Raw genomic sequence first — 124,563 nt, forward strand, 5'->3', positions numbered from 1 at the left:
TCAATTGTAGCATTAGTTGTATGTTCTGCTCTACAACAGTTCACTTACATGTATGCATATTAACAAGGTCACATTAACCGTTATCTCTTGCCAAATGCCTCAATTGTAGCATTAGTTGTATGTTCTGCTCTACAACAGTTCACTTACATGTATGCATATTAACAAGGTCACATTAACCGTTATCTCTTGTCAAATGTCTCAATTGTAGCATTAGTTGTATGTTCTGCTCTACAACAGTTCACTTACATGTATGCATATTAACAAGGTCACATTAACAGTTATCTCTTGCCAAATGCCTCAATTGTAGCATTAGTTGCATGTTCTGCTCTACAACAGTTCACTTACATGTATGCATATTAACAAGGTCACATTAACCGTTATCTCTTGCCAAATGCCTCAATTGTAGCATTAGTTGCATGTTCTGCTCTACAACAGTTCACTTACATGTATGCATATTAACAAGGTCACATTAACCGTTATCTCTTGTCAAATGCCTCAATTGTAGCATTAGTTGTATGTTCTGCTCTACAACAGTTCACTTACATGTATGCATATTAACAAGGTCACATTAACCGTTATCTCTTGTCAAATGCCTCAATTGTAGCATTAGTTGTATGTTCTGCTCTACAACAGTTCACTTACATGTATGCATATTAACAAGGTCACATTAACCGTTATCTCTTGTCAAATGCCTCAATTGTAGCATTAGTTGTATGTTCTGCTCTACAACAGTTCACTTACATGTATGCATATTAACAAGGTCACATTAACCGTTATCTCTTGTCAAATGCCTCAATTGTAGCATTAGTTGTATGTTCTGCTCTACAAGAGTTCACTTACATGTATGCATATTAACAAGGTCACATTAACCGTTATCTCTTGCCAAATGCCTCAATTGTAGCATTAGTTGTATGTTCTGCTCTACAACAGTTCACTTACATGTATGCATATTAACAAGGTCACATTAACCGTTATCTCTTGTCAAATGCCTCAATTGTAGCATTAGTTGTATGTTCTGCTCTACAACAGTTCACTTACATGTATGCATATTAACAAGGTCACATTAACCGTTATCTCTTGCTAAATGCCTCAATTGTAGCATTAGTTGTATGTTCTGCTCTACAACAGTTCACTTACATGTATGCATATTAACAAGGTCACATTAACCGTTATCTCTTGCCAAATGCCTCAATTGTAGCATTAGTTGTATGTTCTGCTCTACAACAGTTCACTTACATGTATGCATATTAACAAGGTCACATTAACCGTTATCTCTTGCCAAATGCCTCAATTGTAGCATTAGTTGTATGTTCTGCTCTACAACAGTTCACTTACATGTATGCATATTAACAAGGTCACATTAACCGTTATCTCTTGCCAAATGCCTCAATTGTAGCATTAGTTGTATGTTCTGCTCTACAACAGTTCACTTACATGTATGCATATTAACAAGGTCACATTAACCGTTATCTCTTGTCAAATGTCTCAATTGTAGCATTAGTTGTATGTTCTGCTCTACAACAGTTCACTTACATGTATGCATATTAACAAGGTCACATTAACAGTTATCTCTTGCCAAATGCCTCAATTGTAGCATTAGTTGCATGTTCTGCTCTACAACAGTTCACTTACATGTATGCATATTAACAAGGTCACATTAACCGTTATCTCTTGCCAAATGCCTCAATTGTAGCATTAGTTGCATGTTCTGCTCTACAACAGTTCACTTACATGTATGCATATTAACAAGGTCACATTAACCGTTATCTCTTGTCAAATGCCTCAATTGTAGCATTAGTTGTATGTTCTGCTCTACAACAGTTCACTTACATGTATGCATATTAACAAGGTCACATTAACCGTTATCTCTTGTCAAATGCCCCAATTGTAGCATTAGTTGTATGTTCTGCTCTACAACAGTTCACTTACATGTATGCATATTAACAAGGTCACATTAACCGTTATCTCTTGTCAAATGCCTCAATTGTAGCATTAGTTGTATGTTCTGCTCTACAACAGTTCACTTACATGTATGCAAATTAACAAGGTCACATTAACCGTTATCTCTTGTCAAATGCCTCAATTGTAGCATTAGTTGTATGTTCTGCTCTACAAGAGTTCACTTACATGTATGCATATTAACAAGGTCACATTAACCGTTATCTCTTGCCAAATGCCTCAATTGTAGCATTAGTTGTATGTTCTGCTCTACAACAGTTCACTTACATGTATGCATATTAACAAGGTCACATTAACCGTTATCTCTTGTCAAATGCCTCAATTGTAGCATTAGTTGTATGTTCTGCTCTACAACAGTTCACTTACATGTATGCATATTAACAAGGTCACATTAACCGTTATCTCTTGCTAAATGCCTCAATTGTAGCATTAGTTGTATGTTCTGCTCTACAACAGTTCACTTACATGTATGCATATTAACAAGGTCACATTAACCGTTATCTCTTGTCAAATGCCTCAATTGTAGCATTAGTTGTATGTTCTGCTCTACAACAGTTCACTTACATGTATGCATATTAACAAGGTCACATTAACAGTTATCTCTTGCCAAATGCCTCAATTGTAGCATTAGTTGCATGTTCTGCTCTACAACAGTTCACTTACATGTATGCATATTAACAAGGTCACATTAACATTTACATAAGGTAGTTAATTAATATGCATGAATTTCAAAGCTGATGTAATCAAATCTGTGGATTACCCAAAATCATCTATGTACCAAATTTCATTGACATTCAATGAGCAATATTCAAGAAACCTGTGGAACACATATAAATTGGTTAATTCATGAATGCAAATTAGGAAATCAGTGAGCACACAATTTAACTGTATATTAAACATGTATATGGCTCATCCTGAGCACCTATGTATCAAGTTTCATTGAAAAATGCTATTGGCTAATTAATATGTAAATTGCTTTTAATATAGTTGAATTAACTTTTAATATAGTTTTGTTATGTTTGGATTAAAACGTGTCTCTACATAGGGTTGTGACATACATAGTCCAAAATATAATTCAATATATTACAAGTCACACAAAACTTTACATACATATCATGTTTTCCATAAACCTCTATCACACAAATTCCCTTGATGCACTGTCGTCACATGATCACTTAGGAACAAAAATTGTGGTTGTTGCTTCTGCTGTAGAATTCCTTTCCCACGTGATGTTTTTCATAATGTGCACTTTTTATATTGCATTTTCAAGCAACAGGTAAAAATGCAATAGCACATGCATTTGCTATCAACAACCAGTGCACTATCCTCATCTACTTTATATTCTTTTACAACATGTGGTCAGCAGTTTTGTACTGAATGTTTCTTGTAAGGGTTAATTAGGCCATTCAAAATCCTGGGGGCATGAACATCACCTCATCATTGCTTTGCATTTTTTTTTCTTTCCTCAAGCTGGAAGACAGTAACACACTAGCAATTTTTTTTTAGTAATTTAAAGTTCCTGTTGTCAGGTACACAAAATCCAGCGATACTTTTTATGTGCAAGCCAAGGAAAATCTACTTACACTAAACAAACTTATTTATTGTTTTACTTTTTTGAAATGATCAAATATGGCCTACTGGCAGCCATTTTGATTGTTAATCAAGGCTTTTGTCTGTCCATTGATATTTCTCAGAGATGCCTTGACTGATTTCAATACTCGGTACAAAGACACAGTGAGGAGGTATACATATTCACATGGCTTTATTTCCTGATTTGATCAAATATGGCTGCCTGGCAGCCATTTTGAATGTCAAAATTCTGTAAAATCCATTTTTTTTGGTGTGTTCATCATCATTTCTCGGAGATGCCTGGACTGATTTTGCTGAGACTTGGTAAAAAGTCAGAGTGTCCACTGCTACAGATGCACATTGATTTATTTTTCAAGGAATCAATTAATTAACTCATTTGCATATTTAATTATTAATTTGAATTCTTGTTAATATCTTGTGAACTAATAATCCAAATCTGACCAAACTTGATTTGTCAATATAAGACGTATGCAATGCAATATTGAGTTTCAATTTAATTAACAAGCTCATCTGCATATTTAATAAATTTTGAATTTTTGTTAATATCTTGTGAACTACGGTAATAGTTCATGTATTTGCTATTTAATATTAACTCAATTGAATTTCCATATTCAATTGATTGTGAATTTTTGGTAAAATTGATGCAAATTTTACCAATTTTAATAGATGTCCTAGCTGTTAACTTTAAGTAACATACTTTTGATTTTCAACTTAATCTCCCCACCTGATTTTATACATATACATTTAAACTGTATAATTCATAGCCAACTATAATCACATCTGACAAGTGGGGGTTGTGTCATCTTCAGATGACTTGTTTTTCAAGCTGTTAAACAAATTATGATTATTATGACTACAAATTTAAGACTACTATGGTATATCATTTCTTTCAAAACATGGTTCTCCTAATCTAGTGAGCCCACTTTGAACTAAAGCACATGCGAGTTCAAAATAATCTTGTTCAATGGGAATCAAACTGTGGTCCTATCTCATTATGACAGGTTGGTGAAATTTCAACACAGCCTTTAAGCAAAGTGTGTACGTATCTTGGATAGTCTTCCAGCAATTCGGCAAAGACTGCCACAAGTAATAATCATCATGAGGTTCCTACTATGTGAATGATGTTCAGCTAAGTGTTAACTACTGTAAAATACTTTATTTTCACTTGGAATTAATTTTCACTATTTTCGCTGAAGGAATGATTCAGTGAAAATAAAATCCAGCGAATATAGCTTTTTTCCTTTATTTTACATTCAACTCGCCAAAGATCAGTGAAAATAAATTCCATACAAAACACCCTAAAAGGCTTTCCAGCTAAAATAAAGTATTTTACAGTATTGGAATGTCCCTTATGATGTTGTAGGCACACATGTGCAGTAGTTACAGTGGAAGCCGCCATTACATTAAATATCTTATAAACAGAGCTCAGTGAATTAATCCTATCTATGTGTATTACAAGGTACCCAACTATATTCAGAACTTACACAGTGAACACCAAATCAACAGAAGTATGCAGAGAGGAGCAAACTTCCAGTAACTGATATTATGGATTGGAAATGGAATACATCACCTGGAGTGCGTTTGCGTTGCCACCTTCGAGTACCTCAAGTGACATGGCAGTCGTAACCCGTGGCAACGAAAGGGTTCCTGAGGAAATAGATTGCCTGAACGTAATCCGGGGAAGTAGTATCACATGATCGTATTTGTCTGATGCCAAGCAAGCGAAACTCGTGTAAAATGTATCAAATTTACTTTAAAATCACGTCCACTTGCATTTCATGTTTGAGAAAATTACCTTTTTTCACCGTACGCTATCTTTTCCCCAAACTTCAAGTCAAGTCAGAGGGTGCCAAGTTAAACAGGAAGCAGTGGCCTATAACAAGACACTACCGGTAAGTGGAGAAAAACCATCTTGTAATTTTTAACTGAGTATTCAGATACATTAATAGATATGCATATGAACAGTAGCATCAGATTAGCCCAAGTTTATCCCCAAATCCTCGGAATTGTTCAGTCAAAGCATCATTGTGGAATTAAACATACCCGGTAATACCATAATCATAATTCACATAAATCTGAATGAGAGACAGTGTAGTATAGTGATATGAATTTAATTTACATAATCACTTGAAATCAACAATGTACAGGCATGTAAATTTCACAAAATGTAAACAAATGTTTACAGTTTTTTATTGTTCCAGCATGATAGTATTTCTGTCTCTGAAACACGTCTGTTTTTTTATAAAAGAATATCAAATATATCAGCACAAATGACAAAGACATTAAAATACTTGCATATTTACCAACTGTAAGTACAAATTCGGCAAAGATGTGATCCTCTGGTATATGTTATTTTTCCAAGTTCAATATCACTGAGTATGTATAAACTATTTTTATATGATGAAAAATACACTGATTGTAAATAAATCCATATGTTTTGAAAAATAAATCACTATGCATAATTAAGTCATATCCAAATATTGTAACTTGTAGTCAGCTTAAAGAGTTGTTCTACACTTCAGCACCAAGATCCACAACGGCATTTTCTGATATAGGAACGTATTTATCTTCGATATGCACCAATAATATCGTTTTATCAATGTGTGACCTCTTTGCTGAATCAAAATGGCAGGGTATCCAACGATGTACAACAGTTCCTTCCATACCTTCCGTCACTGTCCAATCTTTCCAGTGGTTTTTGCCACCATGTTTTTTCATATGTTCATTTGGCCATTGCACATATTTCTGAGAATTCAAAGTATCATAAACTTGACTTGGGTCAATAATCTGAAAAGACACAGGTACATAGTGATGAAATCTAATAATCAACATACATTTTATCAACTATACCAAAGCATGGCTGGAAATTGGGTGTCTTCAGGATAATGAAGTTTAAGCCTTGTAAACTGAATTGTTGAAATGCGAGCACATGTATTTATAGGAATAGTCCTGATTTATGATGGCAGATGAAATGTTGAGAGTACAGGTATATGAGGTTATTACGAGGATACCAAAAAGTATCCACGTAGACAGTACAGCAGGAGTATTGACTGACGCGCAACGGAGGTCAATAAAACAGCATACAGCATTGTTTGAGTGCATACTTTGCATACATGGAAATGCAAAAATCCAAAAGCATTCAGCAAACTTTCTTGTGTAGAGTCAGGTCAAACCCTGGGGGCTGCCAAGTTTGTTTTTAATATTAGAGGGCGCTTACACACATAATCGTTCCATATTTGGAATTCAAATTTTCTAGTATGGCAAGATGAAAATACCCAGTGCAATACCGCAAAATTATGGCACGCTGTAACTTATGGTGTTACGGTGACAGATGTATAATTATTACTATTAATACTAGATATTTGTACACTAGAACAAATGCATACTGATTACCATTGCAGTCAATACTAGCATAGAAATAGACATTACACATTGTAATACACACATTCTTGCTTTGAATGCGATATCTGTTCCATTTTATGTTACTTTAAAGATTATATGATCCAATTTGTAGCATTTCAAACCTGAATCAAGGTATTTGCTTTATTAGTTGTTTATGTGCTTATATATATGACAGGGGTATGCCTATGATAAAAACAAGTAATTGCATTAGAAAGTTCCTATGAGTTATCAGGTTATAGAAATATATCATTTGAACATGAGAATTCATTAGATGAAATGGCCACTAATCGGCTATTTTAAATCTGTTTGAAAAACAAAATGAAATGCATCAATTGTTTAGGATATTTAATGTATGAACTAAGTTTGAACAAGTACTTGTCCATATTGAGAGATATTGCTCTGGAACAGCATTCAAAATCAACCATTTTGAATACATGTATATATATAACATGATTTATAACGAATATATAAAATTTGAACATAATCAGTCAAAGCATTTAAGAGACATGGCTCTAGAAGCCCAATCATTAAAACAAAATGGCCGCCAGTCAGCCATTTTGAATCCAATCTGACAAATAAAATGACGTGCATCAAGAACCAGTAATGTCTAATGTATGTACCAAGTTTGACTGAAATCCATCCATAAATGCCAGAAATGCTTGATATTTGATGATTTTTTAGCACAAAAATGACCACCATTCGGCCATTTTGAATATGATCGTCGAACCAATATATCTGTTTATCTATGACATGATGTATAATGAATATTTAAAATTTGAACATAATCAGTCAAAACAAGTCAGAGATATGGCACGAGAACCACATTCATTAAAACAAAATGGCCTCCAGCCGGCCATTTTGAATCTTATCTGAAAAACAAAATTATTTGCATGAAGGGCCCATAATGTCTAATGTATATACAAAGTTTGAACAAAATCCATCTGTAAACAGCCGAGAAATGCTGGATTTTTAGGATTTTTCAGCACGAAAATGGACGCCATTCGACCATCTTAAATCAGATCGTAAAACAACATGTTGTGCATCAAGGTCCTATAATGTCCAACGTATATACAAGGTTTGAACAAAATCCATCTATAAACAGCTGGGAAATGCTTGATTTTGATGATTTTTAGCACAAAAATGGCCGCCATCTTAAATCAGATCGTGAAACAAATTGACGTGCATATGTATAATATCATGTGTGATGTATGTGTGAAGTTTGATTGTGATTGGTCCAGGCATTTCTAATATACAGGTCCGGACGCACGCACAGACGCACAGACGCACAGACGCACGCACAGACACACGGAGGTCAAAACATAAGTCCCCGTTTTCGGACTGCGTCTGAACGGGGACTAACAAAACCCATCCATACATGACTGAGATCCAGTTATGGAATGAAGAAAAAAGTATGATTTTTTCAACATCAAAATAGCTGCCATTTGGCCATCTTAAACCAGATTATAAAATGAATGTTTGTGCATATGTATGATAGGATGTACAAACAAGAACTAATAACCGGTATATTATATAGTATATTGGAGAGAGTAAATATGGTTATTAATTAACATGCAGACAAATACCTTGACTCTTTGGAGAATGGGTTCACTGGTTTGACTTGGATAAAGTCCAGCTATATACAACAATGCTGCACTGTTACGTTTATTGCCAGTCAATAACATGGAACCTGTTGCTGAGCTCATGCTACCAGTTAACTGACCAAGTTGTTGCATTTGAATTTCTTGAGTTGGAATACGAATTGTATCGTCTGATGTTTTAATGCTAGAAGAATGTGATGGGAATCCATGATGGAGGTCTGCGAAATGATGATATTGACACATCAATTTAAGAATTATTGCAAACCTTAAAATTGTTTGTTAATCAAAATTTGTTCACTGAAATGAGAAAATAATATAACTACAAAAAGGTACATTTTTGGTGAACATTTTTCTTTCTTTTGGATTAAATAAATATACTCTCCCATTACCTTGAGTCTTGATCAACAAAAATGAATAAACTATGATAAATTTTGTGAAAAGTAAACAAAAGTAGGTAATAAACACCAGCATAGAAAATTGCATAAAAAGCACATTGCAGACAAACAGTGGATGAAGACACTTCATACTGACCTGTAATAGCGACAGTGGAAGAAACGTTCTGTGGTATAGTATCCCCACCAGTGTCTTGTGAAATACCACCACTACTGCAACCGGCACCACAACGTTCTAGTAACCTAATGTGTAAACACAACTCTTATTACCAACACACATAATATATTAAACTATTCTTCATTTCCAGCTAAATTGTCTTATCAACAGAAAGCAGAAAATTCCTAAATGAGAAAGCGATTCATACCTTGACCAGTGTCGGATAATACAGTCTTGTATTCCTTTGAAGCTGATAGAGCCACCGGAAACACCACATAACTGTTGATTGGTTTCTGAGTAGGATGTTGTTAGCGGTGATACATATATTGGATAACCAATTGGCTGATCGCATGATGAATTGATCATGTTCCGCAGTGCCTGTTTTGCATTTTGTATGCTACCACGTTCTGGATTACGATTCCTGAGGAAAACCAGTTCCTGTTGTTGTCCTGCCCACAAACCTCGCACACATTCTCTGTTTACCTGTTAGAACATTCACATAGTTGAGAAAATTAGGAAAAAAAGCTTATTATAGATATATATTGCCAGTGAAAACTAAATTAATATAGACTCAAATCATCATCAAATGGTGTAACTACAAGTGGGTTGTGATATGTATCAAGAATTACCGGTAACACCTTTTTCACTCAATAGAGTCAGTGAGCTAATGAAATGACTAAATTTAGTCTTACCTTGATTAATCTAAAACTCAAGTATCTTTTATTCAGCATGATAATCTTGTACTCATCAGTGCCATCATCCAATACATGTCTACAAATAAAAATATGTAACCACCAAAGTTAAGAAAATGTAATGAAGGAAGCTGTCTAAATTCCAAATAACTGATGATAAAATTATTTTTACAAACAGACTGTGATCAGGGATTGAAGCCAATGATAAATACTAGTTGGAAATCTGCTATGGCAAATGTATGGTTAACCCTTTCAATGTCAAAATCAACTTTTGTACATTTTCACAAAATAAGCCTCAATGCCTGCAGTTGATGAGAAATTATGTTCAGATGGTTCAAAATAATATATAACAATTTTCAAAATGTGGCAACAAAAATAGTGGCATTCAAAAAGTTAAATTCAATCAATTATAATATGACATTTATTAATGTCAATAGCAGTGTGGGTTTAGCATCAAATTTACAATAAAATGCTTCAATTCAGAACATATGCAAAATACAAAACAAGAAAATTATTTGTCAGTACCACTCTTGATAATGTAATGTGGCAGAAGGAGAATAATAGATGCATGGTTACCTGAGAGCCAGTAATGATGGTGTATTTGATAAGACAGCATTCCTCCATGCTGGATCACCTTCATGTGAGATGACCATGTTTTCTTCATGTGATGTTATGGAATCATACAGAATTTTATGATCATCATACTCATCTGGTGATGTGAAATGATCCTAATACAGAGAATGTAAAGTGTGTAACAGAGATTACATAGGTCATAATCAGTTGCAATAAAACATAATAATTTCAATAATTGATCACTGATGGCGCTGTTCACAAACATGAATTTGTAAACTATTACTATGGTAAACGAATATGATAAAACGGTTACTATGGTAAACAGATATGACAAAACGGTTACTATGGTAAACGAATACGACAAAACGGTTACTATGGTAAACGGATATGACAAAACGGTCACTATGGTAAACGGATATGACAAAACGGTCACTATGGTAAATGGATATGACAAAACGATCACTATGGTAAACGGATATGACAAAACGATCACTATGGTAAACGGATATGACAAAACTGTTACTATGGTAAACAGATATGACAAAACGGTTACTATGGTAAACAGATATGACAAAACGGTTACTATGGTAAACGGATATGACAAAACGGTTACTATGGTAAACGGATATGACAAAACGGTTACTATGGTAAACGGATATGACAAAACGGTTACTATGGTAAACGGATATGACGGATATGACAAAACGGTTACTATGGTAAACAGATATGACAAGACAGTTATTATGTTCATATCATAGCATATGTCACATTGATTACCTGGTGGAGTTTCAACGCCATTCTTATTCCTGGTGCTACACATCTTCTCAGTAATTCCATATCATTAAACACCCATTCATCACGTACAGATGTGATACGAAAATCTCCCTTAAATAATGCATGTAATCCATATAAAAACGATTCCAAACTGGAAAAAAAATTGCATTTTTCTCAGAAATTCTGCACATAGATTCTAAATTTTGTTTCTCTTCTCCATAAAACAAATAATGAATACAAGACTAGTCAACACAATTTACAGAAATCAACTTCTGAATAGACAACACTAGCAGAGACTATAATACAACCTCTGAATGGGCAACACTAGCATAAACTATAATACAACCTCTGAATGGGTAACACTAGCAGAGACTATAATACAACCTCTGAATGGGCAACACTAGCAGAGACTATAATACAACCTCTGAATGGGTAACACTAGCAGAGACTATAATACAACATCTGAATGGGTAACACTAGCAGAGACTATAATACAACCTCTGAATGGGCAACACTAGCATAGACTATAATACAACCTCAGAATGGGTAACACTAGCAGAGACTATAATACAACCTCTGAATGGGTAACACTAGCAGAGACTATAATACAACCTCTGAATGGGTAACACTAGCAGAGACTATAATACAACCTCTGAATGGGTAACACTAGCAGAGACTATAATACAACCTCTGAATGGGTAACACTAGCAGAGACTATAATACAACCTCTGAATGGGTAACACTAGCATAAACTATAATACAACCTCTGAATGGGTAACACTAGTAGAGACTATAATACAACCTCTGAATGGGTAACACTAACATAGACTATAATACAACCTCTGAATGGGTAACACTAGCAGAGACTATAATACAACCTCTGAATGGGCAACTCTAGCAGAGACTATAATACAACCTCTGAATGGGTAACACTAGCAGAGACTATAATACAACCTCTGAATGGGTAACACTAGCAGAGACTATAATACAACCTCTGAATGGGTAACACTAGCATAGACTATAATACAACCTCAGAATGGGTAACACTAGCAGAGACTATAATACAACCTCTGAATGGGTAACACTAGCAGAGACTATAATACAACCTCTGAATGGGTAACACTAGCATAGACTATAATACAACCTCTGAATGGGTAACACTAGCAGAGACTATAATACAACCTCTGAATGGGTAACACTAGCAGAGACTATAATACAACCTCTGAATGGGTAACACTAGCAGAGACTATAATACAACCTCTGAATGGGTAACACTAGCATAAACTATAATACAACCTCTGAATGGGTAACACTAGTAGAGACTATAATACAACCTCTGAATGGGTAACACTAACATAGACTATAATACAACCTCTGAATGGGTAACACTAGCAGAGACTATAATACAACCTCTGAATGGGCAACACTAGCAGAGACTATAATACAACCTCTGAATGGGTAACACTAGCAGAGACTATAATACAACCTCTGAATGGGTAACACTAGCAGAGACTATAATACAACCTCTGAATGGGTAACACTAGCATAGACTATAATACAACCTCAGAATGGGTAACACTAGCAGAGACTATAATACAACCTCTGAATGGGTAACACTAGCAGAGACTATAATACAACCTCTGAATGGGTAACACTAGCATAGACTATAATACAACCTCTGAATGGGCAACACTAGCAGAGACTATAATACAACCTCTGAATGGGTAACACTAGCATAGACTATAATACAACCTCTGAATGGGCAACACTAGCAGAGACTATAATACAACCTCTGAATGGGTAACACTAGCATAGACTATAATACAACCTCTGAATGCGTAACACTAGCAGAGACTATAATACAACCTCTGAATGGGTAACACTAACATAGACTATAATACAACCTCTGAATGGGTAACACTAGCAGAGACTATAATACATCCTCTGAATGGGCAACACTAGCATAGACTATAATACAACCTCTGAATGGGTAACACTAACATAGACTATAATACAACCTCTGAATGGGTAACACTAGCAGAGACTATAATACAACCTCTGAATGGGCAACACTAGCAGAGACTATAATACAACCTCTGAATGCGTAACACTAGCAGAGACTATAATACAACCTCTGAATGCGTAACACTAGCAGAGACTATAATACAACCTCTGAATGGGTAACACTAGCAGAGACTATAATACAACCTCTGAATGGGTAACACTAGCAGAGACTATAATACAACCTCTGAATGGGCAACACTAGCATAGACTATAATACAACCTCTGAATGGGTAACATTAACATAGACTATAATACAACCTCTGAATGGGTAACACTAGCAGAGACTATAATACAACCTCTGAATGGGTAACACTAGCATAGACTATAATACAACCTCTGAATGGGCAACACTAGCAGAGACTATAATACAACCTCTGAATGGGTAACACTAGCAGAGACTATAATACAACCTCTGAGTGGGCAACACTAGCAGAGACTATAATACAACCTCTGAATTGGCAACACTAGCAGAGACTATAATACAACCTCTGAATGGGCAACACTAGCAGAGACTATAATACAACCTCTGAATGGGTAACACTAGCATAGACTATAATACAACCTCTGAATGGGTAACACTAGCATAGACTATAATGCAACCTCTGAATGGGCAACACTAGCAGAGACTATAATACAACCTCTGAGTGGGCAACACTAGCAGAGACTATAATACAACCTCTGAATTGGCAACACTAGCATAGACTATAATACAACCTCAGAATGGGCAACACTAGCAGAGACTATAATACAACCTCTGAGTGGGCAACACTAGCAGAGACTATAATACAACCTCTGAATGGGTAACACTAGCATAGACTATAATACAACCTCTGAATGGGTAGCACTAGCAGAGACTATAATACAACCTCTGAATGGGTAACACTAGCATAGACTATAATGCAACCTCTGAATGGGCAACACTAGCAGAGACTATAATACAACCTCTGAGTGGGCAACACTAGCAGAGACTATAATACAACCTCTGAATTGGCAACACTAGCATAGACTATAATACAACCTCAGAATGGGCAACACTAGCAGAGACTATAATACAACCTCTGAGTGGGCAACACTAGCAGAGACTATAATACAACCTCTGAATGGGTAACACTAGCAGAGACTATAATACAACCTCTGAGTGGGCAACACTAGCAGAGACTATAATACAACCTCTGAATTGGCAACACTAGCATAGACTATAATACAACCTCAGAATGGGCAACACTAGCAGAGACTATAATACAACCTCTGAGTGGGCAACACTAGCAGAGACTATAATACAACCTCTGAATGGGTAGCACTAGCAGAGACTATAATACAACCTCTGAATGGGTAACACTAGCATAGACTATAATACAACCTCTGAATGGGTAACACTAGCATAGACTATAATACAACCTCTGAATGGGTAACACTAGCAGAGACTATAATACAACCTCTGAATGGGTAACACTAGCATAGACTATAATACAACCTCTGAATGGGTAGCACTAGCAGAGACTATAATACAACCTCTGAATGGGTAACACTAGCATAGACTATAATACAACCTCTGAATGGGTAACACTAGCATAGACTATAATACAACCTCTGAATGGGTAACACTAGCAGAGACTATAATACAACCTCTGAATGGGTAACACTAGCATAGACTATAATACAACCTCTGAATGGGTAGCACTAGCAGAGACTATAATACAACCTCTGAGTGGGCAACACTAGCAGAGACTATAATACAACCTCTGAATGGGTAACACTAGCAGAGACTATAATACAACCTCTGAATGGGTAACACTAGCATAGACTATAATACAACCTCTGAATGGGTAGCACTAGCAGAGACTATAATACAACCTCTGAATGGGTAACACTAGCATAGACTATAATGCAACCTCTGAATGGGCAACACTAGCAGAGACTATAATACAACCTCTGAGTGGGCAACACTAGCAGAGACTATAATACAACCTCTGAATTGGCAACACTAGCATAGACTATAATACAACCTCAGAATGGGCAACACTAGCAGAGACTATAATACAACCTCTGAGTGGGCAACACTAGCAGAGACTATAATACAACCTCTGAATGGGTAACACTAGCAGAGACTATAATACAACCTCTGAGTGGGCAACACTAGCAGAGACTATAATACAACCTCTGAATTGGCAACACTAGCATAGACTATAATACAACCTCAGAATGGGCAACACTAGCAGAGACTATAATACAACCTCTGAGTGGGCAACACTAGCAGAGACTATAATACAACCTCTGAATGGGTAACACTAGCAGAGACTATAATACAACCTCTGAATGGGCAACACTAGCATAGACTATAATACAACCTCTGAATGGGTAACACTAGCATAAACTATAATACAACCTCTGAATGGGCAACACTAGCAGAGAAAATGACTATGCTGTATAATATTATAACTACGAATAGGGTACAGCATACCTGGCTGATAAATGATGTGAGGCAGTTCCTAAAGCTCTTCTACCAAGAATGCACAATGCAAAACACAGGGTCACTAATGCAGAGTCTCTCTCGGCTTCAATGTCCTGCAATAAACAAAGACGTATACTTTGTTAATATACTACTGTAACACTATATACTAAATACACTACAGTGTATTATATTTCACCACTACAATAAGATATACCACAACACTGTAACCACAGATTATGACAAACATTATACCGTACCATAATAAACTATACGACAACACTACAATACCTGTTGTCTTCTATTTGCACAATACTGAATCCACTCTCCATATGTATTACAGAATGCATTACGTGATATTCCTGAACTACGATGATCAAAGTCTTCATCTATATTTGGTGTAAATGTTGGATCACAATCCGCATAGTTTTTATCCACACACGCTTTTAAAGATTCTTGTATATTGCCGTCTGTTGACAGCCAATCATTCAGTTTTGGTGAACGAACCACATAGTAAATAATACTCTGCAAAAAATTCACTAGTTTAGTTTTTATTGGTGTAACTGTTATGAAGTGAGCGATATGTCTCTGGTCGGTAGATAAGTCTGCAAATGCCACAGAAAAGCATATTCAATGTTTGGAACAGGTGTAACTGTGGTGTTTTATGACATGCGGATATTATGACATCAAAGAACGTCAATACAATCACCTAGTTTCTTCACATGGTCCATAATTAATTGCATAACTGTTTCATTTTTAGTATTTCCAGATTGAGCTGTACTAAGCTGGGCAGTGGCCAGGATTATTTAACCAGTGTTTGCATTTTTAACAGTAGAACGACCACCAGTTAGCTATTTTAAATTGGATTGTGAAAATATGTATTTAGTATTTCAGTTGTTTGAATGTGTTCGGCCCAGCTATGTTAGGGATTTGGCCCTGGAATGACGTTTTTTGAAACAAACTGTCCACATGTCAGCCATTTTTAACTAGATCTGTCCAACAAGATGGCCATGAGTAAGTCATTTTTAAATTGTTCTGTCCAACAAAATGGCCATGAATTAATCGACTCCTCTTACCTTGACATAATAAGTAACCAATATTTTCCTGAGATCAAATACTTGTAACATTGAAGCAGCACTGTTATCACTGATACTGTAACCTTCTAATACATACTTAGATGACGTCACTTGCCATGCCAACCAACGTTGATTAAATGCAGCATTGAATGACAACATGTGAGGCAAATGACCTGGTTCACAACAACAACAACCTAAGAAAATAAGTATATTTAAATTGAATATTAGTATACGTATTTGTCACTGTATCTGTCACTGTAAGTTACATCATGAGTTAATTTTGCGGTATTTCTACTCAATTAGGTAATACAAATTCCAAATTATGAAAGACTATGCAATATTTACAAAAAGTCAGACAACAAAGTTGATACTAAGTTGTACTGGTTACATAGTGTACCAAGAAATAACCTCATAATATCACGTTAAGATTTACTCTCATGTATCATGATGAACTCTAGTTGATGCAATATCAGACAGCAATAATGAGATTTATTATCTCTCTCACTGTAGCTTTGTGCTACCAAATCAGTGTGAGACTCTCACTGGCTGTCTAATCCTATCACTGGATTCTGTATAGAATGACAATCAATCACATTGCAGCATGCAGAAATCAGATTTGTAGAACACCTTGGTTACTCACCATCATCTTCTTCTATACCTTCAGTTATGGCTTCTACTTCTCTTTGCTGGCAATATGTTCCTGTAAATATGAAATGAAAGAAGATTTTGTACAATGCAAAGGTAATCATGTTACTTGATACATGTTCAACTATGAAATAAAATCAATTAACATGCAGAATCTAACATTTATTTTTACTTTAATTATTATTCAATTTCAATGAAGAGCAACAACATCAGGTGGGTAATTATAATAGAAAGCTAAGAAAAAAATGAAGTACAAATATTATATTAAAAACAAATCTGCAAAACACAAAGAAAAATCAAAGAAAGCTTAGAAAGAACTCCCGTGTGCTGAGAGTTTTGGAGACACATTAAAAATTAATTCAAAATTACTTATACTTGAGATATTGATGGAATAGCTGAAAACTAATTATGCAAATAAGGTAACTAATATGAACAGATTTAAGTGTAAAACTAATAATGTCTGCACAATGTACCAAGTTTCATTGAAATGTGATAAGAACCAAAAAAATATTAATTATTATGCTAATTAGAGAATTAATATGAACAGATTTTAACCCAAAAATTAATCAGACTGTCTATTGTCCTAGAGCATTTATGTACCAAGTTTTATTCAAATGTGATGATCAATACTTGAGATATCAGTATTAATTATGTTAATTAGATGATTAAGAAGCATAAATATTTACCAAAAACTAATATGGTGCATAGTCTTACGTTCATTGAAATGTGATGGGTACTCTTTAAAAGTTTCATTGAAATCCAATGAATGGTTTTTAGACATCATAGAACAGCAAAAAATTAACTAATTATGCAAATTAGGTAATCAATAGGCACAATTATTTATCCCAAAATTAATCAGGTCTCTGCATAGTCCTAGAATATCTATGTCGCAAGTCTCATTGAAATGTGATGATTAGTACTTGAGATATCAGGTGAAAAGCTGAAAATTAACTAATTATGCTAATAAGGTGATTAATATGCACAAATATTTACCCAAAAACTAATTAGATCTCTGCACAGTCCTCAAGTAACTATGTACCAAGTTTCATTGAAACGTGATCATTACTACTCGAAATATCAAAAGCTGAAAATTAATTAATTATGCAAATTAGGTAATTAATATGTACTGATATTACCCTAAAAACTATCAGGTATGTGCAGTGTCATATGACACCTATGTACCAAGTTTTATTGAAATGTTATGATTAGTACTTGAGATATCAGTGGAAAAGCCGAAAATTGATTAATCATTATGTAAATTAGGTAATTAATAATATTAACAGATTTTTACCCAAAACTAATCAAATCTGCGCATTAGTTCAGAGCATCCATGTGCCAAGTTTCATTGAAATCCAATGAGTGGTTCTTCAAAAATCAGTGGAACAGTCATAGAACAGCTTAAAATCAGTTAATTATCATGCAAATTAGGTAATTAATATTCATAGATAGTTACCCAAAACTAATCAAATCTGCGCACTAGTTCAGAGCATTCATGTGCCAAATTTCATCAAAATCCAATGAGTGGTTCTTCAGATATCAGTGGAACAGTCTTGGAACAGCTAAAAATCAGCTAATTATCATGCAAATTAGGTAATTAATATTCATAGATTTTTACCAAAACCTAATCAACTCTGCGCATTATCCCAGAGTATCTATGTACCAAGTTTCACCAAAATTTGATTAGTGGTTCCTGAGATAACGGTGGAACAAAAAAAGTGACATACATACATACATACAGACATACAGACATACAGACAGGGTAACTGCAAAGACTCCCTTTTGTGCTTCGCACACGGGAGTAAAAAAATGGGTTTATTGAATTGAAAATCATTAAAATATGTCTTATTTTGACCATAGACTTTGTCATTTCTGTTCACAGTAAGCACATATGCTTATAATAAAGGAAATACAGTATTGAAAAATATAACTGCAGGCAATGATGAGGGTGGTTCCAAGTAGCTATGGTTTAACAATTATAAATATTTAATGAAATAATGACCATATATGATGCCTTGATATTTTGGTCATATACACGTATCTTGTCAGACAACACAATTATAGCATGTCCATATCTGCAACAGTACTTAGTACATTACAAACAGATATGAAACTAATCACAAGTAATTAATATGCATGGATTTCAACCTTAAGTACGGTAATCAGATCTGTGGATTATTTAAAATCTTCTATGTACCTAGTTTCATTAAAATTTGATCAGTGGTACTCATGATATCTGTGGAGCACCTATAAATTGGTTAATTTATGCAAATTAGGTAATTAGTAAGCACAATATTTAACTCTAAACTGAACATGTATATGGCTTATCCTTAGGCATCTACATATGTATGTACCAAGTTTTATTGAAATCTGTTTAATGGTTCTTGAGTCAAAGTGAAAATGCTTAGAATTGGCAAATTAATATGCAAAATTAGGTACCGGTAATTAGCATGCACAGGATCAAAACTAATCAGTACTGCACATCATCTCAGAGCATCTACACATCAAACAAGTTAAAATACTTGAATTAAATTTGACACACAAACAATGGATGTGTATCATTATACTAAATTAGAAGCAATTACTAATAATTAGGAACAATATTGACATGAAATACACTCCATAGCAATCAGCTTTGCTTTGTGTTTAGAGATATAGGCACATGTCAATATAACAACTATATCCACTTAATTCTGTATTTTCATGACAACAGTAAAATATAAACTAAATATGTTGTTCAAACCAATGCTAATTTGTATTTATACTGTCCCACATTATTTGTATATGAACAGAAAGTTTTTTTGGTGACACAGTTGCATTGTATAAAAATCTGTCCAAGCTGTTGCATCATATTTGTACTATAGTGTTTTAGTTTCTTTTACATGTGGGTGTTCATAGAAGACAGTATTTTATAAATTTTTATTAATATACATCCTCAATACTTTTTCCATCTTGTGTATGTCAACACAAAATGAACACACTGATTCAGCACATTTACAAAACATAGATAGCATCTGTTTGGCCACTTGTGTTTTAAAACGTATTGTCAGTATAGCTAGCATCACTGGTGCAAACCACTGATGAATGGCTATAGGAAAAAACTCTATATGAAATGGAATTCATGATGCACATCATAAACTTACCTCTAAATTCTAATCCTCTTAACTGAAAGGTGACAAGACCGTTGGCAAGTTCTATGATATGTACGAGAGCATTGAGGTAATCAGATGCCAGTATATAACAATCACCCTGTGATACGGTACCCCATCTACCTAACTGTAAATCACCATATAAACTATGTTGTAAAGATCTTGTTAAATGTTCATAAAATATAGAATTCAAGTTATTGTCATCTGAGCCTAGAAATGAAAAAAAGAAAATATAGTTCAGAAAGTTTATCGTATCAAATTCAAACATAGTTTTCATTTTATTATGTCTGAGATTATAACTGTGAAGACAAAACATATCAAAGAAACAAAGACACCTTTAATGATTGACTTATTAGTAATTCCTCCATTTTGATCTACATCAAATGCACTACTTTCTACATATCAATACACTCAGGTGACATATAACACCACAACCGCATGTATACTGACACAAATCATAACAAAGTAATTCCCAAAATGTTACAATGACATTTCATTAAATAAATTGCCAAATGCTGAAAATTAGGAATAAAATTTAATACTCATTTAAAGTGCTGAATGGTATAAAAATGTGAAAGAATTGTCAAAAGAACAAGTCATTGTCAATGACACGTCCCCGTTCCGTTCATATTTGAGTGACATATACATTCAAAGCAGATCATGACCGAAATGCACCTGCATATGTACAACACATTGTGCTAAATCTGAACAAAATCCATCCATGCATGACTGAGATCCGGTTCTGGAATTGTGAAAATACGTGATTTTGATGCATTTTCGGCCTTAAAATGGCCATCATTCCGCTATTGTTAAGCAGATCATGAAACAAATGCACATATCTATTTGTGACATGATGTACCATGTGTGTGTGAAGTTTGAACTTGATCAATCCAGACATGTCTTGGATACGGGTCCAGAACTGAATTCTTTAACAAAATGGCCGCCAGTCGGCCATTTCGAACTTGATCCGAAAAAAAAAAAGACGTGCATCAAGGTCCTATTATGTTTAATGTATGTACCAAATTTGAACAAAATCCATCTATGCATAACTGAGATACGGGTCCGGAATGGTGAAAATGTGCGATTTCAATGCATTTTCGGCCTTAAAGCGGCCCCCATTTGGCTATCGTTAATGAGATCATGAAACAAATGCACAGACATATTTGTGACATGATGTACCTTGTGTGTGTGAAGTTTGAACTTGATCAATCCAGACATGTCTCGGATACGGATCCAGAACTGAATTCTTTAAAACAAAATGGCCGCCAGTCGGCTATTTCGAACTTGATCCGAAAGAAAAAATGACGTGCATCAAGGTCCTATTATGTTTAATGTATGTACCAAATTTGAATGAAATCCGTCCATGCATAACTGAGATCCGGGTCCGGAATGGTGAAAATGTGCGATTTCAATGCATTTTCGGCCTTAAAGCGGCCGCCATTTGGCTATCGTTAATAAGATCATGAAACAAATGCACATACATATTTGTGACATGATGTACCTTGTGTGTGTGAAGTTTGAACTCGATCAATCCAAGCATGTCTCAGATACGGATCCAGAACTGAATTCTTTAAAACAAAATGGCCGCAAGTCGGCCATTTCGAACCCGATCCAAAAAAAAAAATGACGTGCATCAAGGTCCTATTATGTTTAATGTATGTACCAAATTTGAACAAAATCCGTCCATGCATAACTGAGATCCGGGTCCGGAATGGTGAAAATGTGCGATTTTGATGCATTTTCGGCCTTAAAATGGCCGCTATTCGGCTATCGTTAATCGGATCATGAAAAAAATGCATGTGCATATGTCCCATATAATGTGTGATGTATGAGTGAAGTTTGAACTTAATCGGTCCATGCATGTTCGAGATACAGGTGATCACGGACGGACGGACGCACGGACGGACGGACGCACACAGGGCAAGACATAAGTGCCCGTTTTCGGACTGCGTCCGAACGGGGACTAACAAGCCATGCATGGCACAGTCCCCGTTAGTTATCAAATTTAAGACATAAAGTTTTGTTTATACATGTAGTAATATAGCTGGAATATAAACATGTCAGGAATATGATTATTGTTTTACATTTAAATGATTGACATTTGTATCTGATCATCAAATGAGTATTGAGAGATATTGCTCTGGAACAGCATTAATTAAAACAAAATCAGCCATTATGAATATATGTATAATGAATATATGAAATTTGAACATAGTCAGTCAAAGCATGTCAGAGATATGGCTCTAAAAGCCCATTCATTAAAACAAAATGGCCACTAGTCAGCCATTCAGAATCAAATCTAAAAAATAAAACAAGTTTTTTAGCACAAAAATAGCCACCAGTAGGCCACTTTGAAAAGGATCGTCAAACCAATATATCCGTATATCTGTGACATGATGTATAATGAATATTAAAAATCAGGGGTACCAATGAAAGTGTAGCTTTTTAATGAAAATCACAGCTTTGACACGGTGCAGCATAGCTTGGTCAGGAAAAGCTTAGCTGCAGGAATGAAATCCGCTAGTTTTGACACCGAGAACTCAAGCTTTGAAGATATTTTGATGTTGAGGGCGTACACAACATGGCTGCCTCCAAAAGCAGTGTTAGCGACGGTAAGTATTTTACTCGTTTTCTAAACAAAATCACCAAGTTATGCTGTGTAATATGCCGCAATCAGTGAAGTTCAGGTTCAATTTTATTTCTAGAAAGTTTCAGCCACCATTTTACAAAACTTGCAGAGAAATCTCAATTCCAATTTTCGAAGCGAACATTCTATTCTTATACATGTAATTGGATTTTATGACAGTGTAAATACATGGTGGCTAGTGTTGACAATGTCTGTTTTCGAGAGTTTGTAAAAGCTCACGAAGATTTAAAAGTTAGCATCATATGAGATGAATATTTAGCTTCACTTCCTTTCATTTATGCGCTAGCCACCACGTCTTTACACTGTCATAAAATCCAAGTACATGTATAAGAATAGGACGTCCTGCTAGCCTGTTCGTTTCGAAAATTAGAGTTGAGATTTCTCTGCAAGTTTCGTAAAATGGTGGCTGAAACTTTCTAGAAATGAAATTGAACCTGAACCTCACTGATCGCGGCATATTACACAGCATAACTTGGTGATTTTGTTGAGAAAACGAGTAAAATACTTACCGTCGCTCACGCTGCTTTTGGAGGCAGCCATGTTGTGTACACCCTCAACATCAAAATATGTTCAAAGCTTGAGTTCTCGATGTCAAAGCTAGCGGATTTCATTCCCTGCAGCTAAGCTTTTCCTGACCATGCTATGCTGCACGGTGTCAAAGCTGTGATTTTCATTAAAAAGCTACACTTTCATTGGTACCCCTGAAAATTTGAACATAATCAGTCAAAACAAGTCAGACATATGGGTCTGGGAACCCATTCATTAAAATAAAAAAGCCATTTTTAGTCTGATCTGAAAAATAAAATGATGTGCATCAGGAACCCGTAATGTCTAATGTATGTACCAAGTTTGAACGAAATCCATCCATAAATGCCAGAAATGCTTGATATTTGATGATTTTTTAGCACAAAAATGACAACCATTCGGCCATTTTGAATAGGATCGTCAAACCAATATATCTGTCTATCTATGACATGATGTATAATGAATATTTAAAACTTGAACATAATCAGTCAAAACAAGTTGGAAATATGGGTCTAGAAGCCCATTCATTAAAACAAAATGGCCGCCAGTCGGCCATTTTGAATGTTATCTGAAAAACAAAATTATTTGCATCAAGGTCGCATAATGTCTAATGTATATATCAAGTTCTAACAAAATCCATCTGTAAACAACCGAGAAACGCTTGATTTTTATGATTTTTTAGCACAAAAATGGCCGCCATTCAGGCATCTTGAATCAGATCGTAAAACAAAATGATGTTCATGAAGGTCCTATAAAGTCCAACGTATATACAAGGTTTGAACAAAATCCATCTGTAAACAGCCGGGAAATGCTTGATTTTGATGATTTTTAGTACAAAAATGGCCGACATTCGGACATCTTGAATCAGATCAAGAAACAAATGGACGTGCATATGTATGATATCATGTATGATGTATGTGTGAAGTTTGATTGTGATTGGTCCAGGCATTTCTAAGATACAGGTCCGGACGCACACACAGACGCAAGCATGCACACAGGCACGCACGGACACACGGAGGTCAAAACATAAGTCCCCGTTTTCGGACTTCGTCCGAACGGGGACTAAAAATGAAGTGAATAAGAAATCTTACCAGGCATCCGATCAAGTTGAGATGCTAATCTAGTATTGGAATGGTCCACTCTTTTTGTACTGAAATCAAGGCAACCAGAAAACAATTATTATATTGTAGTCATGAAAAGTTGAACTCAATTTTGATAGAAAATCTGAGATATCATCATTACATTATACAGACTTGAAGAAATTGAAGAAAAGTGAAATTTGACAAGTGAAATTTGACAGATTTCCGACAGACATGTTCATACTTACTTATAATCTCTTTCCCAAAATTTGATTGGTCTTACATAAGACGTGAAAAATATTGCACTGCCAAGAAATGGATTTAGTGGAGTGGAAAATAACGCTGATATTGCGGCCTGAATGAATAACATTGCAGAATCTAGTATACAGTTAAAGAAATATGCATGTACAACAACAAAATAAGTGTGGTAGCCATGAAATATTCACACAATGGCATAATGCAGAATCACTGACAGAGGTAAAGCAATATACCATTGTACCATGAATCATTAGATGGTTTCACATTACACAATAAGACAGGCCTAAGGCTGGCCCAAATTTTAGACTAAATTTTGTGTGTGAACAGGAACATAAATATTTAAGCCAGCCAGAATAACTCAATAACCATAGTATCAACTAGAGTCGTAACGTAATTGCCACTATCTTTGATTAAATATGTAAATTGTGTTTTTGACTTTCATTTTACTCACAGCAACACCTATGAGAGGAGTTAATTGGACTGTTAAGGAAACAAAATTAAAGTTTTGCAACTTGTTTCCCATGCCTGTAAAAAAAATTCTCGCTCTAATGTACAGATAGGTTCCACGAATTGTCGTTGAGTTTTCGTTCAACTGTTCAAAACAAACTTTAACCAAAGTCAGATTTAAACAGATTGTTTGTGCCCACTCTTTGCACCATCCATGTTTCAAATTAAATATCTCTTCATAAAAAATTGCATCGTAAATAAAGAAAAATGACGAGGAGAAACAACAACTTATTTAACAACAACTTTGTTTATTCAAGAAACCAAAAATGTGGGCAGGCCTTAGACACACTAAATGTGAAACAGGCTATAAATGCCATATCAGTGTCACAGTTCGTCAGATAAAAGGATACGTGGTACACTAAATGGTTGGGCAAATGCATGGAATGCTGATCCCCATGTGATCTGCCATGGTGCTATGTAAGTAATGACAAACTGCATTTTCAGAACGTACTCATAAAACTGCAACGAAAAAAAAATTATTATACACAGTTTTTTTTTCTGTTAAGGCATCACCTCCTGAAAGCATTTAAAAATGACGTCAGAAGGCAGTGTTATAACTGTACAGTAATGTAATCCTGCACATTGGAATCCTGTTTTATGTTGCATTGTGGGATATATATCATAAATCCCCCGATATGTAACTCATGTATTCAATAAAATATTATTTTACCTACATGCAGCAACATGGCTCTAATAAATGGTAGTGTTTGCCATGGTGATGTACTATGTATGTTATTTTTCTGATGCATATTCAAGACATGTAATTTTGTTAAAATATTTAGTGAAAAAACAACGATTACTTAGATGCATTAACTTACCTTTATAAGAAGTACAGACATAAAGAAATAGTCAATAAGGAAACTCTCAGAGCTCATTCTAAAGTCAAACGTGAAGAATAAAACTGTGAAAATAAGAATCCAATAAACTCTGGCAGGATCTGAAAAGGACATGCGCAGAGCCTTCATTCCGCATATAGTAACGATAATAGCACCAGCACTGTAAGATATAAACAAATAGAACTAATGTCATTATACTCTTCTGCAGTAGCTAGATTTAGAAAGTGAGAGGTCAAAATTTGACACTTTTCTTGGGAGTCTTACAAATACAAGTAGATGGCAGCCATCTCTTAAGGAAACCAGAAAAATTAACCAAGGAAAAAAGTATTTGCTTTATTAGAAGCACATATCCAAAAGAAGCAGACATTATTGCATACTGGACGGATAAAATACGACTTAATTTTACCATAGACTCACCCTATTGTTTGCATATAAGCGTTTGCGCTATTAATAGAGCAAGTATGGTAATAATTTTTGGTTAAAATTAAATTTACTATAATAACAATTCATCTAATTTGTACTATAGATTTTTTCAATTGCTGAATTTCCGAGCAATAAAATTTAATTAAATACCATGACAAAAAATATACTAATTCTGCAGCACCTGTTACTTACAATGATCCAAATTTAATTGAAATTTCTGGAGAACTTGTGGTTAAGGCACTCATGAAGACAAGTGGATGAATTATATTACGTTCAATAAAACAAATCCATACATGGACTTTTTCAAACCACATTACTTTGGCAGCATCTGGAAATAAAAGAAAAATGATTTATCCATTCCTGAATCTATCTTTCATTTATTTATTCATTCATCTTTCATCCACCCACCCGACCATCTCTGTTCATTTATTCATTCACCAATCCCTTGAATTGAATGACTCAATGATTCATCCACCCACCCAACTGTTTGTTCATTCATTGATTCATTCCTCCACCTACCCATCTTTATTCATTAATTTCTTTGTCATCGGCTACTCACCTGAAACTTCAAACGGAGTGTATTCATCATTTTTCATGACTGGATGTGCCACACAGAGCCACGGAAGTTGTTTACGCATTTGTGGTATAAAATAATGAAAGACGACTCCTACAACACCAGCAAGTATGTATAATATATAACTCAATGTTGGCTGCAAATAGAGTAAAAAACATAATTAAATAAAGTTTTTAATTTTTTTTATTATTTCAAAATAGTTTTATGATAATAATGATTACAAGAGAACAAATCACAGCTAGGACCATAGTTACCTGTAAGACAGTAAATACTGTACTGACATGAACAGCAAATGCTAAGATAGCAATCAAGGCACATACAATTATATCAGACTGCAATCTTTCTGACTGAAATGAAACAAAATATAGATCATATTAATAATGTCTGTATGTATACAAATGTACACTTACAATACACTTTTTATGTCACTATAAATCCTCACTGCAGGCGAGACAATACAAATATACACTTACAACACACTTTTTATGTCACTATAAATCCTCACTGCAGGCAAGACAATACAAATGTGCACTTACAACACACTTTTTATGTCACTATAAATCCTCACTGCAGGCAAGACAATACAAATATACACTTACAACACACTTTTTATGTCACTATAAATCCTCACTGCAGGCAAGACAATACAAATGTGTACTTACAACACACTTTTATGTCACTATAAATCCTCACTGCAGGCAAGACAATACAAATATACACTTACAACACACTTTTCTAATTTTTCTGGTAATGGATCAACTATATCGGTTCCATCTGTGGCTGGCTGTGTTTCTTTTGATGGCCACACATGCTGTTTTACAATGGACCTGGAACAAAAACAACACATTGGTAACAACCAGCTGGTAACATCCCTCACACTTCACAAATCTTAGAAAGTTATCTCAATGAATTAGAAGCACACATGCTGAAAAATCAATTACCGGGGTACATGACAAAAAGGCTGTTGGTAAGCTCTCAAGAAAGTCTGAATATGCACAACATTTAAAAGATGTGTTTCTAATAGTACAAATATGGTACACTCCCACAAACTTGTGATAAACTAGTAGCCCATTACAAGTATCAGAAACCATATTGCTATAAACAAGTTCATATTAAATTATGACACTTAATAAATGTGATAACACATGTTCACTCACTGAAGACCCACTGATGAATAGACACCAGTGACATTTACATATCACATGGTCACTCACTGAAGACCCACTGATGAATAGACACCAGTGACATTTACATATCACATGGTCACTCACTGAAGACCCACTGATGAATAGACACCAGTGACATTTACATATCACATGGTCACTCACTGAAGACCCACTGATGAATAGACACCAGTGACATTTACATATCACATGGTCACTCACTGAAGACCCACTGATGAATAGACACCAGTGACATTTACATATCACATGGTCACTCACTGAAGACCCACTGATGAATAGACACCAGTGACATTTACATATCACATGGTCACTCACTGAAGACCCACTGATGAATAGACACCAGTGACATTTACATATCATTGCTGGTCACTCACTGAAGACCCACTGATGAATAGACACCAATGACATTTACATATCACATGGTCACTCACTGAAGACCCACTGATGAATAGACACCAGTGACATTTACATATCACATGGTCACTCACTGAAGACCCACTGATGAATAGACACCAGTGACATTTACATATCACATGGTCACTCACTGAAGACCCACTGATGAATAGACACCAGTGACATTTACATATCACATGGTCACTCACTGAAGACCCACTGATGAATAGACACCAGTGACATTTACATATCATTGCTGGTCACTCACTGAAGACCCACTGATGAATAGACACCAGTGACATTTACATATCACATGGTCACTCACTGAAGACCCACTGATGAATAGACACCAGTGACATTTACATATCACATGGTCACTCACTGAAGACCCACTGATGAATAGACACCAGTGACATTTACATATCATTGCTGGTCACTCACTGAAGACCCACTGATGAATAGACACCAATGACATTTACATATCACATGGTCACTCACTGAAGACCCACTGATGAATAGACACCAGTGACATTTACATATCACATGGTCACTCACTGAAGACCCACTGATGAATAGACACCAGTGACATTTACATATCATTGCTGGTCACTCACTGAAGACCCACTGATGAATAGACACCAATGACATTTACATATCATTGCTGGTCACTCACTGAAGACCCACTGATGAATAGACACCAGTGACATTTACATATCACATGGTCACTCACTGAAGACCCACTGATGAATAGACACCAGTGACATTTACATATCATTGCTGGTCACTCACTGAAGACCCACTGATGAATAGACACCAGTGACATTTACATATCATTGCTGGTCACTCACTGAAGACCCACTGATGAATAGACACCAGTGACATTTACATATCACATGGTCACTCACTGAAGACCCACTGATGAATAGACACCAGTGACATTTACATATCACATGGTCACTCACTGAAGACCCACTGATGAATAGACACCAGTGACATTTACATATCACATGGTCACTCACTGAAGACCCACTGATGAATAGACACCAGTGACATTTACATATCATTGCTGGTCACTCACTGAAGACCCACTGATGAATAGACACCAGTGACATTTACATATCACATGGTCACTCACTGAAGACCCACTGATGAATAGACACCAATGACATTTACATATCACATGGTCACTCACTGAAAACCCACTGATGAATAGACACCAGTGACATTTACATATCACATGGTCACTCACTGAAGACCCACTGATGAATAGACACCAATGACATTTACATATCACATGGTCACTCACTGAAGACCCACTGATGAATAGACACCAGTGACATTTACATATCACATGGTCACTCACTGAAGACCCACTGATGAATAGACACCAGTGACATTTACATATCACATGGTCACTCACTGAAGACCCACTGATGAATAGACACCAGTGACATTTACATATCACATGGTCACTCACTGAAGACCCACTGATGAATAGACACCAGTGACATTTACATATCACATGGTCACTCACTGAAGACCCACTGATGAATAGACACCAGTGACATTTACATATCACATGGTCACTCACTGAAGACCCACTGATGAATAGACACCAGTGACATTTACATATCACATGGTCACTCACTGAAGACCCACTGATGAATAGACACCAGTGACATTTACATATCACATGGTCACTCACTGAAGACCCACTGATGAATAGACACCAGTGACATTTACATATCACATGGTCACTCACTGAAGACCCACTGATGAATAGACACCAGTGACATTTACATATCACATGGTCACTCACTGAAGACCCACTGATGAATAGACACCAGTGACATTTACATATCACATGGTCACTCACTGAAGACCCACTGATGAATAGACACCAGTGACATTTACATATCACATGGTCACTCACTGAAGACCCACTGATGAATAGACACCAGTGACATTTACATATCACATGGTCACTCACTGAAGACCCACTGATGAATAGACACCAGTGACATTTACATATCACATGGTCACTCACTGAAGACCCACTGATGAATAGACACCAGTGACATTTACATATCACATGGTCACTCACTGAAGACCCACTGATGAATAGACACCAGTGACATTTACATATCACATGGTCACTCACTGAAGACCCACTGATGAATAGACACCAGTGACATTTACATATCACATGGTCACTCACTGAAGACCCACTGATGAATAGACACCAGTGACATTTACATATCACATGGTCACTCACTGAAGACCCACTGATGAATAGACACCAGTGACATTTACATATCATTTACATATCATTTACATATCATTTACATATCATTTACATATCATTGCCACAAATATTTCTTACCATAACACTGTAAAATCTGATGTACTTCTACTGAGATGGTAACTGAGGGAAACCAATAAACCACAAAACACTGAAAACAATACATGCTGCGAAGACAACTCAGAATCCTAGATAAACAGAAAAACACATGTATTTATTTAATTTCACATACTGTAGAACTGGAAATTATTTGCAAAATTTTATTTTCAATTAATTCATAGAAAAAAAAAGAAATTGCAATAATAGTCCCTGTGAATTTTCAAGTTTAAGTAATATATAAAATTTTAACAAACAGTCAGAGAATGTCAGAGATATGGCTCCAAAACTGCATTCACTAAAACAAAATGGCCTCAAGTTGGTCATTTTGTGTCCAATCTGACAAACAAAGTGGCGATCATTAAGGTATTATAAAGTTCAATGTACAAATAAAGTTTTAACAAAATCTGTCTATGCATGATTGAGATCCAGATCCGGAATTTTGATGAATTTTTAACATTAAAACAATCGCAATTCAACCATCTTGAATGAGAAAACCAAATGAATAAATATGCATGTGTGACATGATGTATATGTAAAGCTTCAATACCAGTCGGCCATTTTGAAACCTATCCAAAGACATATCAAAGATTTATTTCTAGTAAATAGTGTTTAGTGTCAATCAGGATTTTAAGTTTGGTTAGGCCACACCGACTTAATTGTATGGATGACATCCACGCGCGCATTAGTTTTCGTCTTTTCCCAAAAAAAAAAAAAAAAATCTCCGACGACGAGTCTCTACAGATCGGTTTTCTGTCCGGAACTTGCCCACTCATATTGTCGCAAAGCGCCGGCTTGTCATAAAACTCTTTTTGGACTATCTAAAAACATGCCAATTTTGTCGTAAATGATCTTCTGCACGAATACGTGAGCATAACAGTTCAGAGGAAAAATTGAAGGATTGTTGTAGACTGGTACGCAATTGACGTCGGCCAGGGAGATATGACGTTTACACAGCTATACGAGAGATTGGTTAAAGCTAACCCCTACTGTGTAGAGAGGAGCAAGCAAGGACATTTCTGTATCATTGCAATGTTTTGTTAGTTATTGTCATAAAGTAGTGATATGTACATTCCGCCTTGACTTGTACTGAAAATGATGTCCATGTTGTACCTTGCATGCAGTGTTTTTGACTGAAGGTACTTCATCATGACTACATGTACTAGAGCTTGTCTGAAACGGTTATACCTGTGACAGTAATACAGTACGAGATGTGTATATCAACATGTGCCTCCTACAAATAAAGACTTCTCGTTGTTTTTTGATACATTGTGTTCAGTGGTCCAATTCGTAATAGCAGCTCCGTAGTCCTGTGGTTTTAGCAGGATTTTTTTTTTCGCCCTCTCGCATTAGTTTTGGGGTCTCCAGAGGATGTCATCCATAAAATTAAATCAGTGTGGCCTTAGTAAAATTCTACAGTAGTACACCTTGCTGATGGCAACTTGAGATACATTGATGCTGTAATGACAATAGTAACATCTATTTTGTAGGAGATTATGTAGGAGTGAAATACAACCAGAAGATGCTTTGGGATCCAACCTGCCAATCCATGTAGCCATTTTGTTGTAAACCAAGAATAGTGTATAGTTTGATTTAGAGTAAAATTCTGCAGTTTGTCTGCTAATACCATATTTTTGTAATATTAATTGTGAATCATTGTGGTTGTTTGGGTGAATGATAATTCTAAAGAACACAGCAAGTTGAACTTTCATCACCATGTCATCACACAATAGTCTTGATGCAGGAAGCATGTGTTTTATAAAAACATTCTTGATGACTTGAATATTTCTATTGTACCATTATTTTATACTATCTTTATTCTAACCATATAAATGTTCTCATAGTTTACAAAAGCATTCATTTCTTATACTAGTATATAAACATGCAAATAACTTTGAAAGGTTGTCCCACAAATATTAAACTGTGCATAATTGTTAATTTTCTTCTTCCACAAAAATAACAGAGACAATTCCATTTTGATTTCAGTGAACGTATCAAACACTCTAAACATTATAAAAATTTGACTTACTTGCAGAGCTACATAGGCCAAACCAAACAGCATGGATACAACCAAAATACTGCGACAAAAACTGTACAAAGCACCAGATAAGGATGAAGTAGCTGCAACATTGAAATGAAATAATTGGTGACTGATGGGTTAATAACTTAAAAGTAAACTAAAAAAAAAAACAGCCAGTATAATTATGGAGCTGAGAATGGGACCATTCATTTGCAGCTAGGATGGAATAATATTGTGAAAAATACCACTTTCATTAAACGACTTTCTTGGCATCAAAAAAACCTTGTAAATAAGTTGCAAATTATATATACACTGTGACTTAATACTTCTACATATTCAGCCTGTATTGTTTTTTTCATTTAATGTAAATTATATAAACATTGTACCATTCTACTTACCATTGCCACCAAATAAATGAATATCAAATTGTTCAAGAAAATATGTTGTAAAAGTATTGCACTGTGGTAGTAACCCAATCAAAAATATAATTGGGAAACACAATATTAAAACTGAAAGAGAAAAAAACAATACACGTTAGTTTTAGAAATAATTTATATTACATAAATAGATAACATCACATGATCTTTTAATATAGGTGTGTTTGTTAATCAAGTTGTATTTTCTAATTAGACATCACAATGTTTACGATATTATTTCACATTTGCTGTATTGTTTATATGAAGTTATGATGCTTTGATGTGTAGTTTGATTATTTGCTTTCTCTTAATATTTCTATAGTTATAAAAGTTTTTAGGATTTTCCACAGCTAATTATCTAATTCTTATAGTTAATCTATTAATACGATCATTGATAGACTTTAGATTGACATATCTAGGTCTCAGGTCACAAGAAACAATGTAATGCATGAGCCGCCACGTTTTGCTTGTTATATCGTTGTATTTTTGCATGTTCTGTGTTCCACCATTAAATAAATGTTAGTTGAATGATTATTAGTAATAAACTAAAACTTTCTGACTATGTTATTGCTCTTACAGTATACAATGGCTATACAATTTCATACAACCACAATATCATGACATGGCTGACATATCACATGATGACATGGCTGACATATCACATGATGACATGGCTGACATATCACATGACGACATGGATGACATATCACATGATGACATGGATGACATATCACATGATGACATGGATGACATATCACATGACATGGCTGACATATCACATGATGACATGGCTGACATATCACATGATGTCATGGATGACATATAACATGTTAACATACCTGACATATCACATGATGACATGGATGACATATCACATGATGACATGGATGACATATCACATGATGACATAGATGACATATCACATGATGACATAGATGACATATCACATGATGACATGGATGACATATCACATGATGACATGGATGACATATCACATGATGACACGGATGACATATCACATGATGACATGGATGACATATCACATGATGACATGGATGACATATCACATGATGACATGGATGACATATCACATGATGACATGGATGACATACCACATGACATAGATGACATATCACATGATGACATGGATGACATATCACATGATGACATGGATGACATATCACATGACATGGATGACATATCACATGATGACATGGATGGCATATCACATGTTGACATGGATGACATATCACATGATGACATGGATGACATATCACATGATGACATGGATGACATATCACATGATGACATATCACAAATTAACATAGCTGACAAATCACATGTTGATAGAGCTGACACACCACATGTTAACATAGCTGACACATCACATGTTAACATAGCTGACACATCACATGTTAACACAGCTGACATATCACATATTAACAGAGCTGACATATCAATGATGACAGAGCTGACATATCACATGTTAACATAGCTGACATATCAATGTTGACATAGCTGACATATCAATGTTGACATAGCTGACACATCACATGTTAACATAGCTGACACATCACATGTTAACATAGCTGACATATATGTTGACAGAGCTGACACATCACATGTTAACATAGCTGACATATCAATGTTGACATAGCTGACACAGCACATGTTAACATAGCTGACACGTCACATGTTAACATAGCTGACACGTCACATGTTAACATAGCTGACACGTCACATGCTCACATAACTGACACAGTACATGTTAACATAGCTGACACATCACATATTAACACAGCTGACACAGCATATGTTAACATAGCTGACACAGCACATGTTAACACAGCTGACATATCACAAATTAACATAGCTGACATATCATATGTTGACAGAGCTGACACATCACATGTTGACAGAGCTGACATATATGTTGACAGAGCTGACACATCACATGTTAACATGGCTGACATATCACATGTTAACATAGCTGACACGTCACATGTTAACATAGCTGACACGTCACATGTTAACATAACTGACACAGCACATGTTAACATAGCTGACACATCACATGTTAACACAGCTGACACAGCACATGTTAACACAGCTGACACATCACATGTTAATGCAGTTGACACATCATAAATTAACATAGCTGACATATCATATGTTGACAGAGCTGACACATCACATGTTAACATAGCTGACATGTCATATGTTGACATAGCTGACACATCACATGTTAACATAGCTGACACATCACATGTTAACATAGCTGACACATCACATGTTAACATAGCTGACACATCACATGTTAACATAGCTGACACATCACATGTTAACACAGCTGACACAGCACATGTTAACACAGCTGACACAGCACATGTTAACACAGCTGACATATCACAAATTAACATAGCTGACATATCAATGATGACAGAGCTGACATATCACATGTTAACATAGCTGACATATCAATGTTGACATAGCTGACATATCAATGTTGACATAGCTGACACATCACATGTTAACATAGCTGACACATCACATGTTAACATAGCTGACATATATGTTGACAGAGCTGACACATCACATGTTAACATAGCTGACATATCAATGTTGACATAGCTGACACAGCACATGTTAACATAGCTGACACGTCACATGTTGACAGAGCTGACACATCACATGTTAACATAGCTGACACGTCACATGTTAACATAGCTGACACGTCACATGTTAACATAACTGACACAGCACATGTTAACATAGCTGACACATCACATGTTAACACAGCTGACACAGCACATGTTAACACAGCTGACACATCACATGTTAATGCAGTTGACACATCATAAATTAACATAGCTGACATATCATATGTTGACAGAGCTGACACATCACATGTTAACATAGCTGACATGTCATATGTTGACATAGCTGACACATCACATGTTAACATAGCTGACACATCACATGTTAACATAGCTGACACATCACATGTTAACATAGCTGACACATCACATGTTAACATAGCTGACACATCACATGTTAACATAGCTGACACATCACATGTTAACACAGCTGACACAGCACATGTTAACACAGCTGACATATCACAAATTAACATTGCTGACATATCATATGTTGACAGAGCTGACACATCATATGTTGACAGAGCTGACACATCACATGTTAACATAGCTGACACGTCACATGTTAACATAGCTGACACGTCACATGTTAACATAACTGACACAGCACATGTTAACATAGCTGACACATCACATGTTAACACAGCTGACACAGCACATGTTAACACAGCTGACACATCACATGTTAATGCAGTTGACACATCATAAATTAACATAGCTGACATATCATATGTTGACAGAGCTGACACATCACATGTTGACATAGCTGACACATCACATGTTAACATAGCTGACACATCACATGTTAACATAGCTGACACATCACATGTTAACATAGCTGACACATCACATGTTAACATAGCTGACACATCACATGTTAACATAGCTGACACATCACATGTTAACACAGCTGACACAGCACATGTTAACACAGCTGACATATCACAAATTAACATTGCTGACATATCATATGTTGACAGAGCTGACACATCATATGTTGACAGAGCTGACACATCACATGTTAACATAGCTGACACGTCACATGTTAACATAGCTGACACGTCACATGTTAACATAACTGACACAGCACATGTTAACATAGCTGACACATCACATGTTAACACAGCTGACATAGCACATGTTAACACAGCTGACACATCACATGTTAATGCAGTTGACACATCATAAATTAACATAGCTGACATATCATATGTTGACAGAGCTGACACATCACATGTTAACATAGCTGACATGTCATATGTTGACATAGCTGACACATCACATGTTAACATAGCTGACACATCACATGTTAACATAGCTGACACATCACATGTTAACATAGCTGACACATCACATGTTAACATAGCTGACACATCACATGTTAACATAGCTGACACATCACATGTTAACACAGCTGACACAGCACATGTTAACACAGCTGACATATCACAAATTAACATAGCTGACATATCATATGTTGACAGAGCTGACACATCACATGTTAACATAGCTGACACAGCACATGTTAACATAGCTGACATATTACATGTTAACATAGCTGACATATTACATGTTAACATAGCTGACACATCACATGTTAACATAGCTGACATATTACATGTTAACATAGCGGACATATTACATGTTAACATAGCTGACACATCACATGTTAACATAGCTGACATATAAATGTTGACATAGCTGACACAGCACATGTTAACATAGCTGACATATTACATGTTAACATAGCTGACACATTACATGTTAACATAGCTGACACATCACATGTTAACATAGCTGACACATCACATGTTAACATAGCTGACACATCACATGTTAACATAGCTGACACATCACATGTTAACATAGCTGGCATATTACATGTTAACATAGCTGACATATTACATGTTAACATAGCTGACATATCAATGTTGACATAGCTGACACAGCACATGTTAACATAGCTGACATATTACATGTTAACATAGCTGACATATTACATGTTAACATAGCTGACATATCACATGTTAACATAGCTGACACATCACATGTTAACATAGCTGACATATTACATGTTAACATAGCTGACATATTACATATTAACATAGCTGACATATTACATGTTAACATAGCTGACACATCATATGTTAACATAGCTGACATATTACATGTTAACATAGCTGACATATTACATGTTAACATAGCTGACACATCACATGTTAACATAGCTGACATATTACATGTTAACATAGCTGACACAGCACATGTTAACATAGCTGACATATTACATGTTAACATAGCTGACACAGCACGTGTTAACATAGCTGACATATTACATGTTAACATAGCTGACATATTATATGTTAACATAGCTGACATATTACATGTTAACATAGCTGACACATCACATGTTAACATAGCTGACATATTACATGTTAACATAGCTGACACAGCACACATATCACATGTTAACACAGCTGCCATATCACATGTTAACATAGCTGACATATTACATGTTAACATAGCTGACACATCACATGTTAACATAGCTGACATATTACATGTTAACATAGCTGACATATTACATGTTAACATAGCTGACACAGCACATGTTAACATAGCTGACACAGCACATGTTAACATAGCTGACGTATTACATGTTAACATAGCTGACATATTACATGTTAACATAGCTGACATATCACATGTTAACATAGATCATGTATTAAGACACGTATTAAGAAAACAATGCAATCAATGATTTACTCACCAAGTATAACATTTCTAAATAAGAGAAGAATTTCTTGGCTTGTAAATGGTACACCATAGAGAGTAAATCTGGTCTGATATAAATGTGGTTCACTAGCACAGTAATCCAATAATAACACTAAACTACAACATATACAGAAGTACAGTGGTCTACTGAATGCTGTGATACGGTTGTGACCCTGTAAGCAAACAACAACATATCATCATAGGGATAGACAGTGTACTACAGAACACAACATCATCAGGCCGTGTAGCGTATTGTAAATGGATATGTACATCAATGACGTCCTTTCTTCTACACTAGGGGACACGATTAATGTTAACGAAGTGAAGGGAAAACCAGCCAATTTTTTACTACAATTTCATGTTTCATTTGTCTCTAGAAATTGTGCTTATGCATTTGAATTTCAAGGTCACCAACCCAGCATAGTTTTTTTTCACAATTTGATCAAGTCGTGCAGCCAATGGTAAATTAGATCCATGAGGTCCAAAATTAATATTACTGTGAGAAAATACATCATACATAATGATACAACAAAATTCTGGCAAGAAAAAACATGGCGCCCAAAGTTTAATGTTAGATGAATACAGAAAACAAACAGATCAGCTTCACAAAATTCCCACACATTTGTTGTGACAGTATAAAAACTCACATGCATAGGAGAAGCAGCATCAGGTTGAACACTCTGAAATCAAAAATACATAAAATTAACTTGTGAACACAATAGTTATTAATAAAGCATTTATCGGATCATTTAGCTATCACAGTAAGACAAATAGTACAATTCAGACTGTTCAAATTTCAAAAGCAACCTCATTCACCCATCATACAGAATGCATCCCATAATGCAACACAACACCACTTACCTTAAACAATGAATATTGACAACTCCCGATGACAAAACAGAAGAGAAAAATCCAAAAATCTTTAAAGTACTCTTTTATAAGTAGATAATAACCCAATGTTGCCACCATAGTAGCCAGCAGTATAGCGACAACATTCTCAGCATAAGAACGGTTTCTACAGGAGACGGAAATTAGCATTATAATTTTTCATTCATTTCAGTAAGTAAACTTAGCAACACAATATAATTGATTTTCTTACATCAGTTAATCTACAACACCCACAATTACTAAAAACTCACATTGTGACAGTGCAGTCTGCAGATAATATATTTATGAGTCAAGATCAAATAGAGTAAATCTATAGTGTGAGTTGACTGTCACAAACAATAATATATCTTGATATATCAGCCACATTCTGAATTTTTAAATTGACATGTGAGCAGATATAATGGAATAAAACAAATATTTAGATGGTAAAAATAAACAAAAAATCTGTCTGCTAATATAGCTCTGCTGTTTTAAAGAAGATGTTGAAAATATCACTTTTTACCACAAAATTACAAAAATTGTAATTATATACTTAATATCAAACCAATCAGACTTGATATTGATATTGTCACGAAATAAACAAATCTGAGAGAGGTCCAGCTGAGGTACCTATACGTATGATATCAAAGCAATGGGATTAGTGGTTTTCAAGAAGAAGTTTGACACCGACAACAATAGACAATCAGTAATACGATAAGCTCTACTTCCTTGACAGCTAAAAAGTTGGCAATGTCAAATGACGACAAAAAAAGATGACGACCTTTCCCATTTATTAAACTATGTTCAAGATAAAAAAAAAAGAAAAATAATCACCTGTCAAGCAGGGCCATGAGTGCCAATCTATCAAATCCAATCATAATGTATTTACATGGTAAAACCCAGAATTTATAATTATAGACAACTTTTGGTAGGACTGTTTTATCCTTGGATTGTTGTCTGTCTGATTTATTGGAAGTATTTTCCTGCTCTTCAATATGGTATTGTAACAAATCACCATATATTTCACGAAGTGCTCGTCTTTCTTGTTCCAAATCTGTATCACGGGATGAATGATTAGCTTGACTTTCGATAATGACGGTGGAGTTTGAGTCTTCACTGCTAGAATGCCTACAATGACACAATGGTGCATTACTATTACTTTGTTGCATTTCCTGGGTGACAAATGTTTGTATGGTCTATGTGTTCTGGCTGACAAGTGTTTATCTTGGTCTATGTGTTCTGGCTGACAAGTGTTTATCTTGGTCTATGTGTTCTGGCTGACAAGCGTTTTTCTTGGTCAATGTGTTCTGGCTGACAAGTGTTTTTCTTGGTCTATGTGCCCTGGCTGACAAGTGTTTTTCTTGGTCTATGTGTTCTGGCTGACAAGTGTTTTTCTTGGTCTATGCATCCTGGCTGACAAGTGTTTTTCTTGGTTTACATGTCCTGAATGACAAGTGTTTTTCTTGGTCTACATGTCCTGGCTGACAAGTGTTTTTCTTGGTCTATGTGCCCTGGCTGACAAGTGTTTGTATGGTCTACATGTCCTGGCTGACAAGTGTTTTTTTTTTGTCTATGTGTCCTGGCTGACAAGTGTTTTTCTTGGTCTACATGTCCTGGCTGACAGGTGTTTTTCTTGGTTTATGTGTCCTGGCTGACAGGTGTTTTTCTTGGTCTATGTGTTCTGGCTGACAAGTGTTTTTCTTGGTCTACATGTCCTGGCTGACAAGTGTTTTTCTTGGTCTATGTGTCCTGGTTGACAAGTGTTTTTCTTGGTCTATGTGCCCTGGCTGACAGGTGTTTTTCTTGGTCTATGTGTTCTGGCTGACAAGTGTCTTTCTTGGTCTATGTGCCCTGGCTGAGATGTGTTTTTCTTGGTCTATGTGCCCTGGCTGACAAGTGTCATTCATGGTCTATGTGCCCTGGCTGACAAGTGTTTTTCTTGGTCTATGTTTTCTGGCTGACAAGTATTTTTCTTGGTCTATGCGTCCTGGCTGACAAGTGTTTTTCTTGGTTTACATGTCCTGGATGACAAGTGTTTTTCTTGGTCTACATGTCCTGGCTGACAAGTGTTTTTCTTGGTCTATGTGCCCTGGCTGACAAGTGTTTGTATGGTCTACATGTCCTGGCTGACAAGTGTTTTTTTTTGTCTATGTGTCCTGGCTGACAAGTGTTTTTCTTGGTCTACATGTCCTGGCTGACAGGTGTTTTTCTTGGTTTATGTGTCCTGGCTGACAGGTGTTTTTCTTGGTCTATGTGTTCTGGCTGACAAGTGTTTTTCTTGGTCTATGTGTTCTGGCTGACAAGTGTTTTTTTTTGGTCTATGTGTTCTGACTGACAAGTGTTTTTCTTGGTCTATGTGTTCTGGCTGACAAGTGTTTTTCTTGGTCTAAGTGTTCTAGCTGACAAGTGTTTTTCTTGGTCTATGCATCCTGGCTGACAAGTGTTTTTCTTGGTTTACATGTCCTGGATGACAAGTGTTTTTCTTGGTCTACATGTCCTGGCTGACAAGTGTTTTTCTTGGTCTATGTGCCCTGGCTGACAAGTGTTTGTATGGTCTACATGTCCTGGCTGACAAGTGTTTTTTTTTTGTCTATGTGTCCTGGCTGACAAGTGTTTTTCTTGGTCTACATGTCCTGGCTGACAGGTGTTTTTCTTGGTTTATGTGTCCTGGCTGACAGGTGTTTTTCTTGGTCTATGTGTTCTGGCTGACAAGTGTTTTTCTTGGTCTACATGTCCTGGCTGACAAGTGTTTTTCTTGGTCTATGTGTCCTGGTTGACAAGTGTTTTTCTTGGTCTATGTGCCCTGGCTGACAGGTGTTTTTCTTGGTCTATGTGTTCTGGCTGACAAGTGTCTTTCTTGGTCTATGTGCCCTGGCTGAGATGTGTTTTTCTTGGTCTATGTGCCCTGGCTGACAAGTGTCATTCATGGTCTATGTGCCCTGGCTGACAAGTGTTTTTCTTGGTCTATGTTTTCTGGCTGACAAGTGTTTTTCTTGGTCTATGCGTCCTGGCTGACAAGTGTTTTTCTTGGTTTACATGTCCTGGATGACAAGTGCTTTTCTTGGTCTACATGTCCTGGCTGACAAGTGTTTTTCTTGGTCTATGTGCCCTGGCTGACAAGTGTTTGTATGGTCTACATGTCCTGGCTGACAAGTGTTTTTTTTTGTCTATGTGTCCTGGCTGACAAGTGTTTTTCTTGGTCTACATGTCCTGGCTGACAGGTGTTTTTCTTGGTTTATGTGTCCTGGCTGACAGGTGTTTTTCTTGGTCTATGTGTTCTGGCTGACAAGTGTTTTTCTTGGTCTATGTGTTCTGGCTGACAAGTGTTTTTTTTTGGTCTATGTGTTCTGACTGACAAGTGTTTTTCTTGGTCTATGTGTTCTGGCTGACAAGTGTTTTTCTTGGTCTAAGTGTTCTAGCTGACAAGTGATTTTCTTGGTCTATGTGTTCTGGCTGACAAGTGTTCTTTTTTTTTGGTCTATGTGTCCTGGCTGACAAGTGTTTTTCTTGGTCTACATGTCCTGGCCGAAAGGTGTTTTTCTTGGTCTATGTGTTCTGGCTGACAAGTGTTTTTCTTGGTCTATGTGTTCTGGCTGACAAGTGTTTGTTTTTTTGGTCTATGTGTCCTGGTTGACAAGTGTTTTTCTTGGTCTATGTGTCCTGGCTGATAAGTGTTTTTCTTGGTCTATGTGTTCTGGCTGACAAGTGTTTTTCTTGGTCTATGTGTCCTGGTTGACAAGTGTTTTTCCTGGTCTACATGTCCTGGCTGACAAGTGTTTTTCTTGGTCTATGTGTCCTGGCTGACAAGTGTTTGTATGGTCTACATGTCCTGGCTGACAAGTGTTTTTCTTGGTCTATGTGTCCTGGCTGACAAGTGTTTTTCTTGGTCTTCATGTCCTGGCTGACACGTGTTTTTCTTGTCTATGTGTCCTGGCTGACAAGTGTTTTTTTTTTGGTCTATGTGTCCTGGCTGACAGGTGTTTTTCTTGGTTTATGTGTCCTGGCTGACAGGTGTTTTTCTTGGTCTATGTGTTCTGGCTGACAGGTGTTTTTCTTGGTCTATGTGTCCTGGCTGACAAGTGTTTTTCTTGGTCTATGTGTTCTGGCTGACAAGTGTTTTTCTTGGTCTATGTGTCCTGGTTGACAAGTGTTTTTCCTGATCTACATGTCCTGGCTGACAAGTGTTTTTCTTGGTCTATGTGTCCTGGCTGACAAGTGTTTTTCTTGGTCTATGTGTCCTGGCTGACAAGTGTTTGTATGGTCTACATGTCCTGGCTGACAAGTGTTTTTCTTGGTCTATGTGTCCTGGCTGACAAGTGTTTTTCTTGGTCTACAATGTCCTGGCTGACAGGTGTTTTTCTTGGTCTATGTGTTCTGGCTGACAAGTGGTTTTTTTTGGTCTATGTGTCCTGGCTGGCAAGTGTTTTTCTTGGTCTACATGTCCTGGCTGACAGGTGTTTTTCTTGGTCTAAGTGTTCTGGCTGACAAGTGATTTTCTTGGTCTATGTGTTCTGGCTGACAAGTGTTTTTTTTTTGGTCTATGTGTCCTGGCTGACAAGTGTTTTTCTTGGTCTACATGTCCTGGCCGACAGGTGTTTTTCTTGGTCTATGTGTTCTGGCTGACAAGTGTTTGTTTTTTTGGTCTATGTGTCCTGGTTGACAAGTGTTTGTATGGTCTACATGTCCTGGCTGACAAGTGTTTTTCTTGGTCTATGTGTCCTGGCTGACAAGTGTTTGTATGGTCTACATGTCCTGGATGACAAGTGTTTTTCTTGGTCTATGTGTCCTGGCTGACAAGTGTTTGTTTTTCTTGGTCTATGTGTCCTGGTTGACAAGTGTTTGTATGGTCTACATGTCCTGGATGACAAGTGTTTGTATAGTCTACATGTCCTGGCTGACAAGTGTTTGTTTTTCTTGGTCTATGTGTCCTGGTTGACAAGTGTTTTTCTTGGTCTACATGTCCTGGCCGACAGGTGTTTTTCTTGGTCTATGTGTTCTGGCTGACAAGTGTTTGTTTTCTTGGTCTATGTGTCCTGGTTGACAAGTGTTTTTCTTGGTCTATGTGTCCTGGCTGACAAGTGTTTTTCTTGGTCTATGTGTTCTGGCTGACAAGTGTTTTTCTTGGTCTATGTGTCCTGGTTGACAAGTGTTTTTCCTGGTCTACATGTCCTGGCTGACAAGTGTTTTTCTTGGTCTATGTGTCCTGGCTGACAAGTGTTTGTATGGTCTACATGTCCTGGCTGACAAGTGTTTTTCTTGGTCTATGTGTCCTGGCTGACAAGTGTTTTTCTTGGTCTACATGTCCTGGCTGACAGGTGTTTTTCTTGGTCTATGTGTTCTGGCTGACAAGTGTTTTTTTTTTGGTCTATGCGTCCTGGCTGACAGGTGTTTTTCTTGGTTTATGTGTTCTGGCTGACAAGTGTTTTTTTTTTGGTCTATGTGTCCTGGCTGACAGGTGTTTTTCTTGGTCTATGTGTTCTGGCTGACAAGTGTTTTTTTTTTGGTCTATGTGTCCTGGCTGACAGGTGTTTTTCTTGGTTTATGTGTCCTGGCTGACAAGTGTTTTTCTTGGTCTACATGTCCTGGCTGACAGGTGTTTTTCTTGGTCTATGTGTTCTGGCTGACAAGTGTTTTTTTTTTGGTCTATGTGTCCTGGCTGACAGGTGTTTTTCTTGGTCTATGTGTTCTGGCTGACAAGAGGTTTTTTTTTTGTCTATGTGTCCTGGCTGACAAGTGTTTTTCTTGGTCTACATGTCCTGGCTGACAGGTGTTTTTCTTGGTTTATGTGTCCTGGCTGACAGGTGTTTTTCTTGGTCTAGGTGTTCTGGCTGACAAGTGTTTTTTTTTTGTCTATGTGTCCTGGCTGACAAGTGTTTTTCTTGGTCTACATGTCCTGGCTGACAGGTGTTTTTCTTGGTCTATGTGTCCTGGCTGACAAGTGTTTTTCTTGGTCTATGTGTTCTGGCTGACAAGTGTTTTTCTTGGTCTATGTGTCCTGGTTGACAAGTGTTTTTCCTGATCTACATGTCCTGGCTGACAAGTGTTTTTCTTGGTCTATGTGTTCTGGCTGACAAGTGTTTGTTTTTTTGGTCTATGTGTCCTGGTTGACAAGTGTTTGTATGGTCTACATGTCCTGGCTGACAAGTGTTTTTCTTGGTCTATGTGTCCTGGCTGACAAGTGTTTGTTTTTCTTGGTCTATGTGTCCTGGTTGACAAGTGTTTGTATGGTCTACATGTCCTGGCTGACAAGTGTTTTTCTTGGTCTATGTGTCCTGGCTGACAAGTGTTTGTTTTTCTTGGTCTATGTGTCCTGGTTGACAAGTGTTTGTATGGTCTACATGTCCTGGCTGACAAGTGTTTTTCTTGGTCTATGTGTCCTGGCTGACAAGTGTTTGTATGGTCTACATGTCCTGGCTGACAAGTGTTTTTCTTGGTCTATGTGTCCTGGCTGACAAGTGTTTTTCTTGGTCTACATGTCCTGGATGACAAGTGTTTTTCTTGGTCTATGTGTCCTGGCTGACAAGTGTTTTTCTTGGTCTACATGTCCTGGATGACAAGTGTTTTTCTTGGTCTACATGTCCTGGCTGACAGGTGTTTTTCTTGGTCTATGTGTCCTGGCTGACAAGTGTTTGTATGGTCTACATGTCCTGGCTGACAAGTGTTTTTCTTGGTCTATGTGTCCTGGCTGACAAGTGTTTTTCTTGGTCTACATGTCCTGGATGACAAGTGTTTTTCTTGGTCTATGTGTCCTGGCTGACAAGTGTTTTTCTTGGTCTACATGTCCTGGATGACAAGTGTTTTTCTTGGTCTACATGTCCTGGCTGACAGGTGTTTTTCTTGGTCTAAGTGTTCTGGCTGACAAGTGTTTTTCTTGGTCTATGTGTTCTGGCTGACAAGTGTTTGTATGGTCTACATGTCCTGGCTGACAAGTGTTTTTCTTGGTCTATGTGTCCTGGCTGAAAGGTGTTTTTCTTGGTCTGTGTGTCCTGGCTGACAAGTGTTTTTCTTGGTCTATGTGTTCTGGCTGACAAGTGTTTTTCTTGGTCTATGTGTTCTGGCTGACAAGTGTTTTTTTTGGTCTATGTGTCCTGGATGACAAGTGTTTTTCTTGGTCTACATGTCCTGGCTGACAAGTGTTTTTCTTGGTCTATGTGTTCTGGCTGACAAGTGTTTTTCTTGGTCTATGTGTTCTGGCTGACAAGTGTTTTTCTTGGTCTACATGTCCTGGCTGACGGGTGTTTTTCTTGGTTTATGTGTCCTGGCTGACAGGTGTTTTTCTTGGTCTATGTGTTCTGGCTGACAAGTGTGTTTTTTTTTGGTCTATGTGTCCTGGCTGACAAGTGTTTTTCTTGGTCTATGTGTCCTGGCTGACAAGTGTTTTTCTTGGTCTATGTGTTCTGGCTGACAAGTGTTTTTCTTGGTCTATGTGTCCTGGTTGACAAGTGTTTTTCCTGGTCTACATGTCATGGCTGACAAGTGTTTTTCTTGGTCCATGTGTCCTGGCTGACAAGTGTTTGTATGGTCTACATGTCCTGGCTGACAAGTGTTTTTCTTGGTCTATGTGTCCTGGCTGACAAGTGTTTTTCTTGGTCTACATGTCCTGGCTGACAAGTGTTTGTTTTTTTGGTCTATGTGTCCTGGCTGACAAGTGTTTTTCTTGGTCTATGTGTTCTGGCTGACAAGTGTTTTTCTTGGTCAATGTGTTCTGGCTGACAAGTGTTGTTTTTCTTGGTCTATGTGTCCTGGCTGACAAGTGTTTTTCTTGGTCTATGTGTCCTGGTTGACAAGTGTTTTTCCTGATCTACATGTCCTGGCTGACAAGTGTTTTTCTTGGTCTATGTGTTCTGGCGGACAAGTGTTTGTTTTTTTGGTCTATGTGTCCTGGTTGACAAGTGTTTGTATGGTCTACATGTCCTGGCTGACAAGTGTTTTTCTTGGTCTATGTGTCCTGGCTGACAAGTGTTTGTATGGTCTACATGTCCTGGATGACAAGTGTTTTTCTTGGTCTATGTGTCCTGGCTGACAAGTGTTTGTTTTTCTTGGTCTATGTGTCCTGGTTGACAAGTGTTTGTATGGTCTACATGTCCTGGATGACAAGTGTTTGTTGGTCTACATGTCCTGGCTGACAAGTGTTTTTCTTGGTCTATGTGTCCTGGCTGACAAGTGTTTGTATGGTCTACATGTCCTGGCTGACAAGTGTTTTTCTTGGTCTATGTGTCCTGGCTGACAAGTGTTTTTCTTGGTCTACATGTCCTGGCTGACAAGTATTTTTCTTGGTCTATGTGTCCTGGCTGACAAGTGTTTGTTTTTCTTGGTCTATGTGTCCTGGCTGACAAGTGTTTTTCTTGGTCTACATGTCCTGGCTGACAGGTGTTTTTCTTGGTCTAAGTGTTCTGGCTGACAAGTGTTTTTCTTGGTCTATGTGTTCTGGCTGACAAGTGTTTGTATGGTCTACATGTCCTGGCTGACAAGTGTTTTTCTTGGTCTATGTGTCCTGGCTGAAAGGTGTTTTTCTTGGTCTGTGTGTCCTGGCTGACAAGTGTTTTTCTTGGTCTATGTGTTCTGGCTGACAAGTGTTTTTCTTGGTCTATGTGTTCTGGCTGACAAGTGTTTTTTTTTTGGTCTATGTGTCCTGGCTGACAAGTGTTTTTCTTGGTCTACATGTCCTGGCTGACAAGTGTTTTTCTTGGTCTATGTGTTCTGGCTGACAAGTGTTTTTCTTGGTCTATGTGTTCTGGCTGACAAGTGTTTTTCTTGGTCTACATGTCCTGGCTGACAGGTGTTTTTCTTGGTTTATGTGTCCTGGCTGACAGGTGTTTTTCTTGGTCTATGTGTTCTGGCTGACAAGTGTGTTTTTTTTGGTCTATGTGTCCTGGCTGACAAGTGTTTTTCTTGGTCTATGTGTCCTGGCTGACAAGTGTTTTTCTTGGTCTATGTGTTCTGGCTGACAAGTGTTTTTCTTGGTATATGTGTCCTGGCTGACAAGTGTTTGTATGGTCTACATGTCCTGGATGACAAGTGTTTTTCTTGGTATATGTGTCCTGGCTGACAAGTGTTTGTTTTTCTTGGTCTATGTGTCCTGGATGACAAGTGTTTGTATGGTCTACATGTCCTGGCTGACAAGTGTTTGTTTTTCTTGGTCTATGTGTTCTGGCTGGCAAGTGTTTGTTTTTCTTGGTCTATGTGTCCTGGTTGACAAGTGTTTGTATGGTCTACATGTCCTGGCTGACAAGTGTTTTTCTTGGTCTATGTGTTCTGGCTGGCAAGTGTTTGTTTTTCTTGGTCTATGTGTTCTGGCTGACAAGTGTTTGTTTTTCTTGGTCTATGTGTCCTGGTTGACAAGTGTTTGAATGGTCTACATGTCCTGGCCGACAGGTGTTTGTTTTTCTTGGTCTATGTGTTCTGGCTGACAAGTGTTTGTTTTTCTTGGTCTATGTGTCCTGGTTGACAAGTGTTTGTATGGTCTACATGTCCTGGCTGACAAGTGTTTGTTTTTCTTGGTCTATGTATTCTGGCTGGCAAGTGTTTGTTTTTCTTGGTCTATGTGTCCTGGTTGACAAGTGTTTGAATGGTCTACATGTCCTGGCCGACAGGTGTTTGTTTTTCATGGTCTATGTGTCCTGGTTGACAAGTGTTTGAATGGTCTACATGTCCTGGCTGACAAGTGTTTGTTTTTCTTGGTCTATGTGTTCTGGCTGACAAGTGTTTGTTTTTCTTGGTCTATGTGTCCTGGTTGACAAGTGTTTGTATGGTCTACATGTCCTGGCTGACAAGTGTTTGTTTTTCTTGGTCTATGTATTCTGGCTGGCAAGTGTTTGTTTTTCTTGGTCTATGTGTCCTGGATGACAAGTGTTTGTATGGTCTACATGTCCTGGCTGACAAGTGTTTGTTTTTCTTGGTCTATGTATTCTGGCTGGCAAGTGTTTGTTTTTCTTGGTCTATGTGTCCTGGTTGACAAGTGTTTGTATGGTCTACATGTCCTGGCTGACAAGTGTTTGTTTTTCTTGGTCTATGTATTCTGGCTGGCAAGTGTTTGTTTTTCTTGGTCTATGTGTCCTGGCTGACAAGTGTTTGTATGGTCTACATGTCCTGGATGACAAGTGTTTTTCTTGGTCTATGTGTCCTGGCTGACAAGTGTTTGTCTAGTCTATGTGCCCTGGGTTACAATTTGTGAATTGAACTCCGACATATATTTTGGGGTGATCTCTCAAAAAAACGCTTGGAATAAATGCTACATGCATTATTGCCATAATAGCTGACATTAGTCATAATTTTTTTATTATTTTTCCTGGACATAATTTAACATTGGCTACAGGTCAAGAAGATAAAAGTTGAGTTTGAAGTTCCAAAAGTCAAATTAAAACAGAGCCACAGAAAGTTTGATGTACCTTCTTTCATTAAGTAAGTCAGCCCAAAGCGGAGATGATCCAAGATCTAATGGACATGTCGTCATGCTGTCAGCTATACCAGTACTGCCATCACTAAATTTATATGACAGCCAATTACCTATGAATCAATCAGAAGTTTTAATGTCAATTATATCACATGAATCAATTATTTATTAGATGGGAAGGGAATGCAGCTGAAAACATTTTTTATTAGAAATCAATCAAGTAGTGAAAACAATAAAACATACAAGTCATTGAAAATGACACAGTTCCCATTAAATTTTTGAAAGTTCTCTTTGTGCTCATCATATTAAAGCGAAGGGGTTGTCGCGAGCGTGTCCTTGAAACTTGAGTTCCAAGTGTCGTATACAACAGATTGTTTATTTACATCAAAACACGTGTTCTGTGTAGTAGTAATATGGCCAAAAATAAAAACAGCCGTTATTCGGCCATCTTTGATCTGATTATGAAACACACTGATATGTATGATGTATGTGCCAAATACGAATAAAAATGTGGAAATATAGTAGTGAGGCCAAAAAGTCAGATTGCTGTCAATCGACCATCCTTGACCAGATTTTGAAACAAATTTTCATGGACATGCATCCTAACATGTATAAAGTACATGTATGTGCCAAATTTGAATGAAAACTGACAGAGCACGTCCAAGATATTGCATAAAAAAAAACAAGATGCCTGCCAGTCGACCATCTTTGATCCAATTGCGAAATAAATCATCATGGACATGTATCCTAACATGTATAATCTATGTACCAAGTTTGAATGACAACTGACAAAGCATGTCCAAAATACAACATTTTCAAAAAACAAGATGGCTGCCAGTCGGCCATTTTGAATCAAATCACTGAACCACTGCATGTGCATATGTCCCACATAAAGTACTAGGCACATGCAAAGAATGAACGCAATAGGTCCAAGGGATTCTGAGATACGACTCCGGACGGACACACGGACACACAGACGCACGAACGGAGACCAAATTATAAGTCCCCGTTTTCGGACTTTGTCCGAACGGGGACTAAAAAGTTCATTAAACCTGTATAGATGTGTTTGATATTTGAAAAATCCGCATCACATTCAATTGATCTAATTCCTAACATTGGGATTTCACACTTTTCACTGACTCACAAAAATGAAGAGGTTTACACACAAACACAATTTACACTGTATGCACACAAACATGTAAGCATGAATCAGGCATTTTACACTGTATGCACACAAACATGTAAGCATGAATCAGGCATTTTACACTGTATGCACACAAACATGTAAGCATGAATCAGGCATTTTACACTGTATGCACACAAACATGTAAGCATAAATCAGGCATTTTACACTGTATGCACACAAACATGTAAGCATGAATCAGACATTTTACACTGTATGCACACAAACATGTAAGCATGAATCAGGCATTTTACACTGTATGCACATAAACATGTAAGTATGAATCAGGCATTTTACACTGTATGCACATAAACATGTAAGCATGAATCAGGCATTTTACACTGTATGCACACAAACATGTAAGCATGAATCAGGCATTTTACACTGTATGCACACAAACATGTAAGCATAAATCAGGCATTTTACACTGTATGCACACAAACATGTAAGCATGAATCAGACATTTTACACTGTATGCACACAAACATGTAAGCATGAATCAGGCATTTTACACTGTATGCACATAAACATGTAAGTATGAATCAGGCATTTTACACTGTATGCACACAAACATGTAAGCATGAATCAGGCATTTTACACTGTATGCACATAAACAGGTAAGCATGAATCAGGCATTTTACACTGTATGCACACAAACATGTAAGTATGAATCAGGCATTTTACACTGTATGCACACAAACATGTAAGCATGAATCAGACATTTTACACTGTATGCACACAAACATGTAAGCATGAATCAGACATTTTACACTGTATGCACACAAACATGTAAGCATGAATCAGGCATTTTACACTGTATGCACATAAACATGTAAGTATGAATCAGGCATTTTACACTGTATGCACACAAACATGTAAGCATGAATCAGACATTTTACACTGTATGCACATAAACAGGTAAGCATGAATCAGGCATTTTACACTGTATGCACACAAACATGTAAGCATGAATCAGACATTTTACACTGTATGCACACAAACATGTAAGCATAAATCAGGCATTTTACACTGTATGCACACAAACATGTAAGCATGAATCAGACATTTTACACTGTATGCACACAAACATGTAAGCATGAATCAGGCATTTTACACTGTATGCACATAAACATGTAAGTATGAATCAGGCATTTTACACTGTATGCACACAAACATGTAAGCATGAATCAGACATTTTACACTGTATGCACACAAACATGTAAGCATGAATCAGGCATTTTACACTGTATGCACATAAACATGTAAGTATGAATCAGGCATTTTACACTGTATGCACACAAACATGTAAGTATGAATCAGGCATTTTACACTGTATGCACACAAACATGTAAGCATGAATCAGACATTTTACACTGTATGCACACAAACATGTAAGCATGAATCAGGCATTTTACACTGTATGCACATAAACATGTAAGCATGAATCAGGCATTTTACACTGTATGCACACAAACATGTAAGCATGAATCAGGCATTTTACACTGTATGCACACAAACATGTAAGCATAAATCAGGCATTTTACACTGTATGCACACAAACATGTAAGCATGAATCAGACATTTTACACTGTATGCACACAAACATGTAAGCATGAATCAGGCATTTTACACTGTATGCACATAAACATGTAAGTATGAATCAGGCATTTTACACTGTATGCACACAAACATGTAAGTATGAATCAGGCATTTTACACTGTATGCACACAAACATGTAAGCATGAATCAGGCATTTTACACTGTATGCACACAAACATGTAAGCATGAATCAGACATTTTACACTGTATGCACACAAACATGTAAGCATGAATCAGGCATTTTACACTGTATGCACATAAACATGTAAGTATGAATCAGGCATTTTACACTGTATGCACACAAACATGTAAGCATGAATCAGACATTTTACACTGTATGCACACAAACATGTAAGCATGAATCAGGCATTTTACACTGTATGCACATAAACATGTAAGTATGAATCAGGCATTTTACACTGTATGCACACAAACATGTAAGTATGAATCAGGCATTTTACACTGTATGCACACAAACATGTAAGCATGAATCAGACATTTTACACTGTATGCACATAGACAGGTAAGCATGAATCAGGCATTTTACACTGTATGCACACAAACATGTAAGCATGAATCAGACATTTTACACTGTATGCACACAAACATGTAAGCATAAATCAGGCATTTTATACTGTATGCACACAAACATGTAAGCATGAATCAGACATTTTACACTGTATGCACACAAACATGTAAGCATGAATCAGGCATTTTACACTGTATGCACACAAACATGTAAGCATGAATCAGGCATTTTACACTGTATGCACACAAACATGTAAGCATGAATCAGGCATTTTACACTGTATGCACATAAACATGTAAGTATGAATCAGGCATTTTACACTGTATGCACACAAACATGTAAGCATGAATCAGACATTTTACACTGTATGCACATAAACATGTAAGCATGAATCAGACATTTTACACTGTATGCACACAAACATGTAAGTATGAATCAGACATTTTACACTGTATGCACACAAACATGTAAGCATGAATCAGGCATTTTACACTGTATGCACACAAACATGTAAGCATGAATCAGACATTTTACACTGTATGCACACAAACATGTAAGCATGAATCAGACATTTTACACTGTATGCACATAAACATGTAAGCATGAATCAGACATTTTACACTGTATGCACACAAACATGTAAGCATGAATCAGACATTTTACACTGTATGCACATAAACATGTAAGCATGAATCAGACATTTTACACTGTATGCACATAAACATGTAAGCATGAATCAGACATTTTACACTGTATGCACATAAACATGTAAGCATGAATCAGGCATTTTACACTGTATGCACATAAACATGTAAGCATGAATCAGACATTTTACACTGTATGCACATAAACATGTAAGCATGAATCAGGCATTTTACACTGTATGCACATAAACATGTAAGTATGAATCAGGCATTTTACACTGTATGCACACAAACATGTAAGCATGAATCAGACATTTTACACTGTATGCACATAAACATGTAAGCATGAATCAGACATTTTACACTGTATGCACATAAACATGTAAGCATGAATCAGACATTTTACACTGTATGCACATAAACATGTAAGCATGAATCAGACATTTTACACTGTATGCACATAAACATGTAAGCATGAATCAGACATTTTACACTGTATGCACACAAACATGTAAGCATGAATCAGGCATTTTACACTGTATGCACATAAACATGTAAGTATGAATCAGGCATTTTACACTGTATGCACACAAACATGTAAGCATGAATCAGGCATTTTACACTGTATGCACATAAACATGTAAGCATGAATCAGACATTTTACACTGTATGCACATAAACATGTAAGCATAAATCAGGCATTTTACACTGTATGCACATAAACAGGTAAGCATGAATCAGGCATTTTACACTGTATGCGCACAAACATGTAAGCATGAATCAGGCATTTTACACTGTATGCACATAAACATGTAAGCATGAATCAGACATTTTACACTGTATGCACATAAACATGTAAGCATGAATCAGGCATTTTACACTGTATGCACATAAACATGTAAGCATGAATCAGGCATTTTACACTGTATGCACACAAACATGTAAGCATGAATCAGACATTTTACACTGTATGCACACAAACATGTAAGCATGAATCAGGCATTTTACACTGTATGCACATAAACATGTAAGTATGAATCAGGCATTTTACACTGTATGCACACAAACATGTAAGCATGAATCAGACATTTTACACTGTATGCACACAAACATGTAAGCATGAATCAGGCATTTTACACTGTATGCACATAAACATGTAAGCATGAATCAGGCATTTTACACTGTATGCACACAAACATGTAAGCATGAATCAGGCATTTTACACTGTATGCACACAAACATGTAAGCATAAATCAGGCATTTTACACTGTATGCACACAAACATGTAAGCATGAATCAGACATTTTACACTGTATGCACACAAACATGTAAGCATGAATCAGGCATTTTACACTGTATGCACATAAACATGTAAGTATGAATCAGGTATTTTACACTGTATGCACACAAACATGTAAGCATGAATCAGGCATTTTACACTGTATGCACATAAACAGGTAAGCATGAATCAGGCATTTTACACTGTATGCACACAAACATGTAAGTATGAATCAGGCATTTTACACTGTATGCACACAAACATGTAAGCATGAATCAGGCATTTTACACTGTATGCACACAAACATGTAAGCATGAATCAGACATTTTACACTGTATGCACACAAACATGTAAGCATGAATCAGGCATTTTACACTGTATGCACATAAACATGTAAGTATGAATCAGGCATTTTACACTGTATGCACACAAACATGTAAGCATGAATCAGACATTTTACACTGTATGCACACAAACATGTAAGCATGAATCAGACATTTTACACTGTATGCACACAAACATGTAAGCATGAATCAGACATTTTACACTGTATGCACATAAACATGTAAGCATGAATCAGACATTTTACACTGTATGCACACAAACATGTAAGCATGAATCAGACATTTTACACTGTATGCACACAAACATGTAAGCATGAATCAGGCATTTTACACTGTATGCACATAAACATGTAAGCATGAATCAGGCATTTTACACTGTATGCACATAAACATGTAAGTATGAATCAGGCATTTTACACTGTATGCACACAAACATGTAAGCATGAATCAGACATTTTACACTGTATGCACATAAACAGGTAAGCATGAATCAGGCATTTTACACTGTATGCACACAAACATGTAAGCATGAATCAGACATTTTACACTGTATGCACACAAACATGTAAGCATAAATCAGGCATTTTACACTGTATGCACACAAACATGTAAGCATGAATCAGACATTTTACACTGTATGCACACAAACATGTAAGCATGAATCAGGCATTTTACACTGTATGCACATAAACATGTAAGTATGAATCAGGCATTTTACACTGTATGCACACAAACATGTAAGCATGAATCAGGCATTTTACACTGTATGCACATAAACATGTAAGTATGAATCAGGCATTTTACACTGTATGCACACAAACATGTAAGCATGAATCAGACATTTTACACTGTATGCACATAAACATGTAAGCATGAATCAGACATTTTACACTGTATGCACACAAACATGTAAGCATGAATCAGACATTTTACACTGTATGCACATAAACATGTAAGCATGAATCAGACATTTTACACTGTATGCACATAAACATGTAAGCATGAATCAGACATTTTACACTGTATGCACACAAACATGTAAGCATGAATCAGACATTTTACACTGTATGCACATAAACATGTAAGCATGAATCAGACATTTTACACTGTATGCACATAAACATGTAAGCATGAATCAGACATTTTACACTGTATGCACATAAACATGTAAGCATGAATCAGGCATTTTACACTGTATGCACATAAACATGTAAGCATGAATCAGACATTTTACACTGTATGCACATAAACATGTAAGCATGAATCAGGCATTTTACACTGTATGCACATAAACATGTAAGTATGAATCAGGCATTTTACACTGTATGCACACAAACATGTAAGCATGAATCAGACATTTTACACTGTATGCACATAAACATGTAAGCATGAATCAGACATTTTACACTGTATGCACATAAACATGTAAGCATGAATCAGACATTTTACACTGTATGCACATAAACATGTAAGCATGAATCAGACATTTTACACTGTATGCACATAAACATGTAAGCATGAATCAGACATTTTACACTGTATGCACACAAACATGTAAGCATGAATCAGGCATTTTACACTGTATGCACATAAACATGTAAGTATGAATCAGGCATTTTACACTGTATGCACACAAACATGTAAGCATGAATCAGGCATTTTACACTGTATGCACATAAACATGTAAGCATGAATCAGACATTTTACACTGTATGCACATAAACATGTAAGCATAAATCAGGCATTTTACACTGTATGCACATAAACATGTAAGTATGAATCAGGCATTTTACACTGTATGCACACAAACATGTAAGCATAAATCAGGCATTTTACACTGTATGCACACAAACATGTAAGCATGAATCAGGCATTTTACACTGTATGCACATAAACATGTAAGTATGAATCAGGCATTTTACACTGTATGCACACAAACATGTAAGCATGAATCAGGCATTTTACACTGTATGCACATAAACATGTAAGCATGAATCAGGCATTTTACACTGTGTGCAAAGAAAAATGTAAGCATGAATCAGGCATTTTACACAACTTGGCTTCAGCTTCATCATTATGGCATTGTTATGGCTTCATCGTCGCATCAATGTCGCGACATTAAACAGTTGAGGCACTTTATTGTGGCCTCATTATGGCGACAATGTGGCATCAGCATCGCTTTATCGAATAAAAAAGTACAGTACTCAACCTCCCGCCCGTCTCTGCTTTTCAATCGTTTTATTTTTGCTCGCTTTTCCGACCACTTGTTATTTTTGACCGTGCAAACCCGGAAACCCGCTAGCATGCATTAAAAATTCGGACTACTAAAAAATGTTGAGGTTCGATCACATTGACTTATCATTGTCTTTCTGGTTTTCATAGATGTTGAACACCCATCAAAAGTTCAAATACTTTTTGTTTTAACTATCTATAATAATATGCATGCAATCTGACCTTTTGATTTGACCCTATATTTGGCTGGGATTGAATATTTAATTTAAACAATATTCTGACGTGACGCACTGGTACAAAATATATTTCAATAGAAGTACGAAATTGTTGTCTGGGTTTCCTTTCCTGATTGTGTTGAGTCTTCGCAATGTGTTTACGATTTGTAATAAGCAAGGCGAACACTTCAATTTTCAATGACGCAAAGCTAATGCCACAATGATGCGATGCTGAGGCGACAATGATGCCACAAACATCAAAGCTTTCATTATAACTGTACTGTATCTGGATGAATCAGGCATTTTACACTGTATGTACACTAAATTCAGACTTAAAAGCAAGAAAAGTTGCATAATAATAAGGTTATCATGAAAACTCTAAAGTATGCAGTCAGGCAGTTCCGGATTGCATTGACGATACAATTGTCATTCTTATTCTCATAATAACCTTGTATTAGTAGAATTATTGATTATACTAAAGCATGGTGGTGAACTGAAATACATATATGAAAAACTATAACTAAACCATGACACAAGAAAGTTTTTTCCAACCAAAATCTGTTTGCAGAGAAGACGTGGTCAAGTCTTAATTTTCCTTATGAACATGGAACATAATTAAACTTGTACCATAACCTGTAACATCAATTTCAGTGAAAACAACATTTTGAACTTGCGGCCTATATCGCTCTATACTCTTTCCTGATTGAAATGCGAAGTGAAGCGGATAGAGAGGATGATGTCAACCAGAATAAATTAACACAAACATACCATGTTCATCTTGAAAATAGTGAACAGCACCAGAAGTGGTATCATCATGAGTCAAAGCAACATGTGTTCCATGATCTGTGGAGCCGCCTAATGACAATGAGGCTGATATTGATGAGGACAAATCACTATGTACTTTCTTACTATGTTCTTTATCTTCTGGATTGACAGTTGCTGGACTGGAAGTAGGTACTTGGCGGCGACGTCTACGCTCGGCAAGTCGTCTCCTTAGATGGCTTGTCCTTTCTCTATCACCTTCCCTATCACTATTTCGATTTGCATCTTGGCCTGATTCATTCTCAGACGTATTTTCAGCTCTTCTCCTCCGTCCACTCACTACTAATAGGGTAAAAGAAACACTGTCACCAAAGATACAGCAACATCAATCCAAAGGTTGTCGTGGCAACCATTCAACATCAGTTTGTGAACATGTGATTTATAGAGGATCTCCATTGAATGACGCTAGATTTATTCAATGAGTTGATTAATTTTTTATGTTCTGAGCCTTTTTCTGAGTGAATGTCTAAAATTCCTGGTATACAGCAGAGAAATTCATTCAAATAATGATTCATTTATGCAATTGCATATCACTTTACCTGGTTCTGTGGCTCTTTCTGTTTGCTCTCCCAGCATTCGGGAGACAAATTTACTGAATATATTGGTTGAGGTTGATGGTTCCATCTCCAAAGAGTCTGTACAAAAACAAAATATTTGTAAATTAATAGTTGGAAGAAAATGTATAAACTAAATGCTCAATGTCCTACACCACACTTGAGCCTTATGCATACAGTACAGTTCTCGCGGAAGCTTTGGCTTTTGTGGCATCATTGTCGCATACGCATGGCTTCACTGTCGCCTCAGCATCGCATCATTGTGGCATCAGCTTCGTGTCATTGAAAATTGAAGCGGTGTTAGCCTCGCTTTCGTGTGGCATCATCGTGGCCTCAGCTTCGCGTTCTCATGGCATCAACATGGCATCAGCTTCAAAGTATTGTGGCATCAGTATGACGTACCTCATTATTTGCATATAGAAAGGCAGTAGAGAAAAAAAATGTACAGAAGATCGATATGTAATTAATTTGAAATTCACGCAATGCAATCTTTGTTCGGACACAACACAACTTACTACTATATACGAAATGAAACTGTTCTTGTTATAAGATTATCTTGTTTTCGTTATTTTTATTAGTTGGCAAGAGAACATGTTCAGATTCGTCATTTCGGTGGTATTTTTCCGTGTTTCGTTTACAGTTTTAGCCGAATCCGATCCCATGCCCGCACTAATACCTGCAAAACACACGTACGCCGCCAGGTGCGTCGGCGTCGTCTTGGTACAAAGTTCCAAAACAAGTGCGTACATTTCCAACTACGACTCGATGGCTGCGGTACTTTGACAACCTTGCGATTTGTCACTAGATTTATACATGACGACACGCTGTAGCATGCCGCGTCATGTAGTTATAATTAACAAAGTCAGCTTGGACGTTCAGTTGTGAGACATGAAAAAATAAACGCATCGAGTGCTACATTTCGAAAATAAAAATACAAAATAAACACAATCGAATGCGCCGGCCAGGCGCGTTGGAAATAAATAGAACGCGTTGTGACACAGTCTCACCACCACCCACTCACGCAATATAATTATGTTATTTTAAAATGCACTGTGTATGTGGGAAAGCGATGAGTGAACTCGAGCAAAATTATGCTAGTGTGAGAACACGCTATATACCCCACGGAGTACTCGTTAAAACATCGAGAAAGTTTTTCATTTCAAATGTCTGCGATTTTGTGAACATGACGTGCAAACAAGAATATATCAAATTATCTATTTTTCTGTAATATTCGTGTGTAATTATGAAAATAATTTATGGGTGCGTATGGAATATATTTCGTCATGAATTATTCCTAATATAAATTTCTCTTGTCAAAATAATTTTTTTTTGTTTTTTTCTCCCAAACAACGAAATGATTTCACAATGTCGAGAACGAAAAGTAGTGTTCAACATTGTAAACTTCATGACACAGCTGCTCATGACCGGAACCGTTGTCTTCGTTAAGAGTTCGGCAATTCACCATAATCGTGGTTGTGAACTGTTTAGCTGATTTTTCAAAATATCATATGGATACTAAGTATTCAATTCATATTTACCCAAACCATATACCTTAAAATACATATTCTAAGGTCTATGCCCCAACTAGTATTCGAATATTCTTTCGGAAATTTTAGACATTGTTCAAAAAATCCTGTACAGGTATATGTCTGATGACAACGAATAATACGCAATTCTCCATGCAGTACTATAAATTTTTGCTGATACTAATCACGTTTTTATCGGAAAGTTACTCGAACGTGTAGTAGACGAGCATAATAATAATGTCACATGTCCTTCGTCTTAGCCACATAACCGCCGCAGACTGCTTCATGTAACATCGAATGTTTAGTTTGATCATGGAGACATGGTTTGATGATTGATAAACATATATTCACCGTTGCGTTCATGTTACGTTAATACAAACATGATTTAAACTTGTCCCTTCAGGTGTTTTTTGCGTTGCCGAAATAGCACGTGTGTGTGTGTGAGTTTCCCCGAGTAAAAGCATGAAAAGAGACAGGTGAGACTCCTTGTTGCAACGTGTTCTATCATTTCCAGCGCGCGTGTAGTGGCTGCGTTTATTTTGTCATGTCTCGCAACTGGACGTCCAAGCTGACTTTGTTTTGGCTGTATTATAAAACAAAACGTCATGTTAGCAACGTTTTTTTTTTGTTTGTTCAAAGCGATAATCTTTCCAATTTTTAATTGTCCTAGTTATGTACTTTATTCTTTTTCTCTGTGTGAATAGAAGTGTCAAGTTTGAAGAAAAAAAAAGTCTCAACAAAACTTGGACTTCCATTATTTTAATTATTTATTTTTTGATGTTCACAAACCATGAGCAAACCAACCTTTGTTTTGTAATGTCACAATCAATCGGGTGCATATATTGTTGACCATCCTTCGTCATTCGTGACTTGGTGCTATTTTGAATCTGGACCTTACTTTCGTCAGAGAAAATCACGTTATCGAAAGTTTCAGCATCTCTCATCATTTTTACGGCCCATGCCATGCGTTTAGGTTTGTTCACCTGTCTGATCATTTGGCAATACCGTGTCTTGGTTCTTCGCCATCCTAATTTTCGACGTACTTTTTTGACGGTGGACACTGACACCGGTAGACCAAATTCGTCGGTTATTTTATAAGAAAGCTCTCTTGCTGACAACTCGCCGTCCTTTTCCATTTCTTTGTCAATAAAATCCCAGTGCTCCACTCCGAGTTTGGTTCTTGTCTGAATGTTTCTGTAGTCTTTGATTCGTCCTGTTTTTCTATAACGTTGTAAAAATTTGCCGATCGAATTTTTAGAAACCAACACTCGATCTTCCTCCTCCAATCTCTTCCTGATGTCTACCTGCTTGATTCCAATGGCCGCCAAGGAAAGAATTCGTCGCCGAACATAAACAGTCAATCTTGATAATTGGACAGGGTCATGCATGATTTAGCTTGAACCACGGTTACTAGAAGAAGTAACCGTGCTTGAACCGAGCATTTAGATAATACAGCTTGCGTGTAAGACAGCAAAGAGTATCGGTGTGAACATACGGCTAACTACGATACTTCTCAGCATTGTTTACATATGTAAATTACTTCTTTGTTCGATGAAGCGAAGCTGATGCCACATTGTCGCCATAATGAGGCTACAATGAAGCGATGCGATAACCACCTCAACCTTTTATGTCGCGACAATGAAGCGACGCTGAAGCCATAGCAATGCCATCATGATGCGATGCTGAAGCGAAGCTGACGCTGAAGTGAAGCCAAAGCTTCCGCGAGAACTGTACTGTATCTTCATACAATTTCTCAACATCATTGTTTAAACTTGCCTAACTCTACACATTGAGCTCAATGCCTAACTTCACACAATTGCTCCTTTGATATCTATTCACACATTATTCACTCATGCCAGATTGCACATAAAAAATCTGTTTCTGGTCCGTGCACATGGCGTATTTAAAATAAAATCAAAGAAAGCTTAGAAAGTACTCCTGTGTGCTGAATATTGGAGACACATTAAAACTAATTCAACATTTAAAATTCGCTTTTCAAAGAAGAAACTTGGCAACTGATATTTGTCTGTTATTTGAGATGCACAACATGAAAACTATCTAAGAAAACTATATAAGAGCATCTCTGTGACAAATTTCAATTTAAATCTGATTTTTTGAGATATCAGAAATTGGCTAATAATAATTAGATAATCAATATGTATGTTTTTCAACATAACACTAATCATGTCTATGGATTACCGCAATGAACCAAATAAATTATTATGCAAATTAAGCAATTATTATGCATACATTTAGGTCTGTGTATTGTTCCAGGGTGAACATGTAGCAAGTTTTATTATAATGTGATGATTAATTCTATCTTGCATTGTCCTTTGACATCTATATGATGACTACCGGTAGTACTTGAGATACAATGTACATGTATCAGTGGAAAAGCCAAAAATTTACTAATCATCATGCAAATTAGGTAATTAATATACATGGCTTTTAACCAAAACCTAATCAAATCTGTGCATTAGCCCAAAGAATCTATGCATCAAGTTTCATCAAAAACCAACCCATGGTTTTTGAGATAGCTGTTGAACAGACGGACACACACATACAGATGCACTAACTGCTAAGACTCCTATTGTATACTTCACACACGGAAGTAAATAAATGAAAGAATCCACCTCAATTTGAAGCTCAGCTATCTTAGAATTAGTTTTCCCCTCCACTGCAATAGTTAGTATCATCATCGATAAAATCACTATTGCTGAAGTCACCAGGAGAATTCAACATCTAGCAAAACGTAAGTTCTTTGCTAATTTGGGAAAGGTGACAAAAGATAACTTTGATTTGACTTACCTAGGCTATCTTGTCTTGCTCTTTTTTTAGGAATGGCTCCTTCACTAACTCTGTTTCGTAGCATAGCATTACCACTATTTTCACTATCTTCAGTAGTGGTAGCACTATCAAGCTCCGTGGAAAACATCCAATCTACTGCAAAGAAACTCATAGTTATGATCATGTACCCATTATAGACGTGGTAGCACTATCAAGCTCCGTGGAAAACATCCAATCTACTGCAAAGAAACTCATAGTTATGATCATGTACCCATTATAGACAAACTATAAGCATCAATGTCAATTTTACTTGCAGTGCAATGTGACAACTGTAAAATTTCCATATCGTATGATTTGTTAATATTTTTATAAAATAAAAATACTTTTAAAAAAACTTTTAATAAGATAATTATTCTTGCATTTCAGTAAAAAGTTATCAAAAAAAAATTGCCTCTATTAACTAAAATTATACCAAACTGAAAAAAGCGCAAAAAACCACAGGTCTTATATTGTAAGCTTTGTCATCTGCTCATTAATAATGTTTAATTTCCCAAAACTAGCAATGAAATCTGTGATAACTAGCAATGAAATCTGTGATAACTAGCAATGAAATCTGTGATAACACTGTGGTTAAAGGCTGTACATCCCCTCTGTTTAAAATGTGGGTTAAAACCATTCACTTAACAATAGTTGATGAAAAACTTCTCTAATACCCATGGCAACTTTCAAACTGCCATGTATAGTTATATTACCTACACATAAAACCTTCTCAGTTGGACAAATTAGTATTTATAAGCAATTAAAAAATTGTTTTCAGTAAAATTAAATTAAGTCTATCGTTACAAGCTGAAAAAATAATCAAAAAAATAATTGCTGTAAAAGAAGAAAAGATTTTCTCTTAACACATCGCCTCCAAAGATGGAAAAAATGATTGGTAAAAAAAACAGCATCAGCAGACAATAAGTTAGTGTAATAAAAGCAAGTATAAACAAAATTCATGAAGAATGAAAGACACGTCGATAATTCACTCCAGTATCGATAGTAGTACAGTACTATTTCTAAAAATGTTTTCAATATTTCATGATTCAAATTGACCTTGGTAAATTTGAGAATGAAATGTACTACATTGTGTAAGTTTTATTTTTACCTTTTTGTACTTGTGTCTTACCCTTCCATTTATGTAATTGACCCTGGATGTTATGTGTATGTCAAATCAGTTACAGTGTGATATAATATTACAGTATTGCACAGGGCTTCTACATTCTATGTTGTTAGCAAATTTCAAATTATTCCCATGGACATGATTGAAAATAGATTTGTAGTAAGAAGGTTTCAATAAATTTTATCAGTTTACACTGCTGTTGAGTCTTGTATACCAAGCAGCTGGATTGGAAAGATATATAACACAATATTTATAAACAAACATAAAAGTTGATGTGACTTTGCAGTACTCTTGTAATAATCTCATACAATACTATATACATGTATGAATTCAAGTGTGATTTTATAATCTGCACAGACAAATGTGGATTTAGAGAAATCAATACATGTGTCACAAGAAAAATAGTGGTAGGAAATGCCAAGTCACATGACTTACCTATATTGGAATCACTGTCCCCAGCTTCAAATAGCCAATTCAAACCAACAGAGCTGCCACTATCAAACTCAACTGCACTGTTTTCGCTGTCAGTATCAAGTAGCGTTCCTAGTCTTGTTTGTGAAACAGCTGACAAGACGTTAGCAGATTTACAAATAACTGTCTCATCAAGGGTTTGTTCATTTGGAGAAAACACTGAAGAGCTATCTAGAGTCGATTCAAGTTCTGAAGCACTGCACATACTAGTAGTTCTACTTGTTATTGGAGAGTCACTAGATGACATATTTGAATCTCTACGTAATGAAGGGCTTGATTTAGTTTCAAAATGCACGCCCAAATTTGAACTCATCCCTGTAACATCACTCTTTCCTAAGGATGAACGTTTGATATTTCCTCTTCTTCCAAAACCACTGTTCCTTGGCGCAGATGATCTGAAGAACCGAAAACTTGATTCAAGCCCAATGTCATCATTTTCAACAGCAGGTAACTTTGATAAATCTCCTGTGTTCGTTGACACGTCACAAGCTTGTCCCATCTCTCTGGGACTTTCTGCAGAACAGCATTTTTTTATTTTAATCCCTGAATCTGTCATATCCACAGGATCAGTATATTTTACATTATGCACTTTGTAGCCAGACGTATCTGCTGTCTGCCTCGTAATAATCGCATTGAATAAACTAGATGTGTCTTCATCCTCCTCACAGCTGTCATGTTTATCTAAGTCCACAACAACCACTTCTAAATCTTTTTTAGTCCGTTTGCTTTCCTGACATCTTGGTTTTGTGTTAACAATGTTATCATCTGATGATACAAACATTGGTCTTGGAGTACAGTCCCTAATGACGTTCATTTCAATGTCATCGTTATTGTGCTGCTTAGGTTTAGCTCCAAACCTTCGAACCAATTTTGGTTTCATAGCAATGTTTCTATTTAAGCTGTCACCTGTCATAGAAGAATTGTTGACAACATTTAAATATTTGTACATTTATTCAAAACAATTGATCAAAGAACCTATAGATCAGATACTATCATAATCATCATAAGAAATCCGATTGAAATAAAAGAATTACGGTTTTATTTGCTCTATTAGAAGTGTATACATTTATGTGAAAGTCCTGTTGAAAAGTTTATATTAAGAAATCCGTGTGTCTTGGATGTACTTAACATCACACTAAAACAGCTTTTGGTTTTTATGCACTACTTTTTTGAGATCTGCTTCTAATTAGGCAAATACCATTTAATTATTTAATACTGAAAATTTTGCACATTATGATCAATTGATCAAAGAACCTATAGATCAGATACTATCATAATCATCATAAGAAATCAGATTGAAATAAAAGAATTACGGTTTTATTTGCTCTATTAGAAGTGTATACATTTATGTGAAAGTCCTGTTGAAAAGTTTATATTAAGAAATCCGTGTGTCTTGGATGTACTTAACATCACACTAAAACAGCTTTTGGTTTTTATGCACTACTTTTTTGAGATCTGCTTCTAATTAGGCAAATACCATTTAATTATTTAATACTGAAAATTTTGCACATTATGCACTTTTATTTAAATTTAACTCTTACTGTAAGTTCTTTGTTAATTTTGGTCGGAATGGACATCATTTTTCATTGGAACAAGTCATGATCAACAGTTTTGACAAAAAAATATGGAAACAAATATTCTGGTTTATTTTGTACAAGGTAGACAAAAGCTGACTTTAGCATTCAACAAATTTAAGGCTTTTTACAAAACATAACAAACAGGAACTAAGTTGTGATAAACGAAGTAAGAATACCTGAAGAATTAATGGATGAACTACTCAAAGTACACGTAACAATCTTGGGTGGTGATCCTTCTTCTATCGTAACCATACTATCGACTGAACCTGGTATTATACTGCTATCTCTCATAGGGTCTGTAACTGCAAATATAAATAATTTATTTAATATTTTGTTATTTATACTTTGTAGTAGTTACTTATTTTCAAGAAGGCAGATTTGAGAGAAAGCTCTAGCACCATGTAGTGTTGTTGTATGCTGCAGTAAGCCACTACTCATTATGACATGACAGAAATTGTTGATGACATATTCAAATGTTTTTTGAGACATAAATCACTGACAATCAATCAAATCTCATTGAAATGAAAACCAAAGTGACATACATACATATAATACTGTAAAATACTATATTTTCGCTTGGAATTAATTGTCACTATTTTCACTGAAGGAATGATTCAGTCAAAATAAAATTCAGCGAATATACTTTTTTCCCTATATTTTACATTCAACTTGATTTCAAAAATCAGTGAAAATAAATTTCATACAAAAATCCATAAAGTCTTTTCAGCGAAATTTAATTCCAGCTAAAATAAAGTATTTTACAGTATTATTATTTGTCATTATACTAGCTTTGAACAAGGTAGGTCCAAAAAATATGTCATATAGATGCATGGATGGAACCCAAAACACAAGTCCTCATTTTGAAATACGTTCAATAAGGACTAAAAACATGAGAACAGTTCACTAGTTTACAGTTGTCAGGATCCTCCCTATTGTTTGCTTCATGTAGACTTACTAGTACTCGTTGGCCTGGACTGTGTTTCATCAGAATAACTATTGAGTCTGAGTTCTCGTTCGATGCTATCCAAAGTATTCAAAGCTTTGACTAATGTATCTTCTGAACTATATGTGGCTTCCATGGGATGTACTTCCACTTTATGCTCATCACTACAGCAATCGTTATCAAGCATCTCTGCTGCTCTCTGTTGAATCCAAAAAAAAATGTGATACAACATATATTTAGTACATTTCAATTTTAGCTGCAAATTGTCTATCAGTGTTAAATAGTCTGACAAGAGGTTTTTTTTTACCATCTTTTATGAAAATTATAATTTAAAATGATATAATCAAAATATATTTTACTATCATGAGATTAACAAATAGAATTAGTTTGAGAATATATTTGCTCCTTTATTAGTTAACTGTGTGTGTTCAACATATGAGTGCACATCACAGCAAATGAAAAAGTGAAAGTGCATCAAAAAGAGTAGATAAAAAGGTTCTTTAGAAAACAGACACAGCTGCCACAATAATACTATAATAAATACACAGAGACAAGACTTGAATTTCATGGAGGCACCAAAAGCAATTGCCTTTTTTCTGAAAAATATAGAGAGAGTTGCATTGTAGTGTATAGTCTAATCGGGAAAACTTACCTTCCGTGCCATTTCTTCATTAAAAGAATTTCTTGAACTGCATCCAATAGGAGGTGTAATACTTCTTTTTGAACCAAATTCCTGCATCTCAATTCCCTCTATGCTTTCACTTATAAAATAATGTGATAAAACTTACTTATGTACATGAGCTTTGCCTCATCAGAAAGTCATTCATAATATCACTGTAAAATTGCTCTCATGTCGTCTTACTTTACAATACAATTAACATCATTGTTTTTTAATGCACATAAATCAGCATTGAAAGATTGCATTAGCATATTCTTTATTTGTATTCAGCAAAAGAACTCACCCTATAGTTTTGTTACTGTGTGTGTTATCATTCAAACTGACTGTTTGTCCCTTTTCTACATCTTCATTCTCGGTTTCAGCTTTGTCACCTGCTTCATCCTCATTGTGTCCTTCATTTTTATCATCAATGATTTCACCAAAGTCAAACATCAAATGCAGACGAAAGTTTATTACTTTGATACATGTAAATACGAATGCAATAACTGCACAGTAAATAATCCACACTGCCGGTGATGGTGCAAGTGCCTAGAAAAGAAGATAATCACAAAGATAAAACCATATCAGCACATACATGTATCAAAGATTGCCTGGTAAAGCCTAAATTACAATATTTCATTTGTTGTTAAAATAAGCTATTTCGATAAAGTTGTCTTGCATGAAAATGTAGTTACATAAACAAATAAACTTGGTTTTGTTTACATTTAATTTAAGCATTTCCACTCTTGTGTTTAGATCTTATCACTAATAAAGATATTTTTGATATAATGGCGTTCAGTTTCCGATCTCGGCATGTGGCGAGAGTCAGAATCAAGTCGGCAGATACTGAAATGTGTATGTTAACAGTCAAGACCAATAGAGAGCCAGGACCAAAACTTTGCACTGAATGCAAGGGCGCAAACCAAAATCAAGATAATATATACTGGTTCATATATAAATGACATGGCGATGGAGGGAAGTGTAACACGATATGGTCGGTTCAAGTTGTTGTAATGAAAAACATCGCAGGCACACATATATATGCTGCTACAATCATTTTTTTCTTGCAATGTTACTGTTTTTTGAATCCTTCTTTCCTGTGCATGATGACTGATAATAAATATAACAGCAAATGGATATGACTTTAATAAAGTAATTATTATTATCATCATATGCGCGTTGTCTGCCATGTTTGGGTCAAATAAAAGACCAATAAATAAGAGCATGATTTTGGCAAGGGCCAAGTGGGTCCACACTAATTACCTAAGTTTTGGATTCATCAACGCCAGTGATAAAGCACGTCAATGAATAAGTAGAGCTCCACTAATGCTATGAAAAGAACTTATCTAATACAGGTCCACTCAACGTACATGTACATATATATAACAAGTGTCTAATGAACCAGCAGTTAACAGGAAGAATACGAAATTAAAATAACATTTTTGACCAAAAATTACGAAAATATTCTTTAAAAATAGAGAATTGAAGATATCGTCAGAAAATGATAAAATCTCATAGAGGCACACCAAATGAATATATGTATCCAGTATAAAAGCAATAGAGGCACACCAAATGAATAAAATATCCAGTATAAAAGCAATAGAGGCACACCAAATGAATATATGTATCAGTATAAAACCAATAGAGGCACACCAAATGAGTATATGTATCCAGTATAAAAGCAATAGAGGCACACTAAATGAATATATGTATCCAGTATAAAAGCAATAGAGGCACACCAAATGAGTATATGTATCCAGTATAAAAGCAATAGAGGCACACCAAATGAGTATATTTATCCAGTATAAAAGCAATAGAGGCACACCAAATGAGTATATGTATCCAGTATAAAAGCAATAGAGGCACACCAAATGAGTATATGTATCCAGTATAAAAGCAATAGAGGCACACCAAATGAATATATGTATCCAGTATAAAAGCAATAGAGGCACACCAAATGAGTATATGTATCCAGTATAAAAGCAATAGAGGCACACCAAATGAATATATGTATCCAGTATAAAAGCAATAGAGGCACACCAAATGAATATATGTATCCAGTATAAAAGCAATAGAGGCACACCAAATGAATATATGTATCCAGTATAAAAGCAATAGAGGCACACCAAATGAATATATGTATCCAGTATAAAAGCAATAGAGGCACACCAAATGAATATATGTATCCAGTATAAAAGCAATAGAGGCACACCAAATGAATATATGTATCCAGTATAAAAGCAATAGAGGCACACCAAATGAATATATGTATCCAGTATAAAAGCAATAGAGGCACACCAAATGAATATATGTATCCAGTATAAAAGCAATAGAGGCACACCAAATGAATATATGTATCCAGTATAAAAGCAATAGAGGCACACCAAATGAGTATATGTATCCAGTATAAAAGCAATAGAGGCACACCAAATGAGTATATGTATCCAGTATAAAAGCAATAGAGGCACACCAAATGAATATATGTATCCAGTATAAAAGCAATAGAGGCACACCAAATGAATATATGTATCCAGTATAAAAGCAATAGAGGCACACCAAATGAGTATATGTATCCAGTATAAAAGCAATAGAGGCACACCAAATGAGTATATGTATCCAGTATAAAAGCAATAGAGGCACACCAAATGAGTATATGTATCCAGTATAAAAGCAATAGAGGCACACCAAATGAATATATGTATCCAGTATAAAAGCAATAGAGGCACACCAAATGAATATATGTATCCAGTATAAAAGCAATAGAGGCACACCAAATGAATATATGTATCCAGTATAAAAGCAATAGAGGCACACCAAATGAGTATATGTATCCAGTATAAAAGCAATAGAGGCACACCAAATGAGTATATGTATCCAGTATAAAAGCAATAGAGGCACACCAAATGAGTATATGTATCCAGTATAAAAGCAATAGATGCACACCAAATGAATATATGTATCCAGTATAAAAGCAATAGAGGCACACCAAATGAATATATGTATCCAGTATAAAAGCAATAGAGGCACACCAAATGAATATATGTATCCAGTATAAAAGCAATAGAGGCACACCAAATGAATATATGTATCCAGTATAAAAGCAATAGAGGCACACCAAATGAGTATATGTATCCAGTATAAAAGCAATAGAGGCACACCAAATGAGTATATGTACAGTGTTCTCCCCAGAAAAATGTATCAGAGTGGCGGCTAATTTGCATATAATTTACATATCATTAGCATTTGTCTGAAGATAAAGAAAACAATAAATAATGACAGGCTTGCATGGATGAAAATGTGTCTTTATTTTTTAACAAATTTATGTAGAAGATTAAATGAATCTGCTGCTGTGTGATTTCTATGTAATGTTGATTCTTCGGACTTTCATGGAAGCCCAGTGATCTGCAGCTTTTGAGAACGCCGTGATTTTCTTTGCTTCCCACTTCTATTAAATGACATGGCCTTCTTGTGCATCTCCGAGTGTGCGTGTTTATCGATAGCATATTTCGTAATAGTTATACATGGCATAAAATTCCATACCAAAGAACTATTTCTGGATGTTTTTAAGTTGAATTTTCCACATATGTGTCACAGCATTCCTAAAAGATAAGAAATAGGAGCGAATCAATACTTGTATTTAAAAAATATCGTCACGATCAACACGAAAATAAACAAATTGCCGCCATTTTGAAAAGTCGCTAAACTTAAAAATTGCCACGATAAACTTTACCCAACTATTTCAGAACACAATACTAGTATTAGTTACTTTGATAAATCGTAGCCAACAATTTTTGAACTTACAGAAAGAAGGTAGTTTCCAAAAAAATGTTTCGACGATCGGCAAAAAATGAAGCCATACAAAAATTTACTAAACTAGGTCAAAACTCGCTTCCAAGTAAAACGCTACAAATAAATACTTTTTTTACCTTTGCCATCGGATGTTTCTCTCAGCCACGTATATTTTGTTGTCCATTGTGCATCAAATCTAGAGTTTATTTTTTTGCACTTTTCGTTGTAACATCATCTTGGACACGTTTAGTACCACTGCCGACAGGGGTACCGGTGACCGTGTTGCTGGTGGGTTTATCGCTCGCAACCAGGGGCTCAGCAGGGCGTTCTACGCGGAACCACAACGTAATATTTCTGCTGTTTGACATCGTTGCTTCTTCCAGCCAAATATGCTACTGAGAAAATACTCGCTATTACCCCAATTAAATAGGGCGAAAGTGTTTATTGTCGAAGTACGAAGCTGTATTAGTCCATTGTCTTTGCGTAATCACTGACATGTTTCCATTCACACCTGATTTGGCTCACAGTACCGGACGCTGATGACGCTGACTAACAGATTCGCACGTGTATTAACAAGCTAAAAGAAAGAGTAACAGGAAATGCCACAGAGTAGCGGGCAATCTCTCAGAGTAGCGGCATAAATAATGGAGTAGCGGCCCCGCTACGCTAAAACGCTTTGGGGAGAACACTGTATGTATCCAGTATAAAAGCAATAGAGGCACACCAAATGAATATATGTATCCAGTATAAAAGCAATAGAGGCACACCAAATGAATATATGTATCCAGTATAAAAGCAATAGAGGCACACCAAATGAATATATGTATCCAGTATAAAAGCAATAGAGGCACACCAAATGAATATATGTATCCAGTATAAAAGCAATAGAGGCACACCAAATGAATATATGTATCCAGTATAAAAACAATAGAGGCACACCAAATGAGTATATGTATCCAGTATAAAAGCAATAGAGGCACACCAAATGAATATATGTATCCAGTATAAAAGCAATAGAGGCACACCAAATGAATATATGTATCCAGTATAAAAGCAATAGAGGCACACCAAATGAGTATATGTATCCAGTATAAAAGCAATAGAGGCACACCAAATGAGTATATGTATCCAGTATAAAAGCAATAGAGGCATACCAAATGAATATATGTATCCAGTATAAAAGCAATAGAGGCACACCAAATGAATATATGTATCCAGTATAAAAGCAATAGAGGCACACCAAATGAATATATGTATCCAGTATAAAAGCAATTGAGGCACACCAAATGAATATATGTATCCAGTATAAAAGCAATAGAGGCACACCAAATGAATATATGTATCCAGTATAAAAACAATAGAGGCACACCAAATGAATATATGTATCCAGTATAAAAGCAATAGAGGCACACCAAATGAGTATATGTATCCAGTATAAAAGCAATAGAGGCACACCAAATGAATATATGTATCCAGTATAAAAGCAATAGACGCACACCAAATGAATATATGTATCCAGTATAAAAGCAATAGAGGCACACCAAATGAGTATATGTATCCAGTATAAAAGCAATAGAGGCACACCAAATGAATATATGTATCCAGTATAAAAGCAATAGAGGCACACCAAATGAATATATGTATCCAGTATAAAAGCAATAGAGGCACACCAAATGAATATATGTATCCAGTATGAAAGCAATAGAGGCACACCAAATGAGTATATGTATCCAGTATAAAAGCAATAGAGGCACACCAAATGAATATACATGTATGTATCCAGTACAAAAGCAATAGAGGCACACCAAATGAATATGTGTATCCAGTACAAAAGCAATAGAGGCACACCAAATGAATATATGTATCCAGTATAAAAGCAATAGAGGCACACCAAATGAATATATGTATCCAGTATAAAAGCAATAGAGGCACACCAAATGAGTATATGTATCCAGTATAAAAGCAATAGAGGCACACCAAATGAATATATGTATCCAGTATAAAAGCAATAGAGGCACACCAAATGAATATATGTATCCAGTATAAAAGCAATAGAGGCACACCAAATGAGTATATGTATCCAGTATAAAAGCAATAGAGGCACACCAAATGAGTATATGTATCCAGTATAAAAGCAATAGAGGCACACCAAATGAATATACATGTATGTATCCAGTACAAAAGCAATAGAGGCACACCAAATGAATATGTGTATCCAGTACAAAAGCAATAGAGGCACACCAAATGAATATATGTATCCAGTATAAAAGCAATAGAGGCACACCAAATGAATATATGTATCCAGTATAAAAGCAATAGAGGCACACCAAATGAGTATATGTATCCAGTATAAAAGCAATAGAGGCACACCAAATGAGTATATGTATCCAGTATAAAAGCAATAGAGGCACACCAAATGAATATATGTATCCAGTATAAAAGCAATAGAGGCACACCAAATGAGTATATGTATCCAGTATAAAAGCAATAGAGGCACACCAAATGAGTATATGTATCCAGTATAAAAGCAATAGAGGCACACCAAATGAGTATATGTATCCAGTATAAAAGCAATAGAGGCACACCAAATGAATATATGTATCCAGTATAAAAGCAATAGAGGCACACCAAATGAATATATGTATCCAGTATAAAAGCAATAGAGGCACACCAAATGAATATATGTATCCAGTATAAAAGCAATAGAGGCACACCAAATGAATATATGTATCCAGTATAAAAGCAATAGAGGCACACCAAATGAATATATGTATCCAGTATAAAAGCAATAGAGGCACACCAAATGAATATATGTATCCAGTATAAAAGCAATAGAGGCACACCAAATGAATATATGTATCCAGTATAAAAACAATAGAGGCACACCAAATGAATATATGTATCCAGTATAAAAGCAATAGAGGCACACCAAATGAATATATGTATCCAGTATAAAAGCAATAGAGGCACACCAAATGAGTATATGTATCCAGTATAAAAGCAATAGAGGCACACCAAATGAATATATGTATCCAGTATAAAAGCAATAGAGGCACACCAAATGAATATATGTATCCAGTATAAAAACAATAGAGGCACACCAAATGAATATATGTATCCAGTATAAAAGCAATAGAGGCACACCAAATGAATATATGTATCCAGTATAAAAGCAATAGAGGCACACCAAATGAATATATGTATCCAGTATAAAAGCAATAGAGGCACACCAAATGAGTATATGTATCCAGTATAAAAGCAATAGAGGCACACCAAATGAATATATGTATCCAGTATAAAAGCAATAGAGGCACACCAAATGAATATATGTATCCAGTATAAAAGCAATAGAGGCACACCAAATGAGTATATGTATCCAGTATAAAAGCAATAGAGGCACACCAAATGAATATATGTATCCAGTATAAAAGCAATAGAGGCACACCAAATGAATATATGTATCCAGTATAAAAGCAATAGAGGCACACCAAATGAGTATATGTATCCAGTATAAAAGCAATAGAGGCACACCAAATGAATATATGTATCCAGTATAAAAGCAATAGAGGCACACCAAATGAGTATATGTATCCAGTATAAAAGCAATAGAGGCACACCAAATGAATATATGTATCCAGTATAAAAGCAATAGAGACACACCAAATGAATATATGTATCCAGTATAAAAGCAATAGAGGCACACCAAATGAATATATGTATCCAGTATGAAAGCAATAGAGGCACACCAAATGAATATATGTATCCAGTATAAAAGCAATAGAGGCACACCAAATGAATATATGTATCCAGTATAAAAGCAATAGAGGCACACCAAATGAATATATGTATCCAGTATAAAAGCAATAGAGGCACACCAAATGAATATATGTATCCAGTATAAAAGCAATAGAGGCACACCAAATGAGTATATGTATCCAGTATAAAAGCAATAGAGGCACACCAAATGAATATATGTATTCAGTATAAAAGCAATAGAGGCACACCAAATGAGTATATGTATCCAGTATAAAAGCAATAGAGGCACACCAAATGAGTATATGTATCCAGTATAAAAGCAATAGAGGCACACCAAATGAATATATATATCCAGTATAAAAGCAATAGAGGCACACCAAATGAATATATGTATCCAGTATAAAAGCAATAGAGGCACACCAAATGAATATATGTATCCAGTATAAAAGCAATAGAGGCACACCAAATGAATATATGTATCCAGTATAAAAGCAATAGAGGCACACCAAATGAATATATGTATCCAGTATAAAAGCAATAGAGGCACACCAAATGAGTATATGTATCCAGTATAAAAGCAATAGAGGCACACCAAATGAATATATGTATCCAGTATAAAAGCAATAGAGGCACATCAAATGAATATATGTATCCAGTATAAAAGCAATAGAGGCACACCAAATGAGTATATGTATCCAGTATAAAAGCAATAGAGGCACACTAAATGAGTATATGTATCCAGTATAAAAGCAATAGAGGCACACCAAATGAATATATGTATCCAGTATAAAAGCAATAGAGGCACACCAAATGAGTATATGTATCCAGTATACAAGCAATAGAGGCACACCAAATGAGTATATGTATCCAGTATAAAAGCAATAGAGGCACACCAAATGAATATATGTATCCAGTATAAAAGCAATAGAGGCACACCAAATGAATATATGTATCCAGTATAAAAGCAATAGAGGCACACCAAATGAATATATGTATCCAGTATAAAAGCAATAGAGGCACACCAAATGAGTATATGTATCCAGTATAAAAGCAATAGAGGCACACCAAATGAGTATATGTATCCAGTATAAAAGCAATAGAGGCACACCAAATGAATATATGTATCCAGTATAAAAGCAATAGAGGCACACCAAATGAGTATATGTATCCAGTATAAAAGCAATAGAGGCACACCAAATGAATATATGTATCCAGTATAAAAGCAATAGAGGCACACCAAATGAATATATGTATCCAGTATAAAAGCAATAGAGGCACACCAAATGAATATATGTATCCAGTATAAAAGCAATAGAGGCACACCAAATGAGTATATGTATTCAGTATAAAAGCAATAGAGGCACACCAAATGAATATATGTATCCAGTATAAAAGCAATAGAGGCACACCAAATGAATATATGTATCCAGTATAAAAGCAATAGAGGCACACCAAATGAATATATGTATCCAGTATAAAAGCAATAGAGGCACACCAAATGAATATATGTATCCAGTATAAAAGCAATAAAGGCACACCAAATGAGTATATGTATCCAGTATAAAAGCAATAGAGGCACACCAAATGAATATATGTATCCAGTATAAAAGCAATAAAGGCACACCAAATGAGTATATGTATCCAGTATAAAAGCAATAGAGGCACACCAAATGAATATATGTATCCAGTATAAAAGCAATAGAGGCACACCAAATGAATATATGTATCCAGTATAAAAGCAATAGAGGCACACCAAATGAGTATATGTATCCAGTATAAAAGCAATAGAGGCACACCAAATGAGTATATGTATCCAGTATAAAAGCAATAGAGGCACACCAAATGAGTATATGTATCCAGTATAAAAGCAATAGAGGCACACCAAATGAATATATGTATCCAGTATAAAAGCAATAGAGGCACACCAAATGAATATATGTATCCAGTATAAAAGCAATAGAGGCACACCAAATGAATATATGTATCCAGTATAAAAGCAATAGAGGCACACCAAATGAATATATGTATCCAGTATAAAAGCAATAGAGGCACACCAAATGAATATATGTATCCAGTATAAAAGCAATAGAGGCACACCAAATGAATATATGTATCCAGTATAAAAGCAATAGAGGCACACCAAATGAATATATGTATCCAGTATAAAAGCAATAGAGGCACACCAAATGAATATATGTATCCAGTATAAAAGCAATAGAGGCACACCAAATGAATATATGTATCCAGTATAAAAGCAATAGAGGCACACCAAATGAGTATATGTATCCAGTATAAAAGCAATAGAGGCACACCAAATGAATATATGTATCCAGTATAAAAGCAATAGAGGCACACCAAATGAGTATATGTATCCAGTATAAAAGCAATAGAGGCACACCAAATGAGTATATGTATCCAGTATAAAAGCAATAGAGGCACACCAAATGAATATATGTATCCAGTATAAAAGCAATAGAGGCACACCAAATGAGTATATGTATCCAGTATAAAAGCAATAGAGGCACACCAAATGAATATATGTATCCAGTATAAAAGCAATAGAGGCACACCAAATGAATATATGTATCCAGTATAAAAGCAATAGAGGCACACCAAATGAATATATGTATCCAGTATAAGAGCAATAGAGGCACACCAAATGAATATATGTATCCAGTATAAAAGCAATAGAGGCACACCAAATGAATATATGTATCCAGTATAAAAGCAATAGAGGCACACCAAATGAATATATGTATCCAGTATAAAAGCAATAGAGGCACACCAAATGAGTATATGTATCCAGTATAAAAGCAATAGAGGCACACCAAATGAATATATGTATCCAGTATAAAAGCAATAGAGGCACACCAAATGAGTATATGTATCCAGTATAAAAGCAATAGAGGCACACCAAATGAGTATATGTATCCAGTATAAAAGCAATAGAGGCACACCAAATGAATATATGTATACAGTATAAAAGCAATAGAGGCACACCAAATGAATATATGTATCCAGTATAAAAGCAATAGAGGCACACCAAATGAATATATGTATCCAGTATAAAAGCAATAGAGGCACACCAAATGAATATATGTATCCAGTATAAAAGCAATAGAGGCACACCAAATGAATATATGTATCCAGTATAAAAGCAATAGAGGCACACCAAATGAATATATGTATCCAGTATAAAAGCAATAGAGGCACACCAAATGAATATATGTATCCAGTATAAAAGCAATAGAGGCACACCAAATGAATATATGTATCCAGTATAAAAGCAATAGAGGCACACCAAATGAATATATGTATCCAGTATAAAAGCAATAGAGGCACACCAAATGAATATATGTATCCAGTATAAAAGCAATAGAGGCACACCAAATGAGTATATGTATCCAGTATAAAAGCAATAGAGGCACACCAAATGAATATATGTATCCAGTATAAAAGCAATAGAGGCACACCAAATGAATATATGTATCCAGTATAAAAGCAATAGAGGCACACCAAATGAATATATGTATCCAGTATAAAAGCAATAGAGGCACACCAAATGAATATATGTATCCAGTATAAAAGCAATAGAGGCACACCAAATGAGTATATGTATCCAGTATAAAAGCAATAGAGGCACACCAAATGAATATATGTATCCAGTATAAAAGCAATAGAGGCACACCAAATGAATATATGTATCCAGTATAAAAGCAATAGAGGCACACCAAATGAATATATGTATCCAGTATAAAAGCAATAGAGGCACACCAAATGAGTATATGTATCCAGTATAAAAGCAATAGAGGCACACCAAATGAATATATGTATCCAGTATAAAAGCAATAGAGGCACACCAAATGAGTATATGTATCCAGTATAAAAGCAATAGAGGCACACCAAATGAATATATGTATCCAGTATAAAAGCAATAGAGGCACACCAAATGAATATATGTATCCAGTATAAAAGCAATAGAGGCACACCAAATGAATATATGTATCCAGTATAAAAGCAATAGAGGCACACCAAATGAGTATATGTATTCAGTATAAAAGCAATAGAGGCACACCAAATGAATATATGTATCCAGTATAAAAGCAATAGAGGCACACCAAATGAATATATGTATCCAGTATAAAAGCAATAGAGGCACACCAAATGAATATATGTATCCAGTATAAAAGCAATAGAGGCACACCAAATGAATATATGTATCCAGTATAAAAACAATAGAGGCACACCAAATGAATATATGTATCCAGTATAAAAGCAATAGAGGCACACCAAATGAATATATGTATCCAGTATAAAAGCAATAGAGGCACACCAAATGAATATATGTATCCAGTATAAAAGCAATAAAGGCACACCAAATGAGTATATGTATCCAGTATAAAAGCAATAGAGGCACACCAAATGAATATATGTATCCAGTATAAAAGCAATAAAGGCACACCAAATGAGTATATGTATCCAGTATAAAAGCAATAGAGGCACACCAAATGAATATATGTATCCAGTATAAAAGCAATAGAGGCACACCAAATGAATATATGTATCCAGTATAAAAGCAATAGAGGCACACCAAATGAGTATATGTATCCAGTATAAAAGCAATAGAGGCACACCAAATGAGTATATGTATCCAGTATAAAAGCAATAGAGGCACACCAAATGAGTATATGTATCCAGTATAAAAGCAATAGAGGCACACCAAATGAATATATGTATCCAGTATAAAAGCAATAGAGGCACACCAAATGAATATATGTATCCAGTATAAAAGCAATAGAGGCACATCAAATGAATATATGTATCCAGTATAAAAGCAATAGAGGCACACCAAATGAATATATGTATCCAGTATAAAAGCAATAGAGGCACACCAAATGAATATATGTATCCAGTATAAAAGCAATAGAGGCACACCAAATGAATATATGTATCCAGTATAAAAGCAATAGAGGCACACCAAATGAATATATGTATCCAGTATAAAAGCAATAGAGGCACACCAAATGAATATATGTATCCAGTATAAAAGCAATAGAGGCACACCAAATGAATATATGTATCCAGTATAAAAGCAATAGAGGCACACCAAATGAGTATATGTATCCAGTATAAAAGCAATAGAGGCACACCAAATGAATATATGTATCCAGTATAAAAGCAATAGAGGCACACCAAATGAGTATATGTATCCAGTATAAAAGCAATAGAGGCACACCAAATGAGTATATGTATCCAGTATAAAAGCAATAGAGGCACACCAAATGAGTATATGTATCCAGTATAAAAGCAATAGAGGCACACCAAATGAGTATATGTATCCAGTATAAAAGCAATAGAGGCACACCAAATGAATATATGTATTCAGTATAAAAGCAATAGAGGCACACCAAATGAATATATGTATCCAGTATAAAAGCAATAGAGGCACACCAAATGAATATATGTATCCAGTATAAAAGCAATAGAGGCACACCAAATGAATATATGTATCCAGTATAAAAGCAATAGAGGCACACCAAATGAATATATGTATCCAGTATAAAAGCAATAGAGGCACACCAAATGAATATATGTATCCAGTATAAAAGCAATAGAGGCACACCAAATGAATATATGTATCCAGTATAAAAGCAATAGAGGCACACCAAATGAATATATGTATCCAGTATAAAAGCAATAGAGGCACACCAAATGAATATATGTATCCAGTATAAAAGCATAAGAGGCACACCAAATGAATATATGTATCCAGTATAAAAGCAATAGAGGCACACCAAATGAGTATATGTATCCAGTATAAAAGCAATAGAGGCACACCAAATGAATATATGTATCCAGTATAAAAGCAATAGAGGCACACCAAATGAGTATATGTATCCAGTATAAAAGCAATAGAGGCACACCAAATGAATATATGTATCCAGTATAAAAGCAATAGAGGCACACCAAATGAATATATGTATCCAGTATAAAAGCAATAGAGGCACACCAAATGAGTATATGTATCCAGTATAAAAGCAATAGAGGCACACCAAATGAATATATGTATCCAGTATAAAAGCAATGGAGGCACACCAAATGAATATATGTATCCAGTATAAAAGCAATAGAGGCACACCAAATGAATATATGTATCCAGTATAAAAGCAATAGAGGCACACCAAATGAATATATGTATCCAGTATAAAAGCAATAGAGGCACACCAAATGAATATATGTATCCAGTATAAAAGCAATAGAGGCACACCAAATGAGTATATGTATCCAGTATAAAAGCAATAGAGGCACACCAAATGAATATATGTATCCAGTATAAAAGCAATAGAGGCACACCAAATGAGTATATGTATCCAGTATAAAAGCAATAGAGGCACACCAAATGAATATATGTATCCAGTATAAAAGCAATAGAGGCACACCAAATGAGTATATGTATCCAGTATAAAAGCAATAGAGGCACACCAAATGAATATATGTATCCAGTATAAAAGCAATAGAGGCACACCAAATGAATATATGTATCCAGTATAAAAGCAATAGAGGCACACCAAATGAATATATGTATCCAGTATAAAAACAATAGAGGCACACCAAATGAGTATATGTATCCAGTATAAAAGCAATAGAGGCACACCAAATGAATATATGTATCCAGTATAAAAGCAATAGAGGCACACCAAATGAATATATGTATCCAGTATAAAAGCAATAGAGGCACACCAAATGAGTATATGTATCCAGTATAAAAGCAATAGAGGCACACCAAATGAGTATATGTATCCAGTATAAAAGCAATAGAGGCACACCAAATGAATATATGTATCCAGTATAAAAGCAATAGAGGCACACCAAATGAATATATGTATCCAGTATAAAAGCAATAGAGGCACACCAAATGAGTATATGTATCCAGTATAAAAGCAATAGAGGCACACCAAATGAATATATGTATCCAGTATAAAAACAATAGAGGCACACCAAATGAGTATATGTATCCAGTATAAAAGCAATAGAGGCACACCAAATGAATATATGTATCCAGTATAAAAGCAATAGAGGCACACCAAATGAATATATATATCCAGTATAAAAGCAATAGAGGCACACCAAATGAGTATATGTATCCAGTATAAAAGCAATAGAGGCACACCAAATGAGTATATGTATCCAGTATAAAAGCAATAGAGGCACACCAAATGAGTATATGTATCCAGTATAAAAGCAATAGAGGCACACCAAATGAATATATGTATCCAGTATAAAAGCAATAGAGGCACACCAAATGAGTATATGTATCCAGTATAAAAGCAATAGAGGCACACCAAATGAATATATGTATCCAGTATAAAAGCAATAGAGGCACACCAAATGAATATATGTATCCAGTATAAAAGCAATAGAGGCACACCAAATGAGTATATGTATCCAGTATAAAAGCAATAGAGGCACACCAAATGAGTATATGTATCCAGTATAAAAGCAATAGAGGCACACCAAATGAATATATGTATCCAGTATAAAAGCAATCGAGGCACACCAAATGAATATATGTATCCAGTATAAAAGCAATCGAGGCACACCAAATGAATATATGTATCCAGTATAAAATCTCATAGAGGCACACCAAATGAATATATGTATCCAGTATAAAAGCAATAGAGGCACACCAAATGAATATATGTATCCAGTATAAAAGCAATAGAGGCACACCAAATGAATATATGTATCCAGTATAAAAGCAATAGAGGCACACCAAATGAATATATGTATCCAGTATAAAAGCAATCGAGGCACACCAAATGAATATATGTATCCAGTATAAAATCTCATAGAGGCACACCAAATGAATATATGTATCCAGTATAAAAGCAATAGAGGCACACCAAATGAATATATGTATCCAGTATAAAAGCAATAGAGGCACACCAAATGAATATATGTATCCAGTATAAAAGCAATAGAGGCACACCAAATGAATATATGTATCCAGTATAAAAGCAATAGAGGCACACCAAATGAATATATGTATCCAGTATAAAAGCAATAGAGGCACACCAAATGAGTATATGTATCCAGTATAAAAGCAATAGAGGCACACCAAATGAATATATGTATCCAGTATAAAAGCAATAGAGGCACACCAAATGAATATATGTATCCAGTATAAAAGCAATAGAGGCACACCAAATGAATTTATGTATCCAGTATAAAAGCAATAGAGGCACACCAAATGAATATATGTATCCAGTATAAAAGCAATAGAGGCACACCAAATGAATATATGTATCCAGTATAAAAGCAATAGAGGCACACCAAATGAATATATGTATCCAGTATAAAAGCAATAGAGGCACACCAAATGAGTATATGTATCCAGTATAAAAGCAATAGAGGCACACCAAATGAATATATGTATCCAGTATAAAAGCAATAGAGGCACACCAAATGAGTATATGTATCCAGTATAAAAGCAATAGAGGCACACCAAATGAGTATATGTATCCAGTATAAAAGCAATAGAGGCACACCAAATGAGTATATGTATCCAGTATAAAAGCAATAGAGGCACACCAAATGAATATATGTATCCAGTATAAAAGCAATAGAGGCACACCAAATGAATATATGTATCCAGTATAAAAGCAATAGAGGCACACCAAATGAGTATATGTATCCAGTATAAAAGCAATAGAGGCACACCAAATGAGTATATGTATCCAGTATAAAAGCAATAGAGGCACACCAAATGAATATATGTATCCAGTATAAAAGCAATAGAGGCACACCAAATGAATATATGTATCCAGTATAAAAGCAATAGAGGCACACCAAATGAATATATGTATCCAGTATAAAAGCAATAGAGGCACACCAAATGAATATATGTATCCAGTATAAAAGCAATAGAGGCACACCAAATGAATATATGTATCCAGTATAAAAGCAATAGAGGCACACCAAATGAGTATATGTATCCAGTATAAAAGCAATAGAGGCACACCAAATGAGTATATGTATCCAGTATAAAAGCAATAGAGGCACACCAAATGAGTATATGTATCCAGTATAAAAGCAATAGAGGCACACCAAATGAGTATATGTATCCAGTATAAAAGCAATAGAGACACACTAAATGAATATATGTATCCAGTATAAAAGCAATAGAGGCACACCAAATGAATATATGTATCCAGTATAAAAGCAATAGAGGCACACCAAATGAGTATATGTATCCAGTATAAAAGCAATAGAGGCACACCAAATGAATATATGTATCCAGTATAAAAGCAATAGAGGCACACCAAATGAATATATGTATCCAGTATAAAAGCAATAGAGGCACACCAAATGAATATATGTATCCAGTATAAAAGCAATAGAGGCACACCAAATGAATATATGTATCCAGTATAAAAGCAATAGAGGCACACCAAATGAATATATGTATCCAGTATAAAAGCAATAGAGGCACACCAAATGAATATATGTATCCAGTATAAAAGCAATAGAGGCACACCAAATGAATATATGTATCCAGTATAAAAGCAATAGAGGCACACCAAATGAATATATGTATCCAGTATAAAAGCAATAGAGGCACACCAAATGAGTATATGTATCCAGTATAAAAGCAATAGAGGCACACCAAATGAGTATATGTATCCAGTATAAAAGCAATAGAGGCACACCAAATGAGTATATGTATCCAGTATAAAAGCAATAGAGGCACACCAAATGAATATATGTATCCAGTATAAAAGCAATAAAGGCACACCAAATGAATATATGTATCCAGTATAAAAGCAATAGAGGCACACCAAATGAATATATGTATCCAGTATAAAAGCAATAGAGGCACACCAAATGAATATATGTATCCAGTATAAAAGCAATAGAGGCACATCAAATGAATATATGTATCCTGTATAAAAGCAATAGAGGCACACCAAATGAGTATATGTATCCAGTATAAAAGCAATAGAGGCACACCAAATGAATATATGTATCCAGTATAAAAGCAATAGAGGCACACCAAATGAATATATGTATCCAGTATAAAAGCAATAGAGGCACACCAAATGAATATATGTATCCAGTATAAAAGCAATAGAGGCACACCAAATGAGTATATGTATCCAGTATAAAAGCAATAGAGGCACACCAAATGAATATATGTATCCAGTATAAAAGCAATAGAGGCACACCAAATGAATATATGTATCCAGTATAAAAGCAATAGAGGCACACCAAAAGAATATATGTATCCAGTATAAAAGCAATAGAGGCACACCAAATGAATATATGTATCCAGTATAAAAGCAATAGAGGCACACCAAATGAATATATGTATCCAGTATAAAAGCAATAGAGGCACACCAAATGAATATATGTATCCAGTATAAAAGCAATAGAGGCACACCAAATGAGTATATGTATCCAGTATAAAAGCAATAGAGGCACACCAAATGAGTATATGTATCCAGTATAAAAGCAATAGAGGCACACCAAATGAATATATGTATCCAGTATAAAAGCAATAGAGGCACACCAAATGAGTATATGTATCCAGTATAAAAGCAATAGAGGCACACCAAATGAATATATGTATCCAGTATAAAAGCAATAGAGGCACACCAAATGAGTATATGTATCCAGTATAAAAGCAATAGAGGCACACCAAATGAGTATATGTATCCAGTATAAAAGCAATAGAGGCACACCAAATGAGTATATGTATCCAGTATAAAAGCAATAGAGGCACACCAAATGAATATATGTATCCAGTATAAGAGCAATAGAGGCACACCAAATGAATATATGTATCCAGTATAAAAGCAATAGAGGCACACCAAATGAATATATGTATCCAGTATAAAAGCAATAGAGGCACACCAAATGAATATATGTATCCAGTATAAAAGCAATAGAGGCACACCAAATGAATATATGTATCCAGTATAAAAGCAATAGAGGCACACCAAATGAGTATATGTATCCAGTATAAAAGCAATAGAGGCACACCAAATGAATATATGTATCCAGTATAAAAGCAATAGAGGCACACCAAATGAGTATATGTATCCAGTATAAAAGCAATAGAGGCACACCAAATGAGTATATGTATCCAGTATAAAAGCAATAGAGGCACACTAAATGAATATATGTATCCAGTATAAAAGCAATAGAGGCACACCAAATGAATATATGTATCCAGTATAAAAGCAATAGAGGCACACCAAATGAATATATGTATCCAGTATAAAAGCAATAGAGGCACACCAAATGAATATATGTATCCAGTATAAAAGCAATAGAGGCACACCAAATGAATATATGTATCCAGTATAAAAGCAATAGAGGCACACCAAATGAATATATGTATCCAGTATAAAAGCAATAGAGGCACACCAAATGAATATATGTATCCAGTATAAAAGCAATAGAGGCACACCAAATGAATATATGTATCCAGTATAAAAGCAATAGAGGCACACCAAATGAGTATATGTATCCAGTATAAAAGCAATAGAGGCACACCAAATGAGTATATGTATCCAGTATAAAAGCAATAGAGGCACACCAAATGAGTATATGTATCCAGTATAAAAGCAATAGAGGCACACCAAATGAGTATATGTATCCAGTATAAAAGCAATAGAGGCACACCAAATGAATATATGTATCCAGTATAAAAGCAATAGAGGCACACCAAATGAATATATGTATCCAGTATAAAAGCAATAGAGGCACACCAAATGAATATATGTATCCAGTATAAAAGCAATAGAGGCACACCAAATGAATATATGTATCCAGTATAAAAGCAATAGAGGCACACCAAATGAATATATGTATCCAGTATAAAAGCAATAGAGGCACACCAAATGAGTATATGTATCCAGTATAAAAGCAATAGAGGCACACCAAATGAGTATATGTATCCAGTATAAAAGCAATAGAGGCACACCAAATGAGTATATGTATCCAGTATAAAAGCAATAGAGGCACACCAAATGAGTATATGTATCCAGTATAAAAGCAATAGAGGCACACCAAATGAATATATGTATCCAGTATAAAAGCAATAGAGGCACACCAAATGAATATATGTATCCAGTATAAAAGCAATAGAGGCACACCAAATGAATATATGTATCCAGTATAAAAGCAATAGAGGCACACCAAATGAGTATATGTATCCAGTATAAAAGCAATAGAGGCACACCAAATGAATATATGTATCCAGTATAAAAGCAATAGAGTTAACGGCTTTCAAGAAGAAGCTATTCGCAGGACCACAACAGTAATCACCTACATGTGTATATCGTCTGTCATTTTTTATGACAGTGGAGCTAAAAAGGTAAAAGATTGTGGTAATAATAAACTATAATAATACACATGAACATACAGATGACCAGTAAATGGAGTAAATATGTTCTTTTTTTTTCATTATTCAGGTTATTAGAAACAAGTACATGCAGATAATTGTTTTTTACAGCAAACATTTTTCTCTCAGAATTGCAATACAAAATATTTTGCATACGGTAATTACGAGGATAATGCAAAGTATGCACAAAGACAGTACAGTTGGAGTATCGTTCCATATTTGGAATTCGCGTTTCTTAATATGGTAGGATGAAAATACCCAGTGCAATACTGCAAAGTTACGGCACGCTGTAACTTATGGCGTTATGGCAACAGATGTATAATAGTAAATAATTTGCACATGAATTTTGTACATATCAATAACCTCTATTGTTCTTGAAAATTTAAGCATGGTTACTGAGTGAGCAAGTATGATAAATTGCTGTCCTTAGGTTGACTAATAGTTATACAGTTTTATGAAAGTGAGTCAGAACACGTTTTATAGCCCACATTTTAGCTTAGGATGAAAAACTTCACAAATACTGTAGGTACTGTCATCTTTATATTTTTTAGAATATGGTTCACAATACATTTTTATCTTGAGTAGCAATAACATTTTCTAACGGATCATATCGTGATTCAGGTAAGTTATATCATATTTATTTTAAGAATTTGATCTATGACAATTTTTCATGAAACCATCTTAATCAACCTTAAGATGCCTGAATATCAAATGTGCCAACTTTTAAAACATGTCTCAGGATTTACATTTATTGGTCTGATAATCCAATGATTTCATATTCATTTATTGGTTCATCAAGCAAACTATACATTTTATCAGTGATTTTTTCAAACAAGGAAATAGGGGCGCAGCGCCCTCATGCCATGGCCATGCGTCCCCTTACCCTGGAAAGCAGATCCTCTGGCAACCATAAAATTCTGATTGACCAGGAATAACAAGTGGCCACAGTCTTCAACTGTGACCTTTCTGATAGTAATTTTGGCCCCAAGGAAGCCATAGAATGCTCCATTTTAACTTAGAATTATCAAAAACTCCACACATTCTCTCTCAATTTCTTTGATCCATTCATATAAATGGTCATACATGTATTAAATGAAAATGTACATGTACCGGTATGTACTGTCTTAAACAAAAGGTCAGTCACTGTGGTCATTCTGTTTCTTTCCAATTAAATCCAGTTCTCTTCCTTCCTAATGAAGCCAGTTATGAAGCCTGAGTTTCATAACAAAATTTATATGTTTTGAATTTCCTGTTTCAAAACTGTATTTTCTCAAAATGAATTTATGTCACACTGCTCATATTTAGCCAAATAACACACCCTTATGAAAGTGGTTGTAATGATCTAGAGATGCGCTCAGCAAAACAGCTGACAATGCTCCTTTATTGAAAGACAAAACAAAACAATATGGTGGCAATTGTAACAGTCCCATTATTTACAGTATAATGAAGTTAGCCATGTGTTGGTCACTGGGATGATTCAATACATGTAATTCCAAGTTATTGCATCCTTAGAAATTGCTATTGTTACAATAGTATTTATTCCAAATGATGCCTCTAAGCATGTGATTAATTATTCATCAAGACATTCAATTGGAAAAACAAAATGAGTAAACAATAAATAAAACAGCAACAGACGTATTTATAACTGTTGTGATTCACAACAAATCGCCAAAAAGTCACAGCAAAGTAACTCAGTTGGGGATGATATTGTATGTACATGTTGTCCTCATTTGACCTGTTTGACATACTGAACTACATTGTATGATTACCTCAGTTCTATTGTTAGCAAGATTTCATAATCCACAACAAACACTTTACAACATTCATGAACATACTAGTATTCAGCAATACCACTAATAAGTTGGTGTATCATTTTACATATTTTTATGTAATTTTGTTAATTTTTCATTGGCTTCAGGTTTTGATCAAAGTTTTTATAAAAAACTATGTGAAAAGTGACAAAAGTAGATTTTGGTCTTAAAAGGAGATGTATTACTATAGTCTTCATGGTTACCATACGTAACAAGTACGTTTGAACTTTTGCAAAACGTTCGAAATTTGGTTGGAAATTGCTTCTGTTATTTCAATTGAAAATTCAACATATTCTCTAAATGATAGAGATTACTTTATGAGCTGTTTCATCGGCAAGTCAAATTAATATTAGTTATTGCTAATTAATCTTTTTAACTGACTATGCATCAGAATAGCTAAGCAAGAGTCTACATGCACCATCTGTGTTGAGCAGGCTGCAAATTATTTGAACAATATTATAGTGTTTACTCTATAGTGATGTATTTGACTGCTGATGGAAAGCTGGATATTAGGCAACATAGGTATCAGTCATCAATCGATAAACTGAAATGATTCACAGTCAATTTATCCCAATACATTCGTCCAATGCATTTTCATTCTATCACAATTGTGTTCCATTGCCTTATGGCACCATAATGCAAGTATAATGCATGAAAATATACTTGAATGACATGTTAGAAACATGTGTGCCACATTAATCGGCACAACAATCCACAAAAGGCATGTGGTCGTGTTTTTATTTGGATTCAACATAGTATTTATTATAACATGTATTTCGGCCTTATTTACTTGCTTTACTGTCTATGTTATGTTAGCAGCTACTATGAGTTTACAAGCCTTGTAACGCATATTCATACTCCATTTTCGTCGCTCAATATTTTTCTGGTAAAACCTCTTGCGAGAGTAGAACAACTACATGTACCGTAGTATACATAGCATATTAGAAGGTATTGCTATAGCAATCAATCATTTCCCAGTCCAGGGTAATGGCGTCGACCTGTGAGATGAATCAACTTTGAACAAATCAAATAAGGATGAATATAATTTAGAACGAATTGACCCAGGAAACCACACAAACACTTAACTCTATTACTGTAACCATGACAACATGCATTTTACTATATTTTTTTTTACATTATTATAAAGTTGGTGACTATAGATGAGTAAAGACATTTTTTAGGAACTATTTGAGTAGTCTATATCATTATTTTTGATTATCATTCTTTTATAGCGTGGTACATCACAGATAATATATGTCCTTTATTTAATTAATTCAATGGAATTTTCACATGCTAACATTTATGTTGCATACCCTGGTATTAAGCAACCTTATAAATTTATTATATGACTCATCAAATTTCACCAACAAATATCTAAACCATTCATGGTTGTCATTACCTAATTTAATTCGGCAGAGAAATTACAAATCTATCAGAAATTAGAATTTTATGTAAAGGTCATGTCATGTTTATATTGGTGTAATGTGAAGATGTATTATTAATTTCACAATATAAATACAGTTCATGGCATTTATGAGTGCACTGACAACGTTTCAACATCCCACAGACTGGTGAATGCAACATAAATATTACGTCATTTAGCAGTGCTACTTACTAAGTACAGCGAAAACGGGAAACAGAGCAGAAATAGCCACAAGTACAGATGAAATGTGTTGCAGAAGATATCTTGGTGAGGATCGAAGAACCAGCCTCCGGTCACCGAAGCCCAAAGTCCCTGTCGCAGCACTTCTAAAGTATGTGAACCCATAATGTCTATTTGCGGTAATTTAAGTCGAAAAGTGTTACGTATATCACGTTATACGGGTAATCGTTCACATCGATCACCTCTTTTCCCATTACGATCGCGGTTCTCCACTTCCGCCATTTGTATTTTTGGGTACGAACTTGGAAATACCCGTCAGGCTTTGCGAATGGGCAATGGTCGGTGAATGGGGTAAAATTAATGGTGATCATAAAAATTAACTTTGTTGAACAGTATGTTGAAAGTTGGTCTCTCACAGTCTGACTATACGTATGATATTGCACAAAAACAGGAAAAGTCGTTGAAAAGGGTGTAGAACGTGCTTTTTCCACGAGTTTTATCCGTCACATGACCATATTGGCCAATCAGTGCTCATTTATTCTGACGCCCTGTTTGGCAGGTCAAAGTACATACAATGTAAGATGGCGGACACACTCGTCGTCGCTATCAAAATCGAGGAGATATGGGTTTTTTACTAGACTCTACGATACTACCAGAAGATCACCGAGCTCATAGGATACAAAGGAATGTCTTCATAAAATTGTAATGTATCTCAAATTGTTCCGAGTCGATAGGACGTTCACCCAGGTAATTCCTTCGGACGACGTGAAAAAGTGTCTATCCCCGCTTGACCAACTTTGCAAGCAGTGTATGATAGATTGTCAATATACACTCAGAAGCAGTGGCTTCCTGTGTGGCGCCAATCTTAGCCTATTGAAACGCGTTTTCTAATGCCCTGCTCTCTGCCCAATGGATCACCGTAATCGCAGTGCCAACATGCTGAGCCAATTTTGGACAGCGATGTTCGACTTCGAGGCAGGGGCGGAAGACGAGCTGAGTTTTAGACAAGGAGACCTTATCGAGGTCCTTTCTCGGGATTATAAAATATCTGGCGATGATGGTTGGTGGACTGGCAAGCTGAAAGAAAAGATCGGTGTATTTCCTAGTAACTATGTATATCATCACGTCAGACAAACCCTTAATACTGTGGGGAATAAGGGCTTCGGAAATAATAGAAGGGATATACACATACCTTTTGAAATGAATTTTAATGAATTAATTCTAAGTGAAGTTATTGGTGCAGGGGGGTTTGGAAAAGTATACCGCGGGATTTGGAGAGATGAAGAAGTTGCTGTCAAAGCTGCTCGACATGACCCTGACGAGGATATAAGTGTAACGATGGAAAGTGTTCGCCAAGAAGCTAAATTATTTTGTATACTTTCGCATCCAAATATTATACACCTGAAGGGTGTATGTTTGAAAGAACCAAATCTTTGTCTTGTACTTGAATATGCCCGAGGTGGCGCATTGAACAGAGTACTATACGGTCGGCATATACCGCCAGATATTCTTGTTGACTGGGCGTTACAGATATGCAGAGGAATGAATTATCTTCACTGCGAAGCACCAGTGCCTCTCATTCACAGGGATCTTAAATCTAGTAATGGTAGGTATTGTTAATTCATAAAAAATAAAAAATCATGGTAAAATAAATTCTAGTGCATACCTTTGATTCAAGCTAGCAACTGTAGGATGAATTTGTTGGTAGTTAGATGGCCTACATATCTGAGATATAGGACAAACACCTGTGGCATCTTGTATACAGTATTGCTTTGAAAATGGCAGCCATTGTTTGTAGTCCCATGACCTCTATAATGGGAAGAATGCAACTGAACAGTGGAAACCAACACTTAGGTGGTCACACCAGGTTTTTGAAAGTTAGTTGGTTGTGAATAAAATTTTGATATTATATGCCTATATACAAATATTGGTATATTTTACTTGCTTGCTCATTTCATTCTATACTGTATCTATCCTACTAAAAATCCAAATTTCCTTCCCAAGGTTAAACAATGATTCATCTAAAAAATACCTGTCCTATTTAGAGGTTATTGATAGCTAAATACTGAGATCATAACATACACAAGTAGTATGTGATTAGAAGTGATGTACATGCATTTCAGCATGGATTTCTAGAAAACTTTCTATATTGCTTTCAAATCTCATTAAAATGCTGATAAGTATGTGCTGTTTTTATGATTAATGATAGAGAATTGTAACATCTTTAGATACTCATAAACTATGATGATTGTTCAGCAGATGACCTTGTTCCATTGTAATCTTTAGTGTAGGGACACCTCAGTGTAACAACACTAAAAGAATATTCTCTATCAGAATGTTACTTTATTGAGTACACTAGTGTTATGCAAATTATTAATGTCATTTGCCTATCATATTTATGCAAATGTGTTCACCTCATCTAGTACTAAAAGAATACAAGAAAGTTTTATTTCACATATTTAGACATACATGCAAGTACTTTCATTTTAAACTCTGAAGTTCTTTAAGATATATTCAGTGAAACTTTTCTAAACTGATCTCCAATAGGATTAAGAAACTGTTCGGTTTTTAAACAGGTCAATACTGTTGTCTGCTTGATTTGCTGTTCAGCTATGCTCTTAAATTGAACAATAAATAAATATAAAATATGAGTATGTCACCCATTATCTGGAAAATAACCCATCATTTTAGAATGAATATATAAATGGCCCAGTGTTCTCCCTGTGGCTAATTTGCATAACAATAGACTAACCTATATTAATTACCTCTGTTATATTCATTATTAGGATTATTAAGCTTTAAGCTCTTATTATATAATATTAGTAGGGAGAACCCTGAATGCATACTGATAGGAATTGCCAATTCTGGCACAAAATACTTTTACCTGTATTCTCATAATTGGATCTACCTAAAACATAATTGATCCTATTTTGTTATATTGTCTCGTCACAGACAATTAGTGTCAAGGCTGAAGTACATGTTGTTTATATATTTACTATGATCCGTTAAGGCAAGTGATTTACTATACAGTTGTCCTAATGGCAATTTTATTTGTCATGAGTTACCATGAATGTAATAACTTTTTGATAAAACTGAATACTGTAGAATACTTTATTTTTGCTATTTTCGCTGAAGGGGTGATTCCGTGAAAATAAAATGCAGCGAATGTACTTTTTTTCCTATATTTCACATTAAACTCGTCAAAAATCAGTGAAAATAAATTACAAGCAAAACGCCCAATAAGCCTTTTCAGCGAAAATTAATTCCAGCGAAAATAAAGTATTCCACAGTATTCTATATTACTGTAATTATAATACTGGTCATTATTTGTGCCACCATACTTCTGTTAACTGCTTTTCTCGTTGTAGCATAGTAAACATTCCATGTGCACTATTTGCTTGCTTGTATTGACTTGTTCCAACAATACTATTGTTGATGGTTTCTTTTCAAGGTTCCATGTACCCTTGATTGTGTTCTTGATGTCCTTTTAATTGTACTTTTATTTTTGCATATATTTCAGTTCTACTTAGTGAAAAAATAGACAATAATGAACTTACAAATAAAACATTGAAGATCACAGACTTTGGTCTTGCCAGGGAATTGTACAAGACAACTCGTATGAGTGCTGCAGGGACATATGCTTGGATGGCTCCTGAGGTCATTAAGACGTCTATTTTCTCAAGAGCTAGTGATGTGTGGAGGTAAGGTCGTTCATTGTGAATGCAGGGTCACATTGTACTCTATACATTGACTGTTGATATAACCATAAACTCTTTAGCTTTGTGCATGTATATATATACATTTACATCATTGTACATGCAAGCGTAAGATGCAGACAAAAAAGTTTCTGGTCAAATTTTCTAAAATTGATGCGCCTCCTAAATTTTGCCACCTAAATATTAGTTAAACATTTTTCACATTTTCCATAACTTACATGTCTCTGTCAAAATTTGTGAAAAGTATGAACACAATTCTGCAGGTTTATTTTGTGGTCTTTAAAGGATTAAAATTGTGCTTTTGTTTTTTCATAAAATGTTTGATTTGTGCCTAAAAAAAGCTAATTCTCAAAGAATGATTACCAGCACCTATAATCTAAATGCTATGATCTGTTTATCTTGTAGTTTTGGTGTGCTATTATGGGAATTACTTACTGGTCAATTACCATACAAGGGTATTGATGGCTTAGCAGTAGCATATGGTGTAGCTGTCAATAAACTCACACTGCCGATACCCTCTACATGCCCTTCACCATTCTCAAGAATCATGGAGGGTGAGTACTTTGAAAATTTGGTACTTCTGATACTGTATTTGCTCTATTTTATCAATATTTTGATGATACAACCAATGCAATTTTTAGCTTACCATATTTGTCCGACTGCATTTTTTATGCCGAGATCAATTCCATCAGTTCATACTTCAACATCGATAATTCACTTCCGCATTGCATTACCAGAATGCTTTCAAGAGAATTGTGTTGGTACAACACATCATTTTGATTGGTTAATAAAAAACTTCACCTGTCAGGTCAGAGATTTTAATCAGAGTACTAATGTACCTGTACCAAATTTTATTGAATTGTGTTTCATGAGATGTCAGTGGAACAGCGAAAATTAGGCTATTATAATGCAAATTAGGTAATTGATATGCATGAATTTTAACTAAAAACTAATCTTTTCTGCACATTATCTGTGTAGGAAGTGAAATTCTTATGATATAGTCATGTCATACATATACATTTTGATAATTTGCTCATCTTATATTTAGCAATCATTTTTAAAGTGCTGATAGTTAACTGAATGAGCATGTTGGTAAACAAACATACTACGAGAACCAGTTGTACATTCCTTCATGGTTGAATAGAATATTTCAAAGAAGGGAGTAGTCAGTATGCAAATAAGACATTGATGTTTTCTTGAATCTCTATTACCGTACTTCACATACCATAAGCCCAGGGGCCTGAACATGTTCATTTAAGTACACATATTTTATTACAATATGATAAACATACATTTGTACTGTCTGAATTTACGGTTTTAAAATGGGTAGAATCTGTGGGGAAACGGTCAAATACAAAATACAAGATCTATATCATTATCTTCGTTGTGGAATAGTTTCGATCATACGAACTCTCAATGAAATTTTCGCCATGATGTTTTTAGCTCCGCGGAGCTTATAGTATTACAGATTGTCGGTTGTCGTCGTCGTCAACTTTTTTCTTGTTGAAAATCGCAAGTCCAATTGCTTTGAAATTACATATCTAGGTACTACTAGTGGACTTCTCTCAGATTTGTTCATTTCATGATGATATCTTTAATTCTCTAATTTTCATGAATATTTTTGTAATTTTTAGTAAAAAGTGATATTTTCAACTTGTTGAAAACCGCAAGTCCAATTGCTTTTGAAATTACATATCTAGGTACTACTAGTGGACCTCTCTCAGATTTGTTCATTTCATGATGATATCTTTAATTCAATAATTTTAGTGAATATTTTTGTAATTTTTGGTAAAAAGTGGTATTTTCGACTTCTTATTGAAAACCACAAGTCCAGTTGCTTTAATACTATACATTTTGTACATTTTTTAATATCTTCAGTTCTTTAATTGTAATGTGCATTGCTAACAGCGGAGCTATTTCAGCCGAGAGGCTGCTTGTTAGTTTTTGACTCCTGTGTGCGAAGCACAAAAGGGAGTCTTTGCAGTTACCCTGTCTGTATGTCTGTATGTCTGTATGTATGTATGTATGTATGTATGTCACTTTTTTTGTTCCACCGTTATCTCAAGAACCACTAATCAAATTTTGGTGAAACTTGGTACATAGATGCTCTGGGATAATGCGCAGACTTGATTAGGTTTTGGTAAAAATCTATGAATATTAATTATCTAATTTGAATGATAATTAACTGATTTCAAGCTGTTCCATGACTGTTCCACTGATATTTGAAGAACCACTCATTGGATTTCAATGAAACTTGGCACATGGATGCTCTGAACTAATGCGCAGATTTGATTAGTTTTGGGTAAAAATCTGTTAATATTATTAATTAGCTAATTTACATAATGATTAATCAATTTTCGGCTTTTCCACTGATATCTCAAGTACTAATCATAACATTTCAATAAAACTTGGTACATAGATGTCATATGACACTGCACAGACCTGGTAGTGTTTAGGGTAATATCAGTACATATTAATTACCTAATTTGCATAATTAATTAATTTTCAGCTTTTGATATTTCGAGTAGTAATGATCACATTTCAATGAAACTTGGTACATAGTTACTTGAGGACTGTGCAGAGACCTAATTAGTTTTCGGGTAAATATTTGTGCATATTAATCACCTTATTAGCATAATTAGTTAATTTTCAGCTTTTCACCTGATATCTCAAGTATTAATCATCACATTTCAATGAGACTTGCGACATTTTCTAGGACTATGCAGAGACCTGATTAATTTTGGAATAAATAATTGTGCCTATTAATTACCTAATTTGCATAATTAGTTAATTTTTTGCTGTATATGGCTGTTGTACTGATGTCTACAAACCACTCATTGGATTTCAATGAAACTTTTAAAGAGTACCCATCACATTTCAATGAACCTAGGACTATACACCATATTAGTTTTTGGTAAATATGTATGCTTCTTAATCACTTAATTAACATAATTAATTAATACTGATATCTCAAGTATTGATCATCACATTTGAATAAAACTTGGTACATAAAAATGCTCTAGGACAATAGACATCCTGATTAATTTTGGGTTAAAATCTGTTCATATTAACTCTCTAATTAGCATAAGAATTAATATTTTTGGGGTTCTAATCACATTTCAATGAAACTTGGTACATTGTGCAAACCTTATTAGTTTTACACTTAAATCTGTTCATATCAGTTACCTGATTTACATAATTAGTTTTCAGCTATTCCATCAATATCTCAAGTACAAGTAATTTTTAATTAATTTTTAATGTGTCTTCAATACTCTCAGCACACGGGAGTTCTTTCTAAGCTTTCTTTGATCATGATTATTATTATTCTCAATTTTTCTTTCAGAATGCTGGCATGCAGATCCTCATAAACGGCCATCATTCCATGAAATTTTGGACCAACTAAATGAAATTGCTGAATCTTCTTTTATCAATACACCATATGAATCATTCCATTCCATGCAAGAAGACTGGAGAGTGGAAATTGAAGCTATGTTTCAAGAACTTAAGATGAAAGAAAAGGTAATGGCACTTTATTGCTTATTGTAAAATAAATCATCAAGTTTATCCAAGGATATTCATTAAGTCAAAGTCAAATCTTAAAATATGCAACAGGACTGCTTTTTGGTATTGCTTGTTTTGTGTACCAGCAACAGAAACTGTTTACAATAAGTCCATTCCACTTTCATCTTCTTGTTGTACAACTACACATAGAGTGCATGGTTCACATAGAGTGCATGTAAAACTTTGTTTGTACAAGAGATAAGTCAATCTGTTATTTAATCCCCTACATCACATGATTCACCACCTTCTCACATCTATAGGGTATCGGTTATCATCAATTTGTGTTGTTAATTACCAAATTTGCATTTGATGTTGACTGTACAATAAAACACTGAAAATACAGGATATCCTGTTTATTTTTCTAATTTGCATATGCAAATCACCAATTTCACTTATCCAATACAGATTGTTTTGCTATATGTGTATGTTTGTGTTGATAACTAGAATTTATTTAGTATTATTTTATTTATTTTAAGGAAGACCAACAGAGCAAGTCACATTAACAGACAGGGGTCAAAAAAATCACAAACAAGTACTTATACAAATAAATACTATGTGAACAAATCGGATCAGTACTTTATGTACTTACAAAGACAATCTAAGACAATCTGACAATAAATCTGAAGATTTTAGATCAGTGGAATGGTTTTAAAAATTATACATCTCTGAAGAGCAGAATGCTTGAGCGCATTTAATTAACTAATCTAGGTAATTTTATTACCAGGGTAATAATGAGGTAGATATGATGACGGTATTATTTATGATACACATGGATGTGACAGTCTGAATTACACATCATTTGTTGAGTTTTGTAGTAATGGTACTTTCTGATTAAGCCCACAGTGTACTATACTTAGTATGACATTTGTCAACCCTTTGTCTGAACTATTTCTTCTTTACTTCTATGTCATTGACCTTAGCTCTTTGGACAGAAAAAAAAGCTTACTTGATTCAATACACAAGTATTTCAGTTGCATATTTTATTGGTTGTTTGCATAACAGGAGTTACGTTCACGAGAAGAAGAGCTCTCCAAAGCTGCTTTACAGCAGAAACTACAAGAAGAGTGTCTCAAGAAACGTGAACAGGAGCTAGCCGAAAGGGAGATAGACTTGCTTGAACGAGAACTGAACATCATGATTTTACAGCAACAGCAAGATAAACCAACACCAAAGAAGCGAAAAGGAAAATTTAAAAAAGGTAGACTCAAACTGAAAAAGGAAGGTGGAAAAAGAATCAGTATGCCTTCTGGTGAGTAAACTCTTGCACGATTGATTAACAGTTAATGATGCTCACAGAATCAGATGTTTATGGACTGTGAAATCATGTATCACCAGTGTCTGGAATTACAAATGATGTGTTCATACAGTTACAGCATTTATGATGTTCTGATGAAACATCAGTAACATAAAAGTATGTCCTCTGGTGGACATGACATGTAGATGTATGAAACATTTACATTTCATCACTGTTTGAAGCATACCCTGAAATTTAACAACAATTGACTTTATGAACTTCTCATAATCACCCATAGACCATACTGAATGTACGACTCAGCACTGTCTGTCATTTGTTTTTCAGATTTTCAGCACAAGATTACTGTTCGTCCGTCGCCTCCTCCAGAAAGGAGAGGTCCTCGGCTTCCTAATAGTCCAGATAGCCCTCATAGCCCTCCTGCAAGTCCTTTACCAAGGCTCAGAGCTATAGCATGTAAGTAATCTACCTACCTAGCTAGCACCTTCTTTCAAAGAAATTCTATTAAATGAACACACATAGATGTGTTAACTGTATCCACCTTTTCTGTTCATAGTACCCCCAGGAAACAAACCTCAGGTAAAAGGCAAAACATGGGGACCAAGCTCTGTTCACCAACGTGAGAAGGAAAGACGGAAACAGGCTGCCAAACTACGCTCATTGGCTGATGGAAATAGTAAAATGTGGTCTAGCAGTGCACCTAATCTTGGCAAAACACTCAGGAGCTATGGACCTACCCCAGGATTCAGTTGTGTACAGGAATCAGGTACTTTCTCACTTTCAATCTTGCAATGGCTAATCATTATTTGCATCTCTCTTTCAATTTATACAACTAGACTTTCTATATAAACTTGTTAAATTGACTAAAAAATGTTGATAGTTTACAGCTTGGTTGAAACATACAACTATAAACTATTCTTAAAATATTGTATTGTAAATAATATATTCTTAAAATTTTGTTTGCTAACATAATTGCAAGCGCTTCTCAGGAAGTTTTGATATGCACCTCTGTTGTAGATGCTACTGATTTTCACAGTGTCTAATTTTTCCCTAGAATATGAGGAGGATGAATGGCCAGATGAGCTTGGAATGCCAAAACATTGGAAAGATATACCTCAAGATGACAGAGATTCACCAAGTAACACCCTGCGAGCAGTGAAGAGACGCACTGAAATAGGACTTTATGGTGCAGCGGCTATCCTGGCGTCTGTTGCCATTGGATTTGACATTCGTGGTGTGAATCTAGCAATTTACCAAAGTGGATCTGTAGATCAGGAACGAGAACGCTTTAGCCCTGTCACTGTGCTGGATAATGATGCTACTGGTACGGACCAAAGACCATCATCATTTATTGGGGGTTCTTCACGGATGCCTTATGATGCCATTGGTGCATCACCAACTCCGTCGGCTTCTTCCACAGCGCGGTTAATACAGCTGTCCCCAATATCTTCAGAGAATTCATCCCCAGACTTCAAGAGACAAGAATCTTATACAGTGTTTGATCCTCAAAAGACTCCAGTGACTGTTAAAGAGAATGCTGCCTTTGCATATAAAGATGAGCCGACTCTGAAATTTGTTAATGATGTTGCTGCTCAGTTCAATTACGCACAACCCAAACCTCAACCTCCAGTGCGGTCACATCGACGCACTTCATCCGATGGCAGTATTGGTAGTTTTAAAACACCCTCAGACGCAAGTGGACCTATCTTTGTTCCAACTAGAAAAGAGGAAGTCATAAATGCAGGCAATGGTACTGACATGTCACCTCGTTTTCCTGACCCACCACTCCCACCTCCCAGAAGATCCAGCGGAAGTAAGTTTACCTGTCATGTTATTTCCTTTTCATAAGGATTTATTCTTGTTTTACAAAATATTCAGTTCTGTATGTTTGCTCATTCACATAAGCTGCATATTTGAAATGCCTTTGTCAACAGAAAATTGCATCAACTATTACAAAGGGCATAGACAGTATATCCAGCAAGTTAGTATCTGAGTGCTTCGGTTATGTGTGCAAATCATTTAAAACCTGGTACATAACATTGCAGAGAATGGTTTCCCAGTATTGATACTGTTCATCATACTAAGACAGCATGTTTGAACATGTTTGCATTTGGCTCACTAAAGGGGCATGGTCACTTGAAATTGTGTCTGTAGTTAGCACTGTTTGTTGTGGATAACATGAGTACTAACTATAAATTAATGCTTACGAATATAACTGCCAAAATTAATTGGATAACATACATTACTGCCAATCTTAAATAGAAAACAACCACACAGTATAATAACCCTCTCGTCTTTAATATCAGTTTTCAGTCCCGAGAGCACTGTACCCGAAAGACCCCGAACATTGGAGATTCAAGCACGTCCGCGGCCACTAGGTTCGAAAACAAGATACCCCTCACCATCTCGGTATTCGACAACATCTACTATAAAAGCATCGCCTAGCAAAACGCCGACAACTGGTAAGTTAAACTGTCGCCCATGATCTTGATGTCTTCTGCCTTGCATCTCTGGCCTGCTTTGCATGTTTACAAATTCCTGTTTTTTTTTTGTTAAATTGCAGTGAAAGTTACTGAGTTATAGTTACTATAGGCTGCATACTGTCAGATGGTATCATAAGAAGGTGGGTCTGCTGGGTCCAATCTTAAAAGATCATTCTGGGATATAGAAACATAATTCGTATTAACCCTCTCGTGATTGACATATAATTTGTCAAAATGACTTGTAACAAATTTCCTCCAAAATACCTACATATAATATCCACCAAATACCTACTTGTCAAACTCTTCTTTGACTGAAGTACATAATTTCCTAAAAATCCTAATAACAATTTTTGGAATAATTTGGAAACAAATTCTGCAGATCACCTAATTTTGACCAAAGATTACATTGGCTTTGAAAGGGTTAATATTCTGTTTAGTCATCCTGTCAGTTTGGTCAATGTACAACCACTGACTGATGCTTGAATTGTGTTTACATATCCTGTTCTCATCTTTTGATATTGTCTCCAAGAATCCTCTTCTCTTCGGTTGTCATTAATAATGTAGTATAAAATATAGAAATACTTGTCTTCCAATCACCCACCTTCCCCGCCATCATTTCTTATATAACAAACTTTCATTTCAGTCCTTGTTCATCAGGTCCTTAACAATGTAGACTTAGTTTCATAACTCACAAATTATGGTTTGAATCAATCTATAATACTGAAATGAAATGTTATGTTGTGGTCAGGTTTTGAGAAACGCCACGTTTTTCTAGTTAACACATTGCCTGTTGAAAGCCTCCATAAATATATTGTAAAACATGTCAAGATGTCACTAATTTAGAATAAAGTATCTTCTCACAACGAGATTTTTGGCACTTTAGCTAAATTAAGATTCAGTTAATTCATGCATGGAGTCAAATTAGCTAAAATGACATGTAGCTATTTAAACATGTTTTACAGTAGCTAAAATGAATGGGGGAAAATAACAGCGTCAATAAGCTATGTGTTGTCATGATTTCAAGCTTCAACTATGACTTAGAGATACATCATTGTATAGGCATTAACAGGGCACTATGTGTAGTATTCAGTAGCTCAAAAAAACTCTTCAAAATTACATCCAGTGTGAAAACTTGAACAACTTTCTTTAATACTCCAAATTGGCCTAACACATGGAAGTGTATTTTTACAAACTGGCTCTGAATACAGTGCTGCAGAACACCGATTGTTTTACATTGATGTTTCTTAACAGAAGAATAAACCAATGAACGACTTTGTTTTTAAACAAAATAGTGAAATTACAGTACAGTAACTTAATAGCCACAGTGTTACTTGATAAGTTGCTGAAAGCATGGATTGTGTCTGTGTCTATTGTACTGGAAAGCAACAACATGTCAACCAAGTACTTAGTTCCTGGCTACTTTCTTGAGTTCCTTGTACCATAAAAATTGTAATTGAAGCTAGCATTGTAACCCCACGATTTATAGTGAGAGTGGGTATTTACAGTTACAGTAAATTTATCAATAATGAAAAGAACCAAAAACATGTGCACTGCTACTCTGAAGCTCATTCTCTCTTATGCATAGAATGTTTAGAATGTTCTTATTAGAAAAAGTATAAATTATAAATAGCAGAGATAATTTAAACTATGTCCAGAGTGTTGTCAAAGTCGAAAAAAAATGGCATGCAACTGCTAAAATATGATTGGTGTTTACTAAGTGACTTTGGCAGGTGAAATTTAAAACTAGATACCAAAATAATGTCTGCTAACATATTGAATCAATTGTCTTGAATTTTCGCCTTCCTATGAATGGAAATATGCAGGGAGCCTATATAATGAGATCCTATACTGTGTTTAAATAGACTACAAGGAAACTACCAAAATTTAAATTAAGAACACTTGGGGAAACAAATTGTCTTGTTTCTTCCAAAACCCTACACACAGTGATCGTTGAATGAAATATGTGCATTCATGTATCAGGTCATTGAATGCGTCTGTATTTCACGATTTACTGTTCAAAATAGTGACCATGCTTGCTGAAGGTCTAATATTCTATTTATAGATTATGATCTAAGCATTGCTCGAAGCAAGTTTGAGTCTTGGGTTAAATTGATTTAATTTCACGTTTTGATAATATGGTGATTGTTATCAGACAATTTTGTACAGTACAACATGACTAAAATGTTTAATTTTGTGACACTTTATTTCTGACTCCCGTGTGCAAAGCTCACAATGGGAGTCTTTGCAGTTAGTCTGTCTGTATTTGTATGTGTATGTATGTGTGTGTGTGTGTGTCCGTCTGTTCCACTAATATCTCAAGAACCATACATCCTTTTTTGATGAAACTTGGTGCATAGATGCTCTGGGCCAATGCGCAGATTTGATTAGGTTTTGCACAGTCCCTCTATCCCCGGTCTGGAAACAGCTATTGTCTAATTTCCCGCTGTGCTCGGACTGCGCTGGGTATGGCTTTCTGCGAAGCATTGTCTCTTGATATCAGAACATTCTATTGAAACGAACGATTCATTGTTCCCTTCATGTTCTAGTTTTTACAACCGAAAAAAACATATATTTTGATAATTTATATAGACTTAGAAGCTCGACACAAGTCTTTAGCCGGCAAGTCTTTCTATAGTGGCATATTGACATTATTATTCGGGAATATCGCACTTAAATTTGAGGGACTCAGTCGAGGACCGCAACTTGGAACACGTCTGACAACCTTGACCGGTTGGGCCCTTCTATTCGTCATGTGTTTTAGAAAGATCAATGTTTTTTCATTTATTGGATAGTTTAAACCTAGTTGTAGTTGGTGAATCGGTTTATTGTGCTTGTTTTATTATATTATATACAGTATGCATATCATATTTAGGCATCACTTTTTCCATTCAAAATAAAGATGGCCTCTCACCGATTCATTGCCATTCGAATTTTCGTGTCATTATTTTTGTTTCCAAGCATATATTTGGGATGTAGTTTACAATGCTGGTGGCATCATGTCTCTAAGAATAAGATCCTGCAGTATCAATTCTTTAGCACTGCCAAAAATTGAGTAGACAGACTTTTTTTTTCGTCTCGATGAGAATTTATTTACGAACGCCATTTTGTTTTTGATTTACTAACTTGCTCGACTCGAGTCAGCGGGTTGGCCCATTTTATAGTATGAAAACTACGTTCAACCATACTTTGTTTTTATTGTGAATAGATTTGTACATTAACCTTTTAGTGATGCGGTTAGTTTTTTTCTCAGATGTTTGTATTTTGACAAATCACGATAATATGTTCTGTTCTGTTTAAAGTTTGTGATCACAGTGTTAAAGTTAGTGTACGCTCAGCTTCGTGGCTCTTTGTCATTGGGAAAATAGACTGCGAAGCGTTTCCAGACCGGGGATAGAGGAACTGTGGGTTTTGGTAAAAACCATGAGTATTAATTACCTAATTTGCATGATAATTAGCTAATTTTTAGCTGTTCCATGACTGTTCCACTGATATCTAATGAACCACTCATTAGATTTTGATGAAACTTGGTACATTAGATTTGATTAGTTTTAGGTAAAAATCTGTGCATATTAATTTCTTAATTTGATTAATGATTAGTCAATTTCCCATAACTAAATCAAGTTTTCATTGTATTGATAATATAGCTTGATATTTGTCAGCCAAGAAGTTGTTTTTTAGATATTTTAAGTTCACAGAAGCATTCTCTACAACCACGTCACAGTCTTACTACCATCTCTATGCACTACAGCAATGTCCTCTGGTGAGGTCAAGACTACCTTGTATGCAAATTAGGACTAATGAGAAGCCTTGTTGTAAAACGCAATAAGTTACTGATAGTAGACAACTTTTTCATTAAAATATTTATTTTGTGCATAGATATATAAACTATGATAACATTCACATACCAATAAGTATGGACATCGGGGTAGTAAGTTTTTCACAGGCACTTTCAGTTGTTTGTAAAACATATTATTAAATCTCAGTGGACTTGAATTTCAAACTTTTGTTTGATCTTGCAACATGCATTGATTGAATGATTGCTGAACTATTCCGGGTCCTGTTGTATAAACATTTATAATTGTATCAAGCTTTTAATTTTTCTGAATATTAGACAATATGATCAACAGTAGTTCATATAATGCGTATAGTGAATCAAAACAAAAACTTGATTTCTAAGAAATCAAAACTGCAGAAGTGTCTTAGAATTGGGGTCGTGTTTCATATTGTACTACTTATTGAAGCCTGGATATTATTTGGTGTTTTATTTCTCGATAGATTTACATTTCTTGAAATTGTTGTTTTGCAGGAAACCTGACAACCATGAGTAGAAATTACAGTGAATCTAGTGATGCAAGCACACCTACACAAGGAAGAGTACATTTTGAACCAGAAACTATCACAATCCACCGCAAGACTTTATTGGATGAAGAGATGGAAGGAGAAAGTGCCGACAGCACGTTACCACTCGTCACGCCAAGACCGCCACCCCCTAAACAGCCCACAATAACAGAGTTGGAAATGGAGTTTTTATAGCTTTCATAGTGCTGATATAAAGTGTGTGATGTGTGTGTAAACAAGTTGTCTCCTTGGCAACCATGCATACCTTTGATATGGCTACGAGCTGAAGCAATACATTATAACAAGCCAGTCAAGGTGTCAAGCAATTATTCTACTCTAATATATCTCAATTTATTTCAATATGTGCCTTGAGTATATATTAATGAGTCAGTCATGACTGAGAGTAAGTTTACTGCTAAAGTGTTGAGAATACATGCAGTCTTTATGTATATTTAAACAAATTCTGAACTGAAATTCTCAATGTTAGTCCTGCAAGCCCATATGTAACATAATTATTGAAATTTCTTGTCTGGCACAAGAAGCTTGACTGGACATTGATTATGATATAGCTGTGATTCTGAATGATGTTGTAATGTTATTATTATTATCTGATGATTCAATGCCCATGTTTTCCATTTGTCCATGTATTCTGTCATAATATTTTAGTTTTGTTATTAATTTTGTTATTGTTCTGTTGATTTTTTTAAAGAAAATTGAAGAATGGAAAAAAAATGCAACATAATAATTATATGCTGTTATTTTTATAGAATTGTAATCACAGGTGAAAAAAAGCACTTATACTACCTTAGAGGGGGGGGGGACACCATGTTACAATGAGGTTGTGTAATTGACACTACTAGTGCAAACTAACTAATACCCCAATGTTTGATTGTTCACTGGTTGCATACAGATTTTGAGGGAAAGTGACAAAATCCACAATTTCTGAAAAAAAGCGTTACCTGACTTACCAAAATGATATTAATAGTCAGTTATTTTCCATGATATCAAACCTCACATTTCTGAGACAATTTTTTGTAATATTCAGAAAACAAAACAAAAAAACTGTTCAAATTTTATCCAATGCATAATCTGACATGATATTATGCATAAAATGCTGTCAACAACAAATATTCTAACCTATTGTTTGATTTCACATGGTGTCAATATACAAATCCTTCTGTCCATTGCCATCATTGTCGACTCCACTTTCATCTCACTCATATACTGCCAGCCAAGAATTCAGTTCATTTTCACAAATGCTGCTGCTAATGCTGGTTCTTTTCGTTTTTAAGATTTGAAATCTTTTTTTATATATATATTTTACAAATTTGGCTTTGGCGTCTTTCAATTATGTGTACAGTTTTCTTCAAAACAAGTTTTATAAATTAAATTTTTTGGGACTAAAACAAACATTTACATGAAAATAGAGTTTGGTAAAATGGGATGGGCAGTTGGATTTTGAAGTATTTCATGAACAATTGAAAATTGATTGTTTTTTTGTTGGATATTAGCATGGAACAATTGTTGATATATTCAGGTTGCTGTGTCCAGATGCAAGTGGTTGTATTTCTACCTGAATTTTAACAATTCAGCCACAGTTCCATGTCTTGATTGCTGTAAACCATGTTTTAATATTTGTATACAGTGAGAATCATGTATTTAGATATGCAACAGTCTGTTTATTCACTCAGGGTTAACACAATAGCTTATTGTTTTCTAAAATATTATGAATTGAGTACTCTCTATCCTCCCAGCCTGACAACATTTGTGAAAGTATCACGGGCCTCTTAAACTCAGGAGCAGAACACATCATGATATTGTTGATGTCATTACGTTTTGTTCCTACCCCTATCACTGCCTAGTTTACCATGAATCGTTCTGGCCCAGCCAGACACCATTTACACTTCCCTCAACTTCCCTACCTAGAAGATTACCTCAAATACTGGTATTGTCAAGAGGCCCCGCTTTTGCAATGATGATGTCATGTCTGTGTGAGCATCTACTTTATTGTGTACAAGTGGTTTCAGGTGTGAGGAGTTGTTACATTTTCAATTCAAGGGTGCACATGGTAAACAATTCATTGTGTTTTGTCTTCTGGGGATGCTCACCCTTTGAAGGGCAAAAGTCTGTGTATTAAGCAGTGCCTGCAAAAATGCTTTAAAACAAGAAGATTTTTATGCTCAAAACTACAGCAAGATAGCAGTGTAAAGCATGGGGAGTGAAAAAAGACGCTTAGTTAGGTTGTCATTTTATTGCCAGAGCTGTACTGTTGTGATCCACTAGAGGAGGTAGTATGTTATTGACGACTATTGTTATCAATGACATGCAGTCCAGAAAGTCATGCCCAAGTAGTACCCCGACTAAGAGTAAATGGTAGAGAGCTCTTCTGACATTTCAAACCGTGATATAATGTATGTATTCCCATGTTACTTCAGTAAAACACCTCAAATTATCAGTTTCTGGCTATGTACAAGATTTATATTTATTACATTCAATATGCAAATTCTAATGAGGTTATTTGCGCAACATTTATGGGTGTGTCACTTTCAACATGTAAAAAACTTGATGTATATATTATACCCATATATTTAAATCTAAATTAATTCCATGTTGTGCTCACTGTCTTGGCAGTACAGCGCTAGCATCTAGTCTTTATCAATGTACACACCGCTGTCCACGAGTGTAAGCCTTTGCCTAATTGTAGTTTTATTGTCGTGGAAGCCAATGTGATTATTTAATAACCCAGTTTATTGCATGGTAGTTATAATAAAATGTTTGCAAGGTTGTACCAAAATATGCAAAGACTGATTTGGGGAACATTTGCATTTTTATAATCAGTAATAGTGATATGTTAGTATGATTACAATTGACACATGCAGCAATAAATTCTGCACTCAAGTTGTGTGTTTTATATAGTCATTAATCCCATACTATTAAACTGCAGTTTATGTACTAACAAATATCAATTGAAAACAGAAAAAGAATTAATTAATGATAGCAAAGAGTGATACTCTTAATAGTCTTGTACACAAGATCTAACCTTCCTATATAATCAGCTTCTTTATAGAATTGTACTAAACTGAGGCATCAGATTGCACATTGTACTGCTTTTAGCTGTCACTTCCAAAATTTGAAGTCTGTATTTGGGAGATTCAGCTAGCTATGCAAGAATATGTGCAGTGTTTGATTTGCAACAAAGCACCAAAAATTGGGACCATGTCATTAATCATGATGATTTTTTTAATTGGTAAATACATATATAAAAGATTGTGTTGTACTGTGAATCATGTTTGAATAGATAGTATGTGTAATATGTACAGTATCATAACCTAAACTAATAATGAATTACTGCAGTGGTCTTTGTAAATGCTCTGAGAAAGATCCAGATTGTGCCAAACCTCAGCAATTGAGCTGTTTATTTCAAATCAAGTATTACTAGTCAAACTAGAAATGTGAAATCTTTTTAATTATGCTTCATTTTATTTACCTTATATATAAATATATATTCCATATTTGTTCTATTAGTAGTGCAAGCACTTGCGTAAACTACAGAGGTGTTTCTTTGGACAAATAATTTGTAAGTTTGAGTATACAACAAATGTAATTAGGAGCTTGTAGGTGCTGGAAATGCGCTTATAACAGAGCAAATATGGTATATGTAATTGTTAGAGTGACTTTATACATTTTTGTTTTCTATTTGTATGCTCTTTCACCTTTATGTGTTCCACGATGGGCGGCCAGTGTACACATGTGTTTTTACGCTACTTGGCTTATTTCTTGCACATGTTTTGACCTCACTGTATGCATACAGTTGAAGGATCTGTGTCATGATTTGTTATTTATTAATCTGAAATATTTGTATATGTTCAGGGAAATATTAGTTGAGTTGTGAAGGCAACAAAAGCTCTTTTAGTGTGGATTTGACTTGAGAACATGGTGTACCCTGGCTGGCTGGCCGGCCAATTATCCCCCCCCCCCCTTCTTTTTCTTTTCTTATTATTAGAAGTGTGTTTTGACAATATCATGTGTATATTTATGTTTCTATAATGTATGGTAACATTGTCTATATTACAATTTTGAGCCGAACAAAAAAAAACTTTCCACTTTTGTATGTACAGTTCATTTATCAGGGAGGGCATTTAACAAAGAATAATAAAGAAGTCTCTTTCACTTGTTTTTAACTGACTGATTCATTCATTGTTTAGATTGACCTGAGTTGTGTCAAGTATCAACACCAAAATAAAAATGGTATGACGATACATTAAATGTTAAAGACTTTATCAAGATTTATGACATTGTTTTTTTAAATAGGTACATATCATTAATATGCAAAAGTACACATCATTAATATGCAACCTTTACATCTTAATTATGCACAGATATCTCCAATTTACCACTCAATACATATCAATGCAACCTACATAGGTGCTCTCGGATAATCCACTGACCTGATTTCTTTAGGGTTGAAATCCTTGTATATAAATGACCTAATTAGCATAAATTAGCCAATTTTCTGATATCACTAAGTACTTGTCAGGTTTCATATGTATGTTCTTTATAACCTTTCTTTGATTGGGTGTTTGGAAAGCAATGAAAATTGGAAGACTCATAACCATCGTAAAACATGCAAAGGAACCTCGTCTCTGATGACAAGTTACAACAATACACTTTTTTTTAAGTCTTTGTTTTCCTTTGAACCTTAAAATTGTTCACCATGGATTTGAATTTTAATAATGTACATCCATGAACTAGATGCTATACAGAGATGACTCCCACCGTGCATGGATATCATACTTACCGTAGTACATCCATGTACTAGATTATGCTATACAGAGATGACTCCCACCATGCATGGATATCATACTTACCGTAGTACATCCATAGATTATGCTATACAGAGATGACTCCCACCATGCATGGATATCATACTTACCGTAGTACATCCATAGATGATGCTATACAGAGATGACTCCCACCCTGCATGGATATCATACTTACCGTAGTACATGTACTAGATGATGCTATACAAAGATGACTCCCACCGTGCATGGATATCATACTTACCGTAGTACATCCATGTACTAGATGATGCTATACAGAGATGACTCCTACCGTGCATGGATATCATACTTACCGTAGTACATGTACTAGATGATGCTATACAGAGATGACTCCCACCGTGCATGGATATCATACTTACCTTAGTACATCCATGTACTAGATTATGCTATACAGAGATGACTCCCACCCTGCATGGATATCATACTTCCCGTAGTACATCCATAGATGATGCTATACAGAGATGACTCCCACCCTGCATGGATATCATACTTACCGTAGTACATCCATGTACTAGATTATGCTATACAGAGATGACTCCCACCCTGCATGGATATCATACTTACCGTAGTACATGTACTAGATTATGCTATACAGAGATGACTCCCACCCTGCATGGATATCATACTTACCGTAGTACATCCATGTACTAGATGATGCTATACAGAGATGACTCCCACCGTGCATGGATATCATACTTACCGTAGTACATCCATGTACTAGATTATGCTATACAGAGATGACTCCCACCGTGCATGGATATCATACTTACCGTAGTACATGTACTAGATGATGCTATACAGAGATGACTCCCACCCTGCATGGATATCATACTTACCGTAGTACATCCATGTACTAGATGATGCTATACAGAGATGACTCCCACCGTGCATGGATATCATACTTACCGTAGTACATCCATGTACTAGATGATGCTATACAAAGATGACTCCCACCCTGCATGGATATCATACTTACCGTAGTACATCCATGTACTAGATTATGCTATACAGAGATGACTCCCACCGTGCATGGATATCATACTTACCGTAGTACATCCATGTACTAGATGATGCTATACAAAGATGACTCCCACCCTGCATGGATATCATACTTACCGTAGTACATCCATGTACTAGATTATGCTATACAGAGATGACTCCCACCGTGCATGGATATCATACTTACCGTAGTACATCCATGTACTAGATTATGCTATACAGAGATGACTCCCACCGTGCATGGATATCATACTTACCGTAGTACATCCATGTACTAGATTATGCTATACAGAGATGACTCCCACCGTGCATGGATATCATACTTACCGTAGTACATCCATGTACTAGATTATGCTATACAGAGATGACTCCCACCCTGCATGGATATCATACTTACCGTAGTACATCCATGTACTAGATGATGCTATACAGAGATGACTCCCACCCTGCATGGATATCATACTTACCGTAGTACATGTACTAGATTATGCTATACAGAGATGACTCCTACCGTGCATGGATATCATACTTACCGTAGTACATCCATGTACTAGATGATGCTATACAGAGATGACTCCTACCGTGCATGGATATCATACTTACCGTAGGACATCCATGTACTAGATTATGCTATACAGAGATGACTCCCACTGTGCATGGATATCATACTTATAATAACACACCACACTGGATGTCAATACCGTAATTAATTAGAACCACTTACAATCAAAGAAAGCTTAGAAAGAACTCCCATGTGCTGAGAGTATTGGAGACGCATTAAATATAATTTGAAATTACTGAGCTGAAAACTAATTATGCAAATCAGAAAATTAATATGAACAGATTTGAGTGTAAAACTAATGAGGTCTGCGCAGTGTAACAGAAAATCTATGTTTCCAAGTTTAATTGAAATGTGATTAGAACCAAAAAATTATGAATTATTATGCTTATTAGGGAATTAATATGAACAGATTTTTACCCCAAACTAATTAGGTTTGTACATTGTCCTAGAGCATCTTTGTACTAAGTTTCATTGAAATGGAATAATTAGTACTTTAGATATCAGAGTGAAAGCTTAAAATTGGTTAATTATGCAAATTAGGTAATTAATATGTACAGATTTTAACCCACAATTATCCAGGTCTGTCTCTTGTCCTACAGCATCCATGTACATTCATTGGTATGTGATGTTTAGTACCTGAGATATCAGAGTGAAAGTTGGTTAATTATGCAAATTAGGTGATTAATATGCACAAATATTTACCGGAAACTAATTGGGTCTGCATAATTCTTGTCAGGTACTTGTCAGGTTTCATATGTATGTTCTTTATAACCTTTCTTTGATTGGGTGTTTGGAAAGCAATGAAAATTGGGAGACGCATAACCATCGTAAAACATGCAAAGGAACCTCGTCTCTGATGACAAGTTACAACAATACACTTTTTTTTAAGTCTTTGTTTTCCTTTGAACCTTAAAAGTGTTCACCATGGATTTGAATTTTAATAATGTACATCCATGTACTAGATGCTATACAGAGATGACTCCCACCGTGCATGGATATCATACTTACCGTAGTACATCCATGTACTAGATTATGCTATACAGAGATGACTCCCACCCTGCATGGATATCATACTTACCGTAGTACATCCATAGATGATGCTATACAGAGATGACTCCCACCGTGCATGGATATCATACTTACCGTAGTACATCCATAGATGATGCTATACAGAGATGACTCCCACCCTGCATGGATATCATACTTACCGTAGTACATCCATGTACTAGATTATGCTATACAGAGATGACTCCCACCCTGCATGGATATCATACTTACCGTAGTACATGTACTAGATTATGCTATACAGAGATGACTCCCACCGTGCATGGATATCATACTTACCGTAGTACATCCATGTACTAGATTATGCTATACAGAGATGACTCCCACCCTGCATGGATATCATACTTACCGTAGTACATGTACTAGATGATGCTATACAGAGATGACTCCCACCCTGCATGGATATCATACTTACCGTAGTACATCCATGTACTAGATTATGCTATACAGAGATGACTCCCACCCTGCATGGATATCATACTTACCGTAGTACATCCATGTACTAGATGATGCTATACAGAGATGACTCCCACCCTGCATGGATATCATACTTACCGTAGTACATGTACTAGATGATGCTATACAGAGATGACTCCCACCCTGCATGGATATCATACTTACCGTAGTACATCCATGTACTAGATTATGCTATACAGAGATGACTCCCACCGTGCATGGATATCATACTTACCGTAGTACATTCATGTACTAGATTATGCTATACAGAGATGACTCCCACCGTGCATGGATATCATACTTACCGTAGTACATCCATGTACTAGATGATGCTATACAGAGATGACTCCCACCCTGCATGGATATCATACTTACCGTAGTACATCCATGTACTAGATTATGCTATACAGAGATGACTCCCACCGTGCATGGATATCATACTTACCGTAGTACATTCATGTACTAGATTATGCTACACAGAGATGACTCCCACCGTGCATGGATATCATACTTACCGTAGTACATGTACTAGATGATGCTATACAGAGATGACTCCCACCCTGCATGGATATCATACTTACCGTAGTACATCCATGTACTAGATGATGCTATACAGAGATGACTCCCACCGTGCATGGATATCATACTTACCGTAGTACATCCATGTACTAGATTATGCTATACAGAGATGACTCCCACCGTGCATGGATATCATACTTACCGTAGTACATGTACTAGATGATGCTATACAGAGATGACTCCCACCCTGCATGGATATCATACTTACCGTAGTACATCCATGTACTAGATGATGCTATACAGAGATGACTCCCACCGTGCATGGATATCATACTTACCGTAGTACATCCATGTACTAGATGATGCTATACAAAGATGACTCCCACCCTGCATGGATATCATACTTACCGTAGTACATCCATGTACTAGATTATGCTATACAGAGATGACTCCCACCGTGCATGGATATCATACTTACCGTAGTACATCCATGTACTAGATTATGCTATACAGAGATGACTCCCACCGTGCATGGATATCATACTTACCGTAGTACATCCATGTACTAGATTATGCTATACAGAGATGACTCCCACCGTGCATGGATATCATACTTACCGTAGTACATCCATGTACTAGATTATGCTATACAGAGATGACTCCCACCCTGCATGGATATCATACTTACCGTAGTACATCCATGTACTAGATGATGCTATACAGAGATGACTCCCACCCTGCATGGATATCATACTTACCGTAGTACATGTACTAGATTATGCTATACAGAGATGACTCCTACCGTGCATGGATATCATACTTACCGTAGTACATCCATGTACTAGATGATGCTATACAGAGATGACTCCTACCGTGCATGGATATCATACTTACCGTAGGACATCCATGTACTAGATTATGCTATACAGAGATGACTCCCACTGTGCATGGATATCATACTTATAATAACACACCACACTGGATGTCAATACCGTAATTAATTAGAACCACTTACAATCAAAGAAAGCTTAGAAAGAACTCCCATGTGCTGAGAGTATTGGAGACGCATTAAATATAATTTGAAATTACTGAGCTGAAAACTAATTATGCAAATCAGAAAATTAATATGAACAGATTTGAGTGTAAAACTAATGAGGTCTGCGCAGTGTAACAGAAAATCTATGTTTCCAAGTTTAATTGAAATGTGATTAGAACCAAAAAATTATGAATTATTATGCTTATTAGGGAATTAATATGAACAGATTTTTACCCCAAACTAATTAGGTTTGTACATTGTCCTAGAGCATCTTTGTACTAAGTTTCATTGAAATGGAATAATTAGTACTTTAGATATCAGAGTGAAAGCTTAAAATTGGTTAATTATGCAAATTAGGTAATTAATATGTACAGATTTTAACCCACAATTATCCAGGTCTGTCTCTTGTCCTACAGCATCCATGTACATTCATTGGTATGTGATGTTTAGTACCTGAGATATCAGAGTGAAAGTTGGTTAATTATGCAAATTAGGTGATTAATATGCACAAATATTTACCGGAAACTAATTGGGTCTGCATAATTCTTGTCAGGTACTTGTCAGGTTTCATATGTATGTTCTTTATAACCTTTCTTTGATTGGGTGTTTGGAAAGCAATGAAAATTGGGAGACGCATAACCATCGTAAAACATGCAAAGGAACCTCGTCTCTGATGACAAGTTACAACAATACACTTTTTTTTAAGTCTTTGTTTTCCTTTGAACCTTAAAAGTGTTCACCATGGATTTGAATTTTAATAATGTACATCCATGTACTAGATGCTATACAGAGATGACTCCCACCGTGCATGGATATCATACTTACCGTAGTACATCCATGTACTAGATTATGCTATACAGAGATGACTCCCACCCTGCATGGATATCATACTTACCGTAGTACATCCATAGATGATGCTATACAGAGATGACTCCCACCGTGCATGGATATCATACTTACCGTAGTACATCCATAGATGATGCTATACAGAGATGACTCCCACCCTGCATGGATATCATACTTACCGTAGTACATCCATGTACTAGATTATGCTATACAGAGATGACTCCCACCCTGCATGGATATCATACTTACCGTAGTACATGTACTAGATTATGCTATACAGAGATGACTCCCACCGTGCATGGATATCATACTTACCGTAGTACATCCATGTACTAGATTATGCTATACAGAGATGACTCCCACCCTGCATGGATATCATACTTACCGTAGTACATGTACTAGATGATGCTATACAGAGATGACTCCCACCCTGCATGGATATCATACTTACCGTAGTACATCCATGTACTAGATTATGCTATACAGAGATGACTCCCACCCTGCATGGATATCATACTTACAGTGGTACATCCATGTACTAGATTATGCTATACAGAGATGACTCCTACCCTGCATGGATATCATACTTACCGTAGTACATGTACTAGATGATGCTATACAGAGATGACTCCCACCCTGCATGGATATCATACTTACCGTAGTACATGTACTAGATGATGCTATACAGAGATGACTCCCACCCTGCATGGATATCATACTTACCGTAGTACATGTACTAGATTATGCTATACAGAGATGACTCCCACCGTGCATGGATATCATACTTACCGTAGTACATCCATGTACTAGATTATGCTATACAGAGATGACTCCCACCGTGCATGGATATCATACTTACCGTAGTACATCCATGTACTAGATTATGCTATACAGAGATGACTCCCACCCTGCATGGATATCATACTTACCGTAGTACATCCATAGATGATGCTATACAGAGATGACTCCCACCGTGCATGGATATCATACTTACCGTAGTACATCCATGTACTAGATGATGCTATACAGAGATGACTCCCACCCTGCATGGATATCATACTTACCGTAGTACATCCATGTACTAGATTATGCTATACAGAGATGACTCCTACCGTGCATGGATATCATACTTACCGTAGTACATCCATGTACTAGATGATGCTATACAAAGATGACTCCCACCCTGCATGGATATCATACTTACCGTAGTACATGTACTAGATGATGCTATACAGAGATGACTCCCACCGTGCATGGATATCATACTTACCGTAGTACATCCATGTACTAGATTATGCTATACAGAGATGACTCCCACCGTGCATGGATATCATACTTACCGTAGGACATCCATGTACTAGATTATGCTATACAGAGATGACTCCCACCGTGCATGGATATCATACTTACCGTAGTACATGTACTAGATGATGCTATACAGAGATGACTCCCACCCTGCATGGATATCATACTTACCGTAGTACATCCATGTACTAGATGATGCTATACAGAGATGACTCCCACCGTGCATGGATATCATACTTACCGTAGTACATCCATGTACTAGATGATGCTATACAAAGATGACTCCCACCCTGCATGGATATCATACTTACCGTAGTACATCCATGTACTAGATTATGCTATACAGAGATGACTCCCACCGTGCATGGATATCATACTTACCGTAGTACATCCATGTACTAGATTATGCTATACAGAGATGACTCCCACCGTGCATGGATATCATACTTACCGTAGTACATCCATGTACTAGATTATGCTATACAGAGATGACTCCCACCGTGCATGGATATCATACTTACCGTAGTACATCCATGTACTAGATTATGCTATACAGAGATGACTCCCACCCTGCATGGATATCATACTTACCGTAGTACATCCATGTACTAGATGATGCTATACAGAGATGACTCCCACCCTGCATGGATATCATACTTACCGTAGTACATGTACTAGATTATGCTATACAGAGATGACTCCTACCGTGCATGGATATCATACTTACCGTAGTACATCCATGTACTAGATGATGCTATACAGAGATGACTCCTACCGTGCATGGATATCATACTTACCGTAGGACATCCATGTACTAGATTATGCTATACAGAGATGACTCCCACTGTGCATGGATATCATACTTATAATAACACACCACACTGGATGTCAATACCGTAATTAATTAGAACCACTTACAATCAAAGAAAGCTTAGAAAGAACTCCCATGTGCTGAGAGTATTGGAGACGCATTAAATATAATTTGAAATTACTGAGCTGAAAACTAATTATGCAAATCAGAAAATTAATATGAACAGATTTGAGTGTAAAACTAATGAGGTCTGCGCAGTGTAACAGAAAATCTATGTTTCCAAGTTTAATTGAAATGTGATTAGAACCAAAAAATTATGAATTATTATGCTTATTAGGGAATTAATATGAACAGATTTTTACCCCAAACTAATTAGGTTTGTACATTGTCCTAGAGCATCTTTGTACTAAGTTTCATTGAAATGGAATAATTAGTACTTTAGATATCAGAGTGAAAGCTTAAAATTGGTTAATTATGCAAATTAGGTAATTAATATGTACAGATTTTAACCCACAATTATCCAGGTCTGTCTCTTGTCCTACAGCATCCATGTACATTCATTGGTATGTGATGTTTAGTACCTGAGATATCAGAGTGAAAGTTGGTTAATTATGCAAATTAGGTGATTAATATGCACAAATATTTACCGGAAACTAATTGGGTCTGCATAATTCTTGTCAGGTACTTGTCAGGTTTCATATGTATGTTCTTTATAACCTTTCTTTGATTGGGTGTTTGGAAAGCAATGAAAATTGGGAGACGCATAACCATCGTAAAACATGCAAAGGAACCTCGTCTCTGATGACAAGTTACAACAATACACTTTTTTTTAAGTCTTTGTTTTCCTTTGAACCTTAAAAGTGTTCACCATGGATTTGAATTTTAATAATGTACATCCATGTACTAGATGCTATACAGAGATGACTCCCACCGTGCATGGATATCATACTTACCGTAGTACATCCATGTACTAGATTATGCTATACAGAGATGACTCCCACCCTGCATGGATATCATACTTACCGTAGTACATCCATAGATGATGCTATACAGAGATGACTCCCACCGTGCATGGATATCATACTTACCGTAGTACATCCATAGATGATGCTATACAGAGATGACTCCCACCCTGCATGGATATCATACTTACCGTAGTACATCCATGTACTAGATTATGCTATACAGAGATGACTCCCACCCTGCATGGATATCATACTTACCGTAGTACATGTACTAGATTATGCTATACAGAGATGACTCCCACCGTGCATGGATATCATACTTACCGTAGTACATCCATGTACTAGATTATGCTATACAGAGATGACTCCCACCCTGCATGGATATCATACTTACCGTAGTACATGTACTAGATGATGCTATACAGAGATGACTCCCACCCTGCATGGATATCATACTTACCGTAGTACATCCATGTACTAGATTATGCTATACAGAGATGACTCCCACCCTGCATGGATATCATACTTACAGTGGTACATCCATGTACTAGATTATGCTATACAGAGATGACTCCTACCCTGCATGGATATCATACTTACCGTAGTACATGTACTAGATGATGCTATACAGAGATGACTCCCACCCTGCATGGATATCATACTTACCGTAGTACATGTACTAGATGATGCTATACAGAGATGACTCCCACCCTGCATGGATATCATACTTACCGTAGTACATGTACTAGATTATGCTATACAGAGATGACTCCCACCGTGCATGGATATCATACTTACCGTAGTACATCCATGTACTAGATTATGCTATACAGAGATGACTCCCACCGTGCATGGATATCATACTTACCGTAGTACATCCATGTACTAGATTATGCTATACAGAGATGACTCCCACCCTGCATGGATATCATACTTACCGTAGTACATCCATAGATGATGCTATACAGAGATGACTCCCACCGTGCATGGATATCATACTTACCGTAGTACATCCATGTACTAGATGATGCTATACAGAGATGACTCCCACCCTGCATGGATATCATACTTACCGTAGTACATCCATGTACTAGATTATGCTATACAGAGATGACTCCTACCGTGCATGGATATCATACTTACCGTAGTACATCCATGTACTAGATGATGCTATACAAAGATGACTCCCACCCTGCATGGATATCATACTTACCGTAGTACATGTACTAGATGATGCTATACAGAGATGACTCCCACCGTGCATGGATATCATACTTACCGTAGTACATCCATGTACTAGATTATGCTATACAGAGATGACTCCCACCGTGCATGGATATCATACTTACCGTAGGACATCCATGTACTAGATTATGCTATACAGAGATGACTCCCACCGTGCATGGATATCATACTTATAATAACACACCACACTGGATGTCAATACCGTAATTAATTAGAACCACTTACAATCAAAGAAAGCTTAGAAAGAACTCCCATGTGCTGAGAGTATTGGAGACGCATTAAATATAATTTGAAATTACTGAGCTGAAAACTAATTATGCAAATCAGAAAATTAATATGAACAGATTTGAGTGTAAAACTAATGAGGTCTGTGCAGTGTAACAGAAAATCTATGTTTCCAAGTTTAATTGAAATGTGATTAGAACCAAAAAATTATGAATTATTATGCTTATTAGGGAATTAATATGAACAGATTTTTACCCCAAACTAATTAGGTTTGTACATTGTCCTAGAGCATCTTTGTACTAAGTTTCATTGAAATGGAATAATTAGTACTTTAGATATCAGAGTGAAAGCTTAAAATTGGTTAATTATGCAAATTAGGTAATTAATATGTACAGATTTTAACCCACAATTATCCAGGTCTGTCTATTGTCCTACAGCATCCATGTACATTCATTGGTATGTGATGTTTAGTACCTGAGATATCAGAGTGAAAGTTGGTTAATTATGCAAATTAGGTGATTAATATGCACAAATATTTACCGGAAACTAATTGGGTCTGCATAATTCTAGATTCATTGAAATGTGATGATTAGTACTTTAGATATCAGTAGAAAAGCTGAAAATTAATTATGCAAATTAGGTAATTAATATGCACAATTATTTACCCTAAAACTAATCAGGTCTCTGCATAGTCCTAAAGGATCTATGTACCAAGTTTCATTGAAATGCGATGATTAGTACTTGAGATAGCTGTGGAAAAGCTGAAAATTAATTAATTATGCAAATTAGGTGATTAATATGCACAAATATTTATCGGAAACAATCAATCTCTGCGTAGTCCTTGAGTATGTAAGTACCAAGTTTCATTGAAATGTAATGCTCACTACATATATCAAATGCTGAAAATTAATTAATTATGCAAATTAGGTAATTAATATGTACTGATATTACCATAAAAACTATCAGGTCTGTGCAGTGTCATATGACATCTATGTACCAAGTTTCATTGAAATGTGATGATTAGTACTTGAGATATTAGTGGAAAACCCTAAAATTGACTAATCATTATGCAAATTAGGTAATTAGTATCCACGGATTATTACCAAAAACTACACACATACACACATATACACACACATATACATACACACACATATACACACACACACATACACACACATACACGCATACACACATACACACACACAGACACACTAACTGCAAAGACTCCCATTATGTGCTTTGCACATGGGAGTCAAAAACAGGATACAATTTCCGTGAAAAGTTTACATAGTTCCCTCAGAGTTCAAAGTTGACTATTTCTGATACGGTAAAAACGAAAGCAATATATTGTTCGTCGTATTGATGCCGCAAGAAAGCACGTTTGCGGTGTAGCGAAAAACACCTCAGGTGGACGAGAATTAATTAATTAATTAATTAATATTAATTGCCAAGGATATCCTGTGTCATGCAAAGATTGGTGGACTTGAACAAGTCAGAAACTTTCGACTGTGTTACCTTTCAAATACCTTGACAATAAACAATAGTAAATTACAAATGTACGTCCATTTGATCCGATGGAAATAAAATAAACATTTCAACAAATACTATTTGTTTACTTTTACATTTAAACAAATTTCCAAATATTGGAATTACTGAATAGAATGAGGGATAAAAAAAAATGGTATTCTCACGTCAAAACAGAATAAGACGATTTGACAGTTTTCAATTTATCGATTTAACTATTGGCAAGTTGTGGTATTGTCATGAATTTGTTTTCGCGTATCTGTTGACCGACTTAATTAACTGATTATTAGCGAATTGCTGTGTTATGTCTGTCATCGTTTAGGTCTATTTGAAGTTTTGGACGGAACTTGGCGCAGTGATTTGGAACTAATTACAAGATACCGTCGCTATTCTGACATCCGTAGTTATTAATGTAGTGAACGATTAATCAAAAGATATGACGTATTCAG

General features: G+C 35.6%; 2 protein-coding genes across 4 annotated transcripts; one reads left to right on the forward strand and one right to left on the reverse strand.

Annotated features, from left to right (window-relative positions):
• Nucleotides 1–5,701: 5,701 nt before the first annotated feature.
• Nucleotides 5,702–92,659, reverse strand: LOC100366288 (pecanex-like protein 1). 3 transcript variants are annotated; one of them, XM_085507900.1, is made up of 37 exons: nt 92,375–92,659; nt 69,299–69,543; nt 68,989–69,097; nt 68,349–68,535; nt 67,570–67,695; nt 65,781–66,722; nt 64,205–64,336; nt 59,856–59,951; nt 59,263–59,598; nt 50,465–50,582; nt 40,911–41,204; nt 40,071–40,224; nt 39,857–39,889; nt 39,205–39,382; nt 33,760–33,870; nt 33,371–33,462; nt 31,327–31,433; nt 28,091–28,193; nt 27,621–27,713; nt 27,352–27,502; nt 26,985–27,120; nt 26,352–26,529; nt 25,884–25,992; nt 25,017–25,146; nt 24,781–24,839; nt 20,512–20,727; nt 17,367–17,426; nt 16,727–16,920; nt 15,942–16,175; nt 15,663–15,766; nt 11,141–11,288; nt 10,367–10,518; nt 9,791–9,869; nt 9,307–9,581; nt 9,081–9,184; nt 8,535–8,767; nt 5,702–6,336 (listed from the first exon to the last, which is right to left on the reverse strand). In XM_085507900.1, the coding sequence occupies exons 1-37, from the start codon at nt 92,525–92,527 to the stop codon at nt 6,061–6,063; spliced, it is 6,447 nt and encodes a 2,148-aa protein (XP_085364026.1). In that variant the 5' UTR covers nt 92,528–92,659; the 3' UTR covers nt 5,702–6,060. The 3 variants fall into 3 exon arrangements, with proteins under 3 accessions (XP_085364026.1, XP_085364020.1, XP_085364016.1); XM_085507894.1 differs by having other exon boundaries at nt 59,263–59,595; nt 64,205–64,339; XM_085507890.1 differs by having other exon boundaries at nt 64,205–64,339.
• Nucleotides 92,660–92,918: 259 nt separating this feature from the next.
• Nucleotides 92,919–111,893, forward strand: LOC100366440 (mitogen-activated protein kinase kinase kinase 9-like). The gene is made up of 10 exons (XM_002731545.4): nt 92,919–93,968; nt 95,883–96,063; nt 96,484–96,632; nt 99,422–99,597; nt 100,642–100,888; nt 101,219–101,347; nt 101,448–101,657; nt 101,946–102,704; nt 103,198–103,353; nt 107,681–111,893. Exons 1-10 carry the CDS (start codon nt 93,272–93,274, stop codon nt 107,905–107,907), a joined length of 2,931 nt encoding a protein of 976 aa, XP_002731591.3. The 5' UTR covers nt 92,919–93,271; the 3' UTR covers nt 107,908–111,893.
• The last annotated feature ends 12,670 nt before the right edge of the window (nt 111,894–124,563 follow it).

The sequence above is a fragment of the Saccoglossus kowalevskii genome, chromosome 2 (assembly GCF_978046115.1).
Source record: "Saccoglossus kowalevskii chromosome 2, keSacKowa6.1, whole genome shotgun sequence".
Classification (NCBI taxonomy): domain Eukaryota; kingdom Metazoa; phylum Hemichordata; class Enteropneusta; family Harrimaniidae; genus Saccoglossus; species Saccoglossus kowalevskii.

Excerpts from the sequence above, each read along its gene's own strand:
- LOC100366288 (XM_085507890.1), bottom strand. The coding sequence starts at position 92,527 with ATGGGTTCACATACTTTAGAAGTGCTGCGACAGGGACTTTGGGCTTCG. Across the intron at positions 40,225-40,910 it reads CTCATGGCCCTGCTTGACAG|AAACCGTTCTTATGCTGAGA; the intron begins GTGATTATTTTT and ends CGTCTCCTGTAG. Across the intron at positions 16,176-16,726 it reads TGGTTACTTATTATGTCAAG|AGTATTATTTACTATGTGGT; the intron begins GTAAGAGGAGTC and ends AATTTTTTGCAG.
- LOC100366440 (XM_002731545.4), top strand. The coding sequence starts at position 93,272 with ATGGATCACCGTAATCGCAGTGCCAACATGCTGAGCCAATTTTGGACA. Across the intron at positions 93,969-95,882 it reads GGATCTTAAATCTAGTAATG|TTCTACTTAGTGAAAAAATA; the intron begins GTAGGTATTGTT and ends CATATATTTCAG. Across the intron at positions 96,064-96,483 it reads AGAGCTAGTGATGTGTGGAG|TTTTGGTGTGCTATTATGGG; the intron begins GTAAGGTCGTTC and ends TTTATCTTGTAG.